The 129,219-nt window shown below is 32.7% G+C and overlaps 3 protein-coding genes and 1 long non-coding RNA gene across 4 annotated transcripts; 3 read left to right on the top strand and 1 right to left on the bottom strand.

Moving 5' to 3' along the window:
• The first annotated feature begins 23,789 nt into the window (after nucleotides 1-23,789).
• Nucleotides 23,790-35,608, top strand: LOC143059113 (uncharacterized). The gene is made up of 7 exons (XM_076232606.1): nucleotides 23,790-24,217; nucleotides 25,171-25,328; nucleotides 26,538-27,788; nucleotides 29,249-29,329; nucleotides 30,007-30,087; nucleotides 31,833-32,301; nucleotides 34,541-35,608. The coding sequence occupies exons 1-7, from the start codon at nucleotides 23,893-23,895 to the stop codon at nucleotides 34,591-34,593; spliced, it is 2,418 nt and encodes an 805-aa protein (XP_076088721.1). The 5' UTR covers nucleotides 23,790-23,892; the 3' UTR covers nucleotides 34,594-35,608.
• Nucleotides 35,609-50,802: 15,194 nt separating this feature from the next.
• Nucleotides 50,803-66,117, top strand: LOC143059046 (uncharacterized). Its single transcript, XM_076232519.1, has 12 exons — nucleotides 50,803-50,931; nucleotides 52,638-52,699; nucleotides 53,389-53,472; nucleotides 54,745-54,843; nucleotides 56,893-56,991; nucleotides 58,233-58,340; nucleotides 59,931-59,993; nucleotides 60,430-60,463; nucleotides 60,795-61,061; nucleotides 62,009-62,461; nucleotides 63,437-63,594; nucleotides 64,876-66,117. Exons 2-12 carry the CDS (start codon nucleotides 52,682-52,684, stop codon nucleotides 64,960-64,962), a joined length of 1,470 nt encoding a protein of 489 aa, XP_076088634.1. The 5' UTR covers nucleotides 50,803-50,931; nucleotides 52,638-52,681; the 3' UTR covers nucleotides 64,963-66,117.
• Nucleotides 66,118-80,710: 14,593 nt separating this feature from the next.
• Nucleotides 80,711-118,696, bottom strand: LOC143058162 (fibrinogen-like protein A). The gene is made up of 3 exons (XM_076231625.1): nucleotides 118,557-118,696; nucleotides 113,739-113,835; nucleotides 80,711-80,886 (listed from the first exon to the last, which is right to left on the bottom strand). Exons 1-3 carry the CDS (start codon nucleotides 118,581-118,583, stop codon nucleotides 80,711-80,713), a joined length of 300 nt encoding a protein of 99 aa, XP_076087740.1. The 5' UTR covers nucleotides 118,584-118,696.
• Nucleotides 118,697-120,799: 2,103 nt separating this feature from the next.
• LOC143059292 (uncharacterized) lies at nucleotides 120,800-124,023 on the top strand. The gene is made up of 4 exons (XR_012973472.1): nucleotides 120,800-121,257; nucleotides 122,373-122,442; nucleotides 123,042-123,107; nucleotides 123,949-124,023. It is a non-coding gene; the product is annotated as an uncharacterized LOC143059292 (long non-coding RNA).
• The last annotated feature ends 5,196 nt before the right edge of the window (nucleotides 124,024-129,219 follow it).

Genomic DNA, 129,219 nt, shown 5'->3' with positions numbered 1-129,219 from the left:
TACATGTTCAAAACAAATTCCTCAAAAGTGGCAAAGTTTTCTGAGAAATGACAATAAGAAAGAACTTTTTAGTATTCATTCACAGTAGCTTGCTCAATAAAATTTTGAGGAAAAGGTAGTTGTAGCAGCAAAAATTCAGGATGTTCTGTGTTATTCACCCCATGATGAGGTTTTAAGTTAAGCACCATGTTCACATGAAGAGGCTGACACTAGAAAATATGATGCATGTGTCTGATGCAAATGAGTCATGATTTGAACAGACGATACTGATGTTGCTGTCATTGCTGTTTCGCTATTCCGTGACATAGGGGCAGATGACGTTTGGCTTGTGTTTAGGTGTGAGAAAAGCTTTAGATATATATGTATGCATAACCTTTCAAATGCACTAGGCATTGAGCGATTACACGCTTGCTGGAAAAGGAAAAAAAAAGACTGCGTTGGTGACATGGATGGCGTTTGAAGATGTGATTTTAGAATTTAGAATGATGATTTATCAGCCAACATCACCAGATATGGATTTGATAATGTAATTGTTAGAACAATAAATGGTTTTACTGTAAGATCGAACAAACTTAGGGACGACATCAAAAGATCGATGTAGGATAAAAAATACTTAAACCAAATAGTTTGGGGGTGTGGCGGTTAAAATTGCTGCAAGTTTTGTATATCCAAAATCGGTTTTACATATATCCCTATTGGTCAATCAATTTTTGCCAAATAAAGTTAAGAGTGGGACTTGGGGGGGGGGGGAGTAACGAAGCAAGAAAACATCTGTATTTGGAAGAGGAAAGTCTCATTGAGGCTAATCCCACGACTCGGTCTAGTCTCTTCCAGCGTGTTAAACGTGGAATATACCATGGCGGATGTGAATGAGTAACAAGCTTAAAATTGATTCCTTTGCTAACTATTCCAGACGCTAATGAATGTCGAAGGGACAAATATGATCCATGGGAACCCTTTTGGACATCCCTTTGTGAGGCCTCTTCATCCTGTCAGGAGCTTGTACATAATGGATGTAAGAAAGGATGCCACGTACTTTGTAAATGTGGAAAATCGGGTCTCCCATGCACTGTATTATGTGCTTGTGGTGGTGATTGTGAATAAACATGTATGCGTAGCCATAACATAGTCATACTAAAGATATTTTAGTACTTTAGTGACCATATTTTGTTTAATCAATCTATCCAAAACTCTGCATCGAGGATATAGATTGAGGACTCATCTCTGAAATTTACGCCATATCGTTTCTTTTAAACGGAAGTGTTTACTTTGTATTAAAACATTTTATTTAAGATAGTGAATAAGTAGTTTGAAGATAACTTCAAGCCAAAAGTTTAGTTAACATACTATATAATAAAATATCATTTGTATAGATCACTGAAAGGGGAAGTGGTTAAGAACACAGTATTATTTTTTATAGGGGGTTCACTCTATACACGCAAATTTTTATTGTCTTCACTTCAAGGTAAATCGAGCAAATTTCAGCAAATTTCGATGTTTTACAGGCTTTCACTTTTAGCTAGGGCTCACTAGGGTCTTATATCTGATCTTATTGCTGTGTCCACAATTGGTATTCTACGTATTTCACCCGTATCGGTGTGGATAATTCCATGTTTACATCACATGACATTTCCTCGGGAATTACTTCTATTGAGACCGTACGAATGGATGCTAATTTGGATTGATGCACATGTATTGTGAAATACATTGTTCTCTGTGTATACATTTTTGATGAATTGATGATCACGTTTTTTACAACATAGTTAGATGTCAGGTTTGTACACATTTATAGTCTCTACACTAGTCTATATATTTAAAACTGAAGCCAGTGAACTGGTGCAGGGATAGTACATGTGGCATGATGTGCTGAATCCCATCACATTTAAGGGACATTTCAACCAACAAAAAAAAATTGAATATTTTCTCACCTGCCATATTTATTTTTATTTCATCTAATGTCATTCATGGCCCTGGTATCATCCCGAGACTTCCATATCCGTGCCAAAATCGGCCTTGAGGCTTTAGCTGAGGACCGATATGGGTCGAGAGATGATACAAGGGCCAGGGCCAATATGGAAAAGACATGTTATAATCTACATGTATTTATCACATATTTAAGTTTTGCAGGAAAGGAAAAAAAGTTCAATTATAACATTTTATTAACCAACTTACTACAATATATATAGAAATGCCCATGCTAAAGGAAAGTTTCGACATCTGGTCATTATCAACGGAGAAATTGCTACAGCCAGTCATTACGAAATATCAGTCATGCATTACAAAATCACACATGTGCATTACGAAATCACAGTCATGTACATGTACATTGTATTATGAACAGATGAAACGGAACATCGATTAAATCAAAATGTCGTTTATTTCTTTAAATAAGTGTGACATTTTTTAATTTTTTTTTAAACTTACATTGTAATATCATTAAAACAAGTTTAAATGATGTTCATTGTTTTGTAACGACTTGAAACAGAAATTTTTCACAGCCTTTTTCGAGTACGACTTTCGATTATTATCACTGTTTCATTTCCGTAGTTCAATCCTCAGAATGCAGACTTCAAGAATTGTTAAACTGTCTGATTTATTCTTCCCAGCTACTTTATATTTGCTAGATGAAATGAATTTTAATGGCATAAAATTAAGTACTTGGATGAGAAATCAGAAATTACATCTGACAGTCACAATGTTGACAAAAATTGAATTCGCAAAGAAAAGTTGACGTTCAGCTATGAAATTCCCTTCTTCACGGTAAGTTTCTTACTCTTTGTTTAATCGAAGAATTAAAACCAATTAATAAAAATGTTATGAAACGGTCTTTTTCTGTATTGGTCCTGTTGTAGTTTGTGGATAGCTGTATAATTTTGGATCCGAGACTCAAAGACTGTTCTTGAATGAAGTTGCCTTAGTTGGTTAATAAAAGTATCAAAACATGTATATGGACTTTTTCATATTGGCCCTGTAATATGCCCTTGATATTAATAATGGCCTCGGACAGTTGTATTGGCCCTCGGCGTTGCCTCAGGGCTATTACAACCATCCTTGGCCATTATTAATACCTCGGGCATGTTAAAGGGCCAATACATTAATACTATATTAATGAAACAAAACAGGTAAATCTTCAATAAAAATCACAAAAGTTTTATCACATTTTCAAATTCAGTTTTAATCATTTGCTCCATAGAAATTTGTTGTCACATTTCCATTTATTTAAGAATATGGCAATACACAAACGTGATCACTTTGGAATATTGCAATACACAAACGTGATAACTTTGGAATATTGCAATACACAAACGTGATAACTTTGGAATATTGCAATACACAAACGTGATAACTTTGGAATATTGCAATACACCAACATGATAACTTTGGAATATTGCAATACACAAACGTGATAACTTTGGAATATTGCAATACACAAACGTGATAACTTTGGAATATTGCAATACACATACGTGATAACTTTGGAATAATGCAATACACAAACGTGATAACTTTGGAATATTGCAATACACAAACGTGATAACTTTGGAATATTGCAATACACAAACGTGATAACTTTGGAATATTGCAATACACAAACGTGATAACTTTGGAATATTGCAATACACAAACGTGATAACTTTGGAATATTGCAATACACAAACAGATCGAGATTTTTGCATCGTCATTGTAGTTAAGGATGCAATGATGTCACCTCATTTGGAGGGCACAATATCGATATACTCTTTATTGCCCCAGGCAATTCAAAACCTAAGGTATTGATAACAAACATGTGATAATTCTTTTTATTTCATCTTGTGTCATTCATACCAACTCACTGACAAAATCAGCGTCAAAATGCGGAAATCGTTAAGTCACTGTGAAAACTGTCCAGTTATGAGAATTTAAAGGTTGGCAGGAAGGTGAAACTTGCATAAATGAAGAGATTAATGAAAAATGAACAGATTGATGCCCGATATATTTAATTCCAAGGCCGTCAGTTGGCACCAGAAGCGACTAAAATTGAAAGAAAAAAATTGTTTTAATCTTGTCACCAAAAAAATAGGCTTTTTTTCGCCGAAGGATAAAAAAAAAGTTTGCGTAGAAAAGAAACCCATAGCCCCCCCCCCAAATCAAATGGTTGCTGCCTAAGTCTAAATAAGTCATTGTGTGAGAGGGGGGGGGTCGGAGAGGTCTTGATCCCGAAAACCCCGGCTTAAAAACATGAAATTCTGAGGTCTCAAAAAAAATATCAAATCCTGACATTCTGAACTTAAAAACACCTAATCCGACGACCCGAAAAAGATCCTGCCCACTCTCATTTATTTATAAAGTCTAAAAAGATGACTCAACTTCAAAATTTCCCTCTAATTTTTCCTATATTTTTTGAAACACTCATACTAATTTATAGAGCATTTGCTTCCCTTGAACTCTATATTTGTCCCCTTCCCCATCATTCCCCTCTTTATTTGTTTAAAAGTCTTACACTTTAATAGATTTACAGTAAGAGCTGTTTTGTGATATTTACATGTTAAATTAATTAACACAAACTATAATTTTAATATTGAACACATTTAACCATTCAGTTTCCATGTATTTGTGTCTTACATGAAGAAGGTTTTAGGTCATGTTTCCTAAACATCTTATTGCTATTTGTCTGCCATGACTGGACATCACCAAGGTTCCTGCAAAATTTTGACACAATACATAATAACTGATGCCACAATGGAAACAGGGGCCAGCTGAAGGACGCCTCTGGGTGCGGGAATTTCTCGCTACATTGAAGACCTGTTGGTGACCTTCTGCTGTTGTTTTTTATATGGTCGGGTTGTTGTCTCTTTGACACATTCCCCATTTCCATTCTCAATTTTAAGATTGTCATAGGAAGATCCGGTGGGAAAAATTTGGTTGATTATATAGGGAATCACTGAAGTGTAACTGGACCCCCAACCCACCCACCCCTTTTTATTTGCCACTGATTGTTGTATAACATCAATAGTTGAAGTGGGACGTACAGATTACCATTTTAGAAAACTGTGTTTTAATGCTAGTCAACTAGAGGGATATTTGATTTTCATTGCTTGTAGATATGAAATCTTATTTTATCATGAATCAGATTTAAATTTGATAATGACTTGAGGAATGAAGATGTAGTTATGAGTCTAACGACCCAATGTCAGTTTAAGTATATTAAAATACAAAATGTATATAATTATGTGTACATATATCACTGATTCAGTGCATGTGGCAATGGTAAATAAACAGTGGCAATGCAAGTCTTAGATAACATTAATATAATAAAATACGATAAAAAAAATCATGTCTTTTTCTGGACTTCTGATCCTACCATGTAGTATGGCACGTTATTGAGATATGGTTTTGGTGGATGGATTGTCATGAAGGACCTGTAGTACAAAGTATATCACTGGATTTAGCTCTTTGTCAAAGTGTATTTTTAAAGTACTTTGCTTTGAGCTCAGTTCATTGTTATGCAATTCATTCTTTGTGAAATAAAGATTTGACAGACAACTCTCATGCTCAAGGATTTGTCAAAGTAGTATCACCTGTATGTACAATGTAAGTAATAGGGAGGTACATATTAAAGCATTCTATTTCGATTTGAACCAAGCAATATATTTCCATTGACCAAATTTAAAGAAAAAAATTACACGACAATGCTACTCCCGCTACTGGAAATATGATGCTACGTTGTTTTGATACACCTGTTGCATACTGATGACTCCGTCCTGAGTGTAAATGGTCCTTTAATCATGTTGTAACAAACAAAAAATACCAGATGCACCGCAGGGCAAAGCTCTATATGACCGCAGAGTTTGAACCCTGAACAGTTGGGGCAAGTTTGGACACAACATTCAATCTTGAATTTGGATTGTGATTAAATAGTTGACACAACATATAGGTTTACTGACACATAATGAATGTGGTGTTAGAACTTAAACTTAAAAACTTAAAAAACTTACTTCAAAGGGCAAAACCTCCTTAACGTGTCAATTGAACATTTTTGTTATGTTGATTTATTAGTAGATCTTACTTTGCTGAACATTATTGCTGCTTACAGTTTATCTCTATCTATAATAGTATTCAAGGAAATAACCGAAAACGTCAAAATTTCTTTAAAAATTACAAATAAGGGGCAGCAACCCAATGACCAGTTGTCCAGTTCATTTAAATGCTTTGGGCTTGAGAATTATTAGCCAAAATCTACATTATTTCTATTTTTAGCCATGGCGGCCTTCTTGGTTAGATGGCTGGGTCACCGCACACGTTTTAAAACTAAATACCCTAATAAAGATTGTGACTTAGTTTTGTGAAACTTTGCCCGATGGTTTCAGAGGAGAAGCTTTTTGTAAAGATTACAAAAATTTACGACAAAAATTGGTAAAAAATGACTATAAAGGGCAATATCTTCTTCAAGGATCAACTGACCATTTTGGTCATGTTGACATATTTGTCGGTCTTACTTTGCTGAAAATTATTGCTGTTTACAGTTTATCACTACCTATAATAATATTCAATATAATAACCAAACACGGCAAACAAATTACCAATTCAGGGGCAGTAACCCAACAACCAGTTGTCCCACCCACAAGAACTGGACTTGATAAACAATTTTACCTCAGTCAGAGTTGTTCTAAATGCTCTGGATTCAGAGTTAAAAGCCAAAATCTACATTCCCCCCATGTTCTATGTTTAGCCATGGCAACCATCTTGGTTGGTTGACTGGCTCACCGCACACATGTTTTGAACTAGATACCCAAATGATGATTGTGGCCAAGTTTGGTTAAATTTGGCCCAACAGTTTCAGAGGAGAAGATTTTTGTAAAAGTTAACGACTGACAACGCTGGTGTTATATAGCCATTCTTCCCCCATGCCAGTTTTCCCCTGGGGGAATGACTGACATGAGCCAATGTTTCCCCTGAGGAAATTTTGGATCATTGTCATTCTTCCCCCGTGGTATAAATTTTACTATATGTATATGCAAGTCTGGAAAGTAAACCGAACTGTGTTAAAAATAGACTTATTCATATGCAAATTATGATTTGTTGTAGTTTTCATTAAAACAAGTGTGTTTACACATTTATCAGTCTGTCTACATGTGTATCAGTCTGTCTATAGGTCAACTTGTCTGTCTTTCTGTTCACTAGTCTTTCCATGTGTCCCCTAGTCTTTAAACATTATTAATTATTAATTGTCTATAGATATTAGAAGATGTAGTATGAGTACCAATGAGACAACTCTCCATCCAAGTATCAATTTATAAAAGTTAAAACCATTATAGTTCAAGGTAAGGCCTGTAACATGGAGCCTTAGCTCACACCGACAGCAAAGTATAAAGGGCCCCAAAAATTACTATTTTTGTTAGTCAATGATACCAAGGGTTCACACAGGAAAATTACCACATCAGCATGTGCTTCACGTGTATAATATAACAGGTATATATCTATAAATACATATCAAATGTATAATAACCTTTTGTAATATTAAACTAATAGAAAACAGTTACTTTTTTTATTAATTCTAGCTGACTTCTCCAATATTATATCACAAGGCAGAAAATAAAGCTTCTCGGGCTACTAAAGGGGGAATTGGCCTGGTCCTGGTCCCCCCATGCGCTGAGGGGAAAAAGTGGGATCATGTCAATTTTCCAGGGGATTAAAAACGCTCACTTGGTCAGGTGGGCTAAAATCTAGATATTAAATAAATAACTCCTAATGCTCAGATTGGTTGTCATCGTGCAACACAGTCAATAACACCACATAGGATAAACATAGAACTCCTTTTGTCATAAGACACTGTCAAATATCCAAACATGCTATCCACACTCATCTGTGTCCACATTTGTTACCGGAACAAAAAACACTTTTTTACATTTTGAATATTAAAATTAAATTTTGATATTTCTATTTCCGCCATATTGGATATAACCGGAAGAAAGGGTTATAACGACATATGTCCTATATATTGTATCCATGAGAAGCATCAAAGAAAAGTTCCTGCACAATATACTGATAGTTGCAATACGTTAAAACACATTTCAACTACCCTCCATACAAAATATTCTTGTTAAAGTAAAATGTCCGCCATTTTGGATTTACCCGGAAGTAGGATTTTTAAAAGTCATATAATATATAAGATATATCCAAAAGCTGCACATAACAAAGGTTTGTGTCGAATATAATGATAGAAGAATGAATATAACACATTTTTACATATTAGCCTTCGATATTGGACTGATTTCAGTATAATGTCCGCCATATTGATTTTCCCCGGAAGTGGTGCATTTTTTCAAATGCCTCCCTATCTGAAATCAAAAAGTAATACTAGATGAAGCTTTGTGCCAAGTTTCATGCTTGTAGCAGAATGTGCAAATTTTTCACGAAGCCGCCGTACTAAATCTGTCACGACATACTCACGATTGTGATCTGACTAGACAAAATCGGACGAGTTTTCCTGAAAGTATGACTCTGTTACGAACGTTCATTACAGCTTTCAGGCGATAATAGGACTTAAACGAGTCATGATTCGAACAGTCGATAATGATGATGCTGTCATTACTGTTTCGCTATTCAGTGACATAGGGGTAGACGAACTATGGCTGGTGTTTGGGAGGGCAAAAAGCATTATGTAAATATCTATCCATGACCTTTCAAATGCGCTAGGCAATGAGTGATCACACACTTCCTTTGATCCATGCCATTAAGACCGGTTGTACTACGGTTCTCTGTTTGTTTGCAAATGAAAAAGACTGCGTGGGACTCATTGATGGCATTTGAAGATATGACTTTATCATTAAGAATGATGATTGATCAGCCTACACCACCGTGGTTTTACTTTAAGACCACACAAACTTATCAGATAGGGTTAATGAAGCAAAACAATAACTATTTGCGCAAAAGGGAAGGTTAATTGAGGGTATTCCTTGAACTTGGTCTAGTCTACATGTAAAAGAGAGACTAAAGATACCAGAGGAACAGTAAAACTCATTAATCGAAAATAAACTGACAACGCCATGGCTAAAAATGAAAAAGACAAACAAACAAATAATAGTTCACAAGAAACAACATAGAAAACTTAAGACTGAGCAACACGAACGCCACCAAAACAGATCCTGCTCCACATGTGGAATCCGTTGTGATGCTCATATTATTTTGGTAGGTCACATTCATGAGAAAGGAAGGGGATTGTAGTGAAGATGTAGGAAATCATGATAGACAATCCTAGCGCGGGAAAATAGTATCAATTGGGAGATGTATACTCTGTATGCAGGCGCTGCTGGAATGTTGCTACATAAAAATGGAAAGTTCTTATAGGGAAGCTGAAATCATCTCGTTTGTGATGCGACGTGTAAAATATACTAAGGCGTGTGTTTAGGGGGACGAGTTTGGAATTTGTTCTCATGCTACCCAGTCTAGGTGCTAATGGATTAAAATTATATATGATGTCATTGGTAAAGTAATGTTTATTAATTGGAGTTTTTTTTTTTTATATAATTGCTGTTAAATCAACTACAAGTCCGGCAATATTTGATTTTACTTCCCACTGATCAATTGAAGCAATCTTTACCCTAAGTACTTACAAGCCTTTGATTTTTCTGTCTAACTGAATAACTGAATCATTTTGTCAAAGGATTTTCAATATTATCAAATGGTTAATAATTCATTATATACTATTAAGACATTTTCTGTATTGCTGATGAATTACTCGAATAAGTGGAATGTGTAATAATTGAGAGAATTTTATATAATCGTTTGAATTCAAGTCATATTTTAACATCATATCTATTTTATGTCAAAATACGAATTAATTTTCATTTATTTTCAAAAACGGCTGTAGCAATTGAGGTTGTAATGAATGTAACCCCACATTATAAATAAAAAATGACTGAAAAGTTCCGTGATTCTAGTTAAGTAATTCTTTCTCAAACTGTATAGTGATAGGTTTGTAGCTTGATATGATCAGTTTAAATAAAGGATATTCAAGGACATATTAGATGCACAAATACTGTTAAATTACGTTTAAGAGGGATGTGTATTGCATATAAAAGATACAGCCTCTCACTAGCGCAAAAGGAGTAAAGCTAGTAATCATTATACACGGCCCTACGAAGGCGTAAGGAATACTGAGAATAAGATGATAAGAAAAATGATGTGTGTTGCAGCAGGGAATAAAGCATTTTGCTATTGGGTTATGACTTTCGTGTTTTGTTTCTTCCTTGTTGAAATTTAAAAAAAAATCAATATTTCCATTTGAACGTATCCAAATTGCCCTCAAACCTTAGTCTTTGGTTACTTAAAAACCCAAAGGTGTGTATTGATGAAAAATCACGCTTCGGTAAAAAACAAAAACATTCAATAAATATTTAGGTAAGATGTCATTTGATCTCTTTAAACTACACAACCCAAATCTTTATCTTAAAAATCCAAACATTTTGACGGAGGTATTTTTTCTATCTTTTATTCTTTAAGACTAAAGGTAATGAAACCGAAATGTAAAATAAATAGGACCTTTTACCTCATTTTCAAAGTTATGACCCAATGATTCTAATAAAAAAAAACATATTAATTAATGATTAAGAATTTTAGAGGTTTCCCACAATACTCCTACTTTAGAAAAAAAGTTAATCAGATAGTTTAACACACACTATTGTGATTTTACTTTTTTTGTCATGTTGTCATTTCTTGTATTTCGTTATTGTTCATTATCATTAAGCACACGTGAGTCATATCAACATTATGAATGGAACCTGCTCCTTGAAAGTAGTTACAAATACTCATTTAGATTTTTTTTAATTAACTTTAACTTTGTCATATAAATTAACTTATATATTTTGTGACTAAAAAAAAACAACATATCATACTATTAATTACAGGATGAACTCAGACTAAATTTTATTTGTATAACTAAATGACAATATTTCTCAACTGCATTTATAAATTTAACAAAATCTGAACCTTATAATTTGTTATGTTTACAAATTCTCTTCGAATAGGTATATTTATTGATTTCGAATATGTGTGATGTACACACATTACTGCACATATTTAAAAGAAAAACTAATTTGAAGTACACAATCGACCGAGATACTCAACCTGTAATCATCAGGTGCTTTTAATATTGATAGTCACATACATCATAAACTTGATAATGTAACAGATAAAATCAAGGATAATACAAATAAATATTTAATAAAAGTACATTCCGATGGTAATGTTATGATAGTTTTACTTCTGACATTGTGCGTGGAACAAAACAAAAACTTAATGTGAGTACAGTTTTCTGCATTTTGCATAGAATATAGCACTAAAATATCTTTCTCATCTCCTGCTATTGTCTCAATATAAATCTTTCGTTTTGAAGTTTCCTCGGAATTCAATATTTTTGTGATTTAACTTTTTTCTATCAAAATAGTTTTCAAAGGTTAGGATTATCATTAAAATAGGTAATTAACAAAACTAATATCTGCTGTAAAAGTGAGTTCCGGATTACCTATTTGTAGAATAATCGTTTGAATAAAACTAATATGATAAAAGTCATATCAAACGACTGACTGGTGAAAAATTATGTTAATCCAATTCTTGAACCAATGCATGTATATATCATAAACTTAGTCGTCTCTGCACGATTTTATAATTTTTTACGCAAATATAGCGAATAATGGTCATTCTGTTTTATCTCTATCTGTTATGATTTATTCTAATATGAAGTGCTTCATTCTCTTTATGAAAAAACCCCGAGCTCCAAATCCAATAAAATTTATTTACACACGCGTATATTGACTACTACATAATAATGAGGTTTTTTTTTAAATTGGCATGCATTAACTATATATGATTATGACATTCCAACTTCTTAAATGATGTATATGTTGTTACTAATTCATTAATTATGACTGTAACGTGTTGAACTTCGAAATTGACATATTTGACCTAGATACGACAACCGTTCATGCTGACTGTTCAAAACTTCTCCTTCTGAAAAACTTGCTTATAAACGCAAAAGTGAGGTCCATGAAAAGCCAACAAAAAATTTCTACACTTATGCACATCGGATATAGAAATTACCTTAACTGTCCTTATCAGAATCGGCATAATTGATGCAAGCTATACTTTATTTAAGTTTTAACATGGTTAGGCATTGTATTCGTCTCATTTAAGCCTTCACAATCGCTCGGCCAAAAATAGTCACGAATATAATGCCTACCCATGTTAAAACTACAATAAATTATAAGTGGCATCAAATATTTCTTAACAAATATGGCAGCTCATTAAATGCCGTGTTTTGACTCCTAAGTTTACCGATTGTCACCTTATAATAAACAATCGACAAACAAGCATAGATATTGAGCACTTGATTATCGTTGAAATATGTGGAAGAGAAAAACAAAAAACCAAAGACCAGACAACATCCGAAGGCAACAATGGGTCTTCAATGCAGCGAGTAAATCCCATACCCGGAACTAGTTCGGTAATAATTGACGTCATACCAAAGCATATAAATGAACAAAATGTAAAAACACACACAAGACAAACAAAGGCCAGAGGATCATGAATTGGGACAGACGCAAATAATCGACGGGGTTAAACATTTTTTTTTTAGATCTAAACCCTCCCACTACATACTAGTAAATAAAGAAAAAAGAGACGCATAGCAGTACACACAGTAAAACTCAGTTTAAAAGAAGTCCGAGTTCGAAGTCAGATTTGGTAACAAAAGAAAGGTGTACATTCTTAGTTTGTCCTTTACTATTGGAAGTAAAAGTCTTGTAAACATCCTGCATAAGTTGAGGAAAAGAAATTTCACTATTTGAATATTTTATTGATTTTTTTTTAAATTTAAATCCTTCAACAAATAGTTGTGATTCGAGATAAGTTTGTTCTTATGTAAGTGCGAAACATAGTTCATTGATAACCGTATAGCGGGCTGTTTTCTCGGGATGTTTATTTTTGCTTATTGTGGTCAAAAATGGACCATCGAATAATTAAATTCTGCGAAAACTTTAGATACGTTCGGTACTTTCTAATACAGGTAGCTAAAGCATTTTGAAAACTATCTATTTTTTCCCGTTAGTCCAATCAATGAGGATTGTTTTTTTTTTATTTCAAACACCATAAAAGCTCACTGGCTGTCGGGTGTAAAAAAAAATGCAATAATTGATAATATAAAAAGTAAAATCACAAAAATACTGTACTCCAAGGAAAATTCAAAATGGAAAGTTGATAATCAAATGGTAAAATCAAAGGATAAAACACATCAATCGAATGGACAAAAACTTTCATATTCCTGACTTGGTACAGGCATTTCCAAATGTAGCAATCGTGGATTAAGGTTTAAGGTAGTATGTTATGTTATCTATCCTTATTAATTGGTGTTAAGTTCTATTAGAGATGCAAAAATCTCTTGTGATATTTTAACGATCTAATATGTACATGAAAGGTCCGATCAATTAAGGATTTAACTAATAAACCGTAACACTTACCAGAGGTTTGTACAACTGTGACAAATGTTTACCTCTATTCTATTAATTAACTGTGCCGTATTCTATTGGATAGCTGTAATGTTAACTGTATCAAAATATTCAATAGATATGACGTCATGCAGGAAAAACAATCATTAAACCATAACAAAAAGTAAAATCACTATAATACTGAACTACGAAGAAAATTCAAAAAGGAAAGTTCCTAATCAAATCAATAAAGATTTTTATCATACTTTGTTGACCCTGAATCGCGACATTTCACACCCGCAAACATATCCCGTTATACGGTACTTTGAAGCACACAACCGTGTGAGATATTCAACCTATAACATTGTTTAATTATCTGTCGTTTGTATTATGAAGTCACACATCGTGAACCTAATATCGTTACAGACTGAGATAATCAAGGGTTTATCAAGCAATTCTATATATACGTACAGTCTGATTATGAGTTTATGATGATTTGAACTGGTCACTGATGCATCAAACAAATCCATAAAGGAACTTAAAAATAATTCCCCTGCAGTCGTCCTATAAGTTTAAATTATATAACAATAAGAATGTGTGGTATGATTTCCAATGAGACAGGAGACCAAATGACATAGAAGTTAGCAAGCGTAGGGCCACCAACGTTGCGCAACGATATTATTATTATTATTATTATTATTACCATAATTATTTTTATTATTATTATTGTTATTATTGCATAGCAATATAATGTTTCCCACAGAAAGTAAGAAAAAGTTAGCGTGCAATTAATTCCAATATTGCACTAGTGCAATATATCTTCAAAATTCATGACGTCATCAACGACAAAATCTTAGTTTAAATCAATTTTTACTTTCAAGTATTATATTGCTATACAATAAAAGAGTTATTGTACGAATATTTGGGATTATTCCATATTGGTATTATTTTATGAGGTTTCTCTATATGAATTGGATTCTGAATAAAAAAGCATATTCACCTGAGAAAGTGTTATTCACCGCGCTAATCGTCAAGCGCTTTTACATGTAACGTTATGGTAAAAGGTTTATCTCTTAAGGTATATGTTTGTCATTAAAGCATTTTCTTCTCTCAAAATATGGAATAAAACAATTACTGTCTTTTGTTTCGGTAAATATGGGGTTTAATTGACTTTTTAAAAACTGATATTCACTTCGGCCGTTGGCCTCAGTGAATATCACTTTTACAAAAGTCAATAAAAACGCATATTTACCTCATCAAAAGACAGTGATTTTATAATATTGTCACTCGTAGACCATATATTGCACTTGCAAGCTCGTGCAATATAAAATTCTACTCGGGACAATATTCCCCAATATTCATGCAATCACTCTATATTATTAATAGTATTGTTAAGTTTATTATTATGTTTAATATTATTGTTATCCTCATGTGTATTATCATTTTTATTATTATCAATATGATGATGATTATTATTATTTTTTTTATTATTATTATTATTATTATTATTATTATTATTATTATTATTATTACTATTATTATTATTATTATTATTATTATTATTATTATTATTATTATTATTATTATTATTATTATTATTATTATTATTATTATTATTATCATCAGTATTCTTATTAGTATTATTAGTATTATTATTAGTATTATCATTATTAGTACTGAAGGACCAATCAATTGTACTAAACAAGAAATAAGCAATATCATTTAACTCTACTTTCCGCTATATAGATGATGTTCTTTCACTAAATAATTCAAAATTTTGTGACAATGTGGAACGCATCTATCCCATCGAATTAGAGATAAAAGATACTACAGATACAGCTAAGTCGTCCTCATATCTTGACTTACATCTAGAAATTGATAATGAGGGTCGATTGAAAACAAAACTTTACGACAGAAGAGATGATTTCAGCTTTCCAATGGTGAACTTTCCATTTCTAAGTAGCAACATTCCAGCAGCACCTGCATACAGGGTATATATCTCCCGATTGATACGATATTCCCGTGCTTGCATTTCCTCTCATGATTTTCTTGGTATAGGGTTGCTGCTCACAAGGAAGCTATTTAACCAAGAGTTTCAAATGGTGAAGTTGAAATCATTCCTTTGTAAATTTTACGGAAGCCATCACAAGTTGGTTGAACGTTATGGAATAACCATTTCACAATTGATATCGAGTATGTTCCTTACGTCGTAACTACAATCCCCTTCCCTTTCATGAATGTGATCTACCGAATTAGACTATTTACCGGATTTGTCATCACATAAGCAAGACGACGGGTGTGGAGCAGGATCTGCTTACCCTTCCGGAGCACCTGAGATCACCCCTAATTTTCGGTGGGGTTCGTGTTGTTTGTTCTTTGGTTTTCCATGTTGTGTCATTTGTACTATTGTTTGTCTGTTTGTCTTTTTTTCATTTTTAGCCATGTCGTTGTCAGTTTGTTTTAGATTTATGAGTTTGACTGTCCCTTTGGTATCTTTCGTCCCTCTTTTACAGCATTGTGTATTACACAAAAGCACAAAAAGGGAAAACATTTATATTTTAATGGGTTGGTTGTGGTGGGGTTCCATTATCGACAGCATAGTGTATTACATAAAAACAAAAAAGCGGAGTATTTTTTTTGGGTGGAGAGAGGGTCAATTCGCATAGCATAGTGTATTTAAAGCAAACAATATATAAATTCAAATCATATAACTAATTCTAAGTTGTTTCATTACAGTTATTCTGGTTCAGAAACCTATTATGTGTCAAACATTTAATATCAATCCAAATTCAGACCTGTTACAGGCGCGAATATCATGAATATTGTGTCCATTTTTGCCCCAGCTGTTCATGATTGGACCTTTGCAGTCGTATCCAGCTGCGCTTAGCGAATCAATTTATTGAAAGTTCTGACATCGATTTTGATTTTGTGGAAAAAAATACGATTTTTGAAATAACAAAGATGCAAAAATAAAATCGTGTTTTTGCCTTTAATAAATGGTTTCGGTAAGAACTCTGCGATAATTATACCAATTGGGCAATTATTCACTAGTGCATCCAATTGAATTCTATATGGAAAATATATTGTCTTGAATCTTTTCTTTTGTTGACTAGTATATAATATTGGTCTATCAACTCGACATGTCATCCGTAATGATATGAAATACAAGCCATGCAATAGCGTATCAATAGGTAGATAAAGATGACTTGAAAACATTTCTAGTCTGCTTTTTTCACGAGATAACACTTTGGATTATAACCTTTTATAAATGTGTTATATAATTTGACATGCAAAAAAAAAACGCAATGCTTTCAAAATTAGGTTTGTAATGATATCAATCGTTATTTAAAGGATAAAAACAATATCAAAATGAATCTCCTAAGGTAGTTTGCTTTTCCTCTAAAGTTCATTTGCAAGTAGCACATATTCCCAATTCAAAACATGTATAAAAATTGATGAATTAATATTAAGTGTCCTCCTCTTCCCCCTCCTCACCATCATGGAAACCAAACCCTTCGTCATTAGTTATGCATTGCTCATGCCAGGTAAAACAATTATCTATAAGCGGGTGGTAGATATCCTAATGCAGAAAAACAAGATGAGGTTTTTGGTAATTTGTCGATGTCATAATACACAAAAACAAGATTAGAATTTTAGTAATTTGTCGATGTCATGATACACAAAAACAAGATGAGAATTTTAGTAATTTGTCAATGTCATAATACACAAAATCAAAATGAGAATTTTAGTAATTTGTCGATGTCATAATACACAAAACCAAGATGAGAATTTAAGTAATTTGTCGATGTCATAATACACAAAAACAGGATGATAATTTTAGTAATTTGTCGATGTCATTATAAAGAAAAACCAGATGAGATTTTTGGTAATTCATCGATGTCAGTCAAGATTGTAGAAAACAGGATGAGATTATTGGTAATTCGTTGATGTCAAATTATGAAAAACAGCACGAGATTGTTGGTACAGTCGTAAGAAAATACCAATGGTCATATATTCCATAACAAAATTACGGTAGCATTTATAAATTGTTTGGAAAGATAACTTCAACTTTGGTCGGATAGCTTCATTGCTAGCAGATATCCTCTATTTATGTAACTACGAAAAAACTGAAGCTATGGCATATTATAACAAAAAGTAGACGTGTCAATCAAATGCAAATAATGAGGGGACATAACCTATTAACTGCAATCTTCAATTTAAAAAAACATCCAGCTCACTTCACACTACCTGACAGAGTCGGGTAAACAATTAGTCTCTTGTGAATTCAGGAACAAGGAATGTTAATTGTCAGTTTAAAACACGTCCTCAAAATGTAACTGATATGCTGCCAAGCACAAAATTGTGATGATGTCTCAATCCATTTTTTTGATGACGCGTATGTCAACTAAGTTTTTAAGGTAGGTTCTTCGAGTTTATTATTTAGGAAAAGGATGTCCTAGTATATTCTTACTATTCGATTCATTTTAAACACTCTAATATTACTGTTCTATTTTAGGATGTCAACACCAATGTCAGAGGAAGAAACGAATTTTTATAGATTGGCTGATTTGTTATTTAGGATCGCACCACGCGCTGTAAAACTGATGTTTGACTATGAATTCCCTCCCTTAATGTTACAACAAGATCTCCATAGTTACCGACGTAGGATAGATAAACTATTTTACGAATGCCTCATCAGTCAAGCACAGTATGATTTATTATATCCTAAGGGTAAGGTACTTTATTATTAACACTTTTCGAAACAGATAATGTTTCAGAACATATAACAATATACTAGTGCCATTAATATAAATATACACTATATGACATGATTTAAGTTTTCACAGATTTGTGCTGTATATTTCATAGCAGATGGATAATGCAATCATAAGTTTTCACAGGTTCAAGACTTATAATTTGATACGCCAGACGTGCATATCGTGTATATTAGACACATCAGTGACGTTAAGAAAAAAGTTAAAAGGTCAAACAACACCAGGTTGAAGAGCAATGAGGTCCCAAAATTCAAAAAAGTTGAGCCAAATACGGCTAAGGTAATCTTTGCCTGGAATAAGAAAATCCTAAGTATTTCGAATAATTCATATTTTTACAAACAGTAAATTTATACAAATGACCACATAATTATTATTTTCAAATAATCAATCAACAGCGGTGCTGACTTCTGGAATGACCTCTAGGACGAAACGTCCACCAGCAGTGACATCAACCCAGTGATGTTAAAAGTTATATAAGGCTACTAGGATTATACTTTGATACATCTTACGCGCGTTTCGTCTACATAAGGCTCGTCAGTGACGCTCAGATTAAAAAAGTTAGAAAATTTAACAAGTATAAAGTTGAAGGCCGTTGACATATGGGACACAGCTACTTTTGCATAGGTACTATTTCTGTACCAAAAATATGTAGATCTGGAAACTTACTTTTAATATTTAGTACTATTTCTTTACTTTTATTGTAATATTTAGGTACTTGTATTTTACAGCACTTGATTTGTACTAAATATTTTGGTGCAGAAATAAATCAATATTTCATGTTTGAAAATCATAATTTTAAGAGATTTGAAATAGAAAAATTTTCAAAATGATGAAAATGTAACGGTAGTAACCAAAAACTGTAGTACCTAAATTTGGAGTACAAATTAAGTACTGTAAAATACAGGTACCTAAATATTACAATAATTTTAAAGTAACAAAATAGTACTGAATATTAAAGTATTTAGTATTATAGTTTTCCAGTACTACAGATTTTTAGTACAGAAATAGTACCTATGCAAAAGTAGCTGTCTAATCTATGCCTGGGATAAGAACACCCTTAGTATTTCGAATAACTCATACTTTTGAAAACAGTAAATTTATAAAAATGACCATGTAATTGATATTCTTCATGTTCATGTAACACCAAAACCCTGACTACTTGGTTGGAAAATCACTTTTATAATAAATTATATATCAAATATGTTTGAAGTAAAAAAAATAGTTGACACAAATTACCTAATGAATACCTGAAATTTAGATCCCTTCCACATACGGTACCTGTCATTCATGGTGAGTACAAATTCGGTAATAATTCTCAATCGCGAACGGAATTGCAACGTTTGGAAAATTGAAACATTGTCTTGGCTACCTTTGACTAATATATTAAACCAAATCATTTGAGCATCAGTAAACGTTTTGAAGGAATAATTTCAATTTCAGGAAGTTCAACAAGAAGCCCTTGTTCAATAGATTATTTATAAGTAGCAATCCCTTATCATTGTATATCATTATTCATCAGCTTGTGAATAAGACATGTATGTAGAAAATCGATTAAAAATCATAGCCCTTATTAATTAGGAAATAATATAATTCTTTATAATTTATATATATACGATTTGTTATTTCATATTTTTGTTAGGTTCTTCGAGATTGTCATCAGAAGCGTTTGATATGCCTTTGATGGTTTGTTTACTTAGACATTTCACAGATTTAAACATCCAAGATACACTTCCTTCGGAACAGTTACATAATGCTGGGGCAGAAATTTCAAGGATAAAATATTACAGAAACTACATCAGTCATTCTTACAACGGTGAAATTACCGAAAAAGCGTTTACAGAAATATGGGATTATGCAGTAGAGGTAATTTGTACAATAACAAGTTACGAATGGTAAAAATTTATTCTTTATTTGAAATTCAATGAATTTGGGGAAAAAAATTAGTATCTCAAAATATGTATATGCAGATGGAAAGTTCAGTATGAGGTTAATGTAAAGGTTGTCCATCAAGAAATGCCTATTATATTTTGAAAATGATTATAAGACACAATTGATTATTCTTTATCTTTTTTGAGTGATCATTAAAAAAATCGCCACAACACTATAACCAGGTCTTTTTTACACCGTCAAATTCTTCTAATGTTGTTTTTGACATTATTGTATGATAAATATTCTGAAATATGTTCACCAATATTAGACTGTAGACGACATTAGTCATGTTATTATTCATGAATAGGAAAAACGCTTTCAATATAAAACTAGGAGATGTCATGTAACCTTTCGACCGTCACCAAAACCCCATACTGTGTTATTAGTTATCAAATGTCCGACATGAAACAATTCCACTAAAAAAAGCATATTCGAACTTATCTCTAATAAAATTAAAAATATAAATCGGTAATGTGTCAGAGAGACAACAACCCAACAAGGAACATATATATAGTAAATTTAATAAGTTGTTTTCGAGATTTCTAACATCTAGGAATATCACGATTTTGCTAAAAAAAACATTTGTAAAATTCTGTAGTAAAAACAGATGTCATACTTTATTAGTTTATAAAACGAAAATGGACAAATAGAATGTAATCCTTTTCGTTTCAAATATGAGGACAGGCCAACAATAATGCAATAATAAACGATCATACTCGCTTTTATTACAAGACAAATCCTCAATAACATATAAAACAAGAAAAAATAACCCAGGAAAAATAGAGAATATGAATTAAAAGAGATAACAAGGATTCAGACTTTAACCGACAAGTCAATGACTTGAACTCATCGATCTAAACGGGTTTTTTTAAATCTTTATTATTGATCTAAACGATGAAACATCGCGTCTACCAACTTATATCATACGTTTGCCTATTATGTATATATAAAGGTACAAGTCCTATATATTCGTTGTACCGATGTATATCATAAATTCATATATAAACACGTCTAAATTGAAAACTCCGTTCAAACCTATAATTGCGTTGGATAAAAACCGCAATTATTATACGTGTGCATGTAAAACAAATTTCGTTGTACAAGGGTCTAAATATAGCACAAACAACATTTTCCAAAAGACCAAAAAAGTGAAAAAGTATATTTAAACAAAACGCATTTGACTAACAGGTCGAACAACTGATGTTCTTTTACCCTGTTGACTGCCATTGGCGATTGCCAAATAAAATTGATCACAGATTTTTTGTAACAAAATGGATTTTATTTAAACTTAATACTAAACAAAAAAGTTAAAACTTGTGGCCAAGATGTTAGGACACAAACATAAGGTGTCAATATCTTTTTTGTACACCAGATCCGGATTTCGATAATAATTGTCTCTTCAGTGATGTTAGGGATCGAAACGGTATTTGGAAGGCCATATATTGTACCCTCAATTTTAGATAGACTCTTGAATTTTAAGAGTCAATATAGGATGAACGGATCATATAAACCGGAGGGAAAATGTGATACAAGCCCAAACGAAAAAATATAAACAAGTCTAAACTGAAAACTACGTTCAATTTAGACTTGTTTATATACATATATATATAAATTCATATAAATTCATATATATATATATATATAATAGACCTTTGACCGTAACCCATTAGTAGCTGAGAGGTTTCGTCGACATATTGATGTCAGTAACTTGTAACATTATTCATGGACAGGTTCGATTCCCAGTGAAAGTATATAAAAATCACAAAATTTAAAGGTAAGATTTTACAACAACAGAGTTCAGTAAATTAGCCAATTCAAACTTAATGAAATTAGGCTCACAAAGGAAGCAATTAGATAAACTTTCAATTGCAGCAATTGCAGCAATTGATTTAGGAAGTGTTGATTCTAGGAAAAGAATCCACGGTAGATTAATAGGTTGACGTCACCACAATGGTTTAAATAGTTGTATGTTACACTTGTACTATATGATATAAAAACTGCAATATTATTATCATGTGATAGGCTATTCTAAGACTTGTACCGGACCTGAAGCCAGAGATTGATGCATTGGTGAGTTCACCAATAACTAATATAAGAGATATTGTAAATCTCATTTGGATTAAGGAAAAGTTTAAAAAGAAGTTTCAGTATAGAACCCCCATCGAAGAGAGAATGGAGACACTAGAAAAAGAAAATTTTGCAGGTATTTCTTTGATACACTGGATATCATATTAATGACTATATTACAAGTATTGCAATTAAAATCACTTTATCGAAATTTAATTTTTATTCTTATATTATGTATGGTAAATCATGGAAGAAAAGAGAGTACAAAATGGAAAATCGTATAAAGTACAAAACCAGCGGATGTTTTATGATTGCAAATGAGAAAAAAATGTCAAAAAGGTCACCCTTTGTATGATATTCAACAGTGAGTAAAACTTTACTGTATAGTAATCCCGAAAGAATGACGATGAAATTATCAAATACCGCAACGGTGACCTAATTTATCTTAAATTTTGTTTGAATGAAAGATTTGAAAAACATTGTTTTGATGAAAAATGCTTAATCTTGATCCCTGGTGCCAACATTGCAAAAGTCACATAATACTAAGTGCAATAAAAAAAAACTTCACTTCAGTTTTTTAAGCCTATACATTGGCAAACTGTTTATGTTGTTCCATTAGACCTTGACATAATAGGTTTTCATGGCATTGTTTAACCTGTTTAAGGGCTTATCTTTCTCCTTCTAGTCTTGGTCTCAATTCTTATTTGTTCATTTTCTGTCCTTTGAAAAAGATAAATATTGTATTTGTTTTGATTGATGAAATTTAAAATCAGTAAGAAATGAATAAATGGAAATATTTCACTAGCTTAATAAGAACATTTTTCATAATTATAATATTCCGATATCAATATACCTTTTGTCTATTTAAAAACAAATCCCTATCATTTTAACTTTGATTTTTTATAAACATATTTTTAAACAAAAAGAAATTATTCTTTGTAGATGACAAGGTTCCGATTGAAATCAGACTAATGTCTAACAAAAAGTATGTTCCTTTGTATCTCAAATTACTTGAATCCGGCTCCGAGAAAAAAAGGGACATTCGCTTAGTCATTGTCGGAAAGAAAGGCACTGGAAAAACCTCCTTACTAAAGAGACTGTTCCGGGAAGAAATAAGCAATAGACAACTTCCTAGTACAAACGGAATTGAAATTCATAAAATCAGATGTAAAGCAAATCATGATGACGGCATATGGTATAAGTTAGATGGTAAGATTTTAAAATATTGACACAGCTGTTTCATATTGTATTTGACAATTTTCAAGGATAGGTGAAGATACCAATTTCCTTTACATTGATTTTAGGAATTTAACGACATTAGTTCCCAACCCTACACAAAACTAGATTTGTTACTTTTTATACAACGAAAAGCCGCGAAAAATGGTTAATATGGAGGAGTAATCAATTTAAAATATTCAATTTACTTATTGTATTGTTATGTTACTGACATTTGCCATATATATTTAAGTATTTAAAAATAAGTAAAGGGAAAAAAAATCCTATAACACAGTACTAAACATTAGTTTAATTCTCTCATTATAGGCAAAAATGAAGAAACAGAGCTTCATTCAAGACTGTTGAAACCATATGAAGAAACACTGACTAATCAAGTCAAACAACCCATTGGTGTCTTTGGAGTAGCAACAGCCACCCAATTCAAAATGAACACCCCTGGCTCTTTTCGTCTTTTTAAGAGAGACTTCACTGAATTAGAAGCAAAATATCAGCAGTCTGAAAATCATAAACCTCTCATAGCCTACAAAAATCAGCCACATAAAATATCCTTAGAACAAGCATTTACAGATATTGAAACCATGCTAAAATCTAAAGTTAATCTTAATGACAAAGAGGAGTATGCCACGCTGTTGTTATGGGATTTTGCAGGAGATGAAGAATTCTATCACACACATCAAACCTTTTTGTCTCAAGATGCAATATATCTTGTAGTTACAAAACTCAATGAGGTTGAAGACAAAGAAGCACAGGGTAATCATAAAATTTTAAAAAAAATTCTGCAAAGAGTTGACAAACAAAAATATCATAATGCCATAATCGAAACGAAATTATCCATTGTCACTTATGAAAATGGTTCATTAGGTGATAAAAAAGGGAAACAATCTATGAAAATAAGGATATATTCAAATTTTAAGAAGGGTGTTTAGGTATATTGAAAATTTTATAATATTTATAATTTACTCATTACTTTTTTTAAATAAAAAATAATTACCGTAGTGGAAACATAAAATTAGAACCATTCAGAGCCTAACAGTTTAAATTTTTTTTGAAAGAATAACTAAAACATTACTAGATGAAATTATGGGGAGCAAGAATTTTAAAATTGAAATCTTGTGATTTATAAATGGGGAGGAGATACCAATGGCAACAACTGCATGTTTATATTTACAAAGGATGTAATGAGTAACAAGGGAATACATTCACGTCTAGATTATACTTTATAAAGAAATAAGAAGATATGGTATGAGTGCCAAAGAGACAACTCTCCATCCAAGTCACAATTTTTAAATGTAAACCATTATAGGCCAAATTACGGTCTTCCTCACTGAGTCTTGGCTCACAACGAATAGCAAGCTATAAAGAGCCCCCAAAATGACTTGTGTAAAACCGTTCAAACAGGAAAACCATAGGTCTATTCTATTTTAAAAGAAAATAGAAACAAGAAACTCTGATGAACCACATCAACAAATGACAACTATTGAATAACAGGTTCCTGACTGCATCGTTTACTACACCAGAAAAGACATTCTTCACTCTCTGCAATTTGCTGAATAAGATCTGTTTCCGTTGCATTGTGATCATTTACAAGAATTTGGGAATTTAGTTCAATTAATAAGTCAGTTCCTTTATAGAGCATAACGTGTATTAAATTGACTTACCGGATGAAAAAAAAATTACCGAGCAACATTCTTTTTTCAATTTAGCGTTATTTCGACTATGGATGGACTCAATTCATTGCTATAGTAGACTTGAAAATGAGGAAAATAAATCTGACGACATCAGGAATATTTCAGAGGATATTGATCCACCAGTGGTCATTGTTGGTACTTGGAAAGATGCCGTGACCTCAAAGTCGGCACAGGTAAACGCGATATCTAATACCACCAAAGAATGTATGAAAGTCGAGCCTTTTCTCCCATTTCTATTTAATGATATTGTTTATGTAATAGAATGTATACCTTCTTGTCACCGAAATGTATTCCGATTTCATAAATAATTTCCTTACATTTGAAGAGTTGAAGTTTTTTATAGTAAAGGGCTCGTCACCCTTTAGCACTATGTATATAGTCTACAAACCTTTGAGTTGCGTCTCCTAAATATAAAAACTCATGTAAAAAAATGGAATTAACACTTTTCAAATGTTATGAGTCTTAACCCTTTCACCGAAGGCTGCCCTGCCAGAAGCTACTTTAAGACAATGGCGTCTCTGGCTGCTACAACTCAAGTGGGAGATCTTCTTAATAAATATCAATTAAAACTTGTCTGTAGTTATTTTTGTCTTTATTTTATTCACTAACACCATGTACATGTATTGTTCATGTTTTGATAATTTTTTCTTCATAAAAAATCCAAATTTGCAAATTTTCAGCAACCAATAAATGAAATTCTAAAAATTCTACTTTTGGCCCAAAATCTTAATTTTTAAACTCAAAACGCCAAAAATATGACAATTTAATAAGGCTCTACAAATTCCTTACATTGAACGATGTCCATTCCAAATGTTTTTGTTCAAAAAACGGCATTGTATGTCAAAAGAGTATACTAGTCTGACGTCAATTCTTCACTATTCTTACCAAAAAAAATGTTTTATAAGTATTTTGATCTGAGCGTCACTGATGAGTCTTATGTGAACGAAACGCGCGTCTGGCCTATAAAATTATAATCCTGGTACCTATTGATAACTATTCCCTTATTTCAAATTCTCGTAAATTCCATAACCTTCATTTGATTTTGACACGGTTTTCAACAAACGGAAGCGCCATCTTTACACTTTCATTCGGGTATTTCACAAAGAAAGATAACTCGTGTAAGCAATGTTTTGAGCGGGAAATATAAAGATGTATTCCGATCCTGGTAAACCGGGACTAATCGTCATCTGTTTGAAGCGTGAAACTAGGTAAATCGAGATTCGTCGGCGAAAGGGTTAGGCGCTTTTCTGGATTTATCTTCACCAGGACCAGTCATTAGATGTAGGTTGAATATTTTTTTTAATGTCTTTAAAACAATTGACTACCTATTTTCAATCTTTAGTTGAACAGATGTAGCAATAAAGAAGTATATCATTATTTAGATAACAGATGCATGTAGAAGAAACCTTTTAATGTTTACTGAAGCAATAACTGAAGATGAGCGAGGACATGTTAGGGGGGAAGTATTACTTTCTAACACAGAAGATAATGATAGTGTATTTCACCAAATGCGAGTAGACATCCTCACATTAGCAAGAACAATGAAAACATGGAATCAAAACTATCCTTTGAAATTCATTCAGCTTGAAAAACGTCTTCAAGAGAAGAAGAAAGAGTTACCCATTATTGCTTTTGGTGAACTAAAAAACATCTCTGCCGAAACACCAAATCCTTTGAATGGAGAGGAATTAGTATTGTATTTGAAATTTCATCATGAAATTAGAGCTTTGGTTTATTTTGAAGATCTTCCAGATTATATTATTTTAGATACACAATGGCTGTCTGATGCATTCAAATGTATAGTCACAGCAAAGAAATTTCAAACTACGTGTATTAGCATCAAAAATCAAAAACGATGGGAGGAATTTCACTGTAAGGGAAAATTGCATGAGGAAGTATTAGAAGATATTTTCAAAGGAGGACAAATGTTGAACGAACACAAGGAACATATCCTGAATGTTATGGAGAAATTTGATATCATTATACGTCCAATCAAATCAGAGGAATATTCTTCCGATGGAAAAAGATGCTATTATGTACCTTGTATGATCAAATCTGTACCTGAGTGTGACATATACAAGATGTTCAATGTAACCGAAAATACCTGTAAAAGATCTACTTGGTTATGTTTTAAGTTTAGATTTTTGCCACCACATTTAATGAATCACTTGATTGCTTCACTATACCGGGAGTATGAAGTTGCGGAAGTAAATGTTATTGAACAAGAAGGAAGAAATTATACCACTCAACGGGTAATAGCTCTTTTCAGAGGAATCGCTGTTTTTGAATTGAAGAAAACAACAAAGTTAAGTAAATTACTCATAGCAACATGTGAAAATTGCATTCTTCTCCAAATTTTTGAATTTGGGAAAAGAACTATTATAGAGAGAGGTATGTACAAACACATTGCTGACTTTGTTACAGATGAAATAAACAAGATTATCAGCACAAGATTCAAGATGACAAATGTGAAATTTGAGAAAAAATGGGATTGTGGCCTGACAAAACCAGAATCTGTTATTGGATCAAATGACTTTAGTGCAGAAGAGATTACAGAATATTACTGTGAAAAATGTACAAGCACTCACCAGTTCACTGATGTATGGTCAGATCTACAAAGTAATACACTATGCGTAAGTAAATCACTTAAACACTTTTAAAATTTTTCATAATTTTCTTTTATCTTAGACAGTCATTGAATGATATACATATCTGCTGCATGGTTTTGATAAGATGGCATGTTGTTCCATCTGCATTTATACATCTATGATTTTAATGATGCATTCATAGCAGAAGACACTTACCATGTCAACGCACCCTGGTGCACTCCTTTAGGAGTGCATGCGATTACCTCAGCTTTTGTTTGCTATTTTTTTTGGTCTAAATCCATTAATGAAATTTAGACATAGTATTTTTTGCTATAATTCATTCAAAATTGTTTAAGTATAACATGTACAATGTAATCAATCCCTATGATCTATTTCAATGAAATGAAAAAAAAAATACGATAAAAAAACATTCTATTAGAAACAAACTGAAGTAGTCTTTGACTGTATGCACTGGTACAACTTTAGCAATACAAAATTAAGTATTTATATATCCATGATATTCTCATTGCAGTAAAAGCAATACCAATGACACAAAAATCCTCTTAACTAAAATGTGTTGGTAGCAGTTTATTACGTTCGAATAAGAGTTTCTGAATTCATCATTATATTTATGAACAATGCGACCTGTTTGCACTTTTTTGTCTGTTTTTTTGTTAAACAGCGAAGATTTCAATGAAGAGTTTGATGTTTTGTGCAACTATTGGAAATATTTTTGTTATGACTTTTAATTTTACAATCACAGGTGTTCGTAAAATAAATTATAGGAGTTAGCAAACATCATTGTTACTTATGATATTTTGTGAAATTAGAAAAAGTCTGATATTTTGTGAAATCAGAGGAGGTCTGATATTTTGTAAAATCAGAGTTGTCAGATATTTTGTGAAAACACAGGAGATCTGATATTTTGTAAAACCAGAGGAGGTCTGATTTTTGTGAAATCAGAAATGTCTGATCTTTTGTGAAATCAGAGGAGGTCTGATATTTTGTGAAAACACAGGAGGTCAGATATTTTGTAAAATCAGAGGAGGTCTGATATTTTGTGAAAACACAGGAGGTCGGATATTTTGTAAAATCAGAGGAGGTCTGATATTTTTTGAAAACACAGGAGGTCTGATATTTTGTAAAATCAGAGGAGGTCTGATATTTTTTTTAAATCAGAGGAGGTCTGATATTTTGTGAAATCGGAGAATGTCTGATATTTTGTAAAATCAGAGGAGGTCTGATATTTTGTGAAACTGAAGTAGATCTGATATTTTTGTGAAATCAGAAGAGATCTGATATTTGGTAAAATCAGCTGAGGTCTAACATTTTGTGAAATCATAGTAGGTTTTATACATTATATGTTGTGAAACGTTTGACCTGTACATGCATATTGTTATTTATTGTCATAAATATCTGAAGATTTTCAAAGAGGTATGTACCTTGCAGTTAGGTATGGCCATCGACTTCCTCTTTTTGATTACTTTGCTTGTATATCATTTCAGTTGCCTCGGGGATCTGAAGAAAGTTCAGAAACAAATTCCAAAGCAGAAACCACCAGTAAAAACCTAAACGTTTCTACAAAGGTAAAAAACTATTACAAGTTGTAGATTGCATGACTGGTGTATTAAATATTTTCAAAACAAACATCATAGATAAATATCCTAGAATTTGAATCTACATAGATGTGTGTTGTAACACTATAACTAATACTTCAGCCTCTTTAGAACTGAGTTATTGTTACTACTACTCAGATGCTCTGATATTTGACGGCCTTGTATCATTACTTTGATTTTGTAGTTCAGATCACTGGATATGTAATCCATGAGCAATCATGACTTAAGAAAATATATTTTTTTATCGGACATCTGCTATTTTAAGAGTAGTATTTCTGTCAAATGAACCTATTATAGCCGACTAAACGGTATGATTTTTTTCGCATTTTAAAAGTCGTGTGTTTGCCTATAATAGCGTACATAACTTAATTTGAACTTTGGTTGATATTTGTCTGATTAGAAATCATACTACATTTCTTTATTTTTAGAATTCAGGGTATTTTTAACTTTTGTTTTCAATGTTGAATGTTCATAGATTTTAATATAGAATTTAATCAATTTTGTAAGTGGAATATAACTTTCTGGTTTGTATTTAATAAATAAGCACATTCTGTTCATTCTTTTAGGAATATGGCACCAATATGGCCAAACTGTAGTTAATTTTAAGAGTTTAAAAACAAATTTTCAACTACATTTATTTTGTTTAGGTGCGCTGCTATTTCAAAAATGAAATGCGAGCATTTTCAAATGTATCTGAACAGTCAACTAGAACTGGCAGTTCCACAGGGGTATGTAATACCTAAATGTAGTCGGGAATAAATCTGAACTGATTGAAATGTGCGTCTGGTACAGTAAAATGGTACAATTCAATATGATAACAAGGAATTTAATGACTAACGGTTTTCAATGATGAAGTTTAAAAAAACAAACTCATCAAAGTTTTGTCTTCAATGACTCCTTCATCACTGATGCCCGAATAAAAAATAATAAAAGTTCAAAATAAAGTACGAAGTTGAAGATCATAGAGGACCAAAATTCCAAAAGAATGAAACATCATTTTGATAATTTATTGATAGCATTACCACATATGAGCGTTATATACAAATGTCTCACCAACACAACTAATGACCATGTAATATTTAAATTACAAAATACGATTGTTTTACTGCAAATATTACTACAATACTCATCATAAGCTACATTACATTTAGAAATAGTAAGGAAAAACCCTATTTACCTTTTGCGACCACTTGGGTTTTTTGTTGTTGGTTTAATTAGCTCATTCTCTGTTGTAAGTATGATGTGTTCTTTTGACCGTTTTTGTCTCTGTTTTTATTCCCCAACCGTAATGGAGGGGGCAACACGTTATTTTTGTTGTGTGTGTTATTGTTTAATTTTTACTTAATCATATTTGAATTATTTATTAAAGGACATTAATTAGATAACGATTTATTTTAAATATTCAATCAAAATACAAATTCATGGCTATTTTAAGCTTAAATGTTGTTTCCATACTTGGCAAACTGTTCAGGGTTTGACCTCTGCAAGAAAATCCGGTTTGATGTCACTCTGACAGCCTTTTGTTTTATATTAATAATATTAGCACTCTTTTCACTGTATTTTGGGGGCGCTATTGTTATGGTGGGTTGATATGTGTGGCGTTTTAGCCGGCAACATTTTCAATATAGCCAGGAATGCCAATAAATGGTCCTGTGAAGGATGTTCGCTGCTCTTGTTTCTGAATTTTTGCCAGATGTTCGGAATCCTCTGGTTTTATCCATGTAGTGCATGACAAATTTTGTCCACTAACTCCTACTTTTCTTGCCATAATTTGATTACATATCGTTTTAAATGACATCTATGAAATCTTGTTATTTTTCATTGTGTTTGAAAGAAAAAAGGTTAAATATATGAAAAATCTAGAGAATTGTTTCCCGCCAAATTTTCAATGGGTTATAAACGGAATCTTTTTTTCTGTTTTTAGTTCCTTTATTTATCTACAATCAATTTATAACTGTCTTAAAAAGCTTGGTATTTTGAAACAGAGTAGCAAACATCCTTAATATTATTTTCTTAACCTCAATTATTTTAGTAAATATGATCGGTATGCATCTGCTTTATATTTATAAGTATATTAACCTGATTTGATTATCATCCACCTTTTGTCAATCCCACCCTTTTATGATTTGTATGTGGCACAACCCCTCGCCCATTGGATTGTCTATTGAATATGATATTAAACGAAAATTTCACAAAATTTATGTGGGCGAAGGATGGTGTAAGTGGTAATTTTACAGAAACTGGCATAAATTTTGCAAAATTCTTTTTATGACCTCACAACTACCTCAGGAACGATGCAATAGGTGAAACATGTTGAAAGTAAAACAATTGAACATTTTTACATCTCTGATTTAATCAAGTTTTCACAACATTATCACAGAGAAATTTTTTCATACTTTTAGAGCCAAAATTATGAGTTAGTAATCCAACTCTTTTTACGTTCTTTTTCATTTTACTTTTTACTTATTTACAGTTCACATTGGAGGAGTTTAACTTTGCAAAAATGGGAATGATTGTGCTAAATATCCTTTCTGATGTTTTATATGATATTTTGAAACAAGATAAAGCATTCCTTCGTCCTAGGAGTGATTGCGATATTACATATTTGTACAGTGAGCACAGACGAATCAATAAACATAAACCAAGTAATGGATGGGGAGGCACATGGCAAACTATTCAGTCTACAAACATAGCTGTTGGAGATGATATTGAGCGGATACGATATACAAGGAATGAAATATTTCATTCTAAGAAATTCGAACTTGACAAAAAACGCTATACTGAGTTGTGTGAAATACTAGCTGATCTTTTAACACGATCTGATCAACAAAACAAACCAGCCAGGCTGTATACTGATTACTTTAATGAAATCATTTCCAAAGCTATCTCTGCAGAGGACCTGAAAGTTGTTTATCATCAGATTGAAAATGAAATTGAATCAGGTAAATTCACTTTTTTAAAAGTAGTTAATGTAGAGTATACGGTTGCTTTACTATTCCGTGTCTGAGTATGTCACAAATCTAGAAGAGCTAATATATGACCTTTTGTAAACAGATTAAATTCTTAATGACAAGCTCTCTTTTATTGAGTTGAAATGACAATTCTAAACATGTTTAGAACATGTGTGAAAAAATCCGGTTTTGAAATAAGGTCTATCATGACACTGCGTTAAATGTGTCACATTTTATATCATACATCTATTCCACATTCCACATTCATTAGATTAATTCGAAACGTTTTATTGAGAATGGGAAATTCATAACTCTATAAATTCAACATATAAATTAAGCTCATGTTGTAAAGGAGAGGGACTAAACTTTTAGCTGGTTTCTAATGCAGATTGATATAAAGTAGGACATTGGATATCATTGAACATGTTGAACAAAGTTCTTCATTTAACACCAGGAAATAACATTTTGGTAGTTCCATGTTCAGTTCGTTTTGAAAATTTTATATTTGATTAAGTTCTCTGTGTGTCCTTTACCACACTCTCAAATATTGTATGATTCTTAATCATATCTATGTTTAAAACTGTCTATACTAACAGGTTCAATGACATGTACATCGTTTCTCTCATATTTGCTTATTTCAAAGAAAGGTATTACTACTTCTTCTTCTTCTTCTTCTTCTTCTTCTTCCGCCACTTTAAAAATAAACTTGTCCGCAGCGTTTCTCCAAAACCGCATGTCAGATTTGCTTAGGGTTTCATAGAATGTTAGACTAATATGTCTAGGTAATCCATCAATCTTTCGTTTACATTGGGTTTATTAAGGGGTATTGGGGGGGCAGAGAGAAGGGAGGGTTTTACTATAGAATCGTATTGGATTTTATTTTCTAAAATTTTCAAATGAATATAACTTGAAAACTGTAAGTGATAGACCCACGCAGTCTACATACATAATTATAGGACAATAAAACAAATCACATGAAATAAAGGGTGAGTCCTTGGGATCATCCCCACCCCCTTCAATTTGAGTATATGCTATTATCTTGTAAACGACCAAGATCCCCAACCCCTAAACAATATATATTCTTGTATGGGCCAATAAAATTAATCCAATGAAATTCAAGGGAAGTCCCTGGGGTCACCCCAACCCATTCAATTTGAGAATATGCTATTATCTTGTAAACGGCCCAGATCCCACCCCCTAAACCATATATATTCTTGTTTGGAAGAATAAAACACATCAAATGAAATATAGGGAGAGTCCATTGGGGTCACCCCACCCCCTTCAATTCGAGAATATGCTATTAGCTTGTAAACGGTCCAGATCCCCACCCCTAAACCATATATACTCTTGTCAGAATGGGACGATAAAACAAATCAAATGAAATAAAAGGGAAGTCCCTGGGGGTCACCCTGATCCCGTTCAATCTGAGAATGTCCTATCATCTTGTAAACAGTCGAGATCCCCATCCCTAAACCATATATATTAAAATCCTGTATCGGTCTGTATCTTTAGAACAGAAAATCCTCTGACAACATACTTGTTCAATCCTCCAAGAAAACAAAACTTCATCAATGTTGAAATATAGATTCCTACACTGCAACAAGTGTATTACTATATTTCTCCACTCGAGACAATTAAATTTTATTATTTAAAGCGCGAGGCTTGCCGAGCTTTTTAAATAACTAAAATTTAACTGTCGAGAGTGGAGAAATATCGTAATACACGAGTTATAGTGTAGAAATCTGTTTCTCTAATGATTTTTATCCATCTTTTTCAAAGATTTTCAGAAATTTGTGTTCTTTATATGCGACGTCATCAGGCATGGTCGCCTTTTTTCATGACATCACAATAGGAAAATTCAGAAGAATACAAAACATTTAGACGTCATAATCAAATTTCGACTAATCATTAGCCAAGAACATATTTTTCACTAGTGAGGATAAATATTTTTCTTACACCAGTCAGGAATTGTGAAATTGCTAAAAAATCTCCTTTCATGCAAATTAGCGCGATTAATGTTATGGTTAGAACAATATAATAAAGATACAGACCGATACAGGATTTTCAATATTACTGGGATATATAATGTTTTATTACTGATGCATTAATTAATTGTTTCATTGAAAGTATGATAATGCCCATAAATTGAATATATCATGTTTCAATTTTAAGAAAGAGCTTCATGCATGAACATAGCTTTCAGTGCAGTAATGATTTTCTCTATTTTCAGAAATGGCCATTGAAGTTGAAATTGAACACCAATTGAATGTCGCACCATTATAAAACACAGAAAACGACTGAAATGTTTCGTTATTGACAGTGGTTAAAACAGAATGTCAGCATAAATAATTTGCAAAGGACGAATCTCAAACTCTTAAATGACCAGTTTCATGTTTTAAGATGATATGTCATGTTGCTGCTAAATCCCTGTAAGATACGATAACTGTGGATTAACAAACAGTCTAGTGAATGTAGTAAAAGAGTTTTAGTTGAACATGTTGAAAATGCTCAAGTTTTAAAAGTAAGAAATAATGGAAATAATGAACTAAAATTTAAAAATTGATAAAAAATGTTTGTACATTAAGTCAAAGTTGACCTAAAATTGTAATATTGATTTAAAGTTGGAAGTTCAGATATTCAATAACGTTCATGACTATAGCAATAAATAACTCGCATCGCACCTTTCAAACATCTTAAAAACATAACTGAATTTTTCATAAAAAAAATTATCTAAAGAAAAGAAACTCTGAATGCTGTAATTTATATCAAGGTGTAGATACATGTATTTGTAAATCCATTAAATCAAAATCAATTTATTCAAATAATTATTTAAAACATACAAAATGCACTTCGTCCTGTGTAAATGTTTAGAAAATGGTTTAAAAAAAGAGCATGTTCAAGTTATCTTAATATTTACAAAATTTATAGATGATTAAAGAATATGAACTTGATGACTCTTATGCAATACTCAGAAACTATTTCTACAATGTTAAGAGAACAGCTGAAATCTTTAGCTGAATTTGGCAAAACCCGTTTGGAATTTATGGTCCTCATTGATTCTCCACTTCGTACTTTTTGAGGCCTATCCTGTTCAATATTTTGGTTCGAGCTACACTGGTTAGTCTTTTGTAAACAAAACGCTCGTCTTGAGAACAAAATTAAATTATAATCCTGTTATCTATGATAAGTTTGCTAGCATATCCTTAGTATCTTATTTTACACTTTAATAATATTTAAGACTTATAATCTAAATATTTGTATTTTTTATCATGAAGTTGAATATCACTACCATGCACTATATAATTCTTTATAAAAAAAGAATATATGTACAATTTGAAATTTTATAAATGTCTAGTTTTTCTTTGAAATAAATACAATTGATACTAATAATTTAAGAGTATTTTCTTACAGCCCTAATTTTTATTTATTTTTTAAAGATTTTAAATATTTATACACATTAAAAACAACTTGTGTTCTTTTTTTTCGTTTTCTATTTTGGGATCATGTCCAGCTCCTAACATTTTTCTTGGATGGTTTTTTTATACTGATTTTAGCCATAAGTATGGATACAATACAAGAAAACATCAACAAGAAGTAGAAATAATAATTTATATTGTCTTACCCTTTTAGATATCATTTGTTGGTTTGACTAGGATATTATTTATTATGCCTGTTTAGTTCACGCTTCATTGTAAATATAAGGGAATTTGATAAGACTGTCATCAAAGGGAGAGGTTAAGCGCTATAAAACCAGATTTAATCCACCATTTTTTCTACATTTGAAACTTGCTGTACCAAGTCAGGAATATGACAGTTTTTGTCCATTCGTTTTTTATGTGTTTTGTCATTTGATTTTGACATGTGATTATGGACTTTCCGATTATATTTTCTTCTGAGTTCAGTATTTTTGTGATTTACTTTCTTCTGTAAAAAATGAAGTAATATTGATGTTGCATCTGAATGATGACACTATATAAATTTCCTACAAATTATTACCAAGATAACCTAAGGAACTTTTTCCCCCAAATAGAGCCAGAAATTATTTACATAACAAATATCTAAAAATGACATCCAGTCAGGTGCACATGAACCAAGCATGTCAGATATATAACTGAGGTGTATTATTATAGTTGGTGTCTGGACGTAATACAAACAACAATTTTCTATAATATTATTAAATGTGGATTAAAACATCCTTACCCTTTTGTTTTTGTCGGGGTTCTTAACTGTTGTTCAGTCTTTATATGCTGTGTTTCTGTTAGTTGTTATTTGTCTTTGGCATTTTTGTTTTGTTTTGTGCGTATTGACCTTGTTAAGCATTATACCAACGTGTTATATTGTTCTTTCATATGTCTTTGTTCTATTGTTAATGTCACTTTTACTGTCATATCCATTTGACGTGGCTCGGTACTTATACATCCCGTCAATGTGTTTGTATTATCTTTCATTTTTGCTGGTGGGTTATTGTAGAAGCGACTTTTTTGTGTTTCTTTGGTTCTTATAACGTGACTCTGTACTTTTAGTATCTTATTGTTGTTTTTATGTTTATTATGTTATATTTCTTTTATAGACAAAACACTTGTCTTGAGAACAAAATTAAATTATAATCCTGTTATCTATGATAAGTTTGCTAGCATATCCTCAGTATCTTATTTTACACTTTTATAATATTTAAGACTTATAATCTAAATATTTGTATTTTTTATCATGAAGTTGAATATCATTACCATGCACCCTATAATTCTTAATAAAAAACCATGTACAATTTGAAATTTTGTAAATGTCTAATTTTTCTTTGAAATAAATACAATTGATACTTAATAATTTAAGAGTGTTTTCTTACAGCTCTAATTAATATTTGTTTTTTAAATATTTTAAATATTTATACACATTAAAAACAACTTGTGTTCTTTCTTTTTCGTTTTCTATTGTGGGATCATGTCCAGCTCCTAACATTTTTCTTGGATGGTTTTCTTTATAGATAAGTTGCAATTATCATGGACATTGCTTACCATAGACTATTCAAACCCGTATCCACTACATCCAATAGTGAGGAAAAACGTTATTTTTTTAAGGTAGAATTCGCCAATAAAGGTTTAGATGCTGTAAATATTAGAAATATTTTCCATCAAAAATCTGTACAAAAAACTATACCTGATTACTTCAATAATAAAGCTACACCTGTTATTTCTTATACTTACACCAAGTCTGTTGCATCCAAGAGTTTCAACCACAAGAGAGTTCTAGAGGCTTTTAACCTCAAAGATACAAAATCCAAGCCTCCGGATTGCTCATGTACATCGTCACAATACAATAACAGTCCAGCTGGTCATATTATTACTGGTGACCTTGGCATCGTTACCAATGAACAACTAAGAGAGTTGTTAGCCAAGGGACCACAATATAGAATCCCCCAGCCCATCAACTGGAAAAAGAATTTAAAGTTACTGATGGATGCAGTTGAGGACTATGCAAGAAAATGGGTAAAGCGCGAAGCAGACGAACCAGAACTGGACACTTTGTCTGTACATGTATGGATCAAAGCTATTCGATCATGCATTCAGAGGCGCATACATAAACTACGATGTAATATGAGTACTAGAGTTTCTAACCCTTTCAAGAATCCGGAGGTTGTGGATGCTTTATCCTCTTTGCATGACAAATATGTCGTTGTTCCAGCAGATAAAGCCTCCAATAATATTGTCTTCATATGTAAAAAACATTATTTGCAATGTCTCACTACAGAGCTTGGAATTGATAAAACTACTGGTAATCCTACATATTCTTTAACATCATTTACCAAGGACGAAATTTTACAAAATCATAAATCTGTCCTTCTTTCTTTTGGTATCAACATCAAAGAAAACGAAGAAAACTTGCCCTCATTATACTGGATACCTAAATTACACAAAACTCCATACAAAGAACGATACATAGCTGGTTCTTCAAAATGTTCGACTAAACATCTTTCTAAAGTACTGACTACTATACTTTCTACAGTTATAGATGGGCTTCAAAAATATTGTGAGGAGATATATTCTACCAGTGGTGTTAAGCAGATGTGGATTCTCAAAAATTCCAAAGATCTACTGCTTAACCTTCGATCACAATCTTTGCAATTTTGCAGCAACATAAAAACTTTTGATTTTTCTACGCTATATACTACTATTCCCCATGCTCAGTTGTAAGATCGACTTCACCATCTCATAAAACAGAGCTTTTTCTATAAAAATGGGAATCGTAGATACAAATTTCTTGTTTTGGGTTACAATAATTCATATTTTGTGAAGAATCACACTGAATCTTCCAGAAAAATATACTGAAGATGATATTATCAAAATGCTGGACTTTTTGATCGACAATATATTTGTTGAGTTCGGAGGATTTATATTTCAACAGACAATCGATATTCCAATGGGTACTAATTGTGCACCTCTGCTGGCTGATTTGTTTTTGTACTCGTATGAAGCAGAATTCATTCAGAACCTTCTAAAAGACAAAAAGAAAAAGCACCTTGCGAAATTCTTTAATTTTACATTCCGATATATTGATGATGTTCTATCATTGAATAACCCATACTTCAGCCAATACTTACATCTTATATATCCAAGTGAACTTGAAATTAAGGATACTACTGATACTAGAAGGACTGCTTCATACCTTTATCTTTTCCTCAATATTGACGTAGATGGACGACTTCACACAAAAATCTATGACAAACGGGACGATTTCAACTTCCCAATTATCAATTTCCCATTTCTCAGCAGTAACATACCATCTGCCCCTTCGTATGGTGTTAACATATCACAGTTGATACGTTATTCACATGCTTGTTCACACTATACGGACTTCATAAACAGGAGTGTGCTCCTTACGCAGAAACTACTCCAACAAAGTTATGAGGAGGACAGATTAAAATTGACACTCCGTAAATTTTATGGACACCATCACGAATTGGTGGATCCATACGATGTGTCTTTAACCAAACTAGCTAAGGACATTTTTACCACATGGTTGATTGTGGTTTGTCATTATGTCGTCTAATATTTTAATTATCAAACGTGACTTATTCCCGATTGTGACTGTTTTGCTGAGTGTGAATTCGCTTTGAATTGTTACGGTACTTGTCTATCCCAAATTCATGTATTTAGTTTAAATGTTTAATGTTATATTTGTAATTCTCATCGGATTTTGTCAAATGTGTTGACATCTTTTCTATTATATTTATGTGTTATGGAAGGAAAAATTAATCATCGCCGTCATTTATTAGATTTAATTTTGGTCAATGTAATATGTACGATAATTTACGTTTGAAGTTGGATTCATAACAAACTGGACATATATATATTATAGTTAATTGCTATTAATAAGTATTGCAATATGCATTGTGTTTAAATGCAATATCAGAATTCAGTTCTATTATAATCTTTGGTCAATCCTCGTTCGGTCTTGCTTTTGGGATATGGTTTTTCATATGTGACGTCATTCTTCTGCTGTTTCAGAAATTTCATAAATTCAAATGTGACGTAATTTTTAATGCCTTTTCACCATCGTATGTGACGTCATTTTCACAATTTACTGCGTTGAGGCCTGGACTGTGTCGGGTGTGTCTATTCTGTGTTGGTCTTTGCATGTATTCATGTTTGTTTTCTGTAATGAGTTAATACTTCAGTTTCATTATGTATATCTGTTATATTCATTTGATAAAATTTACTATTTGCAATAGCATTAATTGTTCTAAATAATAAGGATGTTCTTATCCCAAGCATAAAAACATAGCCGTATTTGACACAGCCTTTTTCAACTTTTGATCTTCAGTGCTGTACAACTTTGTACTTTTTTTCGCTTTCGATCTTTTATATCTGGGCGTCACTGGTGAGTCTTGTGTGGACGAGGCGCGTTTTTGACGTATTGAATTTTAAACCTGATGCTTTTTGTTATTCATTAATCATGTGTTTCTTTGTCTAATACGTTCTCCTATTTATTTGTATTGTAGTCCTGTAATATTATGTTGTCATTTCAATGTTATATTTAACATTGCCATTAAAGTGCGAGGTTTGGCATGCAACAAAACCAGGTTCAATCCACCATTTTTTCCTTTAAAAATGTCCTGTACCAAGTCAGGAATATGGCCATTGTTATATTATTGTTCGTTTCTGTGTGTGTTACATTTTAACGTTGCGTCGTTTGTTTTCTCTTATTTTTTAGTGTAATTTCACATTGCGATAAGACGTGTCACGGTACTTGTCTATCCCAAATTCATGTATTTGGCTTTGGTGTTATATTTGTTATTCTCATGGGATTTTGTCTGATGCTTTGTCCGTTTCTGTGTGTGTTGCATTTTTGTGTTGTGTCGTTGTTCTCCTCTTGTATTTAATGCGTTTCCCTCGGTTTCGATTTGTTGCCCCGATTTTGTTTTTTGTATATGGATTTATGAGTTTTGAACAGCGGTATACTACTGTTGCCTTTATTCTTATACTGATTTTAGCCATAAGTATGGATACAATACAATAAAACATCAACAAGAAGTAGAAATAATAATTTATATTGTCTTATTCCTTTCTTTTAGATATCATTTGTTGGTTTGACTATTTTATTTATTATGCCTGTCCACGCTTCATTGTAAATATAAGGGAATTTGATAAGACTGTCCTCAAAGGGAGATGTTTAGCGCTATAAAACCAGGTTTAATCCACCATTTTTTCTACATTTGAAAATGCCTGAACTAAGTCAGGAATATGACAGTTCTTGTCCATTCGTTTTTTATGTGTTTTGTCATTTGATTTTGCTTTTTGATTATGGACTTTCCGATTAGATTTTCTTCTGAGTTCGGTATTTTTGTGATTTTACTTTTTTCTGTACAAAATGAAGTAGTATTGATTTTGCCTCTGAATGATGACACTATATAAAAGAGGGACGAAAGATACCAAAGGGACAGTCAAACTCATAAATCGAAAATTAACTGACAACGCCATGGCTAAAAATGAAAGAAAAAACAGAAAATCAATAGTACACATGACACAATATTAAAAACTAAAGAATAAACAACACAAACCCCACCAAAAACTAGGCGTGATCTCAGGTACACCAGGAGGGTAAGCAGATCCTGCTCCACATGTGGCATCCGTCGTGTTTCTTATGTGATAACATATCCGGTAAATAGTCTAATTCGGTAGGTTACATTCATGAAAGGGAAGGGGATTGTAGTTACGACGTAAGAAACATATCCGATATCATTTGTGAAACGCTCATCCCATAACCGTCAACCAAGTCGTGATGGCGTCCGTAAAATTTACGAAGGGATGATTTCAACTTCACCATTTGAAACTCTTGGTTTGATAGCTTTCATGTAAGCAGCAACCCTCTGTTAAGAAAATCATGATAGGAAATGCAAGCACGGGAATATCGTATCAATTGGGAGATATATACCCCGTATGCAGGTGCTGCTGGAATGTTGCTACTCAGAAATGGAAATTTCCTCCAAATTATTACCAAGATAACCTAAGGAACTTTCCCACAAATAGAGCCAGGAATTATGTACATAACAAATTTTAAAAAATGACATCCAGTCGGGTGCACTTGAACCAACCATGGCAGATATTATATATAACTGAGATGTGTTATTATAACATGTGTTGGGACGTAATAGAAACAACAATTAAGTAATCTATAACAGTATCAATTGTGGATAGAATATTCTTACCCTTTTGTTTTTGTCGGTCTTTATATGTTGTGTTTCTGTTGATTGTTATTTGTCTTTGTTACCTTTTTGTTTTTTGCTATGGCGTTGTTTAAAAGTCCCTTAAGGTATCACATAAGTCTGTAACGGTGAATTGCCCCTGTCTGATACAAACAAAGATTGTACCGTTCTATATTTACGACTGAGAGTTGAAGTATTCATTTTTGTGAATCTAACAGTGCCAGTGTTAGTCAAACCTATATTGTATATTTGAAGACAAGTATAAAAAAATGAGTATATAAAACAAATAAACGTTTATCAAAGAACAAGGATCAATCTTAAAAGTATGACAATTTGATTTAAAATTTATCAGAACAGAATCTATTTCTAAAAGCTAAATACTTTGTTAAACAAGTTACGTATTCGATCGAGTACATGAAATGTTGTCATTATATGGTCTTTACTTTGTTTTGAAAATTAAAGCTTTAGAAAAAACCTAGACTGCAACCTATGATTAAAAATTGTCTTTAATTTTAAAATGTGAAGATATGTATTGTATTTTTTGCAGGGTTGCAGCCGAGGTTAATTATTCTTAAAGCTGTAACACTTCATTAAAAGATTAAATCAAAGTTTAAGTTCAAGCTCAAAACATTCATAACCATCCGTTTATAACTTCGAAACCTTGAATTTGGTGTGCCGAAAATTTTGTAAGAAAAGAATTGATGTTACAATTATATTTTTGAGATTTTTTAAGTAAACATTAAACCTTATTAAAAGCATTAAAATGTAAGGACCAATTTTAACCCTCTTCGAACCAAGTCCCTTTCTACAACATAGTGGTTTCAATACTTTGGAAGGACTTATGCTACTTCAGTGTCCCTTTCCGCCAAAAAAAAACCCAATCCCATTTGTATATCTAAAATTAAAGGCTTCCTAGAACTTGAATTGCTCATATTGAGAAAAATGCCTTATTCTTTTGTACATTAAATATATATTATTTGGCCGTTAGTTTTCTCGTTTGAATTGTTTTACATTGTCATTTCGTATTAGACTATGTGGTATGGGCTTTGCTCATTGTTAAAGGCCGATCGGTGACCTATAGTTGTTAATTTCTGTGTTGTTTTGTTTCTTGTGGAGAGTTGTATCATTGACAATCTTAATTACCAAATCTTCTTTTTATATATCGTATTTTTCCTTAATCAATTGTTCAAGAGCTGTTCTTAACTAAATGATCATTCCGATAAGGCGTTGTAGATGGATTCCGCATGTTGATTTCTATATCAATTATGATTTCGTAATTCTAGATATTTATACTTGAATTTCACTTAATAAATTATGTTTTTGTTAAATTATGTCAATGGTCATTGATTGACAGGAACAAATAACAAAAACAAAACATTCATCTTATTTAAGATACCTACCTATACTGCAAAAATAAAATAACATAAATACAAAACTCTAAGGACTTGATACAGGCATTTCCGTGTGTAGTAGATGGTGGTCAATTGATCTTTTTTTTAAATGGTCTTGTGGTTTCAGACAAAAAGAGTGTTAACAAAGTTAACAACGACAACGGATGTCATGTGGTGGCAATAACTCACATAACGGTGAGCTGGAAATATTCACATTGAATTATCTTTTAAATTTTTTTATTTAGATGTTTTATATTAGATTTGATTTAAAAAGACCTCTATTACGACGATGGTGTAAGTGTGAAATCCCAAAGCTAATTTGTGAGATAAAAAAAAATACAAAACTCTCTCTCCGTCCTCTCCAAAAGGAGGTTAATGCCACTAAAAAGAAGTATTTTTCAAAATGTCTATTGGTGCAGCTGTGTCATATTACAAATGTATCAACCATTTAAAAAACAATTGTATTGACTTGTTCAAGAGATCAAAGTTAGAAACATATCTCTTTATATGATAATTCAGCTTTATATATTGATATTAATGAATAAAGGGCTAAACATAATTTAAATAAACACAGATAATATTTTTTGTATGATTTCAACCTACTTAGACAACATGTTTGTTCATGACCTTTTCCATTGTTTAGATTTCCAAGTTAGGTTTCGTCATTATTTTTGTCTTTCTCAGCCCTTTTCTGACTTCAAAAGTATACCAGTGATTGCTGTCTTTAGATTCTTCCTCTTTGTAATTTCCGTTAATATTAGAAAGGGTGCAGGAAGCATATCACCATCCTCCCTTCTTTCGAACAGCACAATTAGTATTGTGATATTCAATATCGTTGTCCTTATCTCGTGTGGTAAATTTCATACCGTTCATGGGCTGCATCGCTAGATCTGTCATCGAGTCACCTGTAAAGCGAAATGGAATGACTAAAGTAATATGAACACTAACGAGTTGGATGGAGGGTTGTCTCATTGGCACTCATACTACCTCTTCTTATAACTACTAACGGAAATTATTAAACTTAAAATTTGCTACGGCAAGGTCCTGGATTGAGTCCTTTGTCTTTGTTTCTTAATGTTTCAAACAATTTTTTGGACGCAAGAGATTATAAAACGTGTTATTTTCATTTTTTTTCTCTATTCTTTTTCTTATTTCCCCATCAATCACTTTTCATCCTGATAATACACCCAATTATTCATGTTATTCTCTATCCTGTACTTAAGCTTTTTGTAATTTTTTCTCTATTTTTGAAATGACTGTAATATTTTCTATGTTATTTCGAATAGGCAGAACAAAATAATACAGTCATTTCTTATAATTTAATTCTGAATTCCATCTTACACAGGGTGAATCATGAAAAAACGTTGATGACGTCACGGTCACATGACTAAATTATGTCTAAGAGCTGATAAAAAAAACCGACGTCAGCCAACCAGAATACGCGTTACATCCAAAATTAATTATTCTTTATTGCATTTACAGATATTCTACACTTTTTGCCCATTACTCTCTATTCTGTTAACCTCGTGAAGGACATCCTTAATTAGGTACGCTAATTACAAAATGATATGATAACCATCTTCATACGTATGTGGAAAGATACGATACATTGCTTTTTAAAACGGTTATTGTGGATCTACAAGTATAGATGCTGCATTGATTAAAGTAAAGAAAGGAATTGAAATATGTCCAACAGATTATGTAGTCACTGGAAATGAAACTACTCTTGATCATGGTCAAATTTGTATGAATAAAAATATATAATGTTTTTGAATTGACCTACTAACTTCACATGGATTAAATCAATCGACAATAGATTGTCTATTCCTTACAAAACACCTTCTAAATTTCGATTTAAAACCAATGAAAGCATTAAAAAGACCTTTTTAAAAGGTTTACGTTTTTTAACCTTAAGCTATGGATGAGATAAATTTATTGGGCTAAAAGGGCTAGATTCAACATCAGTGTATAACAGCGATCCTATACAAAATAGTGTCTTTCTAAATGATAGAAGGGCTAGATCCAAGAGCAGTATATAACAACATATCTATATAGAATAGTGTCTTTCTGAATGATAGAAGGGCTAGATTCAAGATCAGTATATAACAGCGATCCTATACAAAAAAGTGTCTTTCTAAATGATAGTGGGCTTGATTCAAGATCAGTATATAACAGCGATCCTATACAAAATAGTGTCTTTCTAGAATGATAGAAGGGCTAGATTCAAGATCAGTATATAACAGCGATCCTTTACAAAAATTGTCTTTCTAAATGATAGTGGGCTTGATTCAAGATCAGTATATAACAGCGATCCTAAACAAAATAGTGTCTTTCTAGAATGATAGAAGGGCTAGATTCAAGATCAGTATATAACAGCGATCCTAAACAAAATAGTGTCTTTCTAGAATGATAGAAGGGCTAGATTCAAGATCAGTATATAACAGCGATCCTAAACAAAATAGTGTCTTTCTAGAATGATAGAAGGGCTAGATTCAAGATCAGTATATAACAGCGATCCTATACAAAATAGTGTCTTTCTAGAATGATAGAAGGGCTAGATTCAAGATCAGTATATAACAGCGATCCTATACAAAAAAGTGTCTTTCTAAATGATAGTGGGCTTGATTCAAGATCAGTATATAACAGCGATCCTAAACAAAATAGTGTCTTTCTAGAATGATAGAAGGGCTAGATTCAAGATCAGTATATAACAGCGATCCTAAACAATATAGTGTCTTTCTAGAATGATAGAAGGGCTAGATTCAAGATCAGTATATAACAGCGATCCTAAACAAAATAGTGTCTTTCTAGAATGATAGAAGGGCTAGATTCAAGATCAGTATATAACAGCGATCCTAAACAAAATAGTGTCTTCCTAGAATGATAGAAGGGCTAGATTCAAGATCAGTATATAACAATGGAATCGCTGGTTTATACTGCTTTGACATTATAAACAAGGGATTAATTTTTTACGGAATAAAACTAATGCAAAAATATATAAATGCGCTTCATTCCTATTAAAGAAAAAGACAAACAAACAACAGTGAACAAAACATAACACAGATAACCAAAGAACCAGCACCACGAACTACACAAACAACTGCGGGTGGTCTCTGGTCTCAAAAAGGGTAAGCAGACCCTGCTCACCATGAGGCAATCGTCGTGTTGGCCATGATAGTAAAAAATGTGTAATCAGTTTTTTTTGGTAGTTCACATTCGGAGGAAAGGGCACGTGATTGTAGTCACAATAATTTGAACGTCATCTTTTTCACAGATGTTAAAATAATATGCAGCTATTCATATTATTTCTAATAAAGAAATCAAATCGGAAAGTCCCTAATTACATGGCAAAATCAAACGACAAAACACATAAGAAACGAATGGACAACAACTGTCATATTCCTGACTTGGTACGGGCATTTTCAAATATAGAAAACTTAACTCATTACAGATACCAGGATCAAAATGTAATATTTACGCCAGACGAGTGTTTCGTCTGAAAAGGAATCATCAGTGACGCTCGAATAAAACAATGTTTAAAAGGCAAAGAAGAGTACAAAGTTGAAGAGCATTGCGGACCAAAATTTTTTTTAAGTTTTGCCAAATACAGCTAAGGTTTTGGGCGGTGTGTACTCTTTCCGAAGTTGATCGACATTTTTATAAAATAAAAACTGCCAATTTTAACTATTCAATGCCTTAGGGAATGGAATCGGTACTGATTGAGTACGTCGTGACTGTATGTGGGGAAGTGCACTTTTAGTCAATCATAAATCTTAACCACTCTTATTTACGTTGTAACCATTGCCATTTCCATTGTCAATTTATACTTATTATGGACTTCAATAAAACAAGGCAAGTAACTTGCCTTTCTTTAAAGTGATTGTTGCATTTTTTGATAAAAAGATATATGTGCACTTTCCCTCACGAATTCACGATGTCCTCAATCAGAAACGATCTCCATACGTATGAAATAATGAAAGTTGACAGTTTTAAGATTTATTCAGACGTCTGTCTACTTCAGACAACTCTTTTCTTTTTAATTGTTTCTAATTTGTCAAGCCTTGGTGGCTTCAAAGTAAAAATATTACAATAAGTTGTTTGGGGTCATACAGTGGCCTGTAACATTTCATACCTTTGTCCTTTACGAGTGTGTTTTTATTATGAATGTATGAAAAACAAGTGTAGAACGATCCAATGAATATACCTACATGTATGGTAAGGATCAGATAAGATGTTACAAAATGTTCTCAAAGTGTGTCCTAGAACAGAGCAATACCGGTTCGTCGATAAAATACCCGCATCCAGCTTTAGCAGCATCAGAAGATCGTAAACCAAGAAAAAGTATATGCCGACCTGAACCTGACAAAAAACAAATTAAAAAGATCAAAGGTTCAACGCCATTTAAATTTTCTTAGAATTGTGAAGTTAAAAATGTTTAACAATGCGAATCAAATGTATAAGTGTTAGATAATTTTAAAAGTTTTATTATAAATATGTTATATTCCAATTTCGATTTATCTTATACTGAACGCAAGATTTCAAATTAAGATGCATATGTCACAAATCCTATTTGACAAATTATTTCAGGTATAGTGTCCAGCTAGGATCGTGGTTTTTCGAGTGATATGATCGGGCTTTTTCGAGTGTGACCACATTTTTTTAGTGATTATGATCAAAAATGTAAACCAACAAAATTTCGTTGTGAACTGTCTGTATATTTATGAAATGTAATTCAAATTCTATTGCATATGGGAATCAAAAACTGGTTGGATTTAGTGTGTAAACATGCTTTTAGTTTTCGTTTTTTACGATTTTGTTTTGTGGCGGCAGGGGCAGACTTCTATCATTAGAATATATTTTATTACATAAAATTCTTCTGATTCTTCTCTGTTGTCCAGTTGGTTTCTTACTGCGTTTTGTAAAGAGCAGCGCCATGAGCGCCTGCTAGCCCAGAAGCGTTTTCAAAGAATAAAGTTCATTCTCTTGTGGTTGTGGCTTATTATCTATATCTTGCATGATTAGGCATTTTTCGTGTCATACTGCACAGAGCGTGACATGCAGAAATGATTTGATAATTTGCGTCAATTTGATTTGCCTATCTAGATTCGGCATTTCATGGACTATTCGTTAAGTCATTGATGACCTTCAAAGGTTACGACGATGTATATTTCATATGACAAATACTACACCAAGGATTCGCGTTATTATTTTATTTAAACAACGAGAATATTGACCATATTAAGACAAATAGGTTTAACAACTTGTGAGAATGGAATACCGTTTGATATCAACTCTCGTTATTTAATTCAAAAAGAATAAAATCGCCGTATTATATTGAAATTGAATAACTAGAGTTGATATCAAGCGATATAAACCTATAAATAATTTCACAATGTCATAAAAAAAATTATGAAAAACTACAGGGAGGTTTCCTTTATCCATGTAAACTAGTTACCATAGTTTCTTGAAAACTTGTAAGTGCACTTAAAACATTTTGTCTGACAAAGGATCCAATAACTTCAAATTTAATACTGGAAAGTTATGGTAGAACGTTTTCCGCATAGAATTAAATTGAAAAAGGTTAATTTTGACCACCGTTGTAATATGGTTTTGTGATTTGCTGGGATGATATGAAATTGTCCTTCACTTGATTACAGATATTATTTAGAAAAAGTCATTTTTTCAAGTCAAAAATACCTTTTTTTATCAAAATTTTCTTTTAAAAAGCCGGACCTTTTGTTAAAAAACCCGGACGATATCACAGTTGCTCTCGAAACAGCCCGGACAATAATAAACAATATTTTTTTTGTTAGATACAAGTAAATTATGCTACTTTGTTGATCAAAACATGTATAGTTATCATAATAAGTTAGGCATTCACGACGAAAGAAACTATTATAATTACGAATTAGCAGTTAATTGACCTTATCGCATGGTTTTTCACTCAAAAAAGCCCGAACTACACTGGAAAAAAACGGACCGAATCACTCAAAAAACCGCGATCCTAGCCGGACACTATACCTACAATGTATTTGCCCTTTTATATATATTCTATAACGTTTGATTGAAATTAATAGAAATGTTTTGTAAAACACACAAAAATCATTGCTATCCCAATGTTTCAATAATTGTTTTATGATACTGACACTGAGCCAGCATAGAGAGTTATTATGTAGTTGCCTGCCGTTGAATTTTACCTACCTATCCTTATTGTATCATTGAAATTCCATTACTTCAACTTCGTACTTTATTTGGCCTTTATATTATTTTTGATTCGAGCGTCACCGCTGAGCCTTTTGTAGACGAAACGTGCGTCTGGCGTAAATATAAAATTTTAATCCTGGTATATATGATGAGTTTATTAAGTACATTGTTAGAGAAAGGTAAATTTAGATTAATATTACCTGAGTTAAAATCAATAAAATATATAAATCACTGTATACAAATAAAGTATCCTAGTGATTACACGTATGCCAGACTAATAATACATCGGAATACACGACCACCAAAGTTTTGGAAAATTCCAACTTTTTATCAATCAACAAACCAGCATGAGATGGTAAGTTTATTTAGTTGTTGGGGATTTTAGCTACAGGATTTAAAAATTATTTTACAAACTTTGTGTTTTTCACAAAACTCTTTTGACTGTCAGAATTTTGGCTGATAGATCACATCATACTTTTTTTATGTATAATAACATTTTGAAGTAGGGTTGCCATTATGTATTAAACATAGAACTTTGTACTAGAAGTTGAATAATCATCGTAGTAATGGATATCGTACGTAAACGTTTTGAAAGGTCTGCCTAGCCGGACAATTAAAATAGGCTGAGTTAAATGAGGAGCTGCATTTATCTTCTAAATGCGCAGCAGTGTTAACGTAGACGATACAAATACAAAATTCCATGTGTATCGGCGTACTTTTGTTCGTCATTTTTTTTTCAGTACCTGCATAAAATTGATTAGAATACATTGATATAACTGTTGAACAAAAGACTTCTTGTTGAATAATGCATTACATTGTGGATTTGGTAAAAAAAAAAAACAAATAAAAAAAGATCACTCAAATTGGTGTGGTATTTAAAACATACTGTATACTGTGCTCAAATAAAGATTTTGAAATTTCTGTTTTTATTGTGAATATATAGTGTTATCCGTAAAATTGTAAATATTTAACCTTTCAACGTATGTAAATTAATCAGTTTCGTTTTAGATCGTGAAACTTTAAATTAAGTTACATATGAAATGTTCGTATCATTAAATAACTGTTGCTATAAAAAAATTATACAAGTAACAAATACGTTGTTTATTTATTTTGTTAACCAAATCTCACAAATTTTATTAAAATAAATGTGATTCATTTTATTTGATAAGCATGATGTATAGATACTTCAAACTGATATTCAAGTGTTCACCCACAAATAAAGACTCAGCATAGACCCCAACGAATTATATGCGTTGTAATTTAAGTGTTCATGATGTAAATCAATACTGTTCAAACATAGTTATACTTCGTAATATGTACATATAGGTATGTTATAAATTTAACTGTCTGCTGTTTACAATAGAAAAACTTCGTTATGTACCAATGCTATTTATAGGTGAAGTCATTAAAGTGTTTTTATTGCAACCCTATTTGACGCGACAACCTAGGTATAGGAAGATGTGGTGTGAGTGCCAATGAGACAACTCTACATCCAAATAACAATTTATAAAAGTAAACTATTATAAGTCAATGTACGGCCTTCAACACGGAGCCAACACTTTATATAACCATTTGACTTGATTTGGACTGCTGATTTGATGTTCGACAGAAGTAAATAGTCGGACTTTTAATATTTTGTATTATTTTTATTAGAACCGCAAACGACAGTAAATTAACAATACAGATCCATATTTTGTCTGAAAACAAATGAAGAAAGTTTTCATAGGAATTTCTATAAAAAGAAATCCATAATGGCCGTACGTTGTCTCAGTGGCAATCATACCACATCTCTTGATATTTGTTGTGGTTATAAAGAAGATGGAATTTTCTTCTTACGCGACATTGTTTTATCATTATACTCAAAAGGTGACAGTCTATATAGAATCAATCATGTAAATCACCTACCTCTGTGTGAAACGATCAGGTAGTTTTAGAAACATAAATTCAAACATTAATTTTCGATTGATTCGGTGTAATCAATGTCTAATCATGCTAAACGTTTGTGACCTTATGAACATCAAAATGGCAATTTGCAGAGGAAAATCTCTTTATTGTGAAGTTTCCCGCCCAAGGATATCATCATATCAGTAATCAGCACTACGGTGTTGACATCAGTATCAATGATATGGTCATTTTTATAAATTTACTTTATCTAATAGCAAAAGTATGAATTATTCGAAACAATACTGATTTTTTTTTATTACCGGCATGGATTATAGCTCATCGTCTTTTATATAAGCTTTGGATTTCAAATATTTTGGCCACGAGCATCACTGAAGAGACATGTATTGTCGAAATGCGCATCTAGTGCAGGACAATTGGTACCGTTATTTTTTTTTACCGTAGCCGCATTTCGCATAACTTTTTGGAATTTTGGATCCTCAATGCTCTTCAACTTTATACTTGTTTGGCTTTCTAACTCTTTTTTTATCTGAGCGTCACTGATGAGTCTTATGTATACGAAACCCACGTCTTGCAAATTGAATTATAGGCCTGGTACCTTTAAAAACTATTCATAACATTTTACATTTTAGTTGGAGATAAAATTGAGAATATATAATTATTTATACTGACCATTTCAAAATTAAGAATTTCTTTAGTTGAATCTGTGTTGGTTAAGGACTTTCAAAACAGTTGTGTGCCAAGTATAGTTTTACATCAAAAGTATTTTTATGATAATAATTAAGGGCGCTATGTAATGAAGAAGGTACTAATTGGTTGATAGATTATATTCAACATATTAATAGTTATCGTATAAAGGTCTTAAGTTTTATTGTACCTTTAAAATAAATCCAGGTAAAGACTTTCCGTTTAGAATTTTCCCCGAAGTTCGGTATGTCTGTCAGTTTACCATATAAACGTTAACGTTTGTAATGTCAGGGAAATAAATCGAATAAGGGGTACATAATTTTTCTTACTAATGTCTAAACATGATTGACAGATAATCTTTAATTATTTATAACCACAACACATATAAGGAGTCAAGTCAAATGGAAATATAAAGTAATTATTTTAGTTTTCTTTAATTTCAGGATAGAAAATACAAAATAAATGGTTCTCTTGTTTGCAGAATATAATGGGAGATTGGAATGAGGTAAGGATTTGTGTTTTAGATCTGATTGGTCATGTTACGTACTGATATAAACTAATAATGACGAGAACTGTATTATTTTGATTTGAAAATTTTAGATATCATGTTTCATTGTCGGTATCTAGATCTATTTTGCAGTACGGTTACCTATACGATCAGAGGTCGCAATATATTTAGCCATACGGAGCGGATATGATTTCTAACGCAGTCTCGCATTGCAGTCGAAGAAATCATAAACAATGGCATTTGACAATTGATATAAGTATGGATTTATGTTTATATCGTTCTTCCGCAATTCAATGATTGATATCTGTCATATGCGTGTTGTTGTTTACAAAAATCGAGTCAATTGTCTTCTTTTCGTTTTAATTGTTTAATATTTGTTTGATTTGACCTGTACAGCTTCCTATACGGTATACGGTTTTTCTGTCTATGAAGAAATAACATAAAAAATGTGGTTCACACTGAATAACCCGCGTAGCTTTTTCTTATAATTTAATTACCGCGGTAAACCATGAAAAAACGTCGATGACGTCACGGTCACATGACATAGCTATGTCGATTGGCTGATGAATAAAACGACGTCAGCCAATCAGACGACGCGTTACGTCCAAAATTAAATTATATATGTTTCATTTAAAAAATTATATCACATTATGTATACTGTCATTACATCTTTTTTGTATTTATAGAAACTCATTACTGCTGCACAGGACGGAAAGATCGAAGACGTAAAATTATCTTTACAAAATGGAGCCGACATTGAATATAAAACTGTAAGTGTACCATAGATACTTAAACTCGATTATACAAGTTTTACGTATGATATCTGGGTCACAATGCTTGTATCGATTTCTTTTACTTCGCTATATATGCATTTAATGACTCATTTATACACATATCAAGAAATATATGACTCTCATTGACGTATCTGTATAACAACAATGACGTATGTTAACATTGTATATTTACAAAAAAAAGATAATTATAGGCAATTGAGGGACTGGCTTTAATGATATCAATATTAGTAAATTAATGTTACCAAAATGTATCTTTCTGAATAGTTATCAAAAGAGGGACGAAAGATACCAGAGGGACAGTCAAACTCATAAATCAAAAATAAATTGACGACGCCATGGCTAAAAAAGAAAAGGACAAACAAACAATATTACACATGACACAACATAGAAAACTAAAGAATAAACAACACAAATCCCAACAAAAACTAGGGGTGATCTCAGGTGCTCCGGAAGGGTTAGCAGATCCTGCTCAACATGTGGCAGGATTATAATTTCGTCTACATAAGACTCACCAGTGACTCTCAGATCAGAATAGGTGTAAAGCCAAACAAGTACAAAGTTGAAGAAATAAAAACACAATAAGCTATAAAAACTAGTGACGTATAATTCGCATGATGATCAGAACAACACCACCTCGATGGTAGCGTGTGATCACTTTAACTGCAATAGATCGTGGGTACAAACCCTTGCTGGATCAAACCAAATACTTTAGCTGTTTATCCACTAAGCGCGCATCCTCTTCCTCCTCCTCCTCCTCCTCTTCCTCCTCTTCATCATCATCAACACGGTATATACCAATCGTAAAAATAAAAATTAAGATCGTCTAAATATAATCAAACCACAACAATAGTGGTAGTAACTGCGATACAGAAATGAAGCATCATTCTTTTTCACTTGAAACACATATCTTATGAACCCACGTGCTGGGCAATGACACCAACTCATAACAAACGTTAGCAAAATGATTATCTTCTTAAATCAATGCATTTTTTGAAAGTTAGAACATACTAATAATCAAACCACAACATGGACGGCGACAGACAAACAGTTAAAAGACGATATAATGTTTAATTTAATTTCAGCAAAACTACAATACTACGGGTTTAGCATATGTATTAACACAGCAAGTTTCGAAAAAGTACAAAGAATCAAACAAAAGATGAAGGTACAGAAAGTGAAACCAATTTGTTTTTGCACTAGTTAGTTTGAATTATGATACAGGTTTTCATGCCATCTATATTTTCACAGGTCAAAGGAACAACTGCATGTATGTGGGCCTCATGGTATGGACACGTGGAGGTGATCCGATATTTACTTGACCAGGGAAGTAATATAGATACACAAAATGTATGTTAGATATCATTTATTTCAATCTGATTATATTTGTCATATGAGGATCAACATACAAGCATATCAATCTTCAGTAAAGTCTTGACGACCACTAATTGCTTGTTAGTTTTGCGCATCACATCGTTCTGACCTAGATAGTTTTAATTTTGATTTCCTTCAAAACAAATGATTTTATAAACGATTTAATTATATTTCAAACAACACTTTCTTGGTTTGAGAATCGGGCATAGTAAATCACATCTTTAGGCGCGCGCGCTTAATAATAATTTTTCAGATCATATATATAAATGCAATACAAATACTTATGATGTTGTAATACACACATGCGAATCGTCAACACGTGACTTTTCAGCGCTGTTCAAATCAAAAAGATTTAAAGGTAGAATAAAATTTTGGGTAAAACATTAACTTGCAATACACATTTTATAAAATAAATAAAAAACGTATTATTATTTATCACGAAAGCTTTTATTTTTGACTGACTTGTGTGTATTCTCTTCAGATTCGACTTTTCAATAAGCTCTTTTGAAAACAGGTTGTGAACCAAATCAAAAACAAATTGTTCATCAAAGGGTGTTAATTTTTATCAGTTTATACGTGTAAATTTGTTCACACTATTCGAGCCAGGGATGTGCCTTTTCGTAGAAGAATTACTCCAACTGAGTTATGTAGAAGAGCGAGTGAATTTGAAACCTACATTAGTGGTTATGTTCCCATCGCCAATAGTTTGACCGATCTCATGTTTTAGCGGTCTGAGAACTTTAGACTCAAGTAAAGTAGGATGGACTGTAATTTTACCGAGCGTGCTCTATTTTTTTATTGTCATATGTTGACTGCATGTAATTCCACTTTACGGTTGATGCACATACATATAAGGGTGTGCTTATCCAGTCCAATATCGAGTTGAGGAGTATTTCAAATCAGAGAACTTGGTCTCTAGTTGTTAGGTAGGGTTCAGCTTTGAGGGTTTTGTTTCCGGTGTTGTCTTTCCTGCTTTTTGCTATGAGGTATCCAGTTAGTTTTAATGCCCCTTTTGGATAGGCAACCACATAACTCTTTTATGTTTTGCCAATTATGTCTGGGGAAATTTTTACCATGGTGAGAACATCTTGAGCTTTTAATTTGGATCACACAACTTGTTTAACCCCTTCTTTGAAATGGTTACTTTATCAATGAATATCTATTATAACATAAAAGGTATCAATTTTTATTTACCAGATAAGCATTTTGACAATCAATGTCTCTTCAGTAATGCCCGAGGCCTTAATATTTGACATTGTTTTAAAAGGATGAAGAGCTAAAACCAAAAAGGACAAAAAAGTATAACCAAAGCCAGTCAAGGAAATTGAAGGAATCAGGGCTTTGCATGAAAGAGACACATTCTTTAATTTTAAATTATTTCATATAAACGAGATCAATAAATATTGTAGACAAATGGTTGTTAATCAGACATTTCTCATAAATATAAACACGTAAACTTTTCAAATTATATCAAGTGGGGTCATGGTACACTACTGTTGCCTTGATTTACTCGTCTCGTCGTACTTAATCCAATGACATTAATATCCAATACCAGCCTCTGATCACTATTTTTCTTAACAAGACAGTTCGACTGGAGAATATGTATTAGAGATTATTTATTTCGAGTTTTGCCAATTATTCATCTGATATAGTACATTGATTATTTCTTCTCCATAATAGTGTATTGTTTATCATTGATTTTTCATGTCAGTTTCCTTACTTCGATACTTGAATGATCTATACTGAACCTTTTCTTAATTGTCGTTTATACGCGCGTCTGGCGTACTAAATTATAATCCTGGTACCTTTGATAACTAATTATAAATTCAAAACGGACACAAAGGGTTCAACTCCCTCATGAAAAAATCACTTCATAGGGATTTGGGTCTTGTCATGTAGCTTTTAAACTGTTGTGGTTCTTTTCACATTTCTTTGGCCTTGAGTGCTACTGATGTAGTTAAATACTCCCAAATAATTAACACATACACTTTATATAAAGTGTTGTTTTTATGTGTATTATTTCAGATAAATGGATTTTCAGCGTTAATGTTGGCTGCAGCAAACGGACACTTGGGGGCTGTACGACTATTAATTGAAAGACGGTGTAACAAAGAGGTCTCATATGTATGATTTTTTTTAATATATTCATATATAGTTTCCCTTTTTAAATTTAGATATTATTCCTTTACAGTGAATCTCAGTTCAAAGTACGAATGAAAAATATAGAAATATAAAGGAATGACGTTTCCTACAATAAGAATGAATGACTTTTCCCAAATTATATAGGTTTAACATCTATTAGAAAACAAACAAAACAAACCTTGTAGGTATATGATTAAATAGGTATATGATTGAATGATATTTTTATACATTAAAATGTGTAACTTTTCTAGAAATATCAATGACAAGAATTTTCTGGAAATACAAAGGAATAAAAAAAAATGTATAACATCTATCAGAAACATAAATTAATAACATATTTTATGAATATAAATGAATAACATCCAAATTTGGCTATACTTTTTGGACCTTTTGGATTATCGCTCTTCATCTTTTATATAAGCTTTGGATTTCAAATAGTAGCCACGAGCATCACTTAAGAGACATGTATTGTCGAAATGCGCATCTGGTGCAAGGAAATTGGCACCGTTAATTTTATTGTACATGTTTTTAGCCATGGCGATGTTAGTTTAATATTGATCTATGAAGCTGAATGTTCCTCTGGTATCTTATACCACTCTTTCGTAGAAATATAAATGTTTAAAAACGTAAATACAAAGTCGTCACATCGTGCTCATCAGTGCATACATACTTTTCACGATTCTTTGATACAGTTTTGTTTTGTTAAAGATGATATATTATGAATCAACAGTATACAGTATGTGATGTTAATCTTGACCGTTTTGAAAGAGTATCAGCAAACATTTGTTGGAACAATTAAATTAAACCAATTTTGATCATAACCCGTGATGTTGATCTAAGCAGATAAAGATATTATACAGTAATGTTCACCCTTTAAAGTTATTGTGCTATGTAATCACACTTTTTATTCATATTGTTTACAATACACATAATAACATATAATTTAATAGAGAATGAAAACAGGTAAAGACACAAAAACCTAATCAAAAGTAGAACAGGTACAAGACAATGTATGAATGCCCGAATGAGGTCTTCGTTTGTCTCCTGAACAATAATGTATACTTTCAGGGGAAAAGGACGCCTACAGCATACAAATTCTAAAATTTTAAAAGACATAAAAACACTCCTTCAAACGTATCTTGCTAAAAAAAATAGTTTCAGTCCAATAACATCTGCTCAGATAAAATCGGATGCAGATAAGATTTGTTTTAATCTTATTTCAGATAACTGGTAATTCAGTGTTACATTTTTCCGCTTGTTTGGGAAATCTAACAATGACCAAATGGTTGGTAGAACATGCAGGAATGGATCCCTCGATTAAGACATCATGGGTAACACTTGGTCTTGTATATAGTATGTTCTTCTTTTCAAACACAATAAGCGGAGGGTAAAAAAAAGAAAACGACAACAGTTTTGCCAAAAAATATAGAAAAAATGAACAATAATCACAGTAACAAAATTAATACAGACATACCTTTCCCAAGTCATATGTACAGACAAAGTCTCCAGAATCAGCATCGACCAATTACATGTATGCACTGCAAACAAACGTAATAAATAATAACATACGGAGAGAGTTTAGCTAGCTATAAAAAACATTTTTACCTCAGAAAATGCATGTAATAATTCAAAAGTATCACACAGGTATTCATTTCTTTGATGTCTGAGCTTTTGATTTTACAATTTGATACGGCATTTTCCGTCTTGCATTTTCCTCAGAGTTCAGAATTTTTATTCTTTTACTTTATACTTCAAACACAAAATCAATCGTTCATACAACAGTCCAATAAACATAATATAAAACGTTGAACAATTAATTACCGTTCATACACGTCATACATATACAGTCATTAATTAAGAATTCTTTTTGTAAATTTATTGGGGTGTAAAAGCGTTGACCGAAGTATATTTTGTACTAAAAATGTACGCAGGGCAATGCTTTTACAACCCTAAAAAGTTACAAAAAGAAGCATTCAAAACTTATAATTACATTTTTTAGCTAGGATCATGAAAACACGATTTTTATCCAGATTTATTTAATTCACCTGTGCACTTTATTGTGGGACCTCGTGTCATCATGAATGATAAATGTTATTGTCTAATGCAATTGCTTACGGAATAACTTGTGATGTGCAGTTAGCCAATCAGAATAACGTATTATAATGAAACATACATCTAATGTAATTATTTGTATGTAAGCTACATACACACTTATACTATAAAGCATCACACAAACATTGGTTATAAAATATCTTTAGCCCAATAATCAGAACCTCTGTATTGACATTTAGTACTATTGGTATGGGTAGTGTCGTCTCATAACTGATTTCAGATTTGGAATCAAACTCAAGACGTTAAGATAATTAGGGCACGCTTCGTATTTCTTCACCAGGTCGACTGGACATCGTTAATTCAAAATAGTTACACATTGGATCCGGGGCTTATATACTATGTAGAAATGCATCAATTTATATCATAATTATTGTGTGGCAATTGTTTGTCATTCTGAACTGATGTTATTAAGCGTAAATGTTTTCTTTCTTTAAATAGTCTAGAAGAGCTGGGATATAAAAGAGTTATACCACTCCGACCTAGTGTGTCAGTATACGATATGACTCCGGCTTCCGGCCATCGAAATGATCTTACACCATGTACACTGACACACAAAGTCCGAGTGAGAACTTGATAATTTGTCTGCTACCTTCACATATGTTGATATATTAATAAATAACAACTGCTCTATAAAAGTCAAATGGTTCAAGGTAACCTTGAGTCATTACTATTTCTTTGAACTTTAATTTGTTACCTGTTGATATCAATATTGTTTGTTTTATCATCAGATTACCGTCATGAGTATAATCTTACTGATATTGAACAGCATTTTGCCAGAAATTTAAATATTTTGATTTGTCTTATTTCAGGGTGAAACACCATACGATTTAGCAAGGAAGCAAGTGCATCCTGCAGTGACGGAGTATTTACAAGTACATACTTGCTTATCATAAATATATTATATCATGCAGCGTGACAAGACATTGTTTTGGCCTCTTTGTATTAGCCCTTTACAAACTGGTTGTAGTTTATGAGAAGAACGAGTTATTTTACGCCAATAATTTGTACTCTTATACATACTTTTTTTAATGGAAAACACTCTACCCACTGCCAAAGAGACAGTATGTTAGTACTTGGATTATTAGTTGCATTCATTATCACATTTTACCTTGCGTTTCTGAATGTCATACATTACTTAATGTTATATTTTATATGTGTAAAGTTTTTCGTTTACTCCAATAGAATTGAATAACATGATGAACAGCTAATGCTAGCACTAAATTATGAGGATTCAACTGTCATCTTAAATATTAGATGTGTCACTTTATCTATGATATATCAATGGAACTAATTTTTGTTTTGTTTTAGACAGTAATTCCAACACTGGCTGAAGATTCAACAGGTCAGTTGCAATACATGTCAATAGTTGGAGGTTTGAAATATTGAGATTTGTTTGGTTTATCATATTAATATTTGTGATCAATTTACTAATTCACTAATATTATGTATGATTTATCTTTAGAATATACAGTAGGTACTCCTTGGATGGAGAGTTGTTTCATTGGCACTCATACCACATATTCTTATATCTATTAAAACAGAAAAACAAACATTACAAAGTAAGAAATATCATTCGATTCATTTTCAACTTTCTACACTATAAACATTTGTCTTCAATTTTTGATTGCTAGTATGCTATCATTCTTCTCTGAACTAATATCTATTATTCTTAGATGACAACGTTCCGATTGAAATCAAATTGATGACCGACAAAAATTCTGTTCCTTTGTACCTCAAATTACTGGAGTCTGGGTCTGAAAAAAAGAGGGATATTCGATTAGTCATTGTCGGAAAGAAGGGAGCCGGGAAAACTTCATTACTTAAACGACTGTTTGGAGAAGAAATACACAACAGAGAGTTGACCAGTACAAATGGGATCGAAATTCATAGAATAAGATGTAATGCAAATAATGACGATGGTGAATGGAATAAATTAGACGGTAGGGTAATTATATCTTAACACAACTATTTTTCTTTGTTTTTTCTACACATGCACAGTTTATCCGTCTATCTAAATTGAATTTTTGATAAATTTTCTGTAATTTATTTCAGTTGAATTTATTGATGCTGGTTGCGTGCATTTCGCTAATAGTATACATTTTAGTATTAACCATTTGTAAGTATGGTCTTGAGAAAAAGATGATAGTCCGTCGGAAGGAGACCCGTGTTAAGAGAAAGTCATATCTCTTGCACGTTAAAGACACTCTTGTAGATTTCGAAAAAGAGCAGGCTAATGCCGCTACAAGGCAGCACTCGCATCACCAACCTAGAAAGGGATTAATATCAGTTGCAAAACTTGTTTCCCAATCCACTATAAATAAATATGTATAAACTAAACTATTATTACCCTGTTTTTTGTCATGTTGTAGCAATCAAGACTATCTTTATCCTGGTATATATGATGAGATTTTTTGACTCATTTGATGAAAACATTCCTATAGAGTGAGAGGTGCATGGGTCATCAGCAATTTCATAGATTAAAATTTCGGAAAGATTTTTTTTTCAAAATAACATCTAGTCATATGTATAACCTTAATTATACCATTTTGGCTAGTTTTTTTTAAAATTGTGATAGAAAACAATGGACAAAAACGAATAACATGTGAACAACTTTGTCACGAATGACCGTAACCTCAATTTTGGCCGTTTCCACTATTAAGAAATCAGCGTGTTTTTACTTGCAAGGAACAAGTAACTCTTGTAGAACAGGAACCCATTACCTTCCAAAGCAACTGACGTAAATCTCCAAGTATTTTCTGGGCTTCAATTTGATTAATCTTTAATTATATGTGTGTTTGGTAAAATGTTCTCTGTCCTTTGCGCTTTAACTTTTTTGGAGTTGTTGAATACATTGTTCAACAGTAGAAGTTTAAATTTCTAATTATAGGCAACAATGAAGAAACTGAACGTCATGCAAGACTGTTAAAACCGTATGAGGAAACACTTATTAAACAGCGTAAGCGACCAATGAAAAAATCAGTAGAAGCAACAGCTTCTAATGCTAGGAAAAACTCACCAGAAACTATCTTAAATATGAGGGAATCAAAGGAATCAGAAGCGGCCTTTCTGCAGTCTGAAAAAAATACAGATTATGTTGGTCATCCTGTAGGCATTGAAAATCAGCCAACTGACATGATGTTAGAACAAGCATATAGCGAAATTGAAGCCATGCTACAATCTGATATTGATTTACATGATAAAGAGAAGTATGCCACATTATTATTATGGGATTTTGCAGGTGATGAAGAATTTTATCACACGCATCAAACCTTTTTGTCTCCAGACGCCATTTATCTCGTTGTTACAAAACTGAATGAGGCTGACGACAAAAAGGCACAAGGTAATGCTAAAATCCTCCTTATTATAGTCAAAGTGTGGATAATCAACTAGTACCGTGAAATAAATAGTGCTTAAAATCAATGGTCACAATTAACACATTTTCTAGGTTGAAGAAATTTATGATTTTAAACATAAAGATGAGAATGGAAATGGAGAATGTGTCAAAGAGACAACAACCCGATCATAGAGTAGATAACAGCCGAAGGCCACCAAAGGGTCACCATTGCAGCGAGAAATTCACGCTACCGTTCATTTTATGAGCATATAATACAGAGAGAGAACATTTTCTTATTTAAACAGTTGCATCCGCAAATTTGTTAAATAGGGAAGGGATGTTCATAATGCGTGAATTGAAAGTTTTGTCTTTACGCAAACCCAGTATACACTATAGTAATACACTATAAAGACTCATACGTCTTTAGTAGTGAAGTGATGAGAAAAATCTTGTTGATTTGCAAAGAAACTTTAAAAGCTAATAATCTTTAACATATTCCAATAAGTAATTAGGATTTATGTTCTAAATTAGTTTTAATAACTCTATTTTTAAGTTGAATTTTAAAAAATGCTGGGTTTTTTTTTATTTCTTTTTTTTATGAATGGGTTTTATAGAGTATACAAACAAAATATATACATGAATTACCTACAATTACAGCCATGGTAACAAAACTAATAGAAACCATACCTGTTTTAGAGTGTATTTCTTTAAGAGTGTATTTTTCAAGATTGCTAAAGCTGTATATGAATAAACCTTTCTGAAAATTTTTTCCGTGTCTTCAATGATCTTCAAATTCATATTCTATTGGGATCCACGTTTTAACTTATAAGATTCGAGTGTACCTGATAAGGCTTAATCTTGTTGAATAATCAAAACTTGTTACTGGCAGTCATAATTGTATTAGGTATATAATTGCGTCTAAATCCTAGCACTTTAGTATACGCTTAGTTAAATCATTCTGGAATTACCATCACTTTGTAGATTTATTTCGATTTTGGATGGATTCCATACATTGTTATAGTAAAATAGATGAGAAAAAAAATGAATATGAGGACAATACGAGAATAAGATATAATTTTCATCCACCAGTGGTTATTGTTGGTACATGGAAAGATGCTGTGAAATCAGAGAAAGAAAAGGTAAACTTGGTAATGAACACGTACAGATTCAGATGAGCGCACTTTCATATTGATTTTTATTCTAGTGTTTTTTTAAATTTTATTTCACAAAAGCCTGGAACTATAAAAAAATAACACAAATTGCATACGATTTGAAGATTGAGCATATTTTTAAGTGAACGAGACTTACGAATTAACATGAGTAGCAGTTTATCCTTTTTGAGGACCTAAGATCACTCCCAGTTATGCGTGTGGTTTATGTTACTCATTCTTAATATATCAGTTTAAAAAAAAAGAAGTGTTATTATTGCCAATGAAACAGCCCTTTACAAGAGACCACAAGATACAGAAATTAACAGTTATAGTTCACCGTACGGCCTTCCTTCAACAATGTAAAAGAATTCAAACGAGAAAACTAACGGCCTCATTAATGTTTAAAAAATAAAAGAAAACAAATATGAAACACATAAACAAACGGCCACTACTAAATTCCAGGCTATTGATTTGGGACAGGCACAAACATAATGGTGTGTTTCGTGAACAATTTTTTGTCTGTTAGACGTTTTTCTTTTCTAGCCAGGCCTTGTCAGTTAATTGTGAGTTTGTATGTCTCTCTGGTATCTTTCGTCACTCTTTTAATACTTAAAAACTGTCTATAAAGACTGTCGAAACTTTGAAAGAGGAAGGAAAGATACCAGAGGGAGAGTCAAACTGATAGATAGAAAATAAACTGACAACAACACCATGGCTAAAAATAAAAAGACAAACAGACAATAAAAAGTACAGAAGACACAACATAGAAAACTAACGACTAAGCAATATGAACCCTACCAAAGACTGTGTTGATCTCAGGTGATCCTGGATGGTAAGCAAATCTTGCTCAACATATGGCACCGTCGTGTTGCTTACTATGTTATTACAAATCCGGTAAATAGTGTCACATTCGGGAAAAAGGAAGGATATTGTAGTTTTATCCGATATCATCTGTGAAACCGTTATTCCATAACGGTCAAACAACTCTTGATGGCGTCCATAAAATTTACGAAGTGATGATTTTCACATCATCATTTGGAACTCTTGGTTTAATAGCTTCCTTGTGATTAGCAATACTCAATCAAGGAAATCATGATAGAAAATACAAGCCCGGGAATAACGTATCGTATTTGAAAATTGCGTTAGTTCAAAATGATAGATATTACAATATAGTTAACAATAGATAATTTGTACCATTTTGACAGCTTTTGACAGGATGCCTCAAGTTTCTTTTTAAACAGACTTATCCAAAACACTTCATTTTTTCAGATTGAAGATGTATGTAAAGAAAAACTGTTACGGTATACAGATAATATGGCAAATGATGAGCGCAGTCATGTAAGGCATGCAGTTTAAATTTCTAATACAGATGATAATAACTGTGTATTTCAACCAATACGACAAGACATCTTAAAGTTAGCCAAAACAAATAGAACATGGAATACAGACTACCCATTAAAATTTATTCATCTGGAAAAACGTCTCCAAGAGAAGAAGAAAGAGTTACCAATCATTTCTTTTCAGGAAATGAAGCATATCTCTACTGAAACACCCGAGCCTTTAAAAAATGAAGAGCTTATTTTGTTTTTGAAATTCCATCATGAAATCAGAGCTGTTGTTTATTTTGAAGATCTGCCAGATTATATTATTTTAGATACACAATGGCTGTCTGATGCATTCAAATGTATAGTTACAGCAAAGGAATTTCGAGCTGTCAGCATTCAGAATCAACAACTTTGGAAAGAATTCTATAATAAAGGAAAATTGCATAAGGCAGTTTTAGAGGAGATATTCCAAAAGGAGGAAAACATTTTCGATGAACACAAGGAACATATACTGAATGTTATGGAGAAATTCGATATACTTATACGACCAATAAAATCAGGTAATAATTCTTCCAAAGATCTAAATTGCTATTATGTACCTTGTATTGTTAAAGCCGAACCTGAGTGTGACATATACAAGATGTTTAAAGTGACAGAAGATAACTGTAAAAAATCCGCTTGGTTGTGTTTTAAGTTTAGATTTTTGCCACCACATTTAATGAATCATGTGATTGTTTCACTGTGCAGAAAGTATGAAGTTGCAGAAGTCGGTGTCGTTCAACAAGAAGAAGGAACAAATACCTCCAAACGGGTAATTGCTCTTTTCAGAGGTACTGCTGTCTTTGAATTAAGTAAAACAACAAAACTAAGTAAATTGCTCATAACGACATGTCCAAATCTTATTCTGGTACAAGTTTTAGAATTTTGGAAAAGTACAATTATAGTAAGGGGTATGTACAAATATATTGCCGACTTTGTCACAGATGAAATGAACAAAATTATTCGTACAAGATTCAAGATGACAAATGTTAGATTTGAGAATAAATGGGAATGTGGCCTTGTACAACCACAAACTGTTATAGGATCAAATAGTTTTACTGAAGAAAAAATGACAGAGTATTACTGTGAGACATGTGCCAACACCCACGAGTTTAAAGATGAATGGTCAGATCTACAAAGTAAAACACTATGCGTAAGTAAATTACTGAAAACCGTTTAAACAAAATATAATATTATCTATTCTTAAGATAGTCATTGAATGGTAGACATTCGTGGTTAGTTTGATTAGATGGAAGTTAATGTTGTTGCGTTGATTAGACTAGCAATCAAGAATACACCAAGGGCATATACTAAATAAATATTAAAAAAGGCGTAAAACAACATGGTATAACTAAGAAAGAATACACAAGAATATGCAAACTTCATCCCACAAACTAGCGGATTAGCAAGGCAAATGTGTGGCTTCTCTAATAACTCCTTTGGAATTAAGTATCTTTACATTGAATCATTACACCTAACATTATAACATCGGTTTTCTCTATGAAATTTGTGCATGCATTTTCCTATTGCAATTATTGCACAATTGATAACAATACTACATATAGTATAGCAGTTTAAGGAAATGCTTCATATAAAATTAAAGATCCTTATGACAAATCAAATATGAGTTTTTGTTTTAGTGACATCAAACCGGTCGCAATTTTTGTTATTGTAAAAACATTGTAAAATTTTCTTGGTCACACATAGGTTTTTGTAATATCTTTTATTTAGACTAACCTAGCGTTGTTGTATGATGTAGTTAATTCCAATTTTATATCTTGATTAATTGAATGATAAAAGATGAATAAACGAATATTACTAATCAATCGGATACAAAAGCGCTTTAAACTGAAATACATTTGATATGTACACTATTACAACTATAACAATACTAACGTAAGGATGTACTTAGGTGAGGTTTTGGAATTTGTGTCAAATTTTTTGGACTCCTTGGTGTTTTTCAATATACAAAACGAGGTAAAATATTTTGCCCCATAACACCCATTTATTTTTTTTCATATCAGACTAAATAGCTCACGAAAGGTCATAACATAAGGTAAAAGTCCGAGACAGCCTTTTCCCGTCATATTTTAAATCTCAAATATCTCGAAAAGGGCCATGACCTATCAACATTTTTAGCTTATTTTTAGTGTTGTCAACGGTTAACCGGTTAACCGTTTGAACTACCGAATACCGAATACCAAAAACTCTAACCGGTTAACCGCACTTTTTTTTTTCAATCTTAATAGATTTGATATAATTGTGTATGGAAATCATTAAATAGTTATGTTTTATTTAAAAAATGTCGTCGTGGTCATTAATTTGTTGAAACCAGTTTAAAGGTCGTGATATTTTGTTCATGCATTTGACATTTTACAGGAGTTTTAATAAGTAGTGAATGGCTGTTTATCACAGAAGTACATCTTCATTTCACGATCTTTTCACAATGGGCCCATAATTTATCACGACTTTTTCACGGTGTGCATTTTTGTTTTTTCACAGGGTTTCTACGGTCTCTTTACCAAAGTTTTCAGTTGGCGCCTCTTCACGGCCTTTTCACGACAAATAAAGGCATACTGTACTACATTTCACGGTCTTTTCACAATGGGCACATAATGCATTATCACGACTTTTTCACGGTGTGCATTTTTGTTCACAGGGTTTCTACGTTCTTTTCACCCAAGTTTTCAGGTGGCACCTCTTGAAGTCCTTTTCACAAACTTTTCACAGCCTTTTCTCGACAGTCATTCCACTGAATGGTCAAGGATAAGTTTCACGGCCCACCGTAAAATAAAGCGTGACAAACACTGTAAAGCTCACCAGCATTTTTACGGACATTTTCACGACCAATCTACGGGGCATTGTTACAGGAGTGCTTCTTCGAGAAGTTAATAATTAGAAGAAAAAAAATGTAACAGAAATTACACCCTACTGTTATTTGGATAGATTCCTGTTTTTATTTTGTCGACATTAATAATATTATAATAATTTTCACTGGATGTTTAGTGATTTTTCCATTTTATAATAAATGTCTTTATCCGTGAATTGAGTATGCTTTAAATATTTGCCACTGAATCCTACTCGCAATCAACAAACATTCAAATCAATTATTCGATATGTTTTACAGTTTTTGGAATTAAGATATAATTCATGGAAGCCATAGACTTGTTGGCAATTTACACATGGCCTGGGTCGTGATATTCGAATTTTATCCTGAGCGTTAGTAAGGAATAAAAAAAAAACGATTATTACGGCCCAGGCTATGTGTAAATTTAGAACAAATCTATGGCTTCCATGAATTATTTCGATTCTAATAGGACAAATACGGTCATTAAAAAAATGAATCAAGGGTGGGTTTGTTGTGTGTGTGGCTGTTCTTTTTTACTTCCTGTTAAATAAAGCTCAAACATTCTTATAAATTCGCCGCTTGCGTGATTTATTTCGTGAATTACCGCTAAAAAAAAAATCTGTTTTTAAATTCTTTTAAATCTCAAACCCAGCATTAGCCATTTTTAATCTACATGTTTTTCTTGAAGCTACCGTCGAATCCAAAGTTGTTGTTTCGTAACTAAGGAGCCGCCATGTTGACTTGCTAAAATCAGTAAATATGCGAATAGTGCAATAGAATAGAAAATAAAACAAAACCTACCTCAAAAATTTATTTCAGTACAATATTATACGAATTTCGATGGTTCACGTAACGGAAAAGCTTCAACTCTAGTGTTTTTTTTTTTCATTTGTATGACGTCATGTTTTGAAATGACTTTAATTCGCCAAAAAATATTAGTAGACTTTCGTGGAATTTTTATCTTATTTTGATTTGGTTGATTTTCTCCGAGCCGTCTTGTGCATTAATTCTTTTTATTATGCAATTGAATAAGAATAAAAGTTTTTAAAACAATAAATTCGGCAAAGCGATTCCAAATACATGTGGATTTACGTTCGAGGTACATTGTAACATCAATTATTATGTGTATCTCTGAGTCTGCGCTAATGTCAAAAAGAAGATGTGGTATGATTGCCAATGAGACAACTATCCACAAAAGACCGAAATGACACAGACATTAACAACTATAGATATATCTAGAATTTTTTCACGGTGTTGTTTACAAAGCGATAGAAGCACGTCATATTAGAATGAACAAATAATACTAATGACTTTCATATATTGGCATTACAAAAGTTTACCTTCACAACGTTAAAACTCCTTTAAAACAAAACGTTTCTTGGGATGAAAGGCAAATAGACAGCTATAAAATTTGGCATCTACCACTCACAACCAAACCCCTTTCAACAATTCTCAGAGAGAAAAAAAATTCAAGAACACATAAATGGCTATCGAGTCTGAATCCATTTAAATGTACCTGTATCTATAATACAAATCCAATGTCTTCTGCTGCATGTATTCGTTTTCTGACGGTCGAAAAAAGTATCGCGCCACTATTTGATTGACATATTGATAGGTAAAGATTTATTGGTCAGCTTTTAACTTTTGACATGTGTCATAGACCATTAATGTTAAAAATTATAGAAAGCATACATTATTCGTAAAAGACGTGCTATATATATCACTTATTTTCAGTTCACGAAGGAGGAGTTGAACTATGCAAAAATGGGGATGATTTTGCTGAATATTTTAATTGATGTTTTATATGATCTATTGAAACAAGATAAAACATTCCTTCGTCCTAGGAGTGATTGTGATATAACATATTTGTACAAAGAGCACAGAAGAATTAATAAACATGAACCAAGTATTGGATGGGGAGGCTCATGGCTAGATATTCTGTCAACAAACATTACTATTGGAGATGATATTGAGCGCATACGAAATATAAGAAATGAACTGCAACATTGCAAGACATTTATGCTCGATGATAAACGCTTTAACGATCTATATAACATAATAGAAGAACTGCTAAAACGGTTTGATATTCATAATAAACCAACTAGGCTGTATACAGATCAACTTAACGAAATCGTTGCCAAATCTATTTCTGCAGAGGAAGTGAAAGCTGTTGAAAACGAATATCGGGTAAGTTGTCTTTTATTGGTCAGATTACTATGATACTGACGTATTTCTTCCTGTTTTCCAATGTTTGCTTAAATCGCGAAGTTTTGAACTAAACACAAAACAATACGTTTGTTTTATCGGTTAGTTTTTCACTTACAGGTTTGTTCTTTTGACATTATCTGACTATCTTTTATGTGAGAGAAATTGAAAAACAAAACAAAGATCAAATTTGTGTGAATAATGAGTTCCTTTAAACATTTTTTCTAATTAGATATTTCATCTAAAGGAGTAGGTCCAGTAAGACCCCTTTTTGGCCCCAAAATATAGCAGGTATACAAAATTTGTAAAATGCAAACATTTAGTTATTTATTGGAAAGTAGAATGGTTCTGCTACATAAATATGGTCTGTTTTTGACAATACAATCCACATTTATCGGGTACAATATCGTCACAATTTTAGCATTTTAGTTAAATTTTGACGTTTTACCTCTTAAATGAAAGTGGCCGCGTTTGTGTTCATTCTTAACATTGAAATGTAAGTTGTATTTGATGATAATACATAACATGTATAAATATTGAGGATGAACACGGATGCGGCCACTTTCATTTTTGACTAACACCATCTGAAAAGTGACATTTTTTGGCATATTTGATAGATTTGTCATATTTCAGCTTAAATCGGAGCGGGTTTTTTTTCCAGTTAAATCAGTTAAATTTTTCATATACACTAATTGAACCAACTGAAATAGACACTGAAGTGTTTAAAAAGTGTCCACAATCTTTCTTCAGATGAACCTGAAATTTGAGGCCAAATTCGGCCCTTACTGGACCTCCTCCTTTCATGACAAAAATAGATGTTATAATAACACATTAAGCAGATGGATAATTAACCACCTCGAACAAAAGTAATCATGATAACTTAAGTCATACCAAGATAGTTATCTGTTTTGTCAGTGGATTTTTGTAGACGAGAATATGTTTTATACGAACTAAACAATAGACGGATGCATAGGTAGTGTAAATAACTCAAAATCTATTGATGAAAAATATAAAAAAAGAAGATGTGGTATGATTACCAATGAGACAACTCTCCACAAGAGACATAGAAAACAACAACTATAGTTCACCGTACAGCCTTTAATAACTAGCAAAGCCTATATCGAATATAGTCAATATAGTTTAGTATATTTTGAAGTGCAAATAGAGTTAAATAAACTATGTTAAATTAATAATGATTGGCCCATGAAAAGGTCACAAAATAAATGTATACGTACTAAATTATAATCCTGGTACCTTTGATAACTATTGACAGTTACATTCTACTGTATACGAAAGCCTAGATAAATGTACGGAGTTCTGTCTTATCTTTAATGGAAACAAAGAAAGTATTGAAATCGGTGACCGATGTGTCGTTTATCTTAATTTACAAAATTAACTAAAAGATACAAAAATTACACCTGTTTTGTTGTTCTGTGGCTTGCATGTTGTGTCAACTATTGTATTGTTATGAGTGTGTCTCTGTGGTATGTAATGTTGTGTGTGTTTGTGATGTATTTCCGTCGTGTAGTGTTGATATTTAACGATATATTTGATCATATAAGTTGAAAGTTTGGCTAGCCACGAAATCAGGTACAACCCACTCTTCTTAAAATATTCTGTACTAATGTTGTTATCAAAAAGAACTTTTCTATGTATGTTGTCGTTTGGTAATGTTGCACTGTAGTGTTTCTGTTGTTCTGTGGTTTTCCTCTTATTCATAGTTGATGTATTTCCCCCGGTTCAGGCTCGCAACCCTCATTTGTTTTGGTTGGGGTTTTTTTTCGAATGAATTTTGAACAGCGGTTTATTACTGTTGCCTTTATTTGTCGATATCATTTTCCATCCTGAAATTTTGTATTTGCGCCAGACACGAGTTTCATCTACATAAAACTCATCAGCGACGAAGTTTAAAAAGTCAAATAAAGTACGAAGTTGAAAAGCACAGTGGATCAAATATTTCAAAACATTTTGCAAAATACAGCTAAATGTTATCAACTTTCTTTTAAGTACCATGATGATTTTCATTTTGTTTTTCAGAAAAGACTATTGAAGTTGATATTGAACACCTAGTAAATGTCACACCACAATAGAGAAGGCAACTGTGACATTATGGACAGGTTTTATATTACGACCGTAATGCCAGCTATATAATATAATTATTTGTTTAATTGCATGCCACAAAACCAGGTTCAACACACATTTTTTTCTTTAAAAATGTCGTGTACCAAGTCAGGAAAATGGCCATTGTTATATTATAGTTTGTTTCTGTGTGTGTTTCATTTTAACGTTGTGTTTCTGTTGTGTTGTTTGTTTCCGCTTATATTTGAGTGTGAATTCGCATTCTAATGCAACAGCGTTTGTAATGTTCATTTTGATTGGATAACGTCACTTTCTTACATGGCATCAATTGACAATTGATGCTATGTGACGTATGCGCAAGCGCAGACGGCATATGACAGATTTTAAATACATGTTTTAAAAGAGGGACGAAAGATACCAAAGGGACAGTCAAACTCATAAATCTAAAACAAACTGACAACGCCATGGCTAAAAATGAAAAAAAGACAAACAGAAAAACAATAGTACACATGACACAACATAGAAAACTAAAGAATAAACAACACGAACCCTACCAAAAACTAGGGGTGATCTCAGGTGCTCCGGAAGGGTAGGCAGATCCTGCTCCACATGTGGCACCCGTCATGTTGCTTATGTGATTACAAATCCGGTAAATAGTCTAATTCGGTAGGTCACATTCATGAAAGGGAAGGGGATTGTAGTTACGACGTAAGGAACATATCCGATATCATTTGTGAAACGGTTATTCCATAACGGTCAACCAACTCGTGATGGCGTCCGTAAAAATTACGAAGGGATGATTTCAACTTTACCATTTGGAACTCTTGGTTTAATAGCTTCCTTGTGAGCAGTAACCCTCTATCAAGAAAATCATGATAGGAAATGCAAGCACGGGAATATCGTATCAATTGGGAGATATATACCCCGTATGCAGGTCCTGTTGGAATGTTGCTACTTAGAAATGGAAAATTTACAATTGAAAAGCTGAAATCATCTCTTTTGTCGTAAAGTTTTGTTTTCAACCGACCCTCATTGTCAATTTCTAGATGTAAGTCAAGATATGAAGCCGACTTAACTGTATCTGTAGTATCCTTTATCTCCAATTCAATGGGATAGATGCGTTCCACATAGTCATCAAATTTTGAATTGTTTAGTGAAAGAACGTCATCTATATAGCGGAAAGTAGAGTTAAAGGATATTGCTAACTTCTTATCTTTCTTCCTAAGAAGTTCCTGCATGAAGTCAGCCTCATAATAATAAAGAAACAAGTCGGCAAGTAGAGGGGCACAGTTTGTTCCCATTAGGATGCCGACAGTCTGTTGAAAAACACGTCCTCCGAACGTTACAAATATGTTGTCAATCAAGAAATCAAGCATCTTGATAATATCGGTTTCGGAGAATTTTTTGTTTGAATCAGAGTGATTCTTTACAAAGTATGATTTATCTCTCCCTAAAACAAGATACTTGTATCTACGTTGGCCATTCTTTTTGATGAAGCAAAGTAATACCAACTCTTTCAATTTGTCTTTTAGTTTGGAATGTGGAATACTTGTGTACAGAGTAGAAAAGTCAAATGTTTTAATACTGTTACAAGATGAAAAAGAGTTAGATTGTATGTACTCTTTTAAAAAGATCTTTGGAATTTTTAAGTATCCACATCTGATTCACGCCACCTCTAGAATAGGCAGTTTCACAATAACTTTGAAGCCCGTCTTTGATTGCTGATAAAATAGATGTTAATAATTTAGAAAGAGGTTTCGTGGAGCACTTGGAAGACCCAGCAATATACCGTTGTTTGTAAGGACACTTATGTAGTTTATGTATCCAATACAGTGATGGAAGATCCAGTTCTTCATCTTTGGTTGAAATACCAAAGGCACAAAGAACAGACCTATGATTATCCAGGATTTCTTCTTTGATAAGTGTCGTGAGGGTATATGTTTAGTTTCCAAGTGAATTGTCTATACCTAATTCGTTTATCAAGCAATTAATGTAGTGACTTTTACAGACAAAAACGATGTTATTTTGGGGCTTTGTCTGCGGGGACAACAACATATTTATCATGGAGGTCGGATAAGTGTTTAGCAACATTTGGGTCTTTAAAGATTGACGTAGCATGGGCATTGATGGACCCATTCAGTTTCTTAATTCTGATTTGTATTAACGACCTCACTGCCATAATCCATTCGGATAGAGTGTCTACGTCTTCCTTTTCACGTTCAGCCCATTGCCTGGCATAATCCTCGACTGAGTCCATCAAAATTTTAAAGTTGGATTTCCAATTGATGGATTTAGGCTCACGATATTTCGGACCTTTCGACAACACATTTCGTAGAGAAGTGTTATTAACAATGTTAAGGTCACCGGTAATAACGTGGCCAGCAGGATTATATGTGAATTGGGAACTAGCAATCAGGAGGTTTAGACTTGAAGTCGTCAATATCGATATTCTGCAAAACGCGTTTGTAATTGAAAATTTTAGTTGCAATAGGTTTGGTATAGATATAAGAAATTATTGGTACAGACTGGTCTTTGAAATAAGGAGGTATTTTCGATTGAACTAATTTATGATGAAGGATATTGCCTAGGTTGACGCCATCGAGACCTTTGTTGGCAAAGGAAAGATTTAGAAAAGATCTTTTCACTTTTTCATCATTTCCAATGCGAACTGGCTTGAAAAGTCTGTGACTTGCAATATCCGAAATTATAGCTTGAAGTTTGTATTGGTTTGAATGAGGGTTTGTAACAGTGGATTCCAAACATAAATTGAACAGAGAATGAAGTTTCGAAAGGGGTAATGAATAAAGTTTCGTGCGCATGTGATGAATACCTAACGGCTTTTGTGTGAATGACAGCAAGTCATTAATAGAGACATCATGCAGAGAAGGTGATGTATAATGACGATGACCATGACTGCGTCTACGTCGAGGAGTCGAGTTGAAAATATTCATCACATTCACCGAGTTACACGAAGGACTAGATAGAATACCTATACCATCAATTTTGTCATTGCAGCCATACGGTGTTGCAGTTCCCAATTGTCTAATCCAGTAGTCTTCTCTTTGTCTACGAAGAGTCGTTGAAAGATTAGGATTGTTAGAGCTATGGTATATCTTTTCGATAATGCGAACTGTCATAGAAACGATGGAATGATCGGGCTGATTGAAATGCTGGTATAGAATGTCGTTAGCATTGATGTTAATGTCTGATCTATGACCGCACATACGTTTGTTTAGCCTTCCTTTCGCTTCACCGACGCATACCAATCCGCAAAGGTTGCACTCTAATCCGTAGACGACATTTATCGATTTACAATTCAGATCATCGTAACTTCTGATAAAATATGAATTCTTGGTCAAATTGCTAGTGAATTCAGCATCTGTAATTAAAATAGCACAAGTTTTGCAGCCTTTGGTCTCACACTTTGAAATGCGACAGTGTTGTACTGTGTCATCAAAAACCAAAATGTCTTTAAGGAGAACTGAACATGGCTGTATATGTGTAATATTGCTATTGTCACTAGGACGATGATCTGAATGAGTCGTGTTTGAGATATTTGTCATGTCTGGTGATGAGGGGACTCCTGCCAAATCAGACGACACCGTGTCCATGGTGTTGTCTGTTTCGGACCTTTTTATACTGGTCGACGTCCGAGCCAGTTTCCTGTTTGATCTTCGTAAGTTCATGCAATTGTAGTTTTGCTACTGGGCGGATGATGTCCTTGGGGACAAAATGTCCACCAGCAGAGACATCGACCCAGTGGTAATAAAAGAGGGACGAAAGATACCAAAGGGACAGTCAAACTCATAAATCTAAAACAAACTGACAACGCCATGGCTAAAAATGAAAAAAAGACAAACAGAAAAACAATAGTACACATGACACAACATAAAAAACTAAAGAATAAACAACGTTGTTTTCTGTCAGTTTCATTAGAATGTAAACTTAATTTGCGACCATCAAATCCCCAATTGATGCCGTCGGAGTTTAAAATATAATACAGTTATCTCCTAATTGCTATAAGACGTGTCACGGTTCTTTACTATCCCAAGTTCATGTATTTAGTTTTGATGTTATATTTGTTATTCTCATCGGATTTTGTCTAATGCTTAGTTCGTTTCTGCGTGTGTTACATTTTAATGTTGTGTTTATTTTGTGTCGTTGTTCTCCTCTTATATTTAATGCTTTTCCCTCAGTTTTAGTTTGTAACCCGGATTTGGTTTTTTTTTCTATCAATTTATGAGTTTCGAACAGCGGTATACTACTGTTGCTTTTATTTACAGAATTGCAGAATGCAAATCTTATAACTCATAGATGATCATTTTCATATACTTGACTGAAATAATTAAATAAATCTGTCTTACCCCGAAAAGGCCAGGCACTAGGCAACACATAGAAGAGATGAGTCTAATGCATGCCAATAAGGTAAACCACATGCGTAACTGTTCCTCAATAGATTTTTGCTAAAATCAATTGTTCGATTTGATGTATACCGATTTTAGTTAACGCAAAATCTGTTTTGGGTCCATTATTATTCGTTGGATACCAAATTTCGCTGGTTTCATGGGAACAGGTTAGCCACAAATTCAAAGGTTCAATGAATTATAAATTTTCCATATGCCTCGTTTGTGGAGATTCTCAAAACCACAAAATCAAATAATCACGAAGATTTCCATTATCCACGAAAATTGATAACCAAGAAAAGAAATGAATCCAAAGTATATTTTAACAAACAATGAAATTACTGCATGTGACAAAAAATATTTGAGCATTTCTAAGAATTGATACAATATCAGCCGAAACCAGTACTGCAAAATACATGTTACAGCTATGTCCTTGTTAACAATTTTTACAGCAACTTTATTACAATATAAACTTTCAATACAAACTTCCATTAAAAAAAATTAGCGAAAATACTGAATTTGTTGAATAATATTAATCAGTTATAAGTATTGAGACAATATCAGCCCTACTGCAAAATGAACATAACGAAAATGGAATCGTCAGCAATTTGTACAGCAGTTATAAAACAATATTAACCTTCATAATTAAGCTGTATTCTAATAAATTAAATTTCGGGGCAGATAGATCTTGACCTGATGAACAATTTAACACCTTGTCACATTTGCTCTAAACGCTTTGGTTTTTGAGTTATAAGCCAAAAACTGCATTTTACCCCTATGTTCTATTTTTAGCCATGGCGGCCATCTTGGTTGGTTGACCGGGTCACCGGACGCATTTTTTAAACTAGATACCCCAAAGATGATTGTGGATAAGTTTGGATTAATTTGGCCTACTAGTTTCAGAGGAGAAGATTTTTGTAAAAGATTACTAAAGGTTTACGAAAAATGGTTAAAAATTGACTATAAAGGGCAATAACTCCTAAAGGGGTCAACTGACCATTTCGGTCATGTTGACTTATTTGTAAATCTTACTTTGATGAACATAATGGTTGTTTATAGTTTATCTCTATCTATAATAATATACAAGATAATAACCAAAAACAGCAAAATTTCCTCAAAATTACCAATTCAGGGGCAGCAACCCAACAACAGGTTGTCAGATTCATCTGAAAATTTCAGGGTAGATATATCTTGACCTAATAAACAATTTTACATATGTCAAATTTGCTCTAAATGCTTTGGTTTTTAAGTTATAAGCCAAAAACTGCATTTTATCCCTATGTTCTATTTTTAGCCATGGCGGCCATTTTGGTTGGTTGGCCGGGTCACCGGACGCATTTTTTAAACTAGATACCCCAATGATGATTGTGGCCAAGTTTGGTTTAATTTGGCCCAGTTTCAGAGGAGAAGATTTTTGTAAAAGATTACTAACATTTACGAACTAGAGACTCTTAAGAGCCTGTGTCGCTCACCTTGGTCTATGTGAATACTGAACAAAGGACACAGATGGATTCAAGACAAAATTGTGGTTTGGTGATGGTGATGTGTTTGTAGATCTTACTTTACTGAACATTCTTGCTGCTTACAATTATCTCTATCTATAATGAAGTTGACCCAGTAGTTACAGTGGAAAATGTTAGTAAAATTTTGTGAAAATTGTTAAAAAAAATGACTATATAAAGGGCAATAACTCCTTAGGGGTCAATTGACCATTTTGGTCATGTTGACTTCTTTTTAGGTCTTACTTTGTTGTACATTATTGCTGTTTACAGTTTATCTCTATTTATAATAATATTCAAGATAATAACCAAAAACAGCAAACTTTCCTTAAAATTACTAATTCAGGGGCAGCAACCCAACAACAGGTTGTCTGATTCATTTGAAAATTTCAGGGAAGATAGATCTTGACCTGATAATTTTTTTACCCATGTCAGATTTGCTCTTAATGCTTTGGTTTTTGAGTTATAAGCCAAAAACTGCATTTTACCCCTATGTTCTATTTTTAGGCGTGGCGGCCATCTTGGTTAGTTGGCCGGGTCACCGGACACATTTGTTAAACTAGATACCCCAATGATGATTGTGGCCAAGTCTGGATTAATTTGGCCCAGTAGTTTCAGAAGGGAAGATTTTTGTAAAAGATTACTAAGATTTACGAAAAATGGTTAAAAATTGACTATAAAGGGCAATAACTCCTAAATTGGTCAACTGACCATTTTGGTCATGTTGACTTATTTTTAAATCTTACTTTGCTGAACATTATTGTTGTTTACAGTTTATCTCTATCTATAATAATATTCAAGATAATAACCAAAAACAGTAAAATTTTCTTAAAATTACCAATTCAGGGGCAGCAACCCAACAACAAGTTGTCCGATTCATCTGAAAATTTCAGGGCAGATAAATTTTGACCTGATGAACAATTTTACCTTGTCAGATTTGCTCTAAATGCTTTGGTTTTTGAGTTATAAGCCAAAAACTGCATTTTACCCCCATGTTCTATTTTTAGCCATGGCGGCCATCTTGGTTGGTTGACCGGGTCACCGGACGCATTTTTTAAACTAGATACCCCAATGATGATTGTAGACATGTTTGGTTTAATTTGGCCCAGTAGTTTCAGAGGAGAAGATTTTTCTAAAAGATGACCAAGATTTACGAAAAATGGTTAAAAATTGACTATAAAGGGCAATAACTCCTAAATTGGTCAACTGACCATTTCGGTCTTCCTGACTTATTTGTAAATCTTACTTTGTTGAACATTATTGCTGTTTACAGTTTATCTTTATCTATAATAATATTCAAGATAATAACTAAAAATTGCAAAATGTCCTTAAAATTACATATTCAGGGGCAGCAACCCAATAACGGGTTGTCTGATTCATCTGAAAATTTCAGGGCAGATAGATATTGACCTGATAAACAATTTTACCCCTGTCAGATTTGCTCTAAATGCTTTTGTTTTTGAGTTATAAGCCAAAAACTGTAGCCATGGCGGCCATCTTGGTTGGTAGGCGGAGTCACGCCACACATTTTTTAAACTAGATACCCCAATGATGATTGTGGCCAAGTTTGGTTTAATTTGGCCCAGCAGTTTCAGAGGAGAAGATTTTTGTAAAAGTTAACAACGACGGACGACGGACGACGGACGACGACGACGGACGCCGGACGCAAAGTGATGGGAAAAGCTCACTTGGCACTTCGGGCCAGGTGAGCTCATAAATAAATGTTTGTTTGATTTAAACAACATATTTTTTCATGACCTATTCCAATTGTTTAGATGTCCAAGTTAGGTTTCATCATTATTTTTGTCTTTCTCAGCCCTTTTCTGACATCGAAAGTATACCAGTGATTGCTGTCTGCTGATTCCTCCTCTTTGTAAATTCCGTTGAGATTAGAAAGGGTGCAGGATGCGTACCACCACCCTCCCTTCTTTCGAATAGCACAATTAGTATTGTGATATTCAATATCGTTGTCTTTATCTCGTGTGGTAAATTTCATACCGTTCATCGGCCAACTCACTAGATCTGTCATCGAATCACCTGTAAAGTGAAATGGAATGACTAAAGAAATATGAACACTTAAACGAGTTGGATGGAGAGTTGTCTCATAAGCACTCATACCATATCTTCTTATATATACTAATGGAAATTTTCAAACTTAAAATTTGCTACTGCAAGGATCTGTACGTAGTCCCCTATGTCTTCTATCTTACAGCCATATATAAAATTAGTACTTAAGTAGGCAATGTATGCTAATTGCAGGGATAGAAAATATCGCTAATGTGGAAAAACATTTCGTATTTATGGTAGAAAGTATAAACAACAAAAATACTGATCTCCGAGGAATTTCAAAACGGTAAGTCCCCAATCAAATGGCAAAATCAAAAGCTTAAACACGTCAAACGAATGGACAAAAAACAGTCACATTCCTGACTCAGAACAGGCACCCTCTCATGTTGAAAATTGTGGACCAAACCTGGTTTCACAACTAGCTCAATCTCTCACGGGTACGACAGTCGAACTAAATTCAGTGATATTGACAACGATGCGTGAACAAAACAGACAGACATAATAGGTAAAATTGTAAATCCCAAGGAGGGCTGTGTATATATACAGCAGTCAACATTGTGTTGTAATATTAATCACTAAAAAAAGAAAATATGTAACAAAGAAGCACAAAATTGCATTTAGACCAAGCAAATTAGCGAATTATATAGTACCTGCTGTTCCATGATAGTCAGAAATGCTCAATAGGTAGTTTGTACCCTCGTCACCAACGTTAAATTTGTCGTAGATAGCATAGGCTGTATTTCCGGAATAATCTTCAAAGTCAAAGCGGACTTTGTAAAGTCCTTGATCAGTAATATAGTGAAGATTATCATTTCCTGAAGTTACAAAACTTTTTTTAGTCATCCTTGAAAGCAAATACTGCGGATTCATTTATTTTCGTTGGATGTTAATATTCGTTGAACCACGAATTGGAATTTTCAACGAAATACAAGTTTTCTAAAAGAACTTTGCAAAAAGTACGAATTTTAATATCCATGAATATGCAAGTTTTTCTCAACCCACGAAAATGTTGTACACACAAAAATAAATGAATCCACAGTAACAAAGATAAATGAAGACTTTCTTATTTGAATGTGTTATGCAAGGATTTTATCGCGTCCTGTTCGTGCAAGGGCAATTTTTTTAACCACTTTATATGTTTCTCTTTATTATTTGTTGTTTTTCTGTATATCACTAATTTGTCAATTACTGTTATCTGAAAGGCATATATTTAAATCATTGCTTAAATTGTTACAAATTTACAGCTCAATTGATTTTTTGTTTTTTAACGCCAATTTTAAGCACAGCATTTAGACTTTTTCGTGGTGGCCAGTATTGATTGGTGGAGGAAGCCGAAGTGCCCGGAGAAAACCACTGACCTTCGATAGGTAAACTGACAATCCTTGTCAATTAAGATTGAAGTCGAATGCACCCGAATCAAGTGTTGGCTAGTGAGTACAGTAGTAACTACTTAGATCACTCGGCCACCGAGGTCCCCAAATTTACAGATATTGTTGGTTGAACTTTATAACTTACTGTTTTAGTTTGTTATGAATAATAAAAAAATGTGTATGACTCAGCAACCAAACAACTGTACAAAAATGATATTAAGAAGCATTCAACAATACACAGGAGTCTTTGTTGAAATGAAATATCATTGATAAGGTCATAATTATAAATTAACTGTTTACAAATCTTTAAATATTTCGAAATACTAAGGATGTTCCACCCTATGAATGAACTACATGAGCTGTTTTGGCAAAAATATTTCGGGATTTCGGGTCCTTAATGCTCTTCAAATTTGAGCTTTATTTCTTCCTATTAACCTTTTTTATTCGAGCGTCTTTTGTGGATCAAAACGCGCGACCGGCGTACACAATTTTAATACCTGTATCTATGATGAGTTTCTTTACAGTGTGGCAGGGATTAAATGGCAAAATTCCATAAAAGGTGAAAATAATCTTTTCAGAAAAAATGGAAAATTAGCTATCAACATCAAATCTTTTAATATACAAATAAATATCAGTACTCTAATATATCTTTCAGTCTCTCTCTGAAATTCTATCAAAAACTTGAAAACAATAGTTATTAAAGGTACCAGGACTATAATTTAGTACGCCTGACGCGCGTTTCGTCTACATAAGACTCATCAGTAACGCTCATATCAAAATATTTATAAAGCCAAACAAGAACAAAGTTGAAGAGCATTTCAAATCCAAAATTCCAAAAAGTTGTGCCAAATACGCCTAAGGTAATCTATACCTGGGATAAGAAAATCCTTAGTTTTTCGAAAAATTCAAAGTTTAGTGGCATCGACCCAGTGGTGTAAATAGTTATCAAAAGTACCAGGATAATAACGACATTTCGTCTCCAATTGTTAATTTGTGAACGGTGAAGTATCTTCTTACGATTTGTAAATTTCAAAGATCTCTCGCGTACTGATTTTTAGATTTTAATGAGCGTTACCGATGAATAATTGGTGAATTATTAAGGCAAGAAATTTGGCTACAATGATTAACTTAAAACATTTACCGAAATATTTTATAGATATAAATATTTGGTTTGGAATTTTCACTCTAGCTGTAGATGCCTTATAATTGCCCATGAGACAACTGTATATCCACCGAATTTCAATGAAGTGGAGTTTAACAATAATTATAGTCAACCGTACGGCCTTCAGCAATGAAAATAAATCATACTTTATAGGCGATAACATAACAAAAAGGAGTACAATTTGAATAAGACTTGCTCAATTAGCTAGATAACAGAAACCAAATTGTCATAAATATTTTCGTTAGTTTATAGTTTCAGTGTATTTAATTCTTGAAGATTTTGGTTTTGTGGATAAATCAGCTATTTCATAACTCCCGTGAACATATAATTATATCTACCCAGCCAATGTTCTCCTATAATGTCACCAAATCCAGATTTGTAATTACTCCAAATCCTGTCAAAACTTACTGTACCATTAAACCGTCTTTGAATAACCTACAACGAAAATATGATTTAAATAATAAAATTGAGAATGGAATGTGTCAAAGAAACAACAACCCGACTATAGAACAGACAACAGCAGAATATCCCCAATAGGTCTTCAATGCAACGAGAAACTGCCGCACACGGAGGCGTTCTTCAGCTGGCCCCTAAACAAATATCTATACTATACACTATAGTACAGTGATGATGGACGCCATACTAAACTCCGAATTATACACACACACAAAAATTGAAAATGATACAAGACTAACAAAGGCCAGAGTCTCCTGACTTGGGACAGGCGCAAAAATGCAGCGGGGTTTAAATGTTTTTGAGATCTCAACCCTATATCTATGATGAGTTTATTTACAACCACTGGGTCGATGTCACTGTTGGTGGAGTTTTAATTCCCCGAGGGTATCACCAGCCCAGTAGTCATCACTTATGTGCTTACATGAATTGTATATTGATATGGTCATATTTATAAATTAACTGTTTACAAAACTTTTGATTTTTTTTAAATACTTAGGCTTTTTTAGAATAACAAGTGGACAAATTCATCTAAGGTTAACTTTGCCTGGTGATTTTTTTTACAATTTCAAAATTTATAAACGGAAATTTTAGAAAGGTTTGTTCTTAATTAATCATGTCAGAACCACTGTAATGACTATTGAGCTGATGATACACGACATACGAGGACACCTTACAGGTGATCAATATACTAGGGAAATTCTTCAGCCGTTTGTTGTCTCCATTTTAACAACCATCCACTAGCGGCAAAAATATAAATAGGCTATGGAACTTTTTCAAGAAATTTTTAAAAATTTAAATTGCGGAAAAAGGTTGACTCTGACTTTTACCTATATTTGCATTGGTATTATTTGGGTTTCAAATCAAAAGATATCTAGAATCTGCTTAAATTTTGGTAAATGACATTTCATGACCTATTTGAATCTTATATGAAAAGAAAAATGGGTGTTATGGCACAAAATAGTTTACCCTGTAATGTAGGAAATAAACCAAGGAGTCGGAAATTCTGACAAAAATTCCAAAACCTCACCTAAAAGTAATAATCTAAAAAAAAAAAAAAAAAAATACATGATAAATGAAATAAAAAACACAAATTGATGGGAAAGGGTATCCTTGACACTATCCTACCTGAATCTTCCCCTGATATTCATTCTCCAAAATTACAAATTTTCTTAAGGAATGAATGCAGACTTTGTCAAAGCCACTAAATTAAATATCAAGGAATAGGCAAGTTTTCTTCAAACCACGATAATTGGTACCAATGAAAAATAGATGAATCTACAGTTTAATAAGTTGCAAATGGACAGACAACAACATAAATGAACGTAAAAGTACAAATAGCGAAACTATTTTATATGCTGTATTACAATATTTGAATATATTTCAAAATAATGATATATGATTGATTGATAGTTTGAGTGCTATTCCCTGGTGATCAGTTTTTATTGTTGGAGGAAGCCAGAAAGAACCTAGTCGCATTTATAGTAAAAATTAAGTTTCTTAAAAAATACCATTGCATTTTTACTTCATAATTTATTTGCTATAATCAAGTAGACCATCTGTAATATCAGAGCGTGGGTGCATGGCACTGCATCACCTAGTTAGACGATTTGCCATTTGAAACTAGTACTGTTCTGACAATGATTACGTAAAAGACGTCTTTCAACCAGAACAGTGAGAAACAGGTTGAAATTACAAGGACTGAAGAGTTATTAGACGTTCCATGTTATCTGATCAACATCAACGAATGCGTTTGGTATGGTGTTTATCGCACGGTGGATTGAACTTGTGACCTGCATGGCACAGGATCCATTGGTCGGACGACAGCCGGTTTCTATGGCTTGAAACAGATTGGCGAATGAGAGTTTGGAGACAGAAAAATACGGCACATACGATTAAGAAAATTCTCTGTAATGAATTGAGGTTGCACCCTTGTGATAACAAGTTGGACTTGGTGAAAAAAATTGAAAACAACACTTTTTATAAATTCATGCGTCCGTTGCGCTTTTCTGGATGACCTTTCATCAGGAACGCTCAAAGCCAATTATTTGAAATCCGAGGATGTAGAAGTACCCGAAACCATTGAAAAGCTATATGACAAAACTACCTAAAACAAGTGGCCAAATTCATCTAAGGTTAACTTTGCCTGGTGAGTTTTTTTTATAATTTCAAAATTTATAAACGGAAATTTTAGAAAGGTTTGTTAATAATCATGTCAGAACCGATGTTATGACTTTTGAGCTGATGATACCCGACATACGAGGAAACCTTACAGGTGATCAATACACTAGGGAAATTCTTCAGTCGTTTGTTATATCCATTTAAACAACCATCCACTAGCGGCAAGACCTGTGTTTACGAATGCCGATGACAGGCCGCATTGTACAAAGTTGAAAGCGTTACTTATCTTCAATTTCCAGCCATGAGTCAACAATGGAATCCGGAAGAGTATGTTGGGACACATTAGTCAGTTTGAATCAGACTTGCACCGGGAATGGCGACAGCTATATAAGAATAGGGAGATAAGGAATGATTGACAATGAGAAAACTATCCACCATAGAAGAAATCCAATGACATACTGGAGTGATCAGATCTAGAGTTGAGGCCGTCATCCAAGCACTTTTCAGTCGGTAATACGCGTTACACAATGGATGTCGTTATGTAAGACGATCTCATCGGTCATTATGAGCTCACAATGACAATACTTAAATGTACATGTTTTAGTGTTGGGTTGTGATTTTGTTATACATTAAATCATCGTTTCTGTTTAATTCTAATGCTAATGTAAAGTATAAGCAGGCAACATTTATATTTTTACGATCATTTGGCCGGACATATCATAGCACTAATAGTTTCATTTTCATTTCGAAACGCGTGTCGTTGCCTTTATTTTTTCTGTGTGTATAAATTGTTCCTAAGATATATTTTTAATTTTAGTTCGTGTGTATAATTTGGAGTTTAGTATGACGTCCATTCTCACTGAACTAGCATATATATATGGTTATTGGTTATGGGGCCAGCTGAAGGACGATTCCGGGTGCGGGAATTTCTCGCTGCATTGAAGACCTATAGGTGACATTCTACTGTTCTATGGTTGGGTTGACACATTCCCCATTTCCATTCTCAATTTTATTTGAAAGAGTAATCATTGCAAGATGTGCGAAAATCTTTTTCGCAAAAAACACAAAATAATTAGAAACGAATCAGATGCAATTCAAAATATTTTTCAAATACTTCAATTGAAATGAAATGAACCAGTGTTTTAACTAACTTGAGTGTGTATTTTACTGTGTATCATTAAAGTTCGTTTCCACAGTTTGATTTCGTTTTTCGGGACGTTATAAACCGGATAAGCATTAAGCATTGTGTAACAATAATATTCATCGACTCATCTTCATGGTTACTAGGTCAAACAATACACTGTGGATTTATTATTATTCGTAGAATACCAATTTTCGTGGATTTAGTGGGTACAGCTGCAACACGAAATCCAATGTTCAACGAATTTCAAATTTAGCAAGTTTTGTATGCAAACTTCTACCAAACCACGTAAATTAAATACCAACAAACATGTGATTTTTCTATCGCCCACAGTATAAACTATATTTAAATGCAATCAGAGATTGCATTGGCAAATATTTAAACGCATTGCAAAATATCCTAATAGCATTTTTTGTTTATTGCCTACATGTTTCCAATCGTTAAAGCGGTTTTATATTGATACACTTCAAACATGTGTAGACCCTGCACGGCATGTGTAAGTTATCATATACAGTGTAACTTACGTTATCCGACACACTGGGGGACCAGGAAAAAAATTCGGATTAGGCAAGGTGTCGGATTACTCAGGTTTTTTCTGCAAGGATATTCATATTTTGGGACAATCGGTTAAAGCAGGATGTTGGAATACTCAGGTGTCAGATTAGGCAGGATGCACTGTATCTCTTAAGCTTAAAACTAAATGGAGCTTACCGTCCAACCTCCATCATCAGTTACCATATCACAGAAAACAGATATATCAACACCATTTTGTGGTTGTATGGTATAAACTCCACTGCACGTTCCTGGTGACAGATCACTACAATCCTTAGGCGTAGGGCCGATAACTCTTCCTGAAAATTAGAAGATGTTAATAATGTCATCATTTTAAGAAGATAAGGTGAAATATACCATAAGAATATTCGACTCATAATTAACACAAGCTGACTAGGCTATGGCAAAAAATCGAAAAACGTAAAAAAACGAACACAACAAATAAAAAAAAATAAAGACTACACGAATCCCAACATAACAACTGATGGATTTTATGTTCCCGGAAGAGTAAGCAGATCCTTCTCAAATATTTGCACCTATTTGTGATGTCACATTTGCGAAAAATAGGACGTGAATTTTGTTACGGCAGTTGAAACATAGCCGTAACCATTTCTGAAACAGATATTCCATACCGGTAAACCAATAAGGTATTGCGTCCCTAGAATTTTCGAAGGGTTGGCTTCAACAATACTTCATTATCTTCCTTGAAATCATCAACTGGGAAGGAGTAGGTGCAGTAAGAACCGAATTTGGCCTCAAATATTTTCTGAATGATTTTGGACACTTTTTAAACACTTAAATGTCTACTTAGGTCGATTCAATTAGTTTATGTGAAAGATTTGAACTGATTTTATCATTAAAGACGCTCAAACATTTCAAAGGCAAGCTTAAATATGTCACTTTTCAGATGATTTTTTGTCAAAAATAAAAGCGGCCGCATCCGTGTTCACTCTCAACCTTTATATATGTTATGTATTGTGATTAAATACAACTTACATTTAAATGTTAAGAATAAACACTGATGCGGCCACATCCATTTAAGACGGCAACCATCTGAAATTTAAGTAAAATTCTAAAATTGTGAAGATTTCAGAAATTTAGAATGACTTAATGATGCTAGTAACCGATATATATATGCATTTTCTTGTAAAAAAAACAGCCCATGTGTATGTAACAGAAGTATTCTACTTTTCAATGAATAGCTAACAGTTTACATTTTAATAATTTTGCAACACTACTGTATATAGGGACCAAAGAGGGGTCTAACTGAACCTACAGCTTTGAAATTTACAATGAAACTACAATAACTTATAAATATAGTGCTAAAACTAGGAACACGAATACACAAAATTTAACAAAATTTCTAGTATTTTGTCACCTAAAAGTATTCGCAGGCATCATTATCAAGATATATTATGCAGTAAAGAACACTACTTACGGAGTTAGTGTTACCCATGGAGAAATAAGGATCAGCAACAAATGAACCACTTTAGATGAAATAAAAAAGGTATCGAAATGAATAAATCAAAATTTCCCTTTCAAGTTGTTTAATTGTCCCTGATATTATGAGACAAAATATTTTAGAAGTATAAGAACATTACGCTTTACCTATTTTTTACCAAAGATGGTAAAAAGTAAGTATAACTTGAAAAGAAGTCTTCTTTGAAATGTTGTACAATTAAAAAATAAACATTCTAAGTATTGATTGTTTGATAAGCTATACCACAGAACCTGTATTATTTTAACAGCCATTAACAGTATCACTTTGTTGTATGCATTGATGTTTGCGATTTGAGAAGCAGCACTTAATATATTTTTATATTTTTATTTCTTTTATTGAAATTATATACAAAAGATATTTATTGAAATGCAAAGCTTCTACAAAATTTAAAAGGTTTGCAACAGTATCAATTACGAAAAGTAAAATCACAACAATACTGAACTCCGAGGAAACTTCAAAACGGAAAGTGTCTTATCAAATGGCAAAATCAAAATCTCACATAACACGAAAGGATAACAACTGTCATATTCTATCTTAGGAAGAAAAATGAAGACAAATAAGAAGTAACCAATTTCCTTGAACTTTACGTTCCGCTATATAGATGATGTTCTCTCACTAAATGATACAAAATTTGGTGACTTTGTTGAACGAATCTATCCCATCGAACTAGAGATAAAGGATATAACAGATACAGCTAAGTTTGCCTCATATCGGAGTTCAGTTCTTATGGTATTTTTTTTTAGTGATTTTACTTTTTTTTCACACAAAAACACTTCGGATGAACTAACTGTATTAAGTGTCATTTTCATTTTTAGGCTAAATACATTCCAATTTTCATGGACTATCGTTTTTTTCTCTCTCACTATATCTGATGATTAAATTGACATGGGCCAAATAAAAATTCTATCATCACCAATCATTTTTCAATTCATAATAAGACTAGCGATACCAAGTTCAACTTACAAGCTTTTTTTATCATTTCTGACCTGATACCAAACTCAACGGCTGTTGTGTTAAATGCAATAACATCTTTACAGCCGACTGATCTCAAATTATGCTATGAAAATTGGAGAACAATCGATTTGTTGCTTTTTGTCTACCTTGACGGAGTAAAAGAGCGAGACATAGGTGTTCTGTGTACGGCGTCGCCTTTATGGGGAACCACTAGTGGGTAGGTTTATGATAATTGATATGCAGTTGAATAAGCATTGACATATCTCATACACTTCAATGAAGATTATGTGGGCCCACCCCTCAGTCATGGTATATTTACTTTAAAAACTTTTGCTTATTTTTCATGTATTATTTTTTGATTGGGTTGGTTTATGGGGAATCGCTAGTGTAAGGTCAATGATAATTGGTATGCAATTGTATTAGTATTGGCACATCTCATTACCATGGAGATTATTTGAACCCCTCCGCCTCAGTTATGGTTTATTGTCTTTGAAATTTTGCTAAGTTTACATGAATTAGTTTGTGCTTAGGTTTGCTGAAAGGGAACTATTTAAAGTAAATATGTTTTGGTATGCGTTATATAAGCATTGACACAATTCATTCCAAAGGAGATTGTTTAGCCATGTACCTTCAGTCAATGCCCATTGACATTATTTGCAAATTTTACATGTTAAAGTGTTGCTATTTTAATTTTAACATTACTCTTTGTCAAACTCATAGATATAAAATAAACTGACATTGCCATGGCTAAAAATAAAAAGACAAACAGACAAATAATAGTACAGAAGACACAACATAGAAAACTAAAGACTTCTCAACACGAACCCCACAAAAAACTTGGGGTGATCTCATGTGCTCCGGAAGGGTAAGCAAATCCTGCTCCACACGTTGCACCTGTCGTGTTGCTTATGTTATTACAAATCTGGTAAATAGTCTAATTCAGTAGGTTACATTCGTGAAAAAGGAAATGGTATTGTAGTTGCGACATAAGGAACATATCCGATATCATCTGTGAAACGGTTATTCCATAACGGTCAACCAACTCATGATGGCGTCCGTAAAATTTACGAAGGGATGATTTCAACTCTTTTGGTTTAATAGTTTCCTTGTGAGTAGCAATCCTCTATCAAGGAAATCATGATAGGAAACACAAGCCCGGGAATATCGTATCAATTGGGAGATATATATACTCCGTATGCAGGTGCTGCTGGAATGTTGCTACATAGAAATAAACTCATCATAGATAGCAGGATTAAAGTTGTATTACGCCAGACGCGCGTTTCGTCTTCATCAGTGACGCTCGAATAAAAAATGTTAAAAAGGCCAAATAAAGTACGAAATTGAAAAGCATTGAGGACCAAAATTCCTAAACGTTTTGCCAATTACTACTAATGTAATCTATTCCTGAGGTAGAAAAGCCTTAGTATTTCAAAACATCAAGTTTTGTAAACAGTTAATTTATAAATATGACCATAGCAATGATGATTCATGTCAGCACAGAAGAGCTGACTACTGGGTTGCTGATACTCTCTGGGTTGAACTCCAGCAACAGTGGCATCGACTTAACTTGAAATAAAGGATACAACAGATACAGTTTAGTTTGCTTCTTATCTTGACTTACATCTAGAAATAAACAATCAGAGTCGGTTGAGAAAAACACTTTGCGACAAAAGAAATGATTCCAGCTTTCCAACTGAGATCTTTCCACGAGGTGGTGAAGTTCCCTTTGATAGTTTTTCGGATCACCTGAGATCACCCCCAGATTTATGTGGGGTTCGTGTTGCTTTCGTGTTGCTTATTCCTTAGTTTTCTATGTTGTGTCATATGTACTATTGTTTGTCTGTTTGTCTTTTTCATTTTTAGCCATGGCGTTGTCAGTTTATTTTTCGATTTATGAGTTTGGCTGTCCCTCTGGTATCTTTCGTCCCTCTTTTACGAACATCATGACGAATTGTTTGACGCTTACAGAATATCTGTTTCACAGACATCGGTTATGTTCCATTTGCCATTACCTCAATCCCGTCCTCCTTTTCCTCGAATATGACATACCGAAATAGGATTATAACTGAGTGGGTGCATACCCTTCTGGGGCAGAATTTTTTTCGTTTTTCGTTCACTTGCCGTGGCATTGTTAGTTTGTTTTGGATATATGAGTTTGAATATCTCGTTGGTATGTTTGTCATAGTTTAGTAGTTTTTTTCTAAACTTGTAGGGTATCGGTGGCCGAGTGGTCTAAGTAGTTACTTCTGTAATCACTAGCCAGTCATCACTGAGGTTTTCATTTCGAACCCCACTCGTGTTGTTGTACTCGACTCCAATCTTAATTGACTAGGATTTTCAGTTTTCCTAGTATAGGTCAGTGTTTTTCTCCGAGCACTCCGGCTTCCTCACCCAATAAAAACTAGCCTCTAAGAAATAACCCTAAAGCGTTGTTTAAAAGTGGCGTTAAAACACCAAAAATCAAATCAAATCTTTAAAGTGTCATACTTTCTATTAACATTTAGTTATTCCATTGACCTTATTAAGAAAAGGGGAAGAGTGAGTGCTAAACAAAAGTCTATCTTGTCACATGTTCCAGTTCTAGACCACCAAAGTCGAAAAACATCGGCAGTTGTTAAAATATACTGTGTGCTTAGGGGAACGTTGGTAAACATGAGCCTCTTGCCTTTGTTAGTCTTGTATGATTTTTAATTTTAGTTTCTTGTGTATAATTCGGAGTTTAGTATGACGTCCATTATCACTGAACTAGTAAACATATTTGTTAAGGGGCCAGCTAAAGGATGCCTCTGGGTGCGGGAGTTTCTCGCTTCATTGAAGACCTATTATTGACCTTCTGCTGTTGTCTGTTTTTGGTCGGGTTGTTGTATCTTTGACACATACACCATTTCCATTTTCAATTTTATGGTAGGTCTATGATTCATTCCACTATTCTCTCGACGTGGGTCGACCCTTGTCTGTCTCATTGGTGTAGTATACAACAACGTTATCATTGGTAACAAGGAAAATAATCAAATCATTTAATTAAAAGCAAAGATACCAGGCTTATAAATTGTAACACTATCTATGTAAGACTCATCTGTGACACTCAGATCAAAATACTCTTAGTTAGAAAGCCAAAACAAGTATTAGGTTAAAGAGCATTGATGACCCGAACCTAAGATATTCTTAAAGTCTAACTACACAATATGTGTGAGACAAATACATTCAAGACCTACCTGGTATTGAATTCCTTATAAGTGTTGTTGATCCAACCATATGTTCAGTTTTAGGACAACAAGCGTAAAGTAATGAACATTGTTCTATAGAGATATCATACATGCTCGAGCAGCAGTCTTTCACGTTTGTGCACTGCATTGCACATTCCATTTCCGATTCGATTTGCTTACTATATATTAACGCCTCACATAAAACTATTTGTGAATCTTTTTCTTTAGCAAACATTTGTGACAAAGCAGCACAGAGTGATGTTAGTTCTAGAATATATACTATTCTGTAATAAAACATACTTTATTGTCATCAACTAGATAAACTAATCGAGATATAAGTTTTACAGTGATATATATTACTTGATTTATTTCACTTGACTGGGCGGAGTTTAATCCGTTCGCTCATATATATGTTATAGACACGCCTATCTATAGACAGGTGTTTTGGGAGAAACTCATCTATGAAGTTTCCAGTTATGGATAATTGATCCGGTCTTTATGGTAACATTATACGGGTATTTGCAAAATAAATAATGAGACACAGTCGTTATTTTTCTTGTAAAGCCGATTTTAAAAACATGTTAAAATTGTCAAACTTTGTAATTTGTGGATAGGAAAGTAACACTATAACGACAGCAGTTGCAAAATCTGTATATGTCGCTATATTATAATTTTTGGTGACACTGAAAGTTGATTAGAAATCAGTAATAATTATAACGGCAATCATCCTTATCAAACACATCTTGAAATAGACTGTCCTTATCCAGATTGAAAAGACAACTTCGCCTGATTAGTTGAATATACATTGGTAATATCAATAAGGAAACTGTTTTGTACAGTTCTAATGTCATCGATATAACTGTTGTTGAAATATTTAAATTAATAATCAATAACTGAACTGATCATCAAAAATATTGTTTGATACAAAAAGTAAAATCACAAAAATATTGATCTCCGTGAAAATTCAAAACGGAAAGTCCCTTATCAAATGGAAAAATCAAATGACAAATCACATCAAACGAATGGACAACAACTGTCATATGTCCTGAGTTGGTACAGGCATTTTCAAATGTAGAAAATGGTGGATTGAATCTGGTTTTATAGCGCTAAAAACTCTCACTTGTTTTACAGTTGAATCAAATTGCATTTTATTTACAACGATGCGTGAACAAAACAGACATAATAGGTAAAATTTTCAAAATAGGGGTACAGCAGTCATCACTGTGCCATAATCTCAATTAGAACAAAGAAACGAAAAAATATTCAACAAAGAAGCACAAAAAGCATTTACCAAATTTAACAACAACATTCATTAATACAATCTATATATATTAAATATAAAAATACGGAGTTTTGGTATGATTGAGAAGGAGAAAACTAACCATAAGAACACAGGACAAAGATTGTCTGATGAAAGGTATGGACTTCAACAATGAGTAAACCAACAACAGAAAGCTTTTAAATTATTATATTTTTTACCTTATTCAAAAGAGAAAACAAAGGCTATGATTTTTATTACAACACTACTTGTAAACAGTGAACGAAAACAAATAGGACAACCAACAGAAACCACTAGATTACATTTTATGACTTGTTATAGGCACGTACAGAATGTACCGGAGTTTTAACGTTTTCATGATTTCTTAACCGACTCCTAATAGACCCGTTTTGAGTTCATCCGTCATCGGAAAAAAAAACTCGTCAATTATGCGCTCCTTTGTGCCATCATTTACCAGATAAAGAGGATCGCCTGTATCCCTGCACTATTGACGTTCATCCAGCATCTTAGTTTTCGTCATTGTGCAGGATAAACTAGAAATAATGTTTATTTTGTAAGTAATTAATCACAATTCCTTAATGACAGCATTGCTGATTGTCAATTATGAGAATTTAATTTTGCCGAATAATTCGTGCAATATAATATTAGTTTTCCAACCACTCGCTCAACATTGGAACGGAAGTGACGAAGTCCAAATTATTATGACGTCTGGCAAGGCTGTTTTAATTGTAGAAAGGCGTCCCAGAAAAAAAAATAGCCTTGCCAGACGTCATACTTATTTGGACTAGAAGTGACGATGCCCCTTAACGCATGAATAATGTTCACTAAAACCAGAGGAATGCATCGAACTCGAAAGTTGTCTATTGGGACAATTGTGTAACAACCACACATAAGAACACGCTGTAAAAATGCATTGGAAAGGAAATAATCAAAATAAAATTATAGCACAAAAGCTTATAACAAAAAGACAACAAAACACAAGTTACCGATCTAACAATATTCGCAGTTATCAAAACTTCTAAGTGATATTTCAATTACTAGTACTTAAAACAGTGTAACGTGTGTAACCCGACACACTGGGGGACCAGATAAAATGTCGGATTAAGCTGATTGTCGGAATACTTTGGTTTTTATGCAAGGATAGGCATATTTTCGGACCATGAAAATGTGTCGGTTGAAGCAGGATGTTTGCATACTCATGTGTCGGATTAGGCATGTTTCACTGCATGACAGATTCTACAAAATTTAAGTGTCAATCAGTAGAAAGATCATAAGCAAAATCGTGATGTTGTGAAATGTTAAAACACAAGTATCAAAGATCATCAAAAGCAAGGTGGAAGATACCAGAGGGACATTCAAGAGGGGTGAAAGATACCAGAGTTACAGTCAAGAGGGGTGAAAGATACCAGAGTTACAGTCAAGAGGGGTGAAAGATACCAGAGTTACAGTCAAGATGGGTGAAAGATACCAGAGGGACATTCAAGAGAGGTGAAAGATACCAGAGGGACATTCAAGAGGGGTGAAAGATACCAGAGGGACATTCAAGAGGGATGAAAGATACCAGAGGGACATTCAAGAGAACTGAAAGATAACAGAGGGACATTCAAACTCATAGATCGAAAACTTATCTGTCGGAAATAAACTGACAACATAATGACAAAAAAAGAAAAACAAATTGAACACGGCACCATACGAAGATTGTCACTATTGTCATAAGTATGATGATCTGATAATGACTAATGTCTGAATGTGTCATATTCGAGGTATTTTTCATGTTGCTGTTGAGGGGACACCTGCCATTTCAGACAACACCGTGGTGATCTCATGTTCTCTGGAAGGACAAGCAGATCCTGCTCCACATGTGTCATCCGTCGTGTTGCTCATGTAAGTACAAATCCGATGATATGTCTAATTTGGTGGGTCAATTTGTTCCCATGGTAATGCTGATTGTTTGTTGATAATCACCTCCTCCAAACGTAACATATATTTTATCAATCAAGAAATCAATTAAGTAGCTTGATCATATCAGTTTCAGATATTTTTTTGTTTCAAGCAGATTGATTTTTCACAAAGTACTATGTATACACCCTAAGACAAGCTAGTGATGCAGTAATTGAACTACTTAGATCATTCAGCCCTAGATACCCTTTTTTCAAAGGTATCGTTGACTGATAGTTCACATCTTTTGGTATGAGAAAAATGTTAACACATAAATATACTTACTAGTAAATTAATTTAATAAGAAAAAAATAAGCATATAAAGATTACTAGTCAATTGGAACCATATATACATATATGTTGTATACAAGTTATCATTTTGTACAAATTACAATTTGTATTTTGACTTTTTACAAATTGTAATTTGTACAAAAAGTACTTTTACAAATTACAATTAGTACAGAAATTGACAAAAATCACTTATAATAAAATTAACTGTACCAATTTTCTTGCACCAGATGCGCATTTCGACAATACATGTCTCCTCAGTGATGCTCGTGGCCAAAATATTTGCAATCCAAAGCTTATAACTTGTACAATAATTCATAATATGGATTTTAATGAAAAAAAGCATTGATACATATTATAGATTGCTATTAAATGACCAATAAGTACACCCTTAAGTTACAAAATTCAAAAAGTAGTTCTTGATCATTTGTTTGAGCAGGTGATCCAATAAGGTTATACAATAAATCACCAAGTTTTCTTCATATAAATAATCTGTCTAACCAATACATATGCCTATGCCAGATCAGGAATATATGTCAGTTGTTTTTCTGCTTTTTTATCAATGTTTTTTTTTAATGTTATAACAATGATCTTTGTTTTATAGATATGACTATGCATAAAACTAAATGGAAATCAGATGAGACTATCTAAACTTTAAAAATTACATAAAACTTATGCAGAATGGACAACGGATGTGTATTGGTATATGAAAACTAGTCGGTTTAGTATTAATATCAAATAATCAGACCCGATGGCATTGAACCAACAACCTTGCGATTTACAAACAAAAGTGAAGCGGAATAAGTCATGTAAATCCAATCTTTTGATATATCGATCTCAATTGTAAACCACCACAGTGAATTTTGGTCATATATTGTATAAATTGTAATTTGTACAGGCACGTGCGCGTTTTGAGCAAATTGTAATTTGTACAAAGTCAAAATACAAATTATAATTTGTACAATATTTTTGTACAAATTACAATTTGTTTCTTAATAATATTGATATAATATATAACAGTATCCCGACTAAACTTCATTATCAAACATTTTCTTAATCTGTTTATTTCATTTAAAAATGTTAGAATTCAATCAATATGTTTTAAATTATGGATGTACTTAGGTAAACAATCTAGAATTGAGATTAGAGTCGATTGCAACTGTGACATGCAGAATTGGAACTCACAACTTGAGTGTTGACATACTAATGATACAGTAGAACTATTTAGACCACTTGACTACTGAGGCCCCCAATCTGAAATTGAAACTTGATAAGATCACTAAACCCTCAAATTGACAGGGTAATAAGACATGGGACATCTACAGACTGACTGTCAGATTTCTCCTACAAACAAATCTAAAATTAAAATCTATGACTTTAGAAATTCACCAGATGACAAGTTTCTTAAAATATTCCAAAGACAGGCATAATTCTTGCCTATTTCTAAGAAACATGTATCTTCTGACATTTACTTAAAAAGTATCACATCATATTTAGTAAAATGTTTGGTATATCATTTTATAAGTTAATTAGATGATTGAATTCAAAAGTGTTTGTAAATTATGTAAATCTCCTGTTTACTTTGTCTTTAATCCACATCGATTTGACCTTCTGAATTGCAATCTGATTGGTCTTCTCAAAGGTCAATAATGGATTCTCATTGATGTTGTCATGGGTGATTTGCTTTAGATTTGTCTTTTTCAAGGAACCTGTCCATTGGTTTTGTGTAAGTACTTTTGATCTTTGACCTTTTGGTGGAATCTTAAAACAGCCAAGTTCGTAGTCTGCTATAGAAACGTATGCCAGATCTATGATGATTTTGGCACATCCACTAAATGTCGAGTTAAAAAGGTCAAGGTTAAAGAATTTCAGGCACATACTGGCTATTTTTTGGTGTATGGTAGTTCTGCACATAATGCTGAAGGATTCTTAGCTAAAAATATAGAATGAGTCAAAATCTGAAACAAACACTTGGACTTTGTGTGTAAATTTATGTTTTGCTTAATACATATGTATAGGAAGATCATGGTATAGGTGCCAATGAAACAACTCTCCATTCAAATAAAAATTTATAAAAGTAAACCATTATAGGTCTTTTTGCATATTAAAGAAGGACACATGACAAAATTGTGTTTTGGTGTTGGTAATGTGTTTGTAGATCTCACTTCACTGGACAGTCTTGCTGCTTACAGTTATCTCTATCTATAATTAATTTGGCCCAGCAGTGACTGTTGAAAATAAATTGTAAAAATTTACACAAAAATTTACAAAACTTACAAAAATTGATAAAAATTGACTATAAAGAGCAATAACTCCTTAAGGGGTCAATTGACCATTTTGGTCATGTTTGACTTATTTGTAGTTCTTACTTTGCTGTACATTATTGCTGTTTACAGTTTATCTCTATCTATAATAATATTCAAGATAATAACCAAAAGCTGCAAAATTTCTTAAAATTACCAGTTCAGGGGCAGCAACCTAACACAAAGTTGTCCGATTGGTCTGAAAATTTCAGGGCAGAGATATCTTGACCTAATAAACAGTTTTATCAACAGCAGATTTGCTCTAAATGCTTTGGTTGCAGAGATATGAATCAAAAACTGCATTTTATCATATGTTCTATTTTTAGCCGTGTCGGCCATCTTGGTTCATGGGCAGGGTCATCGGACACATTTTTTAAACTAGATACTTTGTCATGTTGCTGCAAAATCATGTTAAGAAACCTGTTATTAACAAACAGTCTAGTAATATCGTTTTAGTTGGACATTCTCAAGTTTTAAAAGTATAAATAATGGCATAAATGAAGTAAAATTTAAACAGTTGATTGATATGTGTATACATTAAGTCAAATTTGAACTGACATTTAAATAGTGATTTAAAGTGTGAAGTTATAAGATATTGAAACATTTTTATATACAAAATGGAAATTGACATATTGGAACAAAGATTAAATATTAAATTACGTTGATATAAGTATAACGCTAAAAAAAAATCCGTCGTACCTTTCAAACGCTAAACAAATTTTACTGATTTTTTCAAACAATGCTAAATTCAAAGTAAAGGGTTTAGATATGTGTATTTGTAAAATACCATTGAATAATTTTGTGCGAATCAAAAAACATTTTAAAATACAGAAAAAAGCACATTTCTTTTGGTTTAAATGATTAGACAATGTTCACAAAAAGTTCAAAAATAACATTTATGTTATACATGTTATATGTTCATATTCTCAAAACATCATTTAAATGTAAAAGTATATGAGCATGATGATTTTCAAATGTTTAAAACCAATGCCCAGAAAACATTTCTCCAATGTTTTAGAAAACAACTGAAATTCTTTTTGACAAAACCGCTCGGAATTTTAGGTCCTCGGAGCTCTTCCTCTTCGTATTTTATTTAGTCTATCGAATATTTTGATTTGAGTGTCGCTAATTAGTCTTATATAGACAAAGCGCACGTCTGGAGAACAAAATTGCAATTATAGCGTCTATGATAAGTTCGCTAACATATAGTCAGCATTTCATGTTACATTTGAATATTGTTGAAGACTTATAATCTAAATATCTATATGTGTAGTATCTTCTTGTTGAATCTGATTGCCATGTACCTAATATTTTCCTTATTCAAATCAATGTTTTCATGTAGATTTTGAAATTTTGTAAATGTCTAGTTTTCCTTTAAAATTAAAACAATTGATAAAAAATGATGTAAGAGTGTTTTCTTACAGCGCTTATTCATTTTTATACAGATTTAAATATTTCTACACATCCAAAACAACTTGTGTTCTGTCTTTCTAGGTATATTTTGTTGGATTATGTCTACCTTCTCATATGTTTTCTTAGATGGTTTTCTTGACCTGTTTTTTAAGCTGTAGTGATATACATAATGCAAGTAAACACCAATAAAAAGTGAAAATATAAATTTAAATTGTTTAATAATTTCGTCATATACTATCATTTTAGGTTTCATCTGTTAGTATTAGTAAAAAAAATGAAACAATATCATTATTGTTTCTGAATGAAGAAACGAGAGTAAATTCCTCCAATTTATTACCAAAATCTACAGAATTGTTTTTAAATAAGTCCAGTAGCAGACCTCTTCAACATCTGTCGACACCTACAGTTTAGAACGACTACGACAGGTAAAATGTGAAGGGTCGTCTCAAAAATAAAAATAAGATAAGATCATTATTGATTTTATTGCTTTCAATCATTGACAATGACAAAACTTTCCTACAGAATCCAAATGCCATGTGGTTTTTTTTGTTAAATTTATTATAAAGAAAATGATAGACTTTCAGTCACATTTCAATTTTTAGACGTTTAGCTTCTAGCTGTCCTGGTTGAATTTGGAAAACGAAAAGAACAAATCATGTTTTATTGTAGTTGATATTTAATTAAACAATGATTATGTCGGTTGACAAGGGCGGCACATGTCTGTTAGTTTTGGCCTTGGATGCCTCCATAATGTACTCAATACTTCGTATCATTTCAATTCACCAATTTGGTGTTCTACTTGAATTATGTATTCACCAATCACTGCTTAAATGTTGTAACATTGAAACGAGGGGTCAATTATATTTTCTTTCAAAATTCATCAAGGAAAAACTTTACCTCGAACAAGATATCTTGAAGCGGAGAAGACCGTCGTTGATAAAAAAAAAAGTAATATTTTCCTTCGACCTAAAAGATCAATATGTAATTATGTAAAAATTGAATATGTACATCATCTAAGGTGAAAATCGGTGGAAAAACACAAAGTTGGCCGTGTTTACAAGTGTGATAAGGACGGACGGTCCAGTATTCTTTTTCAATTTTGAAAAAAATCATAAAAGCTTTTACACCAACAAATTAAATCGTTATTGTCATGCGGCATATATTTGGCGAAAGACTAACATAATCACAAAAGTGAAGAGAAAATGGGTTAGGATTCTGAATGATTGGAATATTTGTTTAATCAATTCAACATGAAATGTCGTCAGATACATACGAAATAAGAATATATGATAGAGACATATGTATGGTGGACGGATGCGGACGTTTCCTCTTTTCGTGTTTTCGGGGGAATCTAGAAATCAAGAAATTGAGAAATCGGGAAATCGAGAAATCAAGAAATTGGGAGATCGAGAAATAGAGAAAGCAAATACGCAAAATCGAGAATTCATTTCGCGTTTTCGCGTTTTCGTGTTTTCTCTTTCGTGTTTTGGCGTTTTTGCTTTCTTGATTTCTCGATTTCTCGATTTCCCGATCTTATCTATTTCCCAATTTCTCGATTTCCCTATTGCTCGATTTCTCCGATTTCCCGATTTCTCAATTTCTCGATTTTGCTTTCTCGATTTCTCGAATTCCCAATTTCGCGTTTGCAAAATGAAAGGAGAAGTCCCGAAAACGCGAAAAGACGAAATAAATGGCCGCATCCGGCCACCATACATATATTTATTTATTCATTTGGTTGATATATATATTCTCAAACAATATAGTCAAAACAGTATAAAACCGCCAATCCAATATGTTACATAATGATAATCATGATGGTTTTTGTCTTTGAGACGACCCATCAATTTTACCTGTAAACTGTAGGTGTCATTAGTCGGTGTCGAGAGATGTTGAAAAGGTCTAATTATCGACATCAATATATCAAAAAATGACATCCAGTTAGGTGCACTCGAAACAACAGTGTTAGCTTTTAAATACAACTGAGATGTATTATAATCACATGTCACTGGACGAAAACAAAACAAACAATTACTCAGTCTATAATTGTATCATATGTGGAAAAGGATCTGCTTACCCTTCATGAGCACATGTGAACATCCCCGGTTTTAAGTGAAGTTTTTTTTGCTCAGTCTTTATTTTTCTATGTTGTGTTTTGTAAACTGTTGTTGTATTTTAGGATTTTACGTTTTTTTGTCATGGCGTTGTTAGATGATTTTCGACTTATACGTTTAAATGTCCCTTTGGATCACATGAGTCTGTAACAGTAAATTACACCTGACTAATAAAATAAGATTGTACCGTTATATATATACGACTGAGAATAGAGTATTCTCTTTAACTGATCTTACAAAGCTGCATTGAACCTGTAGTGTATTTGGAAAGACAAATATCATAACCTGAGAATATTTAAGAAAACAACGTTTACAAAAAAAGTTAAATAAAAAAAACCAGTTCCTTAACAAATGGCAAAATCAAATCTTAAACACATCAAACGAATGGAAAACAACTGTAATATGCCTGACTTGGTACAGGCATTTCTTAATGTAGAAAATAGTAAATTAAACCTGTTTTCAAACCTCTCACTTGACTATGACAGCCGCATAAAATTCCAAAATATCTTGAATACCGAATGAGTTGGGAAATGTATATTCCATATGCAGGTTAAACTGGTATATTTCTACCACAGGTGGAAATTTATGATTTAAAATTAGAATCGTCGCGTTTGTCATAAATTCTGGTACTGAGATGACCACTTATGTCAAATTCGAGGTAATAGTCTAAATACGAGGCAAGGAAGGCGTATTTGTTGTTTCTTTAATTTCTAGTCTTGAGAATATATTAATGGTACCCAATCTGAAAAGTTTGGATTGTTAATGGAAAGAACATCATCAATATATATGAATGTGAAATTAAATAATCTGGCTTCTTTAATAATCTTCTTGTTTTGACAAGCGTCTGAAGGAACTCCGACTCATATGAAAATAAGAATAGGTTGGTCAGGTGAGGCGCACAGTTTGTTCCCAAAGTAACGCCGACAATTTGTTGAACAATTCTACCTCCTATAACAAATATGTTATCCATCAAAAAAACTCCAGCATACTGATCACTTGTTCCTCTGTGCAGCATGTTTTATCTTTTTGTTCACTATTAATTTAATATGCCATATGGTATACACTCGTAATAGTATGAGTTACATACAAAGAAAATAAAATTTGAAGCTTTGTCCGCTTTGAACGACAAGGTTCACTCTTAGAAATATGTCAATTTGATTTCAACTTTATCATAATGGAATCTTTTTGAAGAAAAAAAAAACGTAATGCTTGGTAAAACAAATTACTTATTCCAGTACATTACATGTTGTCAATACATGTATATGTTTTTTGGTTTTTCGGTTTTTAGGAACTCAAAGCTTGAAGAAAAAAAAAACTACGTTTTTTCTTCAATGGAAGTATTACATTATTTAGTTTGTCAAAAAAAACAATGTTCGTCTATTATATAATTCAAGATAATAGGCAAAACCACTCACATTCGTTTTTATTGACAATACATAAAGGCAACAGTAGTATACCGCTATTCAGTAGTCATAATTCGATTAAGCGAAAACAAATCCGGGTGAAAACTCTTATCAGGATCCAGTCGGTGGTTTTGGTCATGTAATATAAAAAAGAAGATGTGGTATGATTGCCAATGAGACAACTATCCACAAAAGACCATAATGATACAGACATTAACAACTATAGGTTACATTTTTGTAAATATTGTATCGCTTATCAGTCTCGTTTTTTTCTCAGTTTCTGTCTATCTATTTCAGCTTTTAAGTAAAAATGCAGAAATGCTAAAATAAGTCCAAAAAATGATTTAAGGTGGTATGGAAGTATAAATTAAAAATGAAAGAATTTGTTCATACTATGCCAAAAAGTAGTTTATATTGATATATGTTCAAACATATAATAAAAATGATAGGCCGCCGAATATTTTCTCAGGCTACAGGTTGTAACAAATGACCTATTTTGTATGGATTGTACAAGAAAAAAACATCATTATATGATTAGAAGTAAAACTAAATGATAGAATTGTAAAACAAAATACGAAAAGATAGCTTTTAGAAAATGCTTTGAGAATATCAAAAGAAAAGATAGGGTCATCGTACGTTTTTTTCCGGCTAAAGTACAAAATTGCAAAATTCCATGTAGATTCCTCAGAAAATGTACTATCTCAGAGTTACCTCCCCTTAAACTGCCAATTTAAAACCTTAAAAATTAAGCAAAAATATTCTACACTTATAAGTAAATGATATGTATAAGTTAAAATCTTATAAATTTGTTCTTTAAAATGAAAATTCACATTACTTATCTGTATTCCTGCGTCACATTTCGATTAACTGATTGCAAATCTGGACCTAAGGTTCCCTGTTTTTTAGAACCCAAGATTGCGAAAGTCACACATACTACCTTGAGGGCACAATTAACACAACAATTAATGGAAAATCGCAATATTAAAGACACTAACAACTGTCAATAAAATCATTATAGATTTAAGGATTAAAATTTTATATTTGCGCCAGTTGCGCGTTTCGTCTACAAAAGACTCATCAGTGACACTTGAATCAAAAAATGTTAAAGGCCAAAAAAGTACGAAGTTGAGGAGCATTGAGGACCAAAAATTTTTTAAAGTTTTGCCAAATAGAGCTAAAGAAGTCTATTCCTGAGGTAGAAAAGCCCTAATATTTGAAAAAATTAAAGCTTTGTAAACAGTTAATTTATAATTATGACCATGATAATTCATGTCAACACAGAAGTGCTGACTACTGGGCTGGTGATACCCTCGGGGAATAAAACTCCACCAGCAGTGGCATCGACCAAGTGGTTGTAAATAAACTCATCATAGATATCAGGATTGAAATTTTATATTTGCGCCAGACGCGCAATTTGTCTTCAAAAGACTCATCAGTGCTCGAATAAAAAAATGTTAAAAAGGCCAAATGAAGTACGAAGTTGAAGAGCATTGAGGACCAACAATTCCTAAAAGTTTTGCCAAATACAGCTTAGGTAATCTAATTGTTGTCCCCGCAGATAAAGCCCCAAACAACATCGTTTTTGTGTGTAAAACTCATTACATTAACTGCTTGATAAACGAATTAGGTATTGACAATTCACTTGGAAACTCAACATATACCCTCACGACACTTACCAAAGAGGAAATCCTGGATAATCATAGGTCTGTTCTGTATTCCTTTGGAATTTCAACCAAAGATGAAGAACTGGATCTTCCATCACTGTATTGGATACCTAAACTACATAAGTGTCCTTACAAACAATGGTATATTGCTGGGTCTTCCAAGTGCTCCACAAAACCTCTTTCTAAATTATTAACATTTATTTCATCAGCAATCAAAGACGGGCTTCAAAGTAATTGTGAAACTGCCTATTCTAGAGGGAGCGTGAATCAGATGTGGATACTTAAAAATTCCAAAGATCTTTTAGAGTACATACAATCTAACTCTCTTTCATCTTGTAACAGTATTAAAACATTTGACTCTACTACTTCTACTCTTTACACAAGTATTCCAGATTCCAAACTAAGAGACAAATTGAAAGAGTTGGTATTGCTTTGCTTCATAAAAAAGAATGGCCAATGTAGATACAAGTATCTTGTCTTAGGGAGGGATAAATCCTACTTTGTAAAGGGTCACTCTGATTCAAACAAAAAATTCTCTGAAACTGATATTATCAAGATGCTTGATTTCTTGATTGACAACATATTTGTTACGTTCAGAGGACGTGTTTTTCAACAGACTGTCGGCATTCAAATGGGAACAAACTGTGCCCCTCTACTTGCCGACTTGTTCTTTATTATTATGAGTCTGACTTCATGCAGGAACTTCTTAGGAAGAAAAATGAGAAGTTAGCAATATCCTTTAACTCTACTTTCCGCTATATAGATGATGTTGTTTCACTAAATAATTCAAAATTTGGTGACTATGTGGAACGCATCTATCCCATCGAGCTAGAGATAAAGGATACTACATATACAGTTAAGTCGGCATCATATCTTGACTTACATCTAGAAATTGACAATGAAGGTCGGTTGAAAACAAAACTTTACGACAAAAGAGATGATTTCAGCTTTCCAATTGTTAACTTTCCATTTCTAAGTAACAATATTCCAGCAGCACCTGCATACGGGGTATATATCTCCCAATTGATACGATATTCCCATACTTGCATTTCCTATCATGATTTTCTTGATAGAGGGTTGCTGCTCACAAGGAAGCTATTAAGCCAAGAGTTCCAAATGGTGAAGTTGAAATCATCCCTTCGTAAATTTTACGGACGCCATAACGAGTCGGTTGACCGTTTTGGAATAACCGTTTCACAAATGATATCGGATATGTTCCTTACGTCGTAACTACAATCCTCTTCCCTTTCATGAATGTGACCTACCGAATTAGACTATTTACCGGATTTGTTATCGCACTAACACGACGGGTGCCACATGTGGAGCAGTATTTGCTTACCCTTTCGGAGCACCTGAGATCACCCCTAGTTTTTTGGTGGGGTTCGTGTTGTTTATTCTTTAGTTTTCTATGTTGTGCCATGTGTGCTGTTGTTTGTTTGCCTTTTTACATTTTTAGCCATGCATGCCATGGCGTTGTCAGTTTGTTTTAGATTTATGAGTTTGACTCTCCCTTTGGTATCTTTCGTCCCTCTTCTATTCCTGAGGTAGAAAATACTAGATGAATATTTTAATTTCAGCATTATGTTTTATTTTTAGCAATGTCGGCTATGAGGATTGATTGACAGGAACAAAAAATCACCTTATTTTAAATGCTTACGGATAATATGTATTTCGTTGTTAATTTCAACAGTTGACGGGCAAAATGGCGGACGATGATGCTTCAGCAGGCGGAAGAAAAACAAAGGTTTTGATTGGTTAAAAATTCTTTGAGGGAGTGGTTAAGAGAATAACATAAATATCAAACCCCAAAGGAAAACACAAAACAGAAAATGTTTTTTGAAATGTCAAAATCAAAAGCTCAAACACGTTAAACGAATGAAAAACAACTATTATATCCCTGAATTGATACAGGCATTTCCTTGTGTAAAACGATGTGGTCAATTCATCTTTTTTTTAAATTGGATTTGCAAATTCAGACAAAAGAGTGTTTACAAAGTTAGCGACGACGACGGACTCTAGGTGGTGGCAATAACACACATTAAGTTGAGCTTTAAATATTCACATTGAACACTCTTTTTCATTTTTTATTAAGATGTTTTATATTAAATTTAATTGAAAAAGACGTCTATTACGACAATGATGTAAGCGTGAAATTCAAAAGCTAATTTGTTAGATACAAAAATATAAAATTATCTCTCCGTCCTCTACAAATTAGGTTAATGCCAATAAAAAGAATTATTTTTCAAAATTTATATTGGTGCAGTTGTGTCATATTAGAAATGTATCAACCATGATTAAAACATCCTACAAAATGATGAGCGTGATAGCACCAAAATATGACCATAGTTTAAAAGCCCCGTTCCTAGGCTTAAGTTACAGCAATTATGGATTATTTTCAAGAGGGGGGCAACAATGGCCCTTATCACACCTTGTACTTAATAATGAGTTTTAATGATTACTTGTCAATGGGATCAAAGTTAGAAACATATCTCTTTATATGTGAATTTAGCTTTATATATTTATATTGATGAATAAAGGGCTAAACATAATGAACTAAACACAGATACTAATTGTTGTATGATTTCAAACTACTAAGACAACATATTTGTTCAGGCCCTATTCCATTGTTTAGATTTCCAAGTTAGGTTTCATCATTATTTTTGTCTTTCTCAGCCCATTTCTGACATCAAAAGCAACCCAGTGATTGCTGTCTTTAGAATTATCCTCAGTGTAAATTCCGTTAATATTGGAATAGGTGCAGGATGCATGCCACCATCCACTCTTCTTACGAACAGCACAATTATCATTGCGATAATCAATATCGTTGTCCTTATCTCGTGTGGAAAATTTCATACCGTTCAACGACTGACTGGATGCATCTATCATCGAATCACCTGTAAAGCGAAATGGATTGACTAAAGAATAATAAACACTAAAACGTAAAGTATTTTACTTAAATTTTTAACGTTTTTTTTAAACCATTAAACTGGCATAAAACTTGCACATTCTCATAGATTGAAACAAATCTTTTCAAATTGCCAAGACAATTATATATATATATATATATATATATATATGTATATATAGGTATGTGTGTGTTTGTGTGTCTGTGTGCGTGTTTTAATGAAAATTAATCCAAAACTTCGTTGAATGCATTTGATATTCAATTTAGAAGGTGAACATTGTCCTATTTGATCAAACAATCATTTAAATGGTGATAAAGAGAAGCGGAAATTACCAATGGGATTCAAACTCATAACTCGATAACAAACTGACACGCCATGGCAAACTCATAACTCGATAACAAACTGACACGCTATGGTCAAACTCATAACTCGATAACAAACTGACACGCCATGGCAAACTCATAACTCGATAACAAACTGACACGCTATGGTCAAACTCATAACTCGATAACAAACTGACACGCCATGGCAAACTCATAACTCGATAACAAACTGACACGCCATGGTCAAACTCATAACTCGATAACAAACTGACACGCCATGGCAAACTCATAACTCGATAACAAACTGACACGCTATGGTCAAACTCATAACTCGATAACAAACTGACACGCCATGGTCAAACACATAACTCGATAACAAACTGACACGCCATGGCAAACTCATAACTCGATAACAAACTGACACGCCATGGTCAAACTCATAACTCGATAACAAACTGACACGCCATGGCAAACTCATAACTCGATAACAAACTGACACGCCATGGCAAACTCATAACTCGATAACAAACTGACACGCCATGGCAAACTCATAACTCGATAACAAACTCATAACTCGATAACAAACTGACAAACGAGAATAGACACTACAAACCACCATAGAAAAAACTTTAGACTGAGTAACACGAACACTAGCAAAAACCAAGTATATCTCACAAAATAGTCACATAAATTGGTGGGTTGATAACAAGCCGTAATTGGTTATTTTTATAAAATCATTTAAAAAACTATAACTATGAGTTGAATGTCTATTAAAACAAATGATACCTTTACGAGCACACGAATCATTCTACTGTAATACCTGCACGAGGATCTGGGTGAAGTTTTCCGTGTCTTTTTTTTTTTTAATGTTTAAGACCTTTTGTCTGTATATTCCTTTTTTTTATTTCCCAATCATTCACTTTTCATCTTATTATTACACCCAATTATTATCTACCCTGTATTTATTTTTGTTTTTGTTGTATTCTTTATTACTTTTGCCGATTTTTCTTCACTTGTTTGTGCTTCTTTGTTAAACATTTGTTTGGTTTTTTTTTTTAGATTAAGATTGTAACACGGGGTTGACTGCTGTACCCCTACTTTGACATGTTAACCTATTATATCTGTTTGTTTTATTCACGCATCGTTGTCAATATAATGGAATTTGATGCGACTGTAATACAAGTGAGAGTTTTAGCTATAAAACAAGGTTCAATCCATCATTTTCTACATAAGAAAATGCCTGTACCAATTCAGGAATATGACAGTTGTTGTCCTTTTGTTTCATGTGTTTGTGCCTTTGATTTTGCCATTTGATTAGGGACTTTCCGTTTTGAATTTTCCTCGGAGTTCAGTTCTTTTGTGATTTTACTTTTTTATGCCCATTATTCGCTATTCTGTTAAACTCATACAGTCCATCCTAAATAAGGTACGCTCATTACAAAAAGATACGAGAGCGTTCTGTATGGACCGTTTGTGAGCATAAAGCAAAAACTCCTCGATAATATAAAGACAATTTTGCTTTAGGGAGTTGTAACTTTAGCTGAATTACACAATTATATGAACTGGACTCAAGTTTCAAATTATATTTAATTTCTATATACAAAACTTCACAAATGCATATATAGGGAAATAAATATTTAGTTCCAATAGAATATAGTAGATGTGTGACGTTTTGGCCAAAACAAAGCTTAAGAGAAAAGATTAGGATATACATGTGCCCTTATAATGGATATACAATCATAAAAAGACATGTAGAGTCGTCATTTACTGTTAAGTGGAAATAAAGAGATACTACATCTGCAAGAATGCCCGGTCTTATTTGATTTAATATAAAAGGCTGTGTATAATAGTAGGGTTATGTATGTAGGACTGTGTATAGCCTTAGTGGAGTTAATAATAAACTTAGTACCTTAGTATATCTATAAATAACCTAATTACCTAATATAAATATGGTTATGTATCCATAGTACCTTAGAATGGCAATGTAAAACCTAAGTTGGTATTTGTATAATATTTGTACTGTTACGTATAACCTAAGTAGGGTTATGTAACTATAATCTTTAAAGCTATGTATAAACTATAAGAAGGTTAATTGATAAACTTTGTACCCTTCCGGAGCACCTGAGATCACCCCTAGTTTTTGTTGGGGTTCGTGTTGTTTATTCTTTAGTTTTCTATGTTGTGTCATGTGTACTATTGTTTTTCTGTTTGTTTTTTTTTCATTTTTAGCCATGGCGTTGTCAGTTTGTTTTAGATTTATGAGTTTGACTGTCCCTTTGGTATCGTTCGTCCCTCTTGTATAGCTATGTATAAATTATAAGTAGTGTTATGTATAATATGTCAGCGATATGTATATCCCAAGTAGGGCTGTGTATAGCCTCAATACCTTAGTAGAGTTATGTATGAACATAGTACCTTAGTAGTGCTATGTATAACCTGATTACTTAAGTAAGCTATGTATAACCTGATTACTTAAGTAAGCTATGTATAATCATAGTAGGGATAGGGAATATCGTTAATGTGGAAGATATTATCGTATTTAGGGTAGAATTTAGTACCTGCTGTTCCATGGTACCCAGAAATGCTCAATAGGTAGTTTGTTCCCTCGTCACCAACGCTAAATCTCTTGTAGATAGCATAGGCTGTATTTCCTGAATAATCTTCAAAGTCAAATCGGACTTTGTAAGGTCCTTGTTGAGTAATACAGTGAAGATTATCATTTCCTGAAGTTAAAAACTTTTTTTAATTAAGAATTGAATGCTTCTTTTTGTAAATTCATTGGGGTGTACAAGCGTTGACCGAAGCACATTTTGTATGAAGCGCGGAAGCGCTTCATTCTGAAAATGTGCGCACGATCAATGCTTTTACAACCCTATGAAATTACTAAAAGAAGCATTCAATACTTATAATTACATTTTTTCGCTATGATCATGAAAAATCGATTTTTATTATTTATATCTTTACGGCATAACCTGTACACTTTTTTGTGATAACATGTGTCATCGTGAACGTTAAACTTCATTGGGATATGAAGGTGAATTTTAGTATGACGGATTCTTCTGAAGCATACATGTAATGTAATTATTCATCCTTGAAAGCAAATAACGAAGACAAATGAAGACTTTCTTATCGGTTATGAATGGTTTTTATCGTGTCCTGTTCATGCAAGGGCAATTTGTTAACCATTCTATATGTTTCTATTTATTATTTGTTGTTATTCTGTATATCACGAATAATGTATCAATAAGGGTTATCTAACAGGCATATATTTAAATCATTACTTAAATTTTTACAAATTTACACATGTTACTGAACTTCAAAACTTACTGTTTTAGTTTGTTATGAATACTTTAAAAAGTGCATGACTGAGCAACCAGACAACAGAAATATAAAAAGAAGATATCAAGCATTCAAAAGTACACAGGAGTCTTTGTTGAAATGAAATATCATTGATATGGTCATAATTATAAATTAACTGTTTACAAATCTTTGATATTTTCGAAATACTAAGGATGTTCCACCCCTTGAATAAATTACCTAAGCTGTTTTCGGATGAAAAAAAATCGGAATTACGGGTCCTAAATGCTTTTCAATGTTGTGTCTTATTTCTCTCACTTAACCAGGTTAACTTTTTTCATTTAAGCGTCACTGATAAGTCTTTTGTAGGTCGAAACGCGCGACTGGCGTGCACAATTTTAATCCTTGTATCTATGATGAGTTTCTTTACAGTGTGGCAAGGATTAAGTTGCCCAAATTCCTTAAGAGGTAAAAATAATCTTATCAGAAACTATGGAAAATTTGCTATCAACATCAAATCTTTTAATATACAAATAAATATCTTTACTATATATATCTTTCAGTTTCGCTCTGAAAATCTATACAAAACTTTAAAACAAAACAGACGACTTTTCGTTTCCAATTGTTAATTTTTTGAACGGTAAAGTACCTTCTTACGATGTGTACATTTCCAAGATCGTTCGCGAATTGACGTTTTAGATTTCAATGAGCGTAATCTATGAATAACTGATGAATTATTAAGGCACGAATTTCGCTACCAAAATTAACTTAATACATTAACCGAATTATTTCATAGATATAAATATTTGGTTCACTGTAGCTGTAAATGCCTTATATTTGCACATGAGACAACTATATATCCACCAAAGTTCGAATGACGTGGAGTTAAATAATTATAGCCAACTGGATGGCCTTCAACAATGAGAAAAACCCATACTGTATAGTCGGTAATATAACAAATAGGAGTACAATTTGAGTAAGACTCGCACAATTTGCTAGAAAACAGAAACCACATTGTCATAAATATGTTCTTTAGTTTATAGTGTCAGTGTATTTAATTCTTGAAGATTTTGGTTTTGTAGATTTATTTACTCTTTTATAACTCCCGTGAACATCCAATTGTATCTTACCTCCTATACATTTTTAGCAATATGAGTGGTTAACAGCGTCCGCGTGGAAACCGTGTATATAGCATGTTAGGTTAGTAAAGAGGCGGGGCTTATATCAATACACGGTTAGTAGTGGAGTTCCGACTTTGGTACTATTTGATTATTTAAATGTATTGAAAGTATTGTTTAATATTGTTATATCTAGGTTGTTGATATTAAATTTTTTTTGTTGACATTAGTTTTTTTCGTGCAGACCAATGGAAGTATGTTCTTAAGATTTAACACTTGAACACTTTAATGTAAAAATAAGAAGATGTAATATGATTGCAATTGAGACAACTCTAGTCTAAATTCAACAAATAACTTCGTTACATAGTGTGCTAGTGACATAAAACGGTATAAACGGGGTCACTCTCACCCCATATGGAATTTACTGACCCCGTTTATATCGTATTAGGTCACTAACACACTATGTAATTAATAATATCTACCCGGCCAATGTTCTCGATATATTAACTCACGATACAACATCTAATTATATCTACTATATTTTCGGCTTTCCTCTACCAGGAATACAGCTGGGCATTTAGCGGTATCGGTTTGGATTCCAAGTATGTCCTCTCCGGTTTCCCGTTCGTTGTCTAGTAATTTGTGCGGCATCCGGGGTGACCTTATCCCTTATTTTGTATATGATGTTGTTGTTTTTTTTGATATTATGCATTTTTTATATTTTTTGAGGATGAGCGAATCAGGTGAGTGGGTGTGTTCGTATGCTTTATTACATTGTACTTGTACATTGTTTTGGGGAAGGTTAACTTTCTGGTTGTAAGACCCGTCACGGCCAGGCTGGGAGACTGGATAGGCAAATGCTCACATTAAATCTGTACCGATACAGTGTGTTAAATGTCTTCCTTTTTACACCATAACCCATGGTGGTGCTCCTACTAAAGGAGAGAGATACGGAACATACATACATACTACCCAGCCAATGTTCTCTATATATTAACTCACGATACAACATCTAATTATATCTACCCGGCCACCATATCATATGGAATTTACTGACCCCGTTTATATCGTATTAGGTCACTAACACACTATGTAACTAGTAATATCTACCCAGCCAATGTTCTCAATATATCAACTCACGATACAACATCTAATTATATCTACCCAGCCAATGTTCTCCTGTGATATCACCAAATCCAGTTTTGTAATTACTCCAAAACCTGTCAAAACTTACTGTTCCATCAAACCGTTTTTGAATAACCTACAACAGAAATATGATTTAAATCAGACTGTAACACTATTTGCTAGTCAACACCAAGTGCGTCGTCAAAAATAATTATTTTACACACTAGAGCAACCGAAAGAACTTGTACACCTTTGCCAACCATGAGGGTAGGTTGAAAACAAAACTTTATGCCAAAAGAGAGGATTTCAGCTTCCCGATTGTGAACTATCCATATCTATGTAGCAACATTCCAGCAGCGCCTGAATACGGAGTATATATCTCCCAATTGGTACCATATTCCCGGGCTTGTATTTCCTATCATAATTTCCAAGAAAGCTATTAAACTAAGAGTTCCAAATGGTGAAGTTGAAATAATTCCTTCGTAAATTTTACGGACGCCATCACGAGTTGGTTGACCGTTATGGAATAACTGTTTCACAGATTATATGTTCAATATGTCGTAACTACAATCCCCTTCTCTTTTTACGAATGTGACCATCCGAATTAAAATTGAGAAAGGAAATGGGAAATGTGTCAAGCGAATACAACCCGACCATAGAGCAGACAACAGCCGAAGGCCACCAATGGGTCTCCAATGCAGCGAGAAACTCCAGCACCCGTAGGCGTCCCTCAGCCCCCCCCCTCCCAAAAAAATATGTATACCAGCACAGTGACAATGGACGTCATACTAAACTCCGCACTACACACAAGAAACCAAAACTAAAAATCATACAAGAATAACAAAGGCCATAGGCCCCTGACTTGGGGCAGGCGCAAAATTGCGGCGGGGTTAAACATGTTTATAAGATCTCAACTATCCCCCTATACCTCTAGCCAATGTAGAAAAGTAAACGCATAACGATACGCACATTAAAATTAAGTTCAAGAGAAGTCCGAGTCCGATGTCAAAAGATGAAACAAAAGAAAATAAATCAAATGACAATAACACATTAATAACAACAGACTACTATCAGTTAACTGACATGCCAGCTCCAGACCTCAATTAAACTGATTGAAAGATTATGCCTTCATCATATGAATATCAGGCACATTCCCCTAGTTAGGGGTTTAGTATTATACTATCATAAAATATATGAGGAGAACATAACCCGTGTCATGCCAACAACTGTTTTTTTTTCAAATAAATGGGTTTAGTTCCGATGCAAAGACATTATAAGTGAATCAATATTAAAGCCAAAATATGCAATCTGTAATGACCTGACAACAGTATCGTAACTATATCCCTTCTTAATAAGTCTGTTGAAAGGTTTTGTAAGCTTTTGAGGTGAATACTGACATTTTCGTGCTTTGTAAAGAATATTACCATAAAAGATTGGATGTTAAATACCTGAACGTATATGATGTCTGCATGTTGAGTTATATTTACGAATTATTTCCTTATACCGATGATAAAATTTAGTAAATGTTTTGACTAGTTTGTGATATCGAAAATCCTGGTGTATAATTTTTCAGTAATATATAAATTTCTCTCGCTAAAATCTAATACGTTGTTACAAACACGACCGAATCGTACAAGTTGAGATATATAACACCATAAGATGGTGACAAGGGAACAACAAAGTATGTTACTGATATTGACACTAATAAGAATCTTGCTGCAGATTAAGCGGGAAAATATGCTAGAGGAAATATTGATAATGAATTGATTTGGGATATTCCAAAGTAGTTACATCTTCCTTATAAACAAGTGTGCACAAATATTAAAGCTTTTGTAAAATTGCAAGTAAATTTGAAAACAAAGAAAGTTTGCAAATATCTTGTTGAACTATTTGGCCATTGCATACGTTCTCACGAATTCAAAAAGAACTGAACTAGCCGGCAAACATCTATCTGGTTGGCAAAATTTGTAAATTAGCATTATAGAATTCATCTCATAGAATATACAGGGAATCATGAATAATGTATGAATATGTTCGATGTGAGGTAAAAGATTAATGTTCGTGTATCTTCAGTAAATGCCTTGATATACTGTGGATTCATTATTATTCGTTGGTACCAATTTTCGTGGAATTCGTGGGTAAAGGTGAACCACGAAATTAAATGTTCAACGAATGACAAATTTCCTATAGGCTTGTATGCCAACTACGGAAAAACCACGAAATTAAACATCCACGAACATGTGAGTTTTCCTTAATCCACGAAAATTGGTAGCCACGAAAATAAGTGAATCCACAGTACAAGAAAAGGGAGATTTGGTATGAATGCCAATGCGACAACTCTTTACAAACCAAAGGACATAGACAACTTGCTTAATATGAATTTTCTCTGATATACTCAAGGTTCAAAAGGGTTTAATACACTCGAACGAAATACGGTTGACAAACTACCTATTTATCCGTATTTAGTTTAAAAAAAAAGAGGCTAAAAATAAAAAAGGAATATTCAAACTCAAAAGTCGACAAACAAACTGACGATGTGATGGCAAAAAATTAAAAAAAAAACCAGAAAACTAATGACTGAGCGATGCGAACTCCACCAAAAACCGGGGCTTATCTCGGATTCTCCGGAAGGATATGCAGATCCTGCTCCACATGTATTAACTGGTTGATTATTCTATTCGGATCACAGTAACATTTATAGTAAAAATTAAGTTCCTTAAAAAAAGTCATTGCATTTTTACTTCATAATCTATTTGTTTTTCCCGTTTGTTCGATGGGCTATCACTATACTATATTAACCCGGCTTGTGAGAACACACATCCAATTCACCTCTGGGAAAGACTTGCTATGATCCGGTAGACCATCTTCAATATCGGAGCGTGGGGACAGGGCACTGCATCACCTAGTTAAACGATTGCCACTAGAAACTAGTCCTGTTCTGACAATGATTACGTAAAAGACGTCTATCCATCAGAACAGTGAGAAACAGATATAAATCACAAGGACTGAAGTGTGTTAGACGTTCCATGTTATCTGATCAACATTCACGATTCCGTTTGGCATGGTGTTTATCGCAAACTGGATGGAACTTGTGACCTGCATGGCACAGGATCCATTGGTCGGACGAAAGCCGGTTTCTACTGCTTGAAACATTGAGTTTGGAGACAGAAAAATACGGCACATACCACAAGTAAAAGCGAACCAACTGCCCTTTATAGTTGATTCTCTGTAATGATATAGGGTTGAATCCCTTGGGATAACAAGTTGGACTTGGTGAACATACGAGGAAACCTAACAGGTGATCAATACATCAGAGAAGTTCTTCAGCCAGTTGTTATCCCCATTTTAACAACCATCAACTAGCTGCAAGACCTTTGTTAACGAATGCCAATGACAGGTCGCATCGTACGAAGTTCAAGGCGTTACTTATCTTCCATTACAGGCCATGAGCCAGCATTTGAATCCGGAAGAGCATGTTAAATGGGACATGTTAGTCAGTTTGAATCAGACTTGCACCGGGAATGGCGTCAACTATATAACAATAAGGAGATAAGTAATGATTGACAATGAGAAACTATACACCATAGTAGAAAATCCAACGCCTGACTGGAGGGATCATATCAAGGGTTGAGACCGTCATCCAAGCACGTGTCACTTGATAATAAACTTTTCATCATGGATGTCGTTAATTAATTTAAAATGGACGTTTTCAAAATGAAATGACGATTTCATCTGTCATTATGAACTCAGAATGTCAATACTTAAATGGACATAACAGGGGTTGTGATTTTGTTATGATTTATTCATTAAATCATCGTTTCTGTTTAATTATTAAGCTAATGTAACGTACTAACATTTATATTTTTACGATTATTTGGTCGGTCATATCATAGCACTAATCGTTTCATTTTCTTTTCAAAAAGCGTGTCGGTGATTAAATTTTTTCTGTGCGTATAAATAAAATTTTACGGACGCCATCACGAGTTGGTTGACCGTTATGGAATAACCGTTTCACAAATGATATCGGATATGTTCCTTACGTCGTAACTACAATCCCCTTCCCTTTCATGAATGTGACCTACCGAATTAGACTATTTACCGGATTTGTAATCACATAAGCAACACGACGGGTGCCACATGTGGAGCAGGATCTGCTTACCCTTCCGGAGCACCTGAGATCACCCCTAGTTTTTGGTGGGGTTCGTGTTGTTTATTCTTTAGTTTTCTATGTTGTGTCATGTGTACTATTGTTTTTCTGTTTGTCTTTTTCATTTTTAGCCATGGCGTTGTTAGTTTGTTTTAGATTTATGAGTTTGACTGTCCCTTTGTTATCTTTCGTCCCTCTTTTTCTGTTCCCAAGATAAATTTTGCAAGAGTTATCATTGCAAGGTCTTCGGAAATCTTTTCCTCAAAAAACAGAAAGAAGGCTCAGACAAAATACATAATATTTTTCTAATGTTTAAATTTAAATCAAATGAACCAGTGTTTTAACTTACCCAATGGTGCATTTTACAAAATGTGTATCATTAAGTTCGTTTCCACAGTTGGATTTCGTTTTTTTTTTGTGACGGCATAAACTTGATAAACATTTAGAATTATGCAACCATAAAATTTAACGACTCATCTTATTATGGTTACTAAGGCAAACAATAGATGAACAATGTTTAAATGCAATCAGAAGATCGGTGGCAAATATTTAACCCATTGCAAAATCTCCTAATTGTATTTTTTGTTTATTGCCTACATGTATGCAATCGTTAAAGTGGTTTTATATTGATACAATTTAAAAATATAAGACACTGCACAGCATGTATACGTTAACTATATCTATAAAGCTTACAATTAAATGGAGCTTACCGTCCAACCTCCATCATCAGTCGCCATATCACAGACAACAGATATATCAACACCGTTTTGTGGTCGTATAGTATAAACTCCACTGCACGTTCCTGGTGATAGATCACTACAATCCTTAGGCGTAGGGTCGATAACTCTTTCTGAAAATTAGAAGATGCTAATAATGTCATCATTTCAAAAAGGAAAGGCAAAATATACCAAGGGAATATTCCGACTCATGAGTGAAGACAAGCTGACTATGCCATGGCAAAACGTCAAAAAATAAACACAACAAATAAAAAAAACCAAAAAACTGTGCTACACGAACCCCATCATAATAACGGGAGGGATCTTATGTGTTCCGGAAGGGTAAGCAGATTCTGCTTAAAAAATTTGCATCCATCTGTGATGTCAAATTTTCAAAAAAGAGGACGTGATTCCTGAAACAGATATTCCATACCGGTTAACCAATTAGTGATTGCGTCCCTAGAATTGATGACTTCAACAGCATTTCACTATCTTCCTTGAAAGCATCAACAGGAAAATTGAAATTTACAATAAACCTATAATAACTTATACGTCTAGTGATAAGACTAGGAACACGAATACACTAAAATTTAACAAAAGCTCTAGATATTTTGTAACCTAAAAGTATTTGCAGGCATCCTTATCAAATTATATTATGCAGTAAAGAACACTACTTAAAGGGTTAGTGTTATCCATGGAGAAATAAAGATCAGCAACAAATTTACCCCCTTTAGATGGAATAAAAATGGTATCGAACTGAATTAATCAAAATTTCCCTTTCAAATTGTTTAATTGTCCATGATGTTAGGGGACAAAACCTTTTTTTAAGTACAAGAACATCTCATTTTACCCATTTTTGGAGAACTACCAAAAATGGTAAAAAAGTAGAAATTAAAAACAAGCAGAGAGTTATATGATTGTTGTTTTTCTATCGTTTTCATCATTTCTTTGAAATGTTGTACAATTAAAAATTCGACATATTAAGTATCGATTGATAGTTAAGCTATACCATAGAACCTGTATTATTTTAAGTATCAATTGATAGTTAAGCTATACCATAGAACCTGTATTGTTTGAACAGCCATTAACAGTATCACGGTGTTGTATACATTGATGTTTGCAATTCAAGAAGCAGCAGTCAATACTTTTTTATCGTTTTATTTCTCTTATTGAAATAATATACAAAAGATATTTATTAAAATGCAAAGCTGTTACACAATGTAAAAGGTTTGCAACGGTATCAATAACGGAAAGTAAAATCACAAAAATACTGAACTCCGAGGAAAATTCAAAACAAACAGACACAATAATTAAATTGCAAAATCAAAAGCTCAAACACTTCAAACGAAAGAATAACAATTGTTACATTCCTGACTTGGTACAGGCATTTTCTTTAATATGTAGAAAATGATTGATTGAACCTGGTTTTATAGCTAGCTGAACCTCTCACTTGTATGACAGTCGCATCAAATTCCATTACATTGAGCACAATGCGTTACCAAAACAAACATGCTCTTCGTGGTTGCAATAATCTGTTATCACAGAGATATGTCTCGCTTTTTTGTAATTTCTATAATGCCAACGTTGAAATAAAAATTGCAACACTTTAAGAGCCATTCTCTGTAAGGACCAAAATTAGTGTTCACACCTATGTCACAGATTTTTACCATTCTTTGTACACATACTACATAACTAATATAATTAACAACTAACACTTTAGAAATTAATTTTGGGCTTTGTTACTATGGAAATGGCGGCCATTTTGATTTTGGGCTTTTTTTTCAATGAAAATTCTAAAAAAATTCCTAAATATCAATGCTTATTTCCCCTTAATCCTGACAGTAAATGATGCAGACAATTATCACATCTGAAAGCTGTTACCTTTGCCTTTCTAAAAATATATCACACATTTGGCTGACAATTGTGTACATATGCTTATTTTCTATTGGAAAAGGGGGTGATTTTGACATCTAAATGAAAACCAAATTTCACCAAAATTCATTGAAGCTTTGAAAAAATTTCCGAGATAGTTTATAGAAAATATTGCCAAAATCATAAAGATAAACCCCCCGTTTAAAATTTAAAAAAAATTCAGGGATGTGTTTTTTGATTTAAGAAAAAAAATGTGGATTGAAAACTGAAAAAAATCAACTATGTGTCTATGAATTATCTCCCCTTATGGTTCTTCTTCATTGAAAACATAAAGGAACAACAGTGTCCAGTTTACAAGGGTTAATGCCCAAAATAAAGTGCAGACGAAATGCAGACACTGATAAAACCATCATAATGTTGGTAAAAATAAGATATATCAAGGTAGATACTATGTAGTGCTGTTTCTCTCCAAAGTTTATGGGTTGTGATGAACTCATCAAGCTCTTGCCAAACATTGAAACAGTGAAACACAGGCAGTGCATACCAACTATTTGCTATTTTGTCTGAGAATGGTCTAAAACCACCAGTAGCTCTACATCTTCACATCAATATTGTATTTTTACCAGCTGTTTCAATTAAATGAAAAAACAACAACAATTCAAATTGTGCACGTCGCATGTTATGCCAACAAAAAGTTTTCATCTAGATATTGACCACATCAAGGATTCTGGACTCAAGTCGGTACCTTACAGAACTAGCCTTAAACTAGCAAGTAGCGGACCAAAGGAAAAGGATTGTATTCATCTTATTAACTAGACAGAATGTGAGTAATGGAAATAAAAAGAACTTGACATGACCTCCCCCTTTTTCCCCTTTTATAGTTTTGATTATTTTATGTAATATTTAAATTTTCATTATTATCATTCATCATTGATTATTTATTAAAACATTCTCAATTACTAAGACAATGCAAACATGTCTTTTAATGAAAAAAGGAGCACTTTCTATGTATTAAATAAGTTTCAAAACAGATATTTAATTTACCTCCTTTCATGAGTGTAAGAATTGGGGTCATATAATATTTATGTTTTATTTACTTTGTACACATTTTCTATATTTTTAAAACAAATAATTATTCTGTACAATTCTAAGGAAAATGATTTTATAATTAAAATTTAGATTTCTGTAATAATTTGATTTCTTTTTAATGTTTGTCCTCCATTCTGTGATTTATAATCTATATTGTATTACCTTATTATTTTGTTTTCCACAGTTATTCTTCTTAATTTTGCATCCCATTATTCTCTATTTTAATGTTGGTGCTTACTTATCTCCAATCATAATGTTCATAATTATTTTGTAATTCAATAATTGGGGAATTATATTAATTATTCTTTGTTTGGTAAACCCTATTAAACCCCTGAATGGTGAGTGCATGGTTTTAATCTATCATTTTTACAATTTATGAATTATTTGATATTTATTTCAAAACAGTACTTTAGCTGTAAAATTGTCAAAACTTTAAAACTCCTATTTACATAACACCATGGTTATGAATATAAATATTTGATTTGCATTCAATATCCCCCTTCCCACCCCTGACCCAAGATTAGATGTGTATTCAATATCCCTCCTCCCCAACCCTGAGATTTGATAGGGTTTTTTAAACATCCTAAATAAGGAGTATCTTTTAACAATGTTTTGAAGCTGTAAATAACAAGCTTCCCAAAAAAAGTTATATTGAAAAAAAAATATTCTAGAAAAAATTGTATAATGATAGAAAATAGATGAGTACTCTGTTGAACATCTGTGAATGGTTTAGTATAATTGGTATGCAATATTAATAAATCTTGAACAGCAATACATGTATAGATTAACACAGAACTTGTTTCAATGTTTTACTGTAGTTTTATAAATAATTACTATAATTTTTTTCAGCATATTGTACTTTGTTTCTGAAGAAAATAAGAATAGATGTCAATGATGCAGTACTTGAAGGGGAAATGAGGTAATAACAATATTGTTTAAAAGTAATCCTTGTATCTTCACAAAAGGTTCAGCATGTGTTTAGTAATACTATTATGATATACATGTATGTCATACAAAGTCTTCACATACAAGAATAGAGACTAATTGCTACATTCCCTGAGTCAGGAAGGCTAGAAAAAATATATTGGAGAGTCTTATCCTTTTCACAAATTGCACCTAATTTATTTAACAAATGATACTATAACTGTATCATAATAATGTTTATTTGTCTATGAAAAAATAAGCATTTAAACAAAATTTACAAAACTTATTTGCTGTTTATATTGCTGATTCTTATTTTTATTCTCTATATAAATAAGCTGAATCAATTTAATTGTTGTGTAAATAATTATTATTCTTACATAATCAAAAATATAAATTTACTTCCCCTATAGAAAATATTTTTTTAAACTGCTAATGCCTTATATATTTAGTAAGATACAGTGATTGAATATGAAGGGAATTAATTGCTGTTTAAATTTATATCTTGCTATTTAATTTTTATTACAATATTTCAGCTTATTATAGATGCTGTTAGTATTTAGATCCTGTTAGTATTAATTAAAATTTATTTTAAAGGTTAAATCAACAAGAAGAGAAGGGAATCTGCCAACATATCCAGAAAAGATGGAAACAACAGAAGATGTATGTTATCAGACCACATCAACCCACTTTAGTAATTTTTTTATTCTTCCAAAATTTTTTGGCAAATAATTTATCCCTGTATTTCCCCAATACAATCAATTTAAGAAAATTCTATATATACTATGAACTATAATTAACTTTGCATTTTATGCAATTGCTGAGCAATGCTATCTTACATCAAGACAGATTCAGATTCAATATTTTATTATAGTCTCACTACTTGAAATTCATAAATATACAGTACATACAGAGTATATACACAATATATAAGACAGCGAATATACAAATATAAAACACAAGTACCAAGACATCTAACATAAGGGATATTTTCCAATTAACAAAGTTCCATAACTCATCAGTTGAAAGGTAAAATTTGTCACAATCAGAAGTGCTGACATCTATTATTCCTAAGGTTGTGTAATCATTGTAATAAATATTCCATTCTCAATTTTATTCATTTAAAGAAATTTTATCAATGCAACTGTTATTGAAAAGGTGTACATAAAGCAAATGTTATATCAAAAATAATCATAAAGTTATTGCATAGAATTGAACCCCTAGAAACAATTACTTGCAAAAATGAAATATTTTTTTGCTGTATTATTGCCAATGAATAATATCGCTACTAGAGATCAAAGAACATAGAAGTAAACAGTATAGGTCAGCCATGATCACTCAGAGTCAATATTTTATGTGCCACTAACTGAGTTATATTGTAGTTACAAATGTTCCTCTTTTTTTTTTAACTTTACAAAACCAGATTTATTTGACATATTCCTCAGAATTAACCAGGGGAAATAGCAATTTAACATGAATTCATCAGAAACCTTTTATTTTTCAGAGTGATGTAACACAGGCAAGAATTTAAGTGAATGAAACAGCATCACTTCTATGAGTAGCACCATGGAATTTTTATCACAGGTATTATTTAGACAGACAGATTAAAAAGTGTTTTGCCTTGTAAATCAACAACAGTTTCTCAATCAATATTTTAAAATTGTGTTTAAACGTTTTACTCAACCCAGACAAACTAACTATATATAGGATCTCCCTTTTTTGGCAAAAGGGGGGGGGGGGTTCATTAATCTAATAAAAAATCTTTTGTCCAGTTCCAGTCAACATCATTTGGGAATCTATACATGCTATACTTAATACCAATTTTAATGGTTACAAGTGATTATAACATCAATAGGCCAAAATTAGAGCCAAATTTTTCTTTTAATCAGAAATATCTATGCAATAGGGAGAAACATGACTCAGAAACAATACTTTTCTATTACTTTTTATAAATTGCGTATTTCTTGAACAATTTCAATGCAGTTTTATTCTTGAATTTTGGGGCTTCTTTAATGTGCTGAATCTAAACATGTATTAAGTTTAGGATTTTGGGCACCTTTTTTAAATTGGTCCATTGAGGGTCCAAAATTAAACTTTTAACTTGTTTTAACTTGTTTGATTTTATCAAAAATTGAAATATTGGGGTTCTTTGATATGTCAAATCTAACTGTCTATTTAGATTTTTAATTATGGTTCCCGTTTTCAAATTGGTCTACATTAATAAGGTCCCAAGGGTCCAAAATTAAACTTAGTTTCATTTTATCAAAAATTTAATTCTTGAGGTTCATTGATAAGCCCAATTTAACTGTGTATTTCGATTTTTAATTTTGGGTCCCGTTTTCAAATAGGTCTACATTAAGGTCCAAAGGGTCCAAAATTAAACTTAGTTTGATTTTTACAAAAAAAATAATGTAAGGGGTTCTTTTACATGCTGAATCTAACCATGTATTGTGATTTTTGGGCCCTGTTATCAAATTTGTCCATATTGAGGTCTAAAGGTTCCAAAACTAAACTTTGTTTGATTTCATCAAACATTGAATTCCTGGAGTTCTAATAACCAGGAACAGAAACCTCAAGTATTACCAAAAGTTTCATTTGGTTCTTTTGTTGATTCATTGGAAAAGGCTGAATCTTAGCGCCACAAACAACATATACTTTCATTCTAGACACAGACCATGTTGTATAATTGAGTTTCTCAAATGATTCCAGACATAACTGAGAATAAATCTTATGTGACATCTAGCTGCAAAATAAAACTGATTTCAAGTTTTCTGTTAATCTCTTTTGTAAATGCCAATTATTTTGTCATAGTCGCACCTCAAGTTGCATGTTTTACCTGTAACCTCTAGAAATGTATCCAACTGTCATACAAGTGAGTGGTTTATCTAGCTATAAAACCAGGTTTAATCCTCCATTTCTACATTAGAAAATATCTGTACCAACTCAGGATATGACAGCTGTTATTCATTCCTTTGACGAGTTTTAGCTTTTGATTTTGCCATTTGATAAGGGATTTTCCATTGTGAATTTTACCTTACTTTCATTTTGACCAAATCACTACTTTCACTTTAAACAATATTTTTTTTCACATGTTTTACTTATTTCAATATATATATGCAACTGATAGGACTAATTAGAAAGTAAACATTTCAAAGAAAACAGTAGCCATAATACTTAGGAAGAAATACCCCTTATGATAATTGGGAACTATATTCAAAGGCCATGGAAAAGGGGAATTAATTTTGGTCTGAAGCCAACTGCAATGTTCTTTGTAATGTGTTTCCTATTGTTAATTATCCATTTTTAGATGGTGACGTTCCCTTGTCACCATCTTATGGTGTTTATATATCTCAACTTGTACGATTCGCTCGTGTATGTAACAATGTATTAGATTTTAGCGAGAGAAATTTATGTATTACTGAAAAATTATTACACCAGGGTTTTCGATATCACAAACTGGTCAAAACATTTACTAAATTTTATCACCGGTATAAGGAAATAATTCGTAAATATAACTCAACATGCAGACATCTTATACGTTCAGGTATTTCACATCCAAAATTTTATGGAAATATTCTTTATAAAGCACAAAAATGTCAGTATTCTCCTCAGAAACTAACAAAACCTTTAAATAGACTTATTAAAAGGGGATATAGTTACGATACTGTTGTCAGGTCATTACAGATTGCATATTTTGGCTTTAACATTGATTCACTGATAGGGTCTTTGCATCGGAACTAAACACATTTATTTCTAAAAAAACAGTTGTTGGCATGACACGGGTTATGTTCTTCTCATATATTTTATGATAGTATGATACTAAACCCCTAACGGGAGGGATTGTACCTGATATTCATATGATGAAGACATAATCTTTCAATCAGTTTAATTGAGGTCTGGAGCTGGCATGTCAGTTAACTGCTAGTAGTCTGTTGTTATTTATGTATTATTGTCATTTTATTTATTTTCTTTTGTTACATCTTTTGACATCAGACTCGGACATCTCTTGAACTGAATTTTAATGTGCGTATTGTTATTCTTTTACTTTTCTACATTGGCTAGAGGTATAGGGGGAGGGTTGAGATCTCATAAACATGTTTAACCCCGCCGCAATTTTGCGCCTGTCCCAAGTCAGGAGCCTCTGGCCTTTGTTAGTCTTGTATGATTTTAAATTTTAGTTTCTTGTGTATAATTCGGAGTTTAGTATGACGTCCATTATCACTGTACTATTATGCATATTTTAGGGGCCAGCTGAAGGACACCTACGGGTGCGGGAATTCTCGCTACATTGAAGACCCATTGGTTGCCTTCGGCTGTTGTTTGCTCTATGGTCAGGTGGTTGTCGCTTTGACATATTCACCATTTCCTTTCTCAATTTTATTCCATAGCAACTGTTATTGATATTTATTTTGAATAATATTAGTTGTGTATCAAAACAATTCCTAATCAGTATGGTTTTACAGAGTTAAATAAGAAAAACTTTGAAATTGACGAATATAACCACTTACTTTCCTTTAATCTGCACAATGCAATTTCAAGTTTTGCCAAATTTCAGAAAATTTTGAACAATTTTTTTTTTTAACAACAAAAAACACACACCCAATTTTTTTCTTGGTAAAAGAGTGATATATGAAGATTATTTTGGAGGCATAACAATAAAATGTGACGTTGGGAAAAAAAAAAAATCATTTTGAAATTTACTAAAAAATGCCTTTTTCAGCAGTTGGAAAAAATGCAAAATCGGCAATTTTCAGATACAAGTTTAAATGTTTTGAATGGGTTCAAGACAATGTCTGTTTACTTTAATGTGTTATTCCAGACCTTTATTTGTTCAGTATACCTATGATTTAGGCTAAAAAAGTGTATTTGTTAAAAATAATGAAAGTTGAAAAATGATGCATTTTGAGATTTTACTACTCTGTTACTGGCAACAGAAACCCCAAAAACAAAAATGAAAGTTATTTTTGTTATCAGGGCATCATATGGGCTTAATATTGAAAAGATATTGAAAATCTGTGACATTGGTGTGAACAGTCCCATGAATTTCTTTGGTTTTTACAGAGAATGACTCTTAAGATTTGCAAAAATTGTCAATAAACCTTGACTGAAGGTACGTGGCTAAACATCTCCATGGAAATGAGATGTGCCAATGCTAATACAACGCATACCAAATACCATTGACTTATCATAAGTAGTCCCTTTTAAACAAACATAAACACAAATTAATATAATTTATTTAAACTTATCAAAATTTCAAAGTCAATAAATCATAACTTAGGGGGCGGGGTCAAATAATCGCCATGGAAATGAGATATGTCAATACTTATACAACTGCATACCAATTATCCTTAACTAGCTACTAGTTGCTCCCCATAAAAGAGGGAGAAAGATACCAGAGGGACAGTCAAACTTTACCTCAGGAAGTTGGAACTTTAGTTTCTTAATCATTTCTTAGTGCATCTTCAACTTCATATGTGTTGTAACCTTCCAACTGTTTAGATTTAAGCGCCACTGATGAGTCAATTGTAGACCAGACACATGTTTCGATGCTGATGGGTGTGTCGTCCCTGATGGTATCACCAACCCAGTAATCAGCACTTCAGTGTTGACATGAAAATCAATTATATGATCATTTTTATAAATTTCCTGTTTACAAAACATTGAATTTTTCGAAAAACTAAGGATGTTCTTATTCCAGGCATAGATTACCTTAGCCGTATTTGGATTTTTTTTGGAATTTTGGATCCTCAATGCTCCTCAACTAAGTACTTTTTTGGCTTCATAACTATTTTGATCTGAGCGTCAATCATGAGTCTTATGTAGACGAAACGCACGTCTGGATTTATTAAATTATAATCCTGGTACCTTTGATAATCATGATAACTATATAATATAAACTATATAGTATAAGAATGAACTACTGGAAATTTACTACATGGAAATGGACAGTTCCCAATTAGAAAGCTGAAATTATCACTTTTTTCGTAAAGTTTTGTATCAACCGACTCCTATTGTCAATTGCTCGATGTTACTCAAGATTTCATGACAATTTAACTATATCTGTTGTATATTTTTTTCAAGTTCGATGGAATAGTTGCGTTAATTTTGCTATAATTTTCGGAAAATTTATAACTGTCCTAGGGACAAAATTAAGGGTGCTGACAAATCTCGTAGTGACTATTAGTCAATAGCATCTTTTTCACTACCATGGAGAGAAGTTTAAACATGAATTACAAGTCGGAGTCAAATTATATAACATGAAAACTTGAACTAATCGGAATGTTCAAGCACTCCCTGTCTGTTTATCTGGTAGTAAAACATGTAAAATAAGCAACAAAACGATTGTTTCCAGATTTCTTTTACACCAATTGAAATAAATCCATAATTTGAGTTCATATAATATTATAATTGATATCTGTGACGAAGGTTTAGGAATTAAAAATAGTAGACAACAATGTATTGTGGGTTATTCAAAAACTTATTTAAACTGAGTGATCTACCAAGTATGTTTAACACACAAATTGAAGTCACATACGAAATGCTAATTTGACCATAGTTATTTGTAAAAAAAAATCTTTTGGGCTATCTAGTGACCAGCGAAATATTATCAAGGTTTTGAAAGTTTCCGCTCAAGGCAGAAAAGGAACGGAAATGAACATTCATTTTAAGAAATCAAAAATAAAGTGGAAAATTGTAAGTATGTTTGATGTGATGTTGAAATGTGAAACATAGCTTATTCGAGTGCAACTTGTGTGTCTTAATCAAACGAAATACA

The sequence above is a fragment of the Mytilus galloprovincialis genome, chromosome 14, assembly GCF_965363235.1.
Source record: "Mytilus galloprovincialis chromosome 14, xbMytGall1.hap1.1, whole genome shotgun sequence".
In the NCBI taxonomy this organism is placed as follows: Eukaryota; Metazoa; Mollusca; class Bivalvia; order Mytilida; family Mytilidae; genus Mytilus; species Mytilus galloprovincialis.
Note: the sequence above shows the minus strand (reverse complement) of the source record. Positions and strands in the feature narration are given on the sequence as shown.

What these genes read in the sequence shown, in the direction of transcription:
- LOC143059046 (XM_076232519.1), top strand. An exon ending in GTAATATAGATACACAAAAT is followed by an intron (nt 54,844 to 56,892) that starts GTATGTTAGATA and finishes GTATTATTTCAG; the next exon opens with ATAAATGGATTTTCAGCGTT. An exon ending in TGAATGGAATAAATTAGACG is followed by an intron (nt 61,062 to 62,008) that starts GTAGGGTAATTA and finishes TTCTAATTATAG; the next exon opens with GCAACAATGAAGAAACTGAA.
- LOC143059113 (XM_076232606.1), top strand. Translation starts at nt 23,893, where the DNA reads ATGAACACCCCTGGCTCTTTTCGTCTTTTTAAGAGAGACTTCACTGAA. An exon ending in TGAAGACAAAGAAGCACAGG is followed by an intron (nt 24,218 to 25,170) that starts GTAATCATAAAA and finishes TTTTCAATTTAG; the next exon opens with CGTTATTTCGACTATGGATG. An exon ending in GAACTGGCAGTTCCACAGGG is followed by an intron (nt 30,088 to 31,832) that starts GTATGTAATACC and finishes ACTTATTTACAG; the next exon opens with TTCACATTGGAGGAGTTTAA.
- LOC143058162 (XM_076231625.1), bottom strand. Translation starts at nt 118,583, where the DNA reads ATGGCGACTGATGATGGAGGTTGGACG. An exon ending in CTGATGATGGAGGTTGGACG is followed by an intron (nt 113,836 to 118,556) that starts GTAAGCTCCATT and finishes TTTCTGTTGTAG; the next exon opens with GTTATTCAAAAACGGTTTGA. An exon ending in CACAGGAGAACATTGGCTGG is followed by an intron (nt 80,887 to 113,738) that starts GTAGATATAATT and finishes TTGTAACTTCAG; the next exon opens with GAAATGATAATCTTCACTAT.